Source organism: Astyanax mexicanus, chromosome 6 (genome assembly GCF_023375975.1).
Source record: "Astyanax mexicanus isolate ESR-SI-001 chromosome 6, AstMex3_surface, whole genome shotgun sequence".
Lineage (NCBI taxonomy): Eukaryota > Metazoa > Chordata > Actinopteri > Characiformes > Acestrorhamphidae > Astyanax > Astyanax mexicanus.
The window spans coordinates 50,483,456-50,627,634 of record NC_064413.1 but is presented as its reverse complement, the minus strand read 5'-3'; the positions used below and the strand labels follow the sequence as shown (position 1 = coordinate 50,627,634).

The 144,179-nt window shown below is 39.0% G+C and overlaps 1 protein-coding gene and 1 long non-coding RNA gene across 5 annotated transcripts; one reads left to right on the top strand and one right to left on the bottom strand.

Moving 5' to 3' along the window:
• Window positions 1-15,922: 15,922 nt before the first annotated feature.
• LOC125802402 (uncharacterized) lies at window positions 15,923-16,797 on the bottom strand. 4 transcript variants are annotated; one of them, XR_007439524.1, is made up of 5 exons: window positions 16,679-16,797; window positions 16,507-16,592; window positions 16,292-16,377; window positions 16,163-16,248; window positions 15,923-15,990 (listed from the first exon to the last, which is right to left on the bottom strand). It is a non-coding gene; the product is annotated as an uncharacterized LOC125802402 (long non-coding RNA). The 4 variants fall into 4 exon arrangements; XR_007439528.1 differs by lacking the exon at window positions 16,163-16,248; XR_007439525.1 differs by lacking the exon at window positions 16,292-16,377.
• Window positions 16,798-42,780: 25,983 nt separating this feature from the next.
• On the top strand, window positions 42,781-122,565 carry dipk2ab (divergent protein kinase domain 2Ab). Its single transcript, XM_007253767.4, has 4 exons — window positions 42,781-43,292; window positions 76,804-77,712; window positions 110,701-111,004; window positions 120,232-122,565. The coding sequence occupies exons 2-4, from the start codon at window positions 77,059-77,061 to the stop codon at window positions 120,561-120,563; spliced, it is 1,290 nt and encodes a 429-aa protein (XP_007253829.3). The 5' UTR covers window positions 42,781-43,292; window positions 76,804-77,058; the 3' UTR covers window positions 120,564-122,565.
• Window positions 122,566-144,179: the final 21,614 nt, after the last annotated feature.

Sequence of the window (144,179 nt, the reverse complement as noted above, 5' to 3'; positions counted from 1 at the left end):
TTCTATTGGTCAATGCTGATGGCTAAATAACCTTCCAGCCCACAGCTGGCATTAGGCATGTTCATATTACCAACATGTTCATGGTTATATGCTCCAGAGAGTCTCATTCTATTGGTAGAACTTCTCTACAGGGACTAGACTGTATTCTGTGTTTGTGTGTGTGTGTGTGTGTGTGTGTGTGTATGTGTGTGTGCATTTGCTCATCAGTGTCAGCAGCCGAAAAAGTAGACAAATGCATTCATTAGAAAGGCTGTCCACAAATATCTGGATGGTCTGTATTCTCTATTCTCTCTTACTCCAAGCGTTTTATTTATCAACTTATTGGAAACCCACCAAAAGTGTCTAAAAAAGAAAGATAAATTGAGACAAAAATAGATAGAGAAAGAGAGATCGAGAGCATGTGTGGTAGAGTGAGAGAGTGTGTGAAGATAAAGCAGGAAACAAAGAAAGAGGGATAGAGTGAGAAACAGAAAGAAAGAAGAATGAGTAAGAGACAAAGAAAGAGAAAGAGAGAGAGATAGTCTGTGTGTCTGAAAGGGAGACACGGAGACACTGAGACAATAAGATATATAGAGAGAGAAAGAGAGACACTTAGGCAATGAGAGGGAGAGAGAGAGAGAGAGGTTGGCACAGTGAGACAGAGTAAGAAAGTGTGAAGAATGAGATGGGATAGAATAAGAGACAGAACGTGGGAAGAATGAGTAAGAAACAAAGAAAGATAGAGAGAGTGTGTGTGTCTCTAAAAGAGAGAGACAGAAACATACTGAGACGATAAGAGGATAAAGAGAGAAAGAGAGACACTTAGGCAATGAGAGAGAGAGAGGTTGGGACAGTGAGAGAGACAGAGTAAGAAAGTGTGAAGAATGAGTGAAAGACACAAAGAGCGAGAGAGATAGAGTGAGAGACAGAAAGCAAGAAGAATGATTAAGAAACAAAGAAAGATAGAGAGAGTGTGTGTCTCTAAAAGAGAGAGACAGAGACATACATGCTGAGACAATAAGAGACAGAGAGAGAGAAAAAGAGACACTTAGACAACAATTGAGAGAGAAAGAGAGAGAGAGATGTTGGGACAGTTAGAGAGACAAAGTGAGAAAGGGATAGAGTGAGAAAGAGAGAGTGTGAAGACTAAGGAAAAGACACAAAGAGAGAACGATAAAGTGAGAGACAGAAAGAGAGAAGAATGGATAAATGACAGAGAGAGAAAGAAAGAGCATATGTGTCTAAAAGAGAGAGAGAGCGAGAGAGAAAGACTGAGACAATAAGAGAAAGGGAGAGCGAGAGACACAAAGAGAGAGAGAGAGGGGCAGAGTGAGAGAGAGTGTGAAGACTAAGGAAGAGACAAAAAGAGAGAAAGGGATAGAGTGAGAGATAGAAAGAGAGAAGAATGGGTAAAAGACAAAGAGAGAGAAAGAAAGCATGTATGTGTCTTAAAGAGAGAGAGAGAGAGGGGGAGAGAGAGAAAGAGAGATACTTAGACAATAAGAGAAAGAGAGAGTGAGAGACACAAAGAGAGAGAGGGGTAGAGTGAGAGAGAGAGTGTGAAGACTAAGGAAAAGACACAGAGAGAAAGGGACATAGTGAGAGACACAGCGAGAGAAGAATGTATAAAAGACAAAGAGAAAGAAAGAGAGTGTATGTGTCTAAAAGAGAGCGAGAAAGAGAGAGAGACATAACGAGACAATAAGTATTGTGTGTGTGAGTGTGTGTGTGTGTGTGAGTGTGTGTGTGTGTGTGAGTGTGAGTGTGTGTGAATGTTTGCACATCCTTGTCAGCAACCGAAAAAGTAGCTAAATGCATTCGTTAGAAGGGCTGTCCACAAACATTTAGACATATTGTGTCGGAAAGAGAGAGAGAGGCATTGAAAAAAAAAGAGATCGAGGGAGGGTTGTGCAAGAACGAGAGAGAGAGAGAGAGAGAGAGAGAGAGGTTGGGACAGTGAGAGAGACAGAGTAAGAAAGTGTGAAGAATGAGTGAGAGACACAAAGACACAAAGAGAGAGGGTAGAGAGAGAGAGAGAAGACTAAGGAAGAGACAGACAGATAGGAAGAGATAGAGTGTGAGAGAAAAAGAGAAGCATGAGCAAAGACAAAAAGAAAGAGTGTATATGTCTAAAAGAGAGAGAGAAAGAGAGAAAGGGAGAGAGAGAGAGAGAGAGAGAGAGAGACACTGAGACAATAAGTAATTTGTGTGTGTATGTGTGTGTGTGCATTTGCACATCCTTGTCAGCAGCTGAAAGAGTAGTCGAATGAATTCATTAGAAGGACTGTCCACAAACATCTGTCCATATTGTCTGTATTCTTTATTCTCTTTTACCCCAAGTGTTTTATTTATCAACTTATTGGAAACCCACCAAAAGTGCCCCTGCCTTCAGAATATTCAAATACGTCTCAGTATCCTGGGGACATTTGGTCCCCTGCAAAGATCTACACACACACATACACACACACACACACACACATCCCGATACACACTCATATATGTATGCATTAGATGCAGTGCTGCAGAAAATCCCCCGGCTAAATCTGCCAGCTCGGCTTTGAAGTTCCTCTATATGGTTCTGGGTGGAATCTATAAGAGCTCGGCTCTGGGTTCTGTCAATTCTGGAGGCCGAGGCTGAGGATACAGATGTTTCACTGCTGGAGCTGCACCTACCAACACACTGCCGAGGTCAGGAGAGTTCAACACATAGGAGGGGGGGAGTGTGTCAGAGTGAGAGAAAGTGTGAAGAATGAGAGCAAGTGTGTGTACAGACTAAGCAAGAGACACAAAGATGAAAAGAGGGATACCATAAAATACAACGAGAGATAATAATGGGTAAGAGAAACAAAGAGAAAGAAAGAGTGTCTATGTGTGTCTGAAAGAGAGAGAGAGAGACACTAAGATGATAAGAGAGAGAGCGAGAGAGTTAGAGTGAGAGAGAGTGTGTGAAGAATAAGCAAGAAATAGAGAGAGAGAGAAGAATGGGTGAGAGACACAAATAGAGAGAAAGAAAGAGAGAGTGCATATGTCTGAAAGAGAGAGAAAGACAATAAGAGAAATGAATACATAAAGATAGAAAGATAGACACTTAGATAACAAGAGATAAAGAGAGAAAAAGACAGACAGACAATAAGAGAGACACCTAGATAATAAGAGATAAAGAGAGAAAAAGACAGACAGACAATAAGAGACAAAGAGATAGAAAGAGAGACTCTGAGACAATAAGAGAGAAAGAGAGAATAAGAGAGACTCTGAAACAATAAGAGATAGAGAGAGAGAAAGAGAGACACCTAGAAAACAAGAGATAAAGAGAGAAAAAGACAGACAGACAATACACAAAGAGAGATAAAGAGCAGGAGAGAGTGAAGCCTAAGCAAAAGAGACACAAAAAGAGAGGGAGAGACAGGTGCAAGACAAATAGACACTCTCAGTACCTCTCCCTCTCTCTCTCTCTCTTTCTCTCTCTCCGTCTCAGAAAGCAGGGTGTGATGGTGATGTTGCCGTGGTAACCCGGTTCTGCAGCTGTCAGGAATTCGTCAGTTTCCACAGTAACGTTGGCGCAGCGAGGCGAGGGTTTATCATTATTTCAGTATTTCAGGAATATTACATGTGAAGGGCTCTGATGGAAACATAATTGAGGCACATTATGAACTGGAGTAATGCCTTCACTTCTCCCGCCACAGCGCGTCGCAGGCAGCACAGAGAATATCATCACCCGTCTCACAGGCCTGAGAGAGGGATAACCAGAGGCCCGCTGGATCACAGTCGGCACTAACCCGTGTTTGGCAGGGAATTCTCGCAAACCTGACTGAGCCTGGGCATCCCAGCACAGTTAATCAGCTGTACCTGGTCCAGCGGATATGAAACGCCATTAGTACGCTCTCTCTCTGGGTGGGTGGATGGTGTTTTTTCTCCTTCAGCTGGCATTTGCATAGTGTAATCTGTGCTAACACTGTGGTAGTGATGACGTTTTTGCCCTTCACCAAAAAAAGCCAATTAGTTTCCTGGTTACTTAGTTTACTGGTGAGTCAGCATGGTGATGGGAAAACTCACTAGTGTAAAAAAAAAAAAAGTAGATTAAAGGATACGGTACCACTTTATAGATAAATAAGACCACCTTTATAAAGGGTTTATAAGTGGTTTACAACTAGTTTATTAATGATCACTAATTAGGTTGTAAGTGCCTTAAAAATCATTAATAATTAAGCATTAGAACGCGAGAGGGAGTGTGTTATGGTGAATAACATCACGGCTGTGATTCGGTCGTAGATCATCACAGACGTGATGTTATTCGTGATAACACACAACCTAGAGTGTTCTATTGCTTTTATACAACAGTTTATTTTTTTAAAAAATGAATAAAGAAAATAAACCAAAGAACTTCAAGAAATTCAGAATGAATATGCTTTAATATGGACTGTGCCTTCCGCCAAAAAGTAGTTCCACCACAACTGTAACAGAACTGAAACTTAACTACAAAACAGTGTATAGTTCATACAGACTAACACCACGAAAGTTAGCTTGAAAGCAAAATTGGGAATAAGCGAAAATGGTAACTTAAACATTAGGAGTGTGAAATAACGCTAATACTCTCCTCTCCTGCTCAGAGGAGTCGTCTTCAGGTGAAAGCTGCACTTTTTTTGAGCATTTCTGCTTGTTTTGTTGGGTCGTGTTGGTTTTAGCTAGCCGGCTGGACTGTGGTTAGGTTAGCGTAGCTTGCTTTAGCTCAGCATTAACTTAGCTTAGCCTAGCCTGGCTGGTTAGCGTTCTGGCTGTCAGACGCCCTTAGCTGAGCGATTTTCTTTCCCTTTTTTCCACAAAAATCAGCCAGTGCTGCGGGCGAGCGTGCCGCGGCTGAGCGCTAGCCTGTGCTAAGCTAATTCTGCCGCTGATGCCGTTGGTGATTCAAAACTGTCCTGTGTATATACGCCATTATTCATCAACGCGTCGGCGGAGTGATACAGGTTTAGTGTGAGAAGGCCTTGATGTTATCACAAATATCATCACGGCTAGATCACTTCTCAACCAATCAGATTGTGAGGTTGGAACTAACTGTTGTATAATCAGTTATAACACATATGTAGAAAGGGCAACAATGACCTGTTGTTTGCCAAATAGTGAACTCACAGCCATCTATATTGTTGCCCTTTCTATGTGTTATATATGTGTTATAACTGATTATTAATTTTTTTAGGCATTTTTAAAGCATTTACAACCTAATTAGTAACTATTAATAACCCCAGTAAACCAGTAAAACCATTTATAAACCCTTTATAAAGGTAGTCTTACTTTAAAGTGGTACCATTATTATGCTATAGTGCACTAAAGTGTTCATGTAGTCACATTATTATTAATCAGTATATTTAAAGAGTGCTAAAATGGAACAGTTTTTATTTTGTACTTATTATACTTTAATTGTATAAAAATAGTATAAAAGTCTTACTTAAATTGTGCTAAATGCACTTAACTGTACTAAAATGGAACTTAAGTAACATAAAACATACTCCTTCATGTATGTAACCCCATATTTTATAAATATGCCTACAGTAAAATTATAATACATTTAATAATGAGTATTACAACTGTATCACTATATTATACACCAGGTATATTAGAATAGAAATGTGCTAAGAATTGATGTTAAATATATTTAATCTATTTACATTACATAACAGTACAGATATGCTTCTTATTCCTGTCTTTTGTAAGTAGCACGCTTCTAGTATATTTCATTGGGTATAAAAACATATTTTAATATACTGTACTACAATTTTTAGAGTGTTACAATTTTACTTTTTTTTTTTTAAATGTATTAATTTAATTTACTTTCTAAAAAGATACATTGTACTTTAAGTGAACTACTATAACAGTTGTTTTTAACACACTTTGCTAAAAATGTATAAAAGTATATTTGGAAATAAGTATTTTAGAAGTATATTGAATTACATTAAACTAAAATGTACTTCATAGTAGTCTTTACTTTAAATACATTATACTGTACTTTTTTAAACATATGATCAAAGATTACTTTCAAACATTTGATGAAAGCATAATATTAATGTATTTTTAATTAATTTTAAGCAAGTACATACACCTGTTAGTATATTTACAGCATACTTAGACATTTCTCAATATGTTTTATGCTCCCCTTCAATGTGGAGATCTGTGTAAGCGCAGTAACCATGCCAAAAATCCAAAAAATCATGTTTTTGTGCATTATGTCATTTTGAGCCTAAAACTGCAAAATATTATCTGTAATTTAAAAAAGGGTATTTATTTGGTAATTAAACATAGGTTTAAAATATTTTGGTCTCTCCCCAGGTGTAGACAGGCTCTTGGTCATCTGCCTCAATAGCTTTTGATCCATTACCTCAGATAATGATTTTGACATTTCCCTGTAGAAGAATTTTGGCAGCAGAAATTAGACATTAGGTTGAAAATCGTTTGGCAAAATGTCAAACAAAATAAATCAGTTTTCTACTGTCTCGTCTGCTGGATCAGCCAAGACATACTTAGTTTCCAAGTTTTGAAAATAACACATACTAGTGCATCTAAAAAACTAATGAAAATCATTTAAAAGTTACTTTATTTCAGTAATTCAGTTCAAAATGTGAAATGAACTTACCTTTGTTGAGTAGCCCACTACCAAGGTGTGGAGCTACTTGGAGCCTGGATAATGGTGTAAAAAGTGATTTATTGGGGCAAAATATGCCCTGATATGACCGAGTGCTGGGCAAAAAGCACAAAATTACTGATTCTCAGAAAGCTGTAGGAGAGCGGAGGCGGGCTATTCAACAAGGGTAAGTATTTTTAATCATGTTTTACTACACCAAAAGTCCATTTTACACCAGAGTTCTCCTTTAAGCAGTTGAGCACCTGAGATGGCATTATCTATTAGCTGTAGTAATTATCTCTGTAATAAATCAGATTAAACTGCACCTGAACAGCTCAAACATAAGAAGTGTATTTGATAGTTGAGTTGGATCGAGGATGGATGGATATTCTCATCACAGACTTACCGATCTGCAGTTAGTTTGAGAACACAGTGCTGGTGTGTAAACACTAGGGGTGTCACGATTTCGATATTTAATCGAAATCGATCGAAATTATGTCATGGTCTCGAGCCTCGAAGTCAAAAAATGATCGACGATCCCTCCCTCTAAGCTACGCAAGCACGCGCGCGCTACGCAAATAGCGCAGCACACTGTAGCCGACACCACGGACATTGTGACTGCTCAAACAGCAGCCCTTTCTCCAGAGAATGTGGACATTCTCATCTTCTTAAAGAAAAACTTTAAAATATAAAAATAGTTATAAAACAGTTGTTTTGTCTAGCCTCAAATATGTTAATAGTTTTAGTACCTTAAGGAGCATCTTTCTCTCAGATAAAGTTAATAATATATCTTTATTAAAGAAAAAAACTCGTCATTCTCAGGGACTGAAAAAGTCTTAAAGTCTTATTTTTCATGTTTAACTGTTATAGTAGGATACAGTTCAGTTTGTTAAGGCTCTAATTGTTCTATTATTTTGTACATGACTGTTCCTGTATTTTTTTATTATTTATTTTATGTTGCACATTGCTGTTTTAATAGTGCACACTGCTGCTACAAAAAAAAAAGACCATTAGTGCCTAATGTGGTGATTTACAGATCACTTGTATCACTTTGCATCACTTATATCAAGCTCACCTTTTGAAATAAGATATTGTAAATTTGATGAATCAAACCAATGACTGACCATAGACTAATCTAAAACTGGCATAGGCCTCTCTGCTGTAAAAAAAAAAAAGAAAAAAGAAAATCGAATTAAATCGTGACCCTAAAATCGGAAATACAATCGAATCGAGGATTTAGAGAATCGTGACACCCCTAGTATACTATAACACTACCTTAAGACTGTAGTATGAGGAGCAAACGCCTTAATAAGGCTCTGAATTTTCTCTGAACAGCTATCTAGAGATATACAGTAACTAACAGTAAAGAATTTAAGGCTGGTCAGGCTACACTGCAGAGCCTGGCTGTAATTTCCCAGGCTGCAGTGCTGGTGGGTACTGTGGTGGGCTGAGGTATGATATGTGAAATGGAGTGTGGCATGGTGCTTTATTCCTCCCTGAAGACAGAAGGAGTGAGACGCTGGAGTGCTGGAGTGAGATTTCTCACGCGTGAGGCTAGTGATGCGCTCGGCTCCGCTCTGGGCTCAGCTGGAGGATGAGGAGGCAGGCGTGAAGTGCAGGCAGGTGACAGCCAATCAGCCGAAGAAGAGGAGGAAGAGCTTTGTTATGGCTCCAGTTATTTCATATCATGATCTCTAGGCTTTTTATTTCGGGCCACATTATATTCTTCTGCACAGTCTTCCTCACAGGGTCGTTTCATAGTGTTCATCATAGTCTTCTTTATTGTCTACATCACAGTCTTTAATCAAAGTCTTCATCATAATGTTCATTATGGTCTTCATCATAGACTTTATCATAGTCTTCTTTCTGTCTTCTTCATAGTCTTCCTCACAGTATTCTTAATAATCTTCACCATAGTCTTCTTCATAGTCTTCTTCACAGTTTTCATCATAGTGTTAATTATAATCTTCAGTATAGGGTTCATCATAGTATTTTTCACAATCATCATAGTCTTCCTCACAGTCTTCCTCACCGTATTCCTAATAATCTTCCTCATAGTCTTTATCATAGTCTTCGTCATTGTCCACATTATGGTCTTTAATTATAGTCTTTAATTATAGTCTTCCTCACAGTATTCTTTACAATCTTCATCATAGTCTTCCTCAGTCTTCTTTATAATCTTTACCATAGTCTTCCTCACAGTATTCTTCACAATCTTCATCATAGTCTTCATCAGTTTTCTTCACAATCTTCATCATACTCTTCCTCACAGTATTCTTAATAGTCTTCATCATAGTATTCCTCAGTCTTCATTAAAGCGTACATGATAGTCTTCCTCACAGTAATCTTCACAGTGTTCGTAATAATCTTCATCGTAGTCTTTGTCATAGTCTTCATCATAGTATTCCTCACAGTATTCTTCAGTGTTCTTAATATTCTTCATCATAGTCTTCCACACATTATTCTTCATAATCTTCATCACAATCAAATTCAATTTTTTTTTTTTTTTAGTTTATGTCTCTCACTATCTCATTCCCTGCATCTCTTTTTATACTTGCATGCTACCAACATCCACCAAACATTTATACCATCTTACCATAAGCCAGTGTTCACTCACTACCTTTCTCACAAGATACCACCTCACAACCTATACAGTTGTGAAAATGTTCCCAAGCCATGCCTTGATGTAAATCTCTCTTTTACTGTCTCCTTTTCTCTCTCTGGAAGGATAAACAAAGCAGACTTGTTGTCTGTCATAAATAAAAATAAAAGAGCTGAAGCAGAGCAGTGAGTTAATATCAGTTAAAGTGTTATCAGAGTGAACAGTGGGCTCAGAGGGGAGCTGAGGCAGGTAAATGAGCTGTGTGAGAGAGACAGAGAGAGAGAGAGACAGAGAGAGAGAGTACAATGCTGAGCACTTGAGCTCAGCTGAGCGTGGATGATGTACAGTGAGGAGCTGTTGAGTCTCAGTGTTTACACATGGTGCAGTGTAGGAGCAGAGCTCAGAGTAATGAAGCATGGCTGGTGATGACTCTACACTCTGCCTCTGATGCTCTCCTGGGACTCTGCTATTGTTTATTATTCAGTGGGTAAAGGAGGAAAATGCTGTGTAGGGTAAAGAGGTTTAATCACTAAGTGAAAGCGTCTTTATGTGAAAAATGTATTATTTATTTCCTGCTCCTGGGTTCCCCCTACAGTCAGGAAATGTAACACGTCTAAAGGACACACTTTACACATGCATTTCTGGACAAGCTGAGACATACAGAACCAGAAGGATGCATTTGGACTGAGGTGGTAGAGTAATATTACAGGATTTTGCACTAATATAAAGTGTTATACTGTTTTATTGAGCCCTGTGCTGTCTGTTTCATCAGAGTTACATAGTGCAGTTAGCGGCATTATGGCGATTTTTATCTTTTTACAATTTTTGAAACATCAACATGATTTTGAGCCATCAAACCAAGCTGAACTGTTTGAATTTTTGTATCAGGAGTGGCATAAAGTTATTCAAAAGCAGTGTGTAAGACTGGTGGAGGAGAACATGCCAGGATGCATGAAAACTGTGATTAAAATCCAGGGTTATTCCACCAAACATTAATTTATGAACTCTTAAAACTCTATGAATATGAACTTGTTGTTTTCTTTGCATTATTTGAGATCTGAAAGCTCTGCGTTCTTTTTGTTGTTTCAGCCATTTCTCATTTTCTGCAAATAAATGCTCTAAATGACAATATTTTTATTTGGAATTTGGTAGAAATGTTGTCCGTAGTTTATAGAATAAAACAACAATGTTCATTTTATTCAAACATTTATTAATAAATAGCAAAATCAGAGAAACTGATTAAGAAACTGAAGTGGTTTCTTAATTTTTTCAGAGCTGTATCAATCTCAGGAAGCTTGCTTAAAACTAGAGGATTCATCAGCCTGACACAGCTACATAAAAATACATGGGGCCCCATTTTAGTGATTTATAGCAAATTTAGGGCAAAAAATACACCTTGTGCAGCTCAAAATGTTCAAAAGGCATGTATTAATTCTCTTAATTAATAATGGGTGTGGTTAATTTTGAACGTGACATGAAATATACCAATCAATCAGTGTGACGGTTCATATTCCTTTTAAGAGGCAGGTGAGCTCTGACTTTGGCGTGTTCGTATCTTAACAGCGTGACGTCTCAGCAGAGGATACTGACCTGAGCATTCGCACTGTAAAGATAAACCAGTAACTCATTTAAGGGAACAGCAATGTTATTAGATTCTTTAATCTGTTTATTGTTGATTTAAAAGTCGAGGTTTGTGCATGATGCTCCTGCATGATTTAGATAGGATTGGGTGGCTGATGGTTGACTGTTGTCAGGGTTTTAATCGGTCAGTGGCACACCTGTGATAGAGATCCTGGAATACAATGACATGTTCCAAGAGTGATCAAAATGATTATCCTCCAAAACCTGTTTTCATAGTTTTAAGGATGAAAAATATCAGATTATGGTCAGTAGTAGTCATGTAAATATCCTGCTAAAGCCCTGTGAGCTGATTGGATGCTCCCGGTCTGTAATCCAGCTCTTCTGCCAGTGCTGGCTGGAGTGGGGTCTCATTAGAGGCAGCGAGTGAGAAGCAGCTGGGTGTCAATAACCTTCCCTCCTATTACTCCTTTTGAAACATGAGCTCTCCCAGTGGCCCTAATGCAGCCTTATGGAGCCTGTGAGCTCATTGGGGAGAGCCACCCAGACACTTAGCTATTACTCATCCCGTTAAGTAGCCTCTCTTAGCCATGCAAGGCATGCTGGGTAATGGGGGAGCGCCCGGTGGGGGGGTGACAGAGAGGGCTCAGAATAGCCGTTACTGAGATTTGTTGGATAGAAATCCTTTTAGGGTTTCAGGAGTGCAGAGTAGTGTATGAACTATAGTGGCCTTAAAGGACCTCTGCACACTAAGAGCCAATTCCTGTCTAGGCCATAGCCTGTGCAAATACTAGGTGGTTACTATGGTGTAGGCAGTCAGTTGTTATGGTGTGATACATACAGTGGCATGAAAAAGTATTTTACTTTTTACATCACTACCTACCGATCTACCTACTTACCTACCGATCTACCTACCTAACTACCGACCTACCTACCTACCTACCTACCAATCTATGCACCTACCTACTTACCTACCGACCTACCTACCTACCTACCTACCGATCTACCTACCTAACTACCTACTTACCTACCGATCTACCTACCTACCTACCGACCTACCTACCTACCGATCTACCCACCTACCTACTTACCTACCGATCTACCTACCTAACTACCGACCTACCTACCTACCTACATACCTACCGACCTACCTACCTACCTACCTACCTACCGACCTACCTTCCTACCTACCAATCTACCTACCTACCTACCGACCGATCTACCTACCGACCTACCTACCTACCTACAGATCTATCTACTGATCTACCTACCGACCTACCTTCCTACCAATCTACCTACCTACCCACCTACCTACCTACCTACCTACCGACCTACCTACTTAAGAGCAGACAAGTATAACTTGACAAAATATTAAAAAACACTTTTAAATGATACCTACCTACCTACCGACCTACCTTCCTACCTACAAATCTACCTACCTACCTACCGACCTACCTACCTACCTACCGACCGATCTACCTACCTACCTACCGACCTACCTACCTACCGATCTACCTACCGATCTACCTACCGACCTACCTTCCTTCCAATCTACCTACCTACCCACCTACCTACCTACCTACCGACCTACCTTCCTACCAATCTACCTACGTACCCACCTACCTACCTACCTACCTACCGACCTACCTTCCTACCTACCAATCTACCTACCTTCCTACCTACCAATCTACCTACCTACCTACCGACCTACCTACCTACCGACCGATCTACCTACCGACCTACCTACCTACCGATCTACCTACCGACCTACCTTCCTACCAATCTACCTACCTACCAATCTACCTACCTACTGACCTACCTACCTACCTACAGACCTACCTACCTACCTACCGACCTACCTACTTAAGAGCAGACAAGTATAACTTGACAAAATATTAAAAAACACTTTTTAAATGATGATCTAGTCCCCCAATAAATTAACTGTGATTAATCACACTTTTTGAAAAGCTGAGTTTAATTTTGCTACTAACCACAAACAGGCCTGATTACTGCCAGGCCTTTAGAAACAAGAAATCACTTAAACCCAACCTATCTGACCACATGAAGCAGATAAAAGATCTCATCATTTTACAAAAAGAACATCATACTCAACGTAAAACATGGTGATGGTAGTGTGTGTGATGGTCTGGGGCAGCTGGACAACTTGCTGTAATAGATGAAAGCAGGAATTCTGCTGTTTAAAAGACAATCCTGAAGGAGAATATCCGGCCATCTGTTAGTGACCTCAAGCTCAGGCGTACTTAGGTTCTGCAGCAGGACAATGATCCAAAGCGCACAAATAGGTTTTGGAGTGGCCTAGTCAAAGTCTTTTTCATACAGGGCTAGATTGATTTAGATTGTTTCCCTTAAATGGATGGATGGATGGATGGATGGATGGATGGATTCTTTATTGATCCCCGAGGGGAAATTCTAGGATACACAGAAATTCTGGGATACACAGGAAAAATATGAATAAATTAAATATTAAATAAAAAGTCAAATATAACAATATAGTTCTGTATTGCTTTTGCGTTAATACAACTATAATATAATATGGTCTGATCATCATACACAAGTATACATAGTTACATACAATGAATTGCCCTATTCACATCTTCAAATGAGCACATCAACTCTGCCACATCAGTGTCATACCATAGAAACACCACAGATACAACCTAGCAACATCAGAGCAACCACCTAGCAACACAATAGCAACCACATAAAAAACAGCAACAACCCATGGTACCATAACAACCACATGCAACACATAGTTACTCCAAAGTCACCACCTAGCAAGACTACAGCAACCACACTAAAAAAACAGAGGTACGATATGAGTACTTTTTTGTACTCAAAGGTACACTCTTCATAATTGTACCCTCAAAGGTACAATATTGGTCTTTACAGGATCAGATTTGTTCCCTTTGAAGTACAAAGTAATTCCTAACAACAATAAGTACAGATTTGTACCATTTAACCAGCCAAGTACATTCAGTATTCTGTATCACTGCACTAATAAACAATATCTATGTTTTATTTGCACATTTTTCATTTGAAAGAAAAAACAATTTTGGATCATCAAGTTATTGATACATATTCAGTTGATGATAATGTTTATAATCTTTATAATCTTTACTGGCACAAAAAAATATGGGTACAAAAAAGGACTTTCACTGAAAGGTACTTTTATGTACCTCAATATAAGGTACAGCCCCAGCGACAAGCTTTGTACTCTGTACTTAATTATCTAAGAGTGCACCTAGCAACACCAAAGTGGTACCACTTTAAAATTAGGCTCCTTTATAAAGAGTTTATAAATAATTGTTGTAAATAATTGATTATTAATTAAATTGTAAATACTTTAAAATCACTAATAAGCAGCTACAGCAAATTAATAGAAACTAGAAATAGAAATAGATGTATCCAGTAACCATAGTGTGGTGTATATTAACCTTATATTACATCAGTTTAATTATATGGTTTACAACCATTTATAAGCAGTTATAAACAGTTAATAGCCATTTATAAACCCTTTATTAACGGTTTATAAAGAAGCCTTATTTTAAAGTGCTACCACTAAAGCCACTACCTATAATACCACAGAAAACACCACTGAAACGCCACACCTACCACCAAGGGATGGTTGACAATTAAGGAGATTTGGATCAATGTGATCCATGGCTCGATGCATACTTTAAAGCAACTTTTAGAAGACCCAGGAATATATGTTATAAAGATTCAGAAAGCTGGAAAAGGCTATAATTGCATTGTTAAAGATATGGTTAAAAGCAAGTCTACAGTCAGACTAATTGTAAACAAATGTAGAATGTTCAAGACAGGTTGCAACTCTTTCACACTAGCGCTCACACCACTTTCCAACCCTTACAAAACCCGAAACAGTGTGACATCAAAACCATCAGCCAATTACATTACCCAGCATGCAGCGCTGGGTCTCTCTGGACTCTCGCCTCAGGGCTGGGCTGGAATGAACTCCAAGCACGGATCAGTACTCTGGACCACTCACGGGCTGGAAAACGTCTTTCACACTCGGCAAAACATACAGACGAACGGACCAGAACCAGAGTCTGGAAAAAAAAAGCTGTAAAAAGTGTGAAAATACCCTTAGACTGGGCCTCCCGGAGCTCTGAGCTGTCCTTGAGCTCTTCTGGCAACGCATGTTTCCATCGAAAGTGAAACGGTTGGATGTAAAAAATGTGGTACAAATCAACATTTTTAATGGCTTACTAAAATAAAGTATAATAGCATTTAAATTTTCCTCAGTCTTTATTCAGTTATCTAGCATATTTTATAGATCATCTGGGATTTCATGGCAAACCAATAAGCAACACCATAGCAACAACCACATGGGGTACTATAACAACCACCTAGTAACACAATAGTAACCATCAAACAATTAACAGTCACCTTGAAACAACATATGAACACCACATCTACCACCTGGAAACTCCATAGCAACCACCTAGCCAGTGATTTCAGTAATGTTTTACTTAGTAATGCATTACTCTAATCTGTCTGTTTTTTCAGTAACAAGTATTCTAACATTAGCCGCAGAAATGGAAGTGTCGAGTTATGCCAGGTTTGGAATGAAAGATTTCATATGCACACACTCCCCACACACTCACGGACCCACACTTTCTGAAGGTGCGCTGTAACGCCGTAATGAGGCACAGTGGGCATACTGCACAGAAGTCTCCATATTTCTGCAGAGTAACTACATCACTACAGACCATCAAACTTCATGTAGCTTTAGATTAGTCCATCACTACACACTTCCAGACTTCATGTAGCTTCAGAGTTCATCACTACACACCTCCAGACTTCATGTAGCTTCAGAGTTCATCACTACACACCTCCAGACTTCATGTAGCTTCAGATTAGATCATCACTACACACCTCCAAACTTCATGTAGCTTCAGATTAGATCATCACTACACAACTCCAAACTTCATGTAGCTTCAGATTAGATCATCACTACACACCTCCAAACTTCATGTAGCTTCAGATTAGTTCATCACTACACACCTCCAAACTTCATGTAGCTTCAGTTTAGATCATCAATACACACCTCCAAACTTCATGTAGCTTCAGATTAGTTCATTTCTACACACCTCCAAACTTCATGTAGCTTCAGATTAGATCATCACTACACACCTCCAAACTTCATGTAGCTTCAGATTAGATCATCACTACACACCTCCAAACTTCATGTAGCTTCAGATTAGTTCATCACTACACACCTCCAAACTTCATGTAGCTTCAGTTTAGATCATCAATACACACCTCCAAACTTCATGTAGCTTCAGATTAGTTCATTTCTACACACCTCCAGAATTCATGTAGCTTCAGATTAGATCATCACTACACACCTCCAAACTTCATGTAGCTTCAGAGTTCATCATCACTACACACCTCCAAACTTCATGTAGCTTCAGATTAGATCATCACTACACACCTCCAAACTTCATGTAGCTTCAGATTAGTTCATCACTATACACCTCCAAACTTCATGTAGCTTCAGAGTTCATCATCACTACACACCTCCAAACTTCATGTAGCTTCAGATTAGATCATCACTACACACCTCCAAACTTCATGTAGCTTCAGATTAGTTCATTTCTACACACCTCCAAACTTCATGTAGCTTCAGAGTTCATCATCACTACACACCTCCAGACTTCATGTAGCTTCAGATTAGATCATCAATACACACCTCCAAACTTCATGTAGCTTCAGATTAGATCATCACTACACACCTCCAAACTTCATGTAGCTTCAGAGTTCATCATCACTACACACCTCCAAACTTCATGTAGCTTCAGATTAGATCATCACTACACACCTCCAAACTTCATGTAGCTTCAGATTAGATCATCACTACACACCTCCAAACTTCATGTAGCTTCAGAGTTCATCACTACACACCTCCAAACTTCATGTAGCTTCAGAGTTCATCATCACTACACACCTCCAGACTTCATGTAGCTTCAGATTAGTTCATCACTACACACCTCCAGACTTCATGTAGCTTCAGATTAGTTCATCACTACACACCTCCAGACTTCATGTAGCTTCAGAGTTCATCATCACTACACACCTCCAGACTTCATGTAGCTTCAGATTAGTTCATCACTACACACCTCCAAACTTCATGTAGCTTCAGATTAGATCATCACTACACACCTCCAAACTTCATGTAGCTTCAGATTAGATCATCACTACACACCTCCAAACTTCATGTAGCTTCAGATTAGATCATCACTACACACCTCCAAACTTCATGTAGCTTCAGATTAGATCATCACTACACACCTCCAAACTTCATGTAGCTTCAGATTAGTTCATTTCTACACACCTCCAAACTTCATGTAGCTTCACACCCCTACTAAATACTGGCCGTTACAAAAGCTATCGATGGTGTAACTTTTGGTAAAACGTTCAAACCAAGCTTTTAGCTCCACAACCTTCTTCGTTTCCTCCAGGAAATGCACATTCTACTAAATATATGTTTTATCATTTCTACAATGCCAGGCCTGACAAAGCTCAGGCTGACGGTTAGCCCACCAGCTAATGTTGGTGTCTGAATGCAGGTCATACACCCGGTTTCTTCCCCATCAGTAGAGCTGCTGCTCTCAGGCTGAATCCAGCACATTATAAGAGTGTTGATATTTGAAGGTGTGGAATAGCATTAGCCGCAGAAATGGAAGTGTCGAGTTACGCCGGGTTTGGAATGAAAGATTTCATATGCACACACTCGCGCACCCGCACACTCACACACTCGCGGACACACACTTTTTTTTTAAGGCACGCTGTAACGTCGTAATGAGGTACAGGCCCTGTGAGTGCGGGTGAGTCATGCCTTAAAAGGAACATCACATTAACATTCTCCCGGGAGAAAAACTGACTGGGAAATAAGGAGTGTATCATGGGTACCAGCGCGCGTTGCGTTATCTGAACCCAGCAGCTCCGGAAGAAATGGGCTCAGACCTACTGATACACGCGTTAAACAAACTTTCCCATTCCAGCCCTTCATTGAAATGCAGTTCTTCTCTGTTCATCAGGATGTCTGTGCTGAGATCGGTGTGTGCGCTCAGGCTGACGAGCAGGAGAGCGATTCTAGATCTTCGCTGCTGCTCGGGTCTGACGATGTGGAACCGTGTTACAGGTTCTGTGTAGACAAGTAGTTGCTCTGCCCTGCAATCCTGAGCTTCAGATCCCAACACTCCTTCTCTATTGGTTTATCCTGATCAGAAACCACTAGATAACACCATGGCACCCACCTACCAACACTACAGCAAAATCATGTGATACTATTGCCACCACCTTGCATCACCTCAGCAACAAGCTGGCAACACCCCAGCAATCACCAAGCAAACCCACAGCAACCACCTCTGATACCTCTGAGCAAACACCACAGCAACCACCTTAGAGTACCACAGCAACCATCTGTAATAGATTTGCAACCACCTAGCAAAACCATATCAATCACCTGTAATACAATTCAGAATGCTTTGCAACACCACAGTAACCACCATGCAACATTACAGCAACTGTCTGTGATATATTTGCAACCACCTAGCAAAACCATGTCAATCATCTGTAATACAATTTAAAATAATTCGCAACACCACAACAACCACCATGCAACATTACATCAACTACCTGTGATATTGCAACCACCGTGCAACAAAACACTATCCACCTAGCAACAATTTGAAATACTTTGCAACCCCACAGCTCCCACCTACCAATACCACAGAAACCATTACCACAGAAACCATTATAACCACCTTGCAACATCTTAGCAACCAACCACCACGAATACCACTGCAACGGCCTTGCAACAAAACAGCAACCATCTATCTTCACCACATCAACCAACTGTGACACCTTTTCAAGTCATTTGCAACACCACAGCAACCACCTAGCAATTACACAGCAAGCACCTAACAGTATCACAGCAACCACGTGTGATACCTTTGCAACTGCCTTGCAACACCACATCAAACACCTGTGATACCATTTTAAATACTTTGCAACACCAAATCAACCACCTTACAACACCGCAACAACCATAATGCAACACCACAGCAACCACCTGTGATATTGCAACCACCTTGAAACAAAACAGCAACCACCAAGCAACACCTCATAACCCCTATCACCTACCAATATCACAGCAACCGCATGTGAAACCATTACAACCACCTTGCAATATGGCAGCAACCGCATGTCTTCACCACATCAACCACCTGTGATACAATTGTAAATAATTCACTACACCACAGCAATCACCTAGCAATACCACAGCAACCGCATGTGAAATCATTACAACCACCTTGCAACATGGCAGCAACCACATGTCTTCACCACATCAATCACCTGTGATACAATTTTAAATAATTTGCAACACCACAGCAATCACCTAGCAATACCCCGGCAACCGCATGTGAAATCATTACAACCACTTTGCAACATGGCAGCAACTACATGTCTTCACCACACCAACCACCTGTGATACAATTTTAAATAATTTGCAACACCACAGCAATCACCTTACAATACCACAGCAACCGCATGTGAAACCATTACAACCACCTCTCAACACCACAACAACCATCATGTGAAACCAATTATTACCATCTTGCAACATCACAACAACCCCCTTGTAACAAAACGTCAATCATTTATCTTCACATAAACCACCTGTGATACCATTTTAAATTATTTGCTACACCACAGCAACCACCTAGCTATATCACAGCAACCCCTGCAAATACAGTGCCTCAAAACCTGAAGGTAGGTTACTTTTACATGCAATCTGTATGCTTTTCTTGAGGAAATGCACTTTCTAGTTTAAGTATATGATTATTTCTGCAATGTTTCTTAAACAACTTAAGTGTAGGCCACCAGTTAATGTTGCCACAGAATATTTAAAGGAATGCTATTGGTCTGTGTTCATTAGGAACACTGCACTAAAATCAGTGTGCACTCACAGAGGGTCCACAGACCAGCAGAAGAGCGATTCTAGATCTTCACTGCTGCTCATGTCTGATGATGTGGAACCATCATGCAGGTTCTGGGTAGAGAAGTAGCTCTGCTCCACAGCCCTAAGGGTCCCTCCGCCTGGCACGACCCTGCTGCCATGGAAACAGAGTTACACCACTTCTCAGAGTGACCACAGCAACGCCGGAGACGGGGGCCAGTTTACTGGAAACATTGGTGGCATTTGGTGTGAGTCAGCCTGGGGTTCTTTGATGATGTGAAAGTCTGAAAGTCTGAGAGTGACTCGCCTTTCTCTGTTTCGCTCCTTAACTCTCTCTCTCTCTCTCTCTCTCTCTCTCTCTCTCTCACACACACAAGTCTATAACCATTGTTGGACTGGGTTTTTTTTCACTGGACTGTGGCTCTAGCTGAATATCACAATACCTACACCCAGTGGTCAAACTATAAAAATACTGATGTCTAGACTGAAAACATCCTGAAACATCTCTGATTCACTGTGCACTCAAATATGGATGGAACTTAAACCCCTACTGTACATTGATTAAGTATTTCCCCCTCTGATTGTCACTATTTTACACTATTGCATATTTTAAATGGTTTAATATTTTTTTAAAAATCAAGTGACATACCATTGACTTCATATAGAAAAGAAGGTAGGTAAATATGGGTGCCATGGCAACATGGTGGCTTAGTGGTGAGCACGTTCTCTGCCCAGCACTGGGGCCTTGGGTTCAAGTCCCTGTCTGGGTGGAGTTTTCATGTTGTCCCTGTGTCTGTGTGATGGGCAGTGCTGCACCACTGGCTACCATCAGGGGAGCTGGCCAACAGAGGGGAAAAATAAGTGGAGTTGGGTCCCGAAACTCCAAGTCCCAGAATTCCCAGCAGTGATCAGTGGCAACCAGCCACACCTGTGCAGCACTCTATATAAAGCCCAGTCAAACCACACATTGTCGTCACACCTTTAAAGAGGGGTGACTGGTAACAGAGGGTGTAAGAAAAGAAAAGAAATGAAAAGAAAAGATAGAAAAGAAAAGAAAGAAAGCCACATACAAAATATATATAAAAGATCTCAAAAGAAAGCAAAAAGAGGAGGAATGAGCTGTGCTCAGTCCGTTTTGAGTTCGATTGTGTTTTAGTTTGGTTTATTTGAAGCTGAAAGATTTGTGGCATTTCCTTTGTTCTGTTTCCCGCCTTTTTTTTGCACCTCTTCAGGGTTTTGTTTTCCACCCATTTTCCAGTCTCCTCTGTGGAAAACCAAACCAAGTTCCAAAAGCACACCCTTTTGATACAAACACTATTAAAACATATTTATAAATAACTCAAATAATATAAATATACTTGAGTAAACATATATAATTAAATATATAAATAAATAAATCCAAAAACAAAAAATAATTTTGCTCTGCACTTGGATCCAACACTACCCTTTCCTGTTACAGTCTGTGTGGGTTTCCTCTGGGGACACTGGTGTCCTCCCACAGTCTAAAAATAAAATGGAGATCAGGTAAATTAGATACTCTAAAATTGCCCAGAAAAATGGAATACTGATCTGGTGTGTATGTGTGTGGTATGTATGTAAGTTTGTGTGTGTGTAAATGTATGTATGTTCTAGAGTTCAAATCAAGTTTTGGAGCGTTTCTCCCTCTGCTTGATTTTTTTTCACACAGGCATAAACCTAAACGCACCAAAATGCGCACCAATAAACCACGCGAGCACATCGTCTCCTCTGATTGGTCAGAGCTGTCTGGCACAGAAGCAATTAAGTAGTGAGAAATATAGTGAGAAGATTCTGTGTTCCAGTGTGTATATCTGTGCAGTGTGAAGCTGCTTGAACACTGAACGCTGAAAAATTGCAGCTGGGCTTTTAAACACAGTGTTTTTAACTGCGCATGTGAACAGCATGGAGCAGCAGAGACAGCATTTGTTCATATCTATGATAATTAGCAGTATCTGGCTAATATCAGCAGTGTAGCTCAAATAAAAAGAGTATATTTGATCGAGACCAGATCACGTTCTCACCATAAGCAAACCACTGCAGAGTTTGTTTGGAACTGGTTGTTTTGATCAGTGCAATTACTGTTTTTACACCTGCCCAATCGACACTCAACCCACTCATTAGGACTCCCCCTATCACTAGTAATGCCCCGACACACCAGGAGGGTGAAGACTAACACATTCCTCCTCCGATACATGTGAAGTCAGCCACCGCTTCTTTTCGAGCTGCTGCTGATGCAGCATTGCTGAGCAGCATCACAGCGCGCTTGGAGGAAAGCGCAGCGGCTCGGTTCCGGTACATCAGCTCACAGATGCCCTGTGCTGTGGACATCACCGTAGGAAATGGAAATGGGAGAAACTGGAGTTTTCTTCAATTGGAGATAATCACTCACAGTGAGCTTTGCTAGAGTTCCAGAGCCTCAGAAATAAAAATAAATTCTGATAGACTTATATATATCGATCACTGGTCTCTATATGGCGACCTCATTTACATGCATGCTCCTGCAACATGTCTGCAGTCTCTGGAGTCTGTGTTTCACTGTGAATTGAGGTTTGTTGCAGGTTGCAAAGCCTCTACTCAACGTTGTGCTTTATATGGCAGACGCCATCACATTGGCACATTTTCATCAACAAAGCCATTCTTAGTCAACTCCCACAATATTTATGTGGTTATATCTCAAGAACCCAGAAAACGTACGCCTTACGCTTGAATGACTGTTATCTGCTTAATGTCCCAAAAGTTCACACAGAATTTGGAAAGCTCTCATTTATGTATTCTGCACCTGCTGAATGTAATTTACTGCAGAGTACTCTGAATCTGAAGGAACATATTTCTTTTGGAACATTCAGAAACCTTGTAAAGAATCTGGAATCAGCCTTTAAGATTGTATTTTTCACATTGTTGTTTGATGGTGTAATTGTACATTGTCTGTTTTAACCTCTAGAGACCCTGTGTCCTCATATGGGGACATTGCATTTCTGCTCCTCTTTACCATGATACTTAATTTCTTAAAGCGTTAAGACTTTGGCCCCATCTTGAGACACTGACTGTATTATCTAGGGGTCACATGACAACATTCCACTCAATTGATTGAATACCAGATGATGGGAATCCCACTCAAACGTTTCTACAGTCAGCCCAGAGAGAAACGTGGACCAGGTAAAAATTCCAATTGAATTTTATGTTTAAAACTAGTTTATTTACTTATTGAAGAAAGCTAAAACATAGTTTTTGGACTAATTGGGTCCTACTGATCCCAAATGGCAAGGATAGTTTTTAAATGTTAAAATAAACTACTGTCCCCAAATATGAGGACATGGGATTTTTACAGAAGGTCATTTTTTGCAAAAGCACAGTTTAGTATAGTTATTTAGTATAGTTTTGAATACTTGTTAGGTCCTGCTAGTCCCAAATGAAATATGCACACCAAGCAAAAGTTTGGGTCTCAGGAGGTTAAATGTTGAAACAGATGTTAAGGTCGCTGTCTTGGCCAGGCCTCCCTTGGAAAAGAGATCATTGTGTCTCAATGGGATTGACCTGGTTAAAAAAAGGTTCAATAAATGAACTGAACTTAAATGAATCTGAACTTTCTGTGCTTTAATTGGGCTCACTTTGTTTCTTTACTGCTAGTTCTTTATTGTATAGTTGTTTCCTTTTTTGCTATTCCAAGAGGACCACTTCACACTGGCCAGGAAAAATTCAAAGCCATTGTTTTTAATGAAGGTGCACACACCCGTGCAGCACTGGGGACCGCTGCGCCGCACTGCTCAGCAACTTTCAGCACTCGTCAATTCCTCTGAGTGCGCCGGCTCATTTTGCACACAGCGGCTGTACTTTAGCCTGAGTAGCTCTCACTGTGAGTTGTTTATAGGCTTCAAAATGATGCTCTATTACAGCCACCAAGAGGGAGATTACAATAATAGCTCTGTGAATCCTGTGAATTAAACAAACAGCCCAATTATCAATGATGATAAAATGGACTATGGGTACAGAAACAGTCTTCCCAGCCAATGTATCCAAGTCCCTCTTGGGTTGAAGATTGGACAGGCCAGTTGGAGCCCACAAAGATTCGTCCATCAGCTTCATGCTTCTGCCACTAATTAGGCTAATCTGAGCTGCAAGTGGGGCTTTGTGGTGTTAACTTATAAGTGCATGAAATGAGGTCAGTGTCTGCTGATCATAGGCTCTATGTGGTACACTAATGAAGCTAATTTAGACTGGAAGTGGAGTTCAGCTGAATCTGAAATATCTGAATCTGAATACTGTCAGCATTCCAAGAAAATGGTGCTGTGTGAACATAAAAAGAAGAAGAAGAGTTTATTTGAAACTACATTACAAATTCTAGATAATTTGACCCATTGGTGTCCTAACCTGGCATCCAAGTTGGTCCCATAAACGGTCAACTGGCGATAAATCTGAAAACTTTCCTGGAAAACCCATACTGTGTGTGGGCTGGCACCCTGCTTCTCATAGTCCAGAGATGCGCCATCTTTAAATGTTTTGAGTGCATCTTGTTCTATGTTCACATTACCAGGCTGAAGTGATCCAAATCTGATTTGTTTCCTCAATGTGGCTCAGATCTGATTTTTTCATAGCTGTGTGAATGTGCCAAATCCGTTTTTTTCATCAGTTTTGAGTCAGATTTGAGTCACTTCCATATGTGGTTCTAAATCGGATACGTATCCAATCCATGAACACGCAGCATGAATGTGAACGTTCAAATCTGAATTCATGCATCTTTTAGCTTTTACGCATTAGTATTTGCATTAGCACTAACGTGCTTCTCTCTCGTACCCACACTCTATCTCTCGGTGCAGCTGTGCAGCTATAGCTGCAAAAACAGCAAAAGCAAACAGCCTGTCCTTTTTTAATCACCTCCTCAACCTGAGCATGAACTTCAGACCAGCTGTTTACTGTTTCTCCACTCCAGCAAAAGATGCTCCACATACGAGCTGCTAACTCATCCATTTCCCTTTATAAAGCTACGAGTCTCTCATCTCTCTAATATGAGTTTTTTTTTTGTTGTTGGTGAAGAAGGACACGTATATACAGGTATCAGTGTGTAGCATGTGAGACGTTTCAGGAACAGATTTGTTCACATTAAACACAGATACAGATCACTTACATTTGTGAATGTGAACCGTCAGGATTCGTGATGATGTGAATCCGATCTGAGCAAAAAATTGGATTTGAGAAAAGTGGATTGTAATGTGAACGCAGCCTTAGAGGAATGCCCATGGACTTAATTAGGCATGGACAGATGGATGTCCCCTGCACTTTTTCAGAAGGAAGTTTTGGTCCCCTGCAGATTTACCCGAAACAAAAAACAATGTTAGGCTATAATAAATGGAAATAGGTGAAGCACTTGGACCAAATGGACAAAGACTGCTCAAGCTGAAGCTTGTTTTAAAAACAATAGTGAAACTATAAAAGTTTGTGGGAAAAATACAATAAAACCTTTATACATCCATATTGTTGGAGAACATAATCATTTTGAAGCTTATTTTTTTTCCCTCAGATTAGAACCATACCATTAATATATTTGATTGTTGCATGCCACATTGTCATACTGTGCATATGTCATGCATATGCATATTTTGGCAGGTGACAGATGGTAGAGACGCAGAACAAAATGCAGAAGTAGAGACTGTAAAAAGTTTATTTCTTGCATATTTGTGTTTGTGAAATTTCTGTCTATGACAACTTTGTATGTAAAAGCCTCTAGAATGTAGTTTTATGCATATTTTGCATCATTACACTGTTCAAGCAGTTTAAGATCCACCCTGCTCTAGTTGTGCAGTGATCTCTCACCAAGGGGAGAACTACCCAAAAGCATTTTATTTCAGCGACGTATAGCACACCAGTTAATTGTGGATCGTGCAGCTGGATTTAGAGGTGTGTCGGTGTGTCTTTGGTATCATGAGCGCTCAAAAAATATTCCTTGCTTGGCTCGAAGCGCTCAAAAGGCATGTACTAATTATCGTAATTAATCATGGGTTTGTTTAATTTTGGGCGTAACATAAAAAAAACAATCAGTGTACCAGTCGTCATTCCCTTTAAGAGGCAGGTGAGGTCTGACTTTGGCACGTTCATATCTTAACATCACGGTGCTTTTGCACGTCTCAGCAGAGGATACTGACCTGTGTTCACACTGTAAAGATACACCAGCAGCTCATTTAAGGGAACAGTAATGTTATTTTACTCTTTATTCTGTTTATTGTTGAGTTAAAAGTTGGGTTTGTATACACATGCTGGGAGCGTCTTTAGGAATGGACTCTGATGATTGTGACTGTTGTCAGGGTTTTAATCAGTCAGTGGAGCTCTTGTGTTTTCCATCACCAAAACAGAAACACAGCAGATATTTACCTGAATACACCTCACTTCCAGACCACCACACCCATCAGGGTAGATTGATTCCTAAACTCTGACGCTATTTTAACAGCGTGGGCACAAGGCATTAAAATAGACTGTTGACGAGATGTAAGATAACAAAGAGCATCGCAACGTGTCTTGTGCAGGGCGTACAATAGGATATACAGAATTTTGCAGCAATTCATTTGTTTGTCAATTGAAGAGTAGTGCAGTTTCTCACTAGTGTACTGTTTGCACAGTGTTAACTAGTATATGTGTACTATGTTTGTCCAGAGCCAAATCGACAATATAGAGGCACATTTTAAGCTACAAAAACATATACAGAGGTCACGTATGAGCTGCGTATGCTCACTAATCATGTTATACAGGATTTTGTTCTGGGCAGGAAATGGGGGCGGGGTGTTTAGGGAGGGAGGGGGGCATTAGGAATGAAAAGCTGCCACAGAAGAATTTAAAAGACAGAGTAGTAAAATATCTGCTGATGATTTCCTGTACCATCATATGCTGTTACTGCTGTATTTCTGTCATCACTGTAATTTACTGGGGAAATAATAAACAGCCCTTGTTTTTCAGTTCAGTTTAATTTGACTAAAGGAAATGTGGCAGTTTTCTGGACCGGGATAAAGTCTAGTCTTGGGTTACACAACATATTGAATTTTGATTTTCCATAGAAACGAGAATATAGTCTAAGACTACACCTGAAAATAAAGTATACTTAAGAGCATTAAAAGTATGTTCAATTAGGTAAAAAATACTAAAAGTGCATTTTCTGTTTAATATACTCAATAAAATACACATTAAATATACTTTATCTCTGTATTTCCATAAATGTCCGTGTTTTTTTTAGCAATATGCTTAAATTTGCACATTGTGTTGATAGAAAATATATGTAGTGGCATTAAACACTGCTCAAGGTGCACTTTAGTATATATATTTTTTCATTATGTGCATCAATATACAAAGTAGTATATTTACGATATAATTCAAATGTATTAAAAATTATGTTTTAAAAACGCTCATACTTTAATCAACTCCTATTAACTCTCCTATTACCTTTGGGGTCAATTTGACCCCATTCATTGTTTAAAGTCTCTGAAAGAAATGGTTTTATGATTCCTATTTATTGTTTTTTTTCTTAATTTGATGAAGATAATCTTCCTCTAGATGTCCCTTCACTTTAGGGCCTAGCTTCAAAGCATGCTTATAATACGTATAATTCCAATATAACATTATAATAATGCCAGAACGAAGTAACTGGTGAAGAAACTTTGCTAGCATGTTTATTTAAGTTGAATTGTAAAAGTATTCTGGGATCATTTGGATCTGGAGAATAAAGGGTGTTGGGAAATTTGAGTGTAGTAGGAGGGTTAAGTTCACAGAAGATACATTAAAAAAAATCACTCAAAATCACAACGAATTCACTGTGAATTTGAATATAGCTTTTTTTTTTACAATTGAAATATACTTAAGTTGCTTATACTTTAGTGTGTAAATAAGTAGGTATTCATTTTAATGCTAAAAGTATGTACTTCTCCATGTTAAGTATACGTTTTAAAAACGTATACTTAAATGCACTTTTCTTTTTTCAAGGAACTGCCCCCATGAATCCACGCAGGCAGTAGTGTAGTACTAGAACGCTCACTAAAGCTGGAAAGAGGAAATCTCCAGTCTCAAGTCTGTGATTAAATAAGTGTAAAAGATTACGTCACCATCTAGTGGACACTAGTGAAATATACAGCGATTATAATTATCAGAAGTAGGCACGAGCTCAGTAATTTAACCCAGAATATTAGATCAAATGTGATATGTGTAGTTGTTTGAATGAGCAGATTTCCATCATAGAGTCATATAATCACAATTTATTCAAATCCATTTATGTTTATTAACTATAAAGTCTGATTTTTCATTAAAACACTTTCCAGTTCTCTGTTGTGCATACCTGGAAACAGCTACTGTATATTTCTAATTTTATTATCCCTTTTAGCCTGTTCTTCAATGCTTAGGACCCCACAGAATAGACCACCACATAGTAGTTATTATTATTATTATTATTATTTGGGTGGTGGGTGATTATTATTCTCAGTACTGCAGTGATTAGCATGGTGGAGATGGTGTATGAGGTGTTAATGTTTGTTGGGCTGGTACAGTGAGTGGATCAGATACAGCAGCAGTGCTGCTGGAGTTTTTAAACACTGTGTTTAATCTCTCACTGTCCTCCACTCTATTACACACTCCTACCTGCAGCTGAAACACCTTGTAGATAAAGTAAAGTCAGAAACAGAAGATCTGAATCTGTTGCTGCACAGCTTCTACCTCTTTACAACACAACTGTCAGTCCTGAGGTAGTCTGTCTGCCTGTCACAGACTCTAGCTCACATACTAAAGACTCCAGTTCCCAGGATGCACCTGCATCAAACCCGATATTGAACCTAGTTTATATATGTTGCTTGTCTCTGCTGCCCTTCTCTTAGTGACCTTGCCTGTCCCTGACCTTTCCTATAGGTTTAGCTCTTTACTTAATAAACTGTATGATTGGTGTCCGCGTTTGTCTGTCATGTGTTTGGCCACCGTGACAGCAACTGATGCTCTCAAACACTTTAAGAGAGAAGTAAGTAAGTAATTAACTCTTGATGAGTTCAGCACAGCTGTTAACTGAAAGCCAATGCAGGTATTGTAAATAAAGTGTAAATAATATAAATATATACATATGAATCTGAATTGTATACGTATATGGTATAAAGTATATGGCAGTAAAAAGAACAATTATTTTGGTAAAATAAATTAAAATGTTTTTATTTTTTAAACAGTGTCCCAATCAGTTGTAACAGTCTTTACTTTTGTTTTATTTGATTAGATGTGTTAATAAACCAGTTATAAAATCAGAACTTAGGTGAACTGACTACTGAGACTGATCTAAACCAAACAAATTCAATCCAAAAATGTAATTTAATTCACACAACAGGTTAAATAGCATTGTTCAGTGGCTAGAGCAGTGGAGTGTGGGTAACATTCTTAAGTCCACCAAGTGATTACACAGCATAATGCTGTGCAGTAGTGAAGGTGTTAATATGATACCTATTTTTATTACAATATTTGGTAACACTTTATAATAACTTAATAACTTCATTAATATATTTTGAACTAATGATCAGTAGATGTGAACAAATTGCAGTTCATGTTGCCAATGCAATCAGTAGTATTTACAAATGTGATAGTTTCTTAAAACGTGAAAAATAACAGTTATCAATCATTAATTAATGGTATATTATTTAAAGTTATTATAAAGTGTTACCCAATATTTTTATTGTTTTTCTATTATCAAATTGAATTGTAAGCTCCATATATCATCCCTGATCATATATCAATCTGATTAAAGGGAAGACTGCGTGACCTCTGCCTGACCTCAGCACGGCTGTAGTGAGGCTAGTTCTGGAGCGTGATGGATGAGTGGATCGGACAGCACTGACTGGCGGGTGACTGGCGGGTGATTGGAGGACGTGAGGCCGCTGGTGGAACAGACAGGCGTTTGACTCCTGAATGGTGGGGGTGTGAAAGGTCTGTCCGGGTCCAGACTGATGAGAAGAGGTTTTACAGGATGTGACAACAGATGAAGGACAGCAGTCTAGAGATGTTCCTCCCAGTCCAGCACCCACCAGTTCATATCACTCCCCACCGGCCTTATCACACCCCACCTGCACATACATTGAAGAATCTAAACACTTTAATCACACACCAGATTTTTACTGGACCCATAACTACTGTTTATTTACTAATGTTATTAGTTATTAATGGTGTGTTACATTGTGATCCGTTTTGAAAAGAATTCAGTATAAAGATCTGATCAGTTTGAAAGTGATTCAGTGTGATCTGTTAGGAGTGATTTAGTTTTATTCTGTCTGATCAGTTTAAGAGTGGGATTCGGTGGGATTAGTATGAGAGTGATTCAGTGTGATCAGTTTAAGATTGAATTAGTTTGATCAGTTTAAGAGTGATTCAGTACGATCAGTTGGAGAGTGATTCAGTGTGATCAGTTTAAAAGTGATTCAGTACAATCAGTTGGAGAGTGATTCAGTTTGAATAATTCTGATCAGTTTAAGAAAGATTCACTGTGATTCAACGTGATTCACTGTAACATATTCTGATTAGTTGTAGAGTGATTCAATGTGATCAGTTTAAAAGTGATTCAGTGTGATTCATTTTGATTCAGTGTGATTTGTTTCAGAGAGATTCAGTTTGATTCAGTTTGTTAAGTCTAAGAAAGATTCACTTTGATTTAACTTGATTCATTTTGACATATTCTAATCAGTTTAAGAATAGTTTAGTGTGACCAGTTAAGAGTGATTGAGTTTGATTCAGTGTGATACGTTTAAGAGTGATTGAGTTTGATTCAGTGTAATTAGTTTAAGAGTGATTCAGTGTGATCAGTTTAAGAGTGATTCAGAGTGAATAATTTAAGAGTGATTCAGTTTGATCAGTTTAAGAGTGATTCAGAGTGATTCAGTGTGATCAGTTTAAGAGTGATTCAGTGGGATCAGTTTAAGAGTGATTCAGTTTGATCAGTTTAAGAGTGATTCAGTGTGATCAGTTTAAGAGTGATTCAGAGTGATTCAGTTTGAACAGTTTAAGAGTGATTCAGTGTGATCAGTTTAAGAGTGATTCAGTTTTATCAGTTTAAGAGTGATTCAGTTTGATCAGTTTAAGAGTGATTCAGAGTGATCAGTTTAAGAGTGATTCAGAGTGATTCAGAGTGATCAGTTTAAGAGTGATTCAGTTTGATCAGTTAAAGAGTGATTCAGTTTAATCAGTTTAAGATTGATTCAGAGTGATCAGTTTAAGAGTGATTCAGAGTGATTCAGTTTGATCAGTTTAAGAGTGATTCAGAGTGATCAGTTTAAGAGTGATTCAGAGTGATTCAGTTTGATCAGTTTAAGAGTGATTCAGAGTGATCAGTTTAAGAGTGATTCAGAGTGATTCAGAGTGCTCAGTTTTAGAGTGATTTAGAGTGATCAGTTTAAGAGTGATTCAGTGTGATCAGTTTAAGAGTGATTCAGAGTGATTCAGTGTGATCAGTTTAAGAGTGATTCAGTGGGATCAGTGTTAAGGGTAACTGAAAGTGGTTCAGTTTGATCAGTTTAAGAGTGATTCAGTTTGATCAGTTTAAGAGTGATTCAGTGTGATCAGTTTAAGAGTGATTCAGTTCGATCAGTTTAAGAGTGATTCAGAGTGATCAGTTTAAGAGCGATTCAGTTTGATCAGTTTAAGAGCGATTCAGTTTGATCAGTTTAAGAGTGATTCAGAGCGATTCAGTTTGATCAGTTTAAGAGTGATTCAGTGTGATCAGTTTAAGAGTGAATCAGTGTGATCAGTTTAAGAGTGATTCAGTGTGATCAGTTTAAGAGTGATTCAGGTTGATCAGTTTAAGAGTGATTCAGTGTGATCAGTGTGATCAGTTTAAGAGTGATTCAGTGTGATCAGTTTAAGAGTGATTCAGTGTGATCAGTTTAAGAGTGATTCAGTGTGATCAGTTTAAGAGTGATTCAGTTTGATCAGTTTAAGAGTGATTCAGAGTGATCAGTTTAAGTATGATTCAGTGTATTCAGTTTAGGATTGATTCAGTGTGATCAGTTTAGGATTGATTCAGTGTGATCAGTTGGAGAGTGATTCAATTTGATCAGTTTAAAAGTGATTCAGTGGGATCAGTTTTAAGGGTAACTGAAAGTGATTTAGTTTGATCAGTTTAAGAGTGATTCAGAGTGATTCAGTTTGATCAGTTTAAAAGTGATTCAGTGGGATCAGTTTTAAGGGTAACTGAAAGTGATTTAGTTTGATCAGTTTAAGAGTGATTCAGTGTGATCAGTTTAAGGGTGATTCAGAGTGATTCAGTTTGATCAGTTTAAGAGTGATTCAGAGTGATTCAGTGTGATCAGTTTAAGAGTGATTCAGAGTGATTCAGTGAGATCAGTTTAGGAGTTATTCACTGTAATGTATTCTGATCAGTTTCTGTGTGATCAGTTGGAGAGTTATTCAGTGTGATTTGGCGTGATTCAGTTTGATTCAGTTTAGGAGTGATTTAGTGTGATCAGTTTAAGAATAATTCAGTGTGCTTCACTGTGGTTTGAGTGAGATGCCTTTAAGTAGAGGAGGACAGTGGTGTGATTAGGTCTCGGGGACAGCGCTCTGGAGAATTCACTGGAGAGAAAAAGCAAATCCGGACAGAGCGCAGCCAATTTCCTCCAGAGAGAGAAACTGCACATCACCCTGATATTCAAAGCCAACAGCTGCCAAAGCCCTAAACGGATAATATGACTGTGAGAGAGTTATTCACTTCAGTACAAACGACTTCCTGCGAGTGCGGTAATCTGCGCCGCAAAGAGCTCTCTTTCAGCCTGGCTTTTAGCTTATCCACACAAAAAATAAAGAATCTCTTAAAGGGAGACTAATGGAGGAGCAGGGTGAGATATGCATAATGCTGCAGTTAGTGTGTTTCTGTAGCCACAGATCGGGGCATGAGGGTCAGGGTTCTGTATTATAACTACTAATTGCCTTTCCTAATCGAGCAGCATAAATTTAATCAGGCCACAATTTTTTGTGCTTTCTGCTCCCTTAACAGCCAGCGTGTAATGGACTTGCTAATGCAATGAAATGCTTATCTTGACCTGCTGGGCTTCTGCGCATGGAGTGTAATGACTTGAAGTCACTCCAGAACACACAGCCTACCCTAATGGCCTCTGAGGTGGCTCTGTTGGATCGTTAATAAGTGTCCGTTTTTCGCAACTAATAACCCAACCCGATTTACCAAAGAGATACATGTTATTATGGAAGGAGAAGACAGATTTTTATTTATGGCTGTGGACCAAAGGATATAATTTAGATTACAGGTCATGAAAGACCATATTTTTCTTGTTTTTAAAATAATAGGAGAAGAAAAGCAGACTGTACATGCCATTTTACATACAAGAAAACGGACAGTAAAGATGTGACAATAAAGATCATGCTAAAGCCTGAGTATACTGATAAATCACTGTGCTAATCAGTTGTTTACTGAACTCTATTAAGCCATGAGTAGACTGATAAATCATTTTTTAGGTCAGTTATTTATCTCATTAATACTAATCTCTAATAAAGCTTAAGTAGACTGATAAACCACTGTGCTGATAATCAGTTATTTATCTCAATGTTTCTAAACTCTACTAAAGAGTGAGAAGACTGATAAATTACTGTGCTTATCAATTATTCATCTTATTGATACTAAACTCTACTAAAGCCTGAGTATATTGATTAATCACTGTGCTGATCAGTTGTTTACTGAACTCTATTAAGCTGTGAGTAGACTGATAAATCATTTTTAGATTAGTTATTTATCTTATTAATACTGAACTCTACTAAAGCATGAGTATACTGATAACATTCTGTGCTGATCAGCTGTTTATCTCAATGTTTCTAAACTCTACTAAAGCATGAGTAGACTGATATAATTCTGCTGATCAGTTATTTATTTCAGTGTTACTGAGCACTACTAAAGCATGAGTAGACTGATAAAACTCTGTGCTGATCAGCTGTTCATCTCAATGTTTCTGAACTCTATTAAAGCGTGAGTAGACTGATAAATCACTGTGCTGATGATCAGTTATTTATCACAGTGATACTGAACTCTACTAAAGCATGAGTAGACTGATAAATCACTGTGCTGGTCAGTTAATTATCTCAGTGTTACTGAACTCTACTAAAGCATGAGTAGACTGGTAAAACTCTGTGCTGATCAGCTGTTTATCTCAATGTTTCTGAACTCTACTAAAGCATGAGTAGACTGATAAAACTCTGCTGATCAGTTCTTTATCTCAGTGTTACTGAACTCTTCTAAAACATGAGTAGACTGATAAAGCTCTGCTGATCAGTTAATTATCTCAGTGTTTCTGAACTCTACTAAAGCATGAGTATACTGATAATCACTGTGCTAATCAGTTATTTATCTCAGTGTTACTGATCTCGACTAAAGCATGAGTATACTGATAAATCACTGTGCTGATCAGTTAATTATCTACGTGTTACTGATCTTGACTAAAGCATGAGTATACTGATAAATCACTGTGCTGATCAGTTAATTATCTCCGTGTTACTGAACTCTACTAAAGCATGAGTAGACTGATAAATCACTGTGTGGTTCAGTTATTTGTCTCAGTGTTTCTGAACTCTACTAAAGCATGAGTAGACTGATAAATCACTGTGCTGGTCAGTTAATTATCTCAGTGTTACTGATCTTGACTAAAGCATGAGTATACTGATAAATCACTGTGCTGATCAGTTAATTATCTCCGTGTTACTGAACTCTACTAAAGCATGAGTAGACTGATAAATCACTGTGTGGTTCAGTTATTTGTCTCAGTGTTTCTGAACTCTACTAAAGCATGAGTAGACTGATAAATCACTGTGCTGGTCAGTTAATTATCTCAGTGTTACTGAGCTCTACTAAAGCATGAGTATACTGATAAATCATTTTGCAGATCAGTTATTAAAGCATGAGTATACTGATAAATCATTGTGCTAATCAGTTATTTAGATAGATAGATAGATATATAGATAGATAGATAAATAGCTAGATAGATAGATAGATAGATAGATAGATAGATAGATAGATAGATAGATAGATAGATAGATAGATAGATAGATAGATACTTTATTTATCCCAAAGTAAATTTAGGATCATATCAGTGTTAAAGCATGAGTAGACTGATAAATCATTTTTCAGATCAGTTAATTATCTCAGTGTTACTGAGCTCTACTAAAGCATGAGTACACTGATAAATCATTGTCCTAATCAGTTATATAGATAGATAGATAGATAGATAGATAGATAGATAGATAGATAGATAGATAGATAGATAGATAGATAGATACTTTATTTATCCCGAAGGAAATTTAGGATCATATCAGTGTTACTGAACTCTACTAAAGCATGAGTAGACTGATAAATTGTAGTACAAATATTAAAGTACTGTATGCAGCTCAGAAAATTAAAGGACACCATTCTCTGATCCTTTAGCTTTTATTCATTTCTAAATGTCATAATTAAATATCGTGTATACCGTATGAATCTTTATTTCATGTGAAACCCCTTCTTTATCTTCTCGTCTGATGCCAGAAGTCACCTGATGTCTATTGCTGCAAGTGGTCCTTAGGGACAGTGATAAAGTAGAGATGCTCCTCTAAGGTATCAAATAGCAGCAGCGACTGCATGCAGGACTTGGCCACAGGTGCAAAATCAATAGTGAATTGAACTGGAGAATCAGCTCTACAGGAAATGGAGGCTGGAACAGGCCCTGTGCTGACCCTGGACACCAAAACAGGAGAACAAAAGCCTTCAACAGTGAGTGATGGGAAACTGCTCTGAAGGTCATCCAGCGGAGGTCTGTTTCCTTAGTAACCAAGGACAGACAGCGCAGTGTTATGGAGCAAAAGATGCTTCATTATGTGTTGAAACATATGAACATGTTCTGATTAAATAAATATGAATTTCTGCTGCTCCTGAGAGGCGTACAGTGGCATGAAAAATTATGTGCCCCCATACAGATTGCTTTTTGTCATATTTAAAATTTTCAGATGATCAAACAAACTTTAATATCAGACAAATAAAAAGTAAATAATAAGTAAATAAAAAAGCACTTTTTAAATGATTTCATTAAAATTTCATTTACTAAGGGAAAAAAAAATTATCCAAACCAATGTAGCCCTGTGAAAAAAAGTGTATGCCCCCCATAAATTAACTGTGATTAATCACCCTTTTTGAAAAATGAGTTCAATTTTACTACTAACCACAATCAGGCCTGATTACTGCCAGACCTGTAAAATCAAGAAAATCACCTAAATAGAAGCTGTCTGACAACATGAATCATATAAAATATCTGGAAAAGTTCAAAGTAATTTATTAAAGCTTTGGGATTCTGATGAATCACAGTGAGAGGAAACAGAGAAAACATGGAACACTGGTGAACCTTCCCAGGAGTGACCAGCCTAAATTACTCCAAAAGGGCATGAACAACTCATCCAGGAGGTCCCAAAAAAACCTAGAACAGCATTTAAAGAACTGCAGGTCTCACTCGCCTCAGTTAAGGTCAGTGTTAATGATTCAATAATAAGAAAGAAGAGACTGGGTGAAAATAGTCTCCATAGGAGAATTCCAAGATTAAAAAAACCAAAAATAACACAATGGCCCGTCTCACATTTACCAACAAACATCTTGATGATCTCCAGAACTTTGGGTAAATATTCTTTAATTTCTTAACTAATATTTTCACTCCTGAAAGTCTGGACCTAAAGTCTAAACCAAGGTTCATCTTTTTGTTACACTCAATACATTTGTCCAGCTAGTTTTGGTTTTTCGGCAGTTTAGTGACACACATTACTACATACATCCTGTCATCACCTCCTGTCATGCTCTATGCTGTTTACACACTGAACGGCATATGTGCAGCGCTCACTGCTCGCAGCCGCACAACTCTGTTTACTACGTGTACATCTGTGCTGCACGTCGTATTAAAAACACTGTGTTTGAAAGCGCAGCGGCAATTTTTCAGTGTTCTGTGTTAAAGCAGCTTCACACTGTACAGATGTACACGCCGGAACAAAGAGTCTTCTCACTATATTTACTATATCGCTCCCGCACCAGACAGCTCTGACCAATCAGAGGAGACACTGTGCTCACGTGGTTTATTGGTGAGTATTTTGGTGTGTTTAGGTTTGTGCCTGTGTGAAACCAAACCAAACAGAGGGAGAAACGCTCCGAGTAAACGGTCCGGACTTTTCAGTTTAGGTCTAAACCAAAGTAGCAGGAGATAAAGTGGGGCGTGAACCATAATCCGGACCAAACGAACAGAGTTTGATCTGACTAAAAAAGGTGTTCTCGGTCCGGATCTACTGAAACATGATCTGGTTTACCTGCAGTGATTTTCAGACCAATTACAGGAAGTTGAGTCAGTTTTTCAAACAAACCAGGAAACAAATTCTGGGGTTGTGCCAAAATCAGACTTCCCTTGGTGTGCAGGTGCATAATACAGCAATATGAAAACACATGCTTATTTAGCTCATTGCAAGGCATTAATACATTATTTAATACTCGTAATTAAGCTCCTAATTGAGCAAATAGTGATTGAAACATAGTTTAATACTCTTTAATACTTAAATAAAGCTACTCCCTATTTCAGTTTCTGTGTGTAAACTATTTAAACTCAAACGTTCAAGAGATGAGTCTCTAATCCACACCACTAGAGTGCAGCACATACTAGCGTTTCATCCTCACCTCATCCTCCAGCATTCATTAAAACTGTCCCAAGCAACAGAAAATTGTCCATCTATTCAATAATGCATGTATATATAGTTTTATAACTAAAACCTGTTTAATCTGTGGTTTTCTCTTTTTAAAAAAGAACAAATACAACTACAATTCCAATTACATTACAGCTGTACTCACATTCCCAGCCCTGTACTCTGCAATAACATACAGCAGACCCACAGACCCACACGCGTGATAACGGCGAGTAGATAAACATGTTAAACATGGGTTTAACAGTGTTATTCTCCACAGTATAATTAATCTTTCATTATCGGCTCCCTCCCCAGCTCTCGCCTCTACATGTGCTGCTATTTTTGGACGCTCCCCAGAGTCTGCGAGTGTGGCCCAGTCTGCTGCTGGAGCTCCAGACTCACTGGCCCATTTTTCCTGCTGTAGGACTGACTTTAACTGAGCTGTTCAGGAGGAGAGGGTGTTTTAGATAGGCCAGCAGAACTAGGTATGCCTGGTTTTCACTATAGGACTAATCGAAGACATGGGCTCATAATTTACACCGTTTTTCACTATCATAAATTAAACCATTACTCATCTGGCTGCTTTTAAAAAAACATGTTCTTTCACAAAAACATGAGAGAACTAAACACTAGTATAAAAAACTAGTCTAGATATTAAACCTGCTAGATATTTGGCAGGTGATATTTCAGCAGTTCACACTACATGATTGAGCGAGCGCAGATTTGCCTCCTTAGTTGGTGACTGGAAAATCTGCCCTTTTGATCAACCTACACTTTTACTACTATTGTTTTCTGTTTTCTACTGTAAAAAGTGATTGGTTGCCATATTGGTCCAGTTCAAGTGCTCATTAATATATGTAGTTTTTGTAATTCACGTTAAAAAGGATGTCAGCAAGTGAAATCACCTTTAAACTAACTTAAAAAAAATCTAATATTTTATTGTTTTTGATGGTTCTAAAAATATAATATAGCAATATAAAAATTGGTATTATAATATATAATACTTATTTCTAGACGTTGTTAGTTATAGGGGTAGGCGATATGGCTCTAATATAATATCACAATATTATATGTGATATTAAAAAATACAATATGGTATTTTCACGATAACGATACTCGACAATATGACACTAAAAAATATATTTCAAGAATGCACTACTCCAACAAAATGAAAACTAAATTTTATTATCGCATACACTATGATATGGCACACCCCTAACTGAAATATAAAAAAAAATCTTATAATTAAAATAAATGATACTGGACATATATAATCTGTCTCTAGTAGATATATAATGGGAAATGAGAACAGTGTGATTTTTCTTTCGCTAAAAACAGCAACAAAAGGAGCACCCTAATGAGATAATTAGGCGTGGGTGATATGGCACAATATTTCAGGGTACAATATTGTTCACCATATTTAAATATGTTGGTGATATTATTGCGTATGATACGATATGGCACACCCCTAGTTACTTGTTTATTTTTTTTTTTTATAATTAATACCAATATTTGCTTTTTGTTTAAGAGAAAAGATAAAATAAAGCAGATACAAATAGTTTAATGCTTATTGTATAAACGTTCATCATTTTTATTTTTACAACAAATAATGCAGATTCAGTTTTTTTCAAAAATTTAAAGCACATATTTATTTATTTTTTAAAATACTGTATATAGTTTAGATTTTCTACTTCAAATAATGCAGTAGTTTGTGTCATTTTGTACAAATAATGTAAATAGTTCTATTTTTGGTCTATAGATAATGCAGAAGATTTAGATTTTTACTACAATTAATATATATATATATATATATATATATATATATATATATATATATATATATATATATATATATATATATATGCAACATGACCCATGATTCGAGCTAGTGATTCTCAGGTCATAGTATCAGTCTTAGATTGCTGAACCACTCAGAACCCACAGAATGTAGGTGATTCTAATAAGGTGGCCAGTCAGCAGCAGCACAAGGTTTGTGCTTCTGTGGTTTGTGGGTCAGTGTATTGAAATACAAAATTTTGTGCTGATTTAGATTTTCTTTTTTTAAATAACGCAGTAGTTTTTATGTCACTTTTTTTACAAGTAATGTGAATAATTCTGTTTTTGGTACAAATGGTGAAGAAGATTGACATATTTTTCTACAATTAATGTAGTTTGTTTTGTGTGAATATCAGGATCACACCACATGACCTGCCTAATGTTCTGGAGATGTTCTGACCCAATCATCCAGAAAATCAGAAAATCAACAGTGTTTTTGTTAAAGTGATTGAGATTCTATACTGGTCCATTTTTCCTGCTTCAACACATCAACTACATACAATAACTGTAGTGGTGGTTGGTGTGGGGCAGTGGATAAGACCACCTGCCAGTGAGCTACCATGTGGTAGGTTTGATTGGTGATTTTCACATAAATAATTCATATACATATCTTGAAAAAAAGAGACCACTTAAAAATAATGTGTTTCTTTGATTTTACCAAATTGAAAACCTCTGGAATATAATCAAGAGGAAGATGGATGATCACAAGCCATCAAACCAAAGAGAACTGCTTGAATTTTTGCACCAGGAGTAAAGGCATAAAGTTATCCAAAAGCAGTGTGTAAGACTGGTGGAGGAGAACATACCAAGATACATGAAAACTGTGATTAAAAACCAGGGTTATTCCAGCAAATATTGATTTCTGATCTCTTAAAACTTTATGAATATGAACTTGTTTTCTTTGCATTATTTGAGGTCTGAAAGCTCTGCATCTTTTTTGTTATTTTAGCTATTTCTCATTTTCTGCAAATAAATGCTCTAAATGACAATATTTTTATTTGGAATTTGGAAGAAATGTTGTTCGTAGTTTATAGAATAAAACAACAATGTTAATTTTACCTATACATAGACCTATAAATAGCAAAATCAGAGAAACTGATTCAGAAGATTAAGATTAAGAATAAGGCTACTGAATACAACAGTTATTAATAATAATAGTAAAGGAGCTGCTGCCCTGCTGAATTATTGTTTGTAGCTGTAGCTCTGGTGAAGCTCTGGCTCCTGGTTCCTCAGCTCGTCCTGTTTTCCGGCTCCAGCTCTCCTGATTCAGCTCACAGAGGACCTGATCATTAGCTAATGATGTGACTCAAGAGTGTTAGAGTGGGGAAAACACAGAGCTCTGAAGAGCAGATTAAACACATAACTGATTATATACAGCCTGCTATTCTCACACTCAGCCTCAACACACTACCAACATACACACTCTATACACAAGTGTTTATAGCAGATACCCATCATAATAAATGCATCCAAGTTGCACCCATTGCTGATAAAGATGTGCAAATGAACAAACACAGCATGTCTAGTCCCTGTAAAAAAGTACAGCCAATGGAATAGGTTGGTGTTTCTAATAAAGTGGCCAGTGTATAGGAGTACAAGGTTAGTGTTTCTAATAAAGTGGCCAGAATGCAGAAGTTAAGGGTAGGTGTTTCTAATAAAGTGGCCAGAATGTGAAAGTAGTAGGATGGTGTTTCTAACAAAGTGGCCAGTGAGTGAAAGTAGAAGGCTGGTGTTTCTAATACATTGGCCAGTGAGTGGAAGTGTAAGGTAGTGGGTGTTTCTAATAAAGTGGCCAGTAAGTAGAAGCACAAGGTTGGTGTTTCTAATAAAGTGGCCAGCATGTGAAAGTAGAAAATGGTGTTTCTAATAAAGTGGCCAGGATGTGAAAGTAGAAGGATGGTGTTTCTAATAAAGTGGCCAGTGAGTAGAAGTTGAGGTAGGTGTTTCTAATAAAGTGGCCAGGTAGTAGAAGTAAAAGGATGGTGTTTCTAATAAAGTGGCCAGTGAGTGGACTGTAACAGTTGGTGTTTCTAATAAAGTGGCCATTGAGTGAAATTAAAAGCTTGGTGTTTCTTATAAAGTGGCCAGAGAGAAGAAATACAAGGTTGGTATTTCTAATAAAGTGTCCAGTAAGTAGAAGTAGAAGGTAGGTGTTTCTAATAATGTGTCCAGTAAATAGAAGTAGAAGGATGGTGTTTCTAATAAAGTGGCCAGTTAAATCAACCAGTTCACCAAATTCAACTGATATTTAGGTTCAGTTCCACAAGATACACTCAGGCACGATCAAGAACATTGTGTACCTGTCTAGCAATTAGAAGCAGGCTAGAAGGTCTCAATAGCAGCACATGATGCCACGGTCTAAAGAGATTCAAATACAGATGCAAAACAAAGTCACTAAAACTTACCTGTCTGGAAATAGTTACAAAACTCATTGCTAAGTCTCTTGGACAGTAAGAGGCCACTATTCACAACTAGAGAAAAGCATTATTTAAATCCAGCTTACCAAGTTTTAACCAAAAGTCCATCTAGTGTAAAGTTATCAGTGCACGCATTCCATCATAGGAACATAACACCAACAGTCAAACATGGTGGTGGTAGTATGATGTTCTGGTGCTCCTGACCTTAGCAACTTACTATAACTAATGGAACCATAAATTCTGCTCTCTGACAGAAAAATGCGAAAGATAAGGAGAACTAAATCAAACAAACAAGACAAATATATAAGACTTGCTTATTTATTTATTGATGACATTTATCCAATACTACGAGTGACAATAATATATGAACCTTAGCTTGTAATATAGGAATTTTTTTGTCAATTCATATTTGTAGAATTTATAGAAATGTTATGACGAGAGAAAAGAAGCAGAGAAAGGTATTAACAATCAATTAAAATAAATATAAAATAAAAATGGTGAATAATCAAAAATCTGGAGAAGATTTAAATCAATATTTACATCAATGGCACACAAATAAAAAGTGTATTGCACATTTGTTCTGTTTCTAATAAATATCTATATCTATGTTATGATTATCCATATTATTTCTATATTCATAATTTAGAATTAAAACTTTAAAAGACGAAAACAATAGACCAAACATCTCTACATAGATATTTCAGAAAGACACAAATAGAAATGAAGCAAAACATAATAAAATAATAATAAAAAAGTATAAATTCTAATTAAAATACAAAAAACCCCACAAACAAATGATACGAAATCTAAATCAAAGGGGCTGGAGTAACATACATTAATAATCCTACCATTAGACAATATTAATACATTTTAATAATATAATATAATATAATATAATATTAACAATACCGTAATTATGATAATAAACTTAAAAGCGTTCACAGCTGAGGAAGTCCAGGTGGGCGGGGCCAGAGCTGGGCGGAGCTATCCCGCGGAATCCATGGCAACGCCGGAACGATCGCCTAGGATACAATAACGTAAAACGTGCAGGAGAGTCGTAAAGTGAGATGGTGCGGTTTGGGAGAGAGTCGCGGAGTGGAGGAGAGCGGCGGAGCGCCGAGCCGAGCCCGCACACAGTCACGCACAGCGCCGCACACAGCCCCGCACCGGCCGGGGAGAGGAGCTCGCCGAGCCCCGCGCTGCCCTGCACACCCACACGCCCGCGGAACAGCGGCGGGGAGAGGAGCTGAGGGAGCGGAGAGCCGCGGCTCCGTGTTTACCGCCCGGGCCAGGCGGCTGGCTAGCTCCGTCCTGCCGCCCGCAACGCTGCCCTGCCCGGCTGCGGGGTGAAGAGCGCTCGGTCCCCCTGCGGAGCTCGCGCTGAGCTCCCAGCTACACAGCAGCTAGTTACACACCGCGGTGGCGGCGGGTCTGTACCGCCTTGTTTAACCTGATTACTGAGAGATTTCAGCTCTAAACAGCAGAACAATGCGATCCTCCGGCTGTTCACACGGAGCCCTTATTACACTTAATAACTGCCCAACTACAGCCTGAGAGAGGAGCAAAGTCTATCAGGTAGGTCTTCAGCTTCATTATCTCAGTATCTCATACACTTTACTGGAAGCTCTGTGATTTTCCAGTGTGTTTTCCATTATTCACCGTGTTTTTCCAGCTTTCTGCTCTCTTATATCCATCCAAATTCAGCCAGGATTAATCCACTACGCTCTCCACTCCTGCAATCAGAGAGTTTATCCTATATATCAATCGGTGTTTACTAGCTTAGTTTAACTACCATAGAGAGAGAGGCTCACTGTGTTGAGTAGTTAGTTAAATTAGTCTGGATTGATTTAAACAAACACTGCTTCTTCCTCTTTAAGGCTTCAGAGGTTCTTTAATAAAGGCAGTAGCTGTGTGTGTGTTTTGTTTGTATATATTTATATAGATAAAACAAATCAGGTCCAAGTAAAGAAGCTGATGTTTTTTATTTTTATTTTCTTTCAGTATGATACATGTGTAGCTATAAGTGTTAAAGGTGGTTATTTAGTAAAGGTAGTATTTTTTTGTGTTTGTTTGTATATATTTATGTATATAGATAAAATAAGTAAAGTCAAACAAACTGATGAAAGTGTGAAAGGAAGCAGAGAACAAAAAACTAAAACATCTAAACACTTAAAACACTTTGATTTCTGATACATGTGTAGCTACAAGTGTTAAATGTGGTTTATTTAAGGTTTCAGAGATTCTTTGGTAAAGCCATAAATATAAATGTTTGAAACAAATGACTATAATTATAGTTTCACTACAATTATTGCCATGATCATTAGATGATAGTTTTATTAATCATCACTACAATCCCATTTTTAATATGATAAATACTAGCAACATAGTACAGTGTTGGCTAAAAGTATTAAAGGTAGTTTATTTAAGGCTTCAGAGGCTCTTTAGTAAAGGCAGTATCTTTGTGTGTGTTTGTTTGTATACAGATATATCTAAAACAAGGCAAGTCAAACAAGCTTTTGTTGTTTTGTTTATTTCTTATGGTTCTGCCACTGTGAAAGGAAGCAGAGAGCAACTAAAAAAATATCTAAACAATCTCTTTTTGTCTTTTTTTTATAGTTTTACTACTGTTGTGACAGTCACAGAACCATTTTTCAGTATGATATAGTGTTAGTAAAAGTGTTAAAGGTGGTTTATTTAAGGTTTCAGAGGTTCTTTAGTAAAGGCAGTATGTTTGTGTGTTTGTTTCATAGATTTATATAAATAAAACAGGTCAAATCAAGGCAGAGTATCTGATATCCAAGAAAGCTTTTATTGTTTTGTTTATTTCTTATGTTTTTTTTTCATATTTATTTTTTTTTTTTTTAGTATTATACAAGAGTAGCTACACGTGTTAAAGGTGGTTTCCTTAAGGCTTCAAATGTTCTTTAGTTAAGGCACGATTGAATGTTTGGAAAAGTTAGTTATAGTTTTACCATTATTATTACAATAATCATTAGATTATTCTCAAACCATTATTACAATCCTATTTTTCAATACAATAAAAAATACTGGCAACCTGGTACAGTGTTAAAGCTGCAAGTGTTACAGATGGTTTCGTTAAGGCTTCAAGTCAGGTTCTATAGTAAAGGCAGTATCTAAACTAATCTAATCTAAGCAAATTTAAAACATCTAAACTAAACTTAACTTAAAATGTTTGGAAAAGTCACAGATCCATTTTTTCCAGCTACAAGTTTAAAGCTACAAGTGTTAAATGTGGTTTCTTTAAGGCTTCAGAGGTTCTTTAGTAAAGGCAGTATTTTTGTGTGTTTGTTTGGGTATATTTATATAGATAAAACAAGTCAAGTCAAGGCAAATAAACTGATTTCTAAGAAGGTTCTTTGTTGTTTTGTTTATTTATTATGTTTCGGCCGCTGTGAAAGGAAGCAGAGAACAACAAAACGACAAAAATATCTAAACACTTAAAACGTTTGGAAAATCTCTCTTAGTTGCTTAGTTGCTCTACTGTTATGACAGTCACGAAAACATTTTTCTCAGTATGATACATGTTTAGCTACAGGTGTTAAAGATGGGTTTCTTTAAGGCTTCAGTGGTTCTTTAGTTGAGGCACGATTAAACAATTGGAAAAAAAAATGTTTATAGTTATAGTTTCACTACAATTATTACCATCATTCTGCCACTGTAAAAGGAAGCAAAGAGGAAGTAAAAACATATAAACCTTCTCTTTTTGTCTTTTTTAATAGTTTTACTACTGTTTTGACAGTCACAGAACCATTTTCTCAGTATGATACAGTGTTAGCTACTCGTGTTGAAGGTGGTTTCTGAGGTACTTTAGTAAAGGCAGTATCTTTGTGTGTTTGTTTGTATATATTTATATAGCTAATTCAAGGCAAGGCAAGGCAAAGAAGGTAATGTTGTTTTGGTTGTATATTATGACAGAGAACAACTTAAAAAAAAAAAAAAAAAAAAAAACATCTACCGGTAAACTTAAGTTAAAACATTTGGAAAATCTTTTTATAGTTGCACTACAGTCACAGAACCATTTTTAAGTATGATACAGTGTTAGCTACAAGAGTTAAATGTGGGTTTCCTTTAGGCTTTATAGGTACTTTAGTTAAGACATAATTAAATGTTTGGAAAAATGTTTTAATACTTTCACTACAGTTATTACAATCATCATTAGATAGTTTCACTAATCATTATAACAATACCATTTTTCAATACAATAGAAAAAAAGGCAACCTAGTACAGTGTTTGCTACACATGTTAAAGTTGGTTTCTTTAAGGCTTTAGAGGTTATTTAGTAAAGGCAGTGTCTTTGTGTGTTTGTTTGTATGCAGATATAGTTAAAACAAGTCAAGGCAAGTCAAAGAAGCTGCTGTCAGAGAAAGCTTATGTTGTTTTGTTTATTTCTTATGGTTCTGCCGCTGTGAAAAGAAGCAGAGAACAAATCAACAACAACAAAAAACATCTTTTATTTTATAGTTACACTACTCATCATAATTTCAGTATGATACAGGACTAGTAGCTATACTTGTTACTTGACCACATTGTTCAATACGCAAAAAAAGCAACCTAGTACAGTGTTAGCTGAAAGTGTTAATACAAGTGTTAATGCTGTTAAAGATTTAAAGTGGGTTTCTTAAGGGCTTTAGTGGTTCTTTAGTGAAGGAAGTTGTTGTGACTAGGACTAAAACAATTCAAAGAAAACCTGATTGGTTAAATACTTCATTACTGGTATCGAATAGGTTTTTTTTATGTTACAAATATTCAGATGTAAAGGATTGGGTTTTTAGTTGGGTATTAGTTGTATGTAGAACTAAAATAACCCGAAGAAAACACTGCTTTTACTAAAGAACCACTGAAACCTTCAAGAACAGATTTTTACACTTGTAGCCCTGCCTGCGTTCTTTAAAAGAGGAACAAACATTATTTCATTCAGATGGTTCTTTAAGTTGCTTTGACTCTGACTCCTTAAACAGTAGTGAAACCATAAGGTTTCCCAATTTTTTTTTTTATGATTTTACTAATAATTTACATAAAATATGGCTTTTTATAGTTAATTATATAGATTATGGAGGGCTAAAACAACTCAACAAAAAATCTGAAGGGTTAAATATTTGGAAAACCTCATCTTTATTGACATACTACTGTTAATATTTGGCTTCAGTGGTTCTTTTGTAAAGGCAAGATTAAATGATTGGTAAGTTGCAGAGTTACACTACTTTTAAAGGAGGCAGAGAGCATCTCAAAGAAGCATAAGTAAAAAAAACATTTTAGAAATCCCTTATTTTATTTGTTCCACTGCTTATAAAGAAGTCAAGCCTGGCTACAAGTGTAAAACTGTGTTCTTTTTTTTTTTTTTTGTAAATCCAATTGTTTTATATAGAACTAAAACAACTCAAAGAACCATCTTAATGATTAAATGTTTAGAAAAAAATAATTATTGTGGCTTATTTACTGGTAAATTAATCAAACAGCAAATTTAAGAACTATGTGATTGGTTATTTGCTTGTAAAACGTCTTATTCATGCTCCTACTAACGTTAAAGGAGCCTAATAACCTGTTTACAGTATGATACAGGGCTATAAATGTAAAATATTGATTTATTTTATAAAAGCAGTGATTGTTGGTAGAATTTAAACATTGCAAAGAACCATCTGAACTGTTAATGTTTTTGGCAAACCAAAAACTGTTTCACTACTGTAATAGGAGTCAGAGAGCCCCTTTTTAGCTGGTTACAGAGCTGATAGTGTTCATTACTCTCCTCCTGTTGAATGAGAGTTTAGCCTGTGGTTACTAGGTTTCAGTTAAGGCTTTAGTGGTTATATACAGAACAACTCTCACAACTCGCTAAATGATTAAATGTTTGGAATACCTTTTACTTATAGTTATATATTCGACCACTGTCACAGGAGTCAAGGAACTATTTTCTCTCTGTATTAAGAATATAGACATTACAATAAACTAACTTAAAGAACCATCTGACTGGTTAAACTTTACAAAACATATACTTATGTTTTTTGCTACTGTTAAATTAATTCAAGAACAGCTCAAAAAGCTTTGTGATTGGTTAAATGTTTGCAAGACCTCTTATTTATTCCTATTACAGTTAAAGGAGACTGAAAACCTGTTGTCAGTGTGATACAGGGCTATATATGTAATACATTTGTTCTTTTATAAATGCACAGTTTGTGGAAATAACTATCTAAATGGTTAATAGTTTAGAAAAGCTCTACTTATGGCTTCACTACTGTTTAATAAATTGAGGAACAATTCAGAACAAAACTATGCAATTGGTTAAATGTTTGGAAAATGTCTTCTTTTTGCTCTTATTATGGTTAAATTAGCACGATAACGTGTGTTTTTAGAATGATACAGGGCTACATATGTCATTGATTTGTTCTTTTCTAAATGCATTGATTTAGGTTCTGAAACAACTCAAAGGACAATCTGAATGGTTGAATGTTTGAGATACTTTTTCCTTATAGTAATATAAAGGGCTATGAGTGTAGAAATTGATTCTTTAGGGCTTCATTGGGAAAGACAGTGGTTGTAGACGGAACTAGACAACTTAAAGGACCATGCTGTTAATTAAATAAAACATCTTTAAGATCCTGTTATAATTAAAGGAGTCAAACAATATGTTTTTACAACGATACTGCCTATAGATATAAGGCTATGTTCTTTAGTAATGGCCAAAAACAAAAGTCTCCACCTGGATTTAAGTAAGTAAATGGTGTGTTGGTTGATGCTGCAGTTGGTCTGCAGGTTTAGGTTCAGCTACAGTATGTGCTGAAAGAATGAGGTCAGCTGACTACCTGAATATACTGAATATAGCCCAGGTTATTCCAGCTATGGATTTTTTCTTCCCTGATGATCACGGCCATATTCCAAGATGATAATATCAGGATTCATGGGTCTGGAATTGTGAAAGTGTTCAGGGTTCAGGGAGCATGAGATCATCATTTTCACACATGGATTGAGAGAGAGTTCACCACAGAGTCCAGATCTTAACCTCATTGAGAATCTTTGGGATGTGCTGGATGGAGAAGAGCTGCTTTGTGCAGTGGTCAGACTCTGCCATCATCAATGCTGCTGCAAGATCTTGGTGAAAAATTAATCCAGCAACACTGGATTGAATAAATAATACTTGTGACATTGCAGAAGCTTTATTGAAACAATGCGACAGTGAATGCAGCGTGAAGCAACCAAAGATCAAGATGGTCCAACCAAATATTAGAGTGTGTGACCTTTTTCTTTTCTTTTTTTGGTGGCCATTTTCTTTTTTTTGGCCATACATTATAGTCGGAGACCATTTTCAGTAGGATACAGGGCTGCTTGTGTTTATTACTCTCTACTTATTTAATCAGAGTTACTCTAATTACTCTATTTAATCAGAGTTTAGCTTGTGTTCACCCATTGTTGACTGTATTGATTAGTTACCTATTAGTTCAGATCCACCAACCATTGATTTTGTGGCTTTACTGGTTTTAAAAGGAGAACTCCGGTGTAAAATGGACTTTTGTTGTAATAAAACATGATAAAAAGTTCTTACCTTTGATGAATAGCACACCTCCGCTGTCCCACAGCGGTCAGAGATACAGAAATTGTAACAGTTTGTTCAAACACCCTTCAGACTGGGAGACATGGGGCATAATTTGCCCTGATTTTCCACCGTTATCCAGCTCAAAATAGCTCCAAACCTCCTTGCTAGAATCCGGAGAGCCCTGACATTTAAAAAGAGGCATTAATAACTTAAAAAAGTGCACAAGAAGCTTATTAAAAACCACTGTTTACATTCTCTAATGCTAGTTTTAGCTAATCCTGGCACCAACTGCTACGCTATGCAGAGTTTACGTAGAGTTTGCATAGTTTAGCAGCCGGCACCAGGAGTAATGGCGGCGCTCGGAGCTGAAACTAGCCATGTAGGATCTAAACAAAGGTTTTTAATAAGCTTCTTGTGCACTTTTATGCCCTTTTTCTCTGTTTGTAAGTGCAGAATAAGCTTCTCATGTTAGTTAAATCTCCACTAGGTAGGATTGAGATTTTGTGCTCGTGGGCTCCCCCTACAGTTGTAGAGTGTAATAAATGTTTCAGGCGGATTAGTTTCTTTTTCTCGTTTCCTGGCTTTCACAAACATATTCGGTCTCTTTCCAGCTTCTGCCAGAGTGTCTGTATGTTAGTTTGTAAAGAATGAACCAGTAGTCCTTGTAGAACTGTTAGAACTAAAGGTCGGAAAGCAGGTCGCAGTTCTCGCGCCTGAGCTCAGAGGAGCTCCGGCACAGACACAAGAGCACCGCTATTCCTCCTATTACACCTCAATGCAGTGCTGCAGTGAGTTTCAAGCTGTAATTTTACTTCTTTAAAAAGATAAAAAATTAAGGAAATCCTACCTAGTGCTGCTTTAAATCACTGTGTTCCTGATTTTATAGACTGGAGGTTCATTCTGAGCTGCAGGAGTTTCTGCTTAAGTTTCTCGTTTCTTGGCTCGACCCTGACAGACGGAACAGAGTAACCAGACTCTGCTGTGTAAACGATCGCTGTATTAGTCCTGTGTGTGTGTGTGTGTGTGTGTGTGTGTGTGTAGAGGGGAGGACTGTAAGAGGGGGGTTCAGATTAAAGTAACATGCCTAGGCCTTCATGTATCTCAGCGTGAAGCTCAGAACAAACGTTGTGCTAAAGGCACAGCGAACCGAACGACGAGCCGGAGGTTTGAGTGGCACCGTGATTGTCCAGATTCTCTAGCCCTAATGTTCTGCATCCGACATGCTGAAGACAAAGTCCCGTATTGTTCAGACTTCCTAAAACAGATGGCTTTATCTCTACAGCAGCACACAAAGCTAAAACAGAGAAAGAATGTATTACTAACCCGCTATTGAAGATATGTTTTCCACCTGTGTGGTAGGACTGGGCCATATATTATCTAAATATACTCATTTTATGATGCGCTTGGATGGATGATGGATAAGTTTTAGTCTTTGTTTTGTTTCTAACAGAAAACACTGCATGCTGTATTAGTGCTTAGCATAAGACAATTGCACTTTAATTTTTGTCATTTAAGACCATTAATAAATGCCACTGGCGTAATGATAACAGAATTGCATAACAAAGCAATTATACCATTTTTAAGACTAAACTATATTTTATTTAATCATAAATTGGGGAAATGTATCCCTTTTTTTTTCGTCATCTACTGCAGTCACTGCACACTGTGTGTATGGAGTCACTGGTATTGAAGCATTGGTCTGGTGTTACTGTTCACTGTATATATATATATATATATATATATATATATATATATATATATATATATATATATATATATATATATATATATATATATATATATATATGTCAGCAAACATACAAATAAACACAATAGGCAATATTCCTATGATCAGATGTTATTGAGGTAATGTCACTTTATTGTATGATACGTTAATAATGTATTGTTATTGTAATTATTGTGACCGGCCTCATTGCACCCTTTATTATATTAGAATTATGCAGTTTGGCTTGATCTATACTTCTATACTCCATTGAGGGTCATCCCTCAGGTTACCAAACCATTTCCATACAAAATAAATGCATACACAAGTTAATTTTAACTTAAATAAAACTGTTTTCCAACTGAAAGGTACCAGCTGTAAAGGACTAGGATAGTAGAGTTAACTAAGCTAACTTGGCTGTTTGTTTAAGTAGCACTGCTGAAGTAAATTGATGATTAGAGTTGCAATGCCAAGGTAAATGTATTGTACGTTGTTGGTACCGTATGTCTCCTGGGAAAAAGGTTTTGTAGATGCTATTCAGTCAAATATTGAATTTTGTTTGAATTTGGACCAAACTGTTGGTGCATCTCTAGCGTTTACGTATTTTAAATTCTTTTTTTTTTTATATTTTTTGGTAGAAGCAAATCACTCACAGATGGTACCCTGCATGGCTGGTATGATATTACAACAATAGGCATGGGAATCACAGAGGATCTAATTTCATGATACAATATGGGATACTTAATATATCACAAGAAAATCATCAAGAGTTAGACTGGATATCTTTCAATAAAAATATAGAAATTTGTTACCTAAAATTAAATTATGATAAAAGCAAAATAATCAATATACATCTCTGGAAAAAAAGAGACCACTTAATGATAATGTTTTTCCTTGATTTTACTGAATTAAAAACCTCTGGAATATAATCAAGAGGAAGATGGATGATCACAAGCCATCAAACCAAACTGAACTGCTTGAATTTGTGCACCAGGAGTAAAGGCATAGTTAGGCAAGTTATCCAAAAGCAGTGTGTAAGACTGGTGGAGAAGAACATGCCATGGTGCATGAAAACTGTAATAAATAAGGATTATTCCTCCAAATATTGATTTCTGAACTCTTAAAACTTTATGAATATGAACTTGTTTTCTTTTAATTATTTGAGGTCTGAAAGCTCTGCATCTTTTTTGTTATTTCAGCCATTTCTCATTTTCTGCAAATAAATGCTCTAAATGACAATATTTTTAATTGAAATTTGGGAGAAATGTTGTCTGTAGTTTATAGAATAAAACAATAATGTTCATTTTACTCAAACATAAAGCTATACATTCAGAAACTGAAGTGTTTTTTTAATTTTTTACAGAGCTGTATTGTTCCACCCCTATATAATATGGGTTATTTGCACAATACATTTTCCAGCTTTACCATGTGATGCTTAAGTTTTTTTTTATTATTGTTTTAAATCTACTTTAAACTTGCTGTATGGTCTTCCAGAGCTGTCTGCAGTCTCTGTTGTAGTGAAGTAGTTCTGAACACAAGGAAAACATTGTCTCCAGTTCATCCAAAGTCATTGTTCGGCCCGGCTCGCACAATGCGCCCATTTTTGCCAGAAGCGCTCGGGCACTTCTGGCTGTATTTGCACATTAACTCTGCAGCCAAACTGAAGCCAACATGCTGTAATAACAGCCGCTGGTAAGAAACCGCACAGAAAATACAGGGCAGGACTGCCATTAGAGACGATGGTTAAAGAAGAAGCGTGAAGCGTAAAGTGAGAGCGCCAGCACGTGATTAAGAGCAGAATACTGATGACATCTCTGTTTGAATAATCCCAGTGCGACTAATAAGGGTCTGAACGACCCGTTCCTTCTTTGTTTTGTGTGTGTGTGTGTGTGTGTGCATTAGCGTGTGCATTAGGGGTGAAACGATTCCTCAAGTAATTTGAGTTCCTCAATTATTAAAAAAAATATTCGAGGAATATTCTCTACCTTAAGGAATCGTTTATTTAATTGTAAAGCTTAAAGCACATAATTTCACACAGATTGCTTTTAATGTGGGACAACATGCTTACAAAGGGATGCGTTTGACACAAAAATCACACTTTGTCTCACTCTTATTTATTTTTCTCTAAGTTTTTTTTAGCTCGAACACGCATTCTGAAGTATAATCCAGTGTCTGAGGAGAGCTCTGTGTCATCTCTGAGTTTCCCCGGGTTTGTGTTTACACCAGCTCAGAGTCTGATATCAGTACATTAGCTTGTACACAATGTTTTGAATCATTGTGATTCAAATTCACTCCATAAATGTATAAAGTTCTTACTTCTAATAATAATAAAAAACTTTTTATTCTATAATTCTATTAATTTATGATGACTTTGGTTTTTGCAGTATCGGTATTGAGATATTTAGGCAGGTATTGTGTCAAATGTCATAATTTTGGTTTTGTGACAACACTCCTCGTTACAGTTTACAGTATAAAAGCGTTATCTAAAAAAATTAACAAATTGATCATTCGTTGTTAAGTTTTATTTTCTCTTGTGTTTTTATAATTCCTCTTTAAGCAAGCAAAAATCTTTATCTGTTCACTCGATTAATCGAAGGAGTTTTTAAATAGAATTCTAGATTAATATATTTAAAGTTTTTTCTATCCAAATCCGATATTCATTTTAGGCTGTTCACACTTTACATGTTTTTAATTTGACCTACAGGGGTTGGACAATGAAACTGAAACACCTGTCATTTAAGTGTGGGAGGTTTCATGGCTAAATTAGAGCAGCCTGGTGTCCAATCTTCATTAATTGCACATTGCACCAGTAAGAGCAGAGTGTGAAGGTTCAATTAGCAGGGTAAGAGCACAGTTCTGCTCTAAATATTGCAATGCACACAACATTATGGGGGACATACCAGAGTTCAAAAGAGGACAAATTGTTGGTGCACGTCTTGCTGGCGCATCTGTGACCAAGACAGCAAGTCTTTGTGATGCATCAAGAGCCACGGTATCCAAGGTAACGTCAGCATACCACCAAGAAGAACCGACCACATCCAACAGGATTAACTGTGGACGCTGTAAGAGTAAGCTGTCTGAAAGGGATGTTCGGGTGCTAACCCAGATTGTATCCAAAAAACTTAAAACCACGGCTGATCAAATCACGGCAGAATTCAATGTGCACCTCAACTCTCCTGTTTCCACCAGAACTGTCCGTTGAGACAATACATTATTGTCGTCTAAAACCAGGTGTTTCAGTTTTCATTGTCTAACCACTGTATATCTGTCTGAATGGTTCCCACTGTTTATCTGAGCATTGCTTTACGTAAAGTTTCGGTTTCACCCTTTTCAGAATCTGCTCAAGCCTTGTTGAAAAAGTGCACATTTTTGTTTTATTTATTTATTTTTTATTTTTTTCCTGTGTTTGGCCAGTTCATTAGGAACACAGTGCAGCTGTGACCCAAGGCTACTATTGAAACAGAGACATAATTTAAAGCGTTTGAGATCTTTTACTTTATTTTTTCCTCACTTTCTTTTTTCCTTTTTCTTGATGTGTATCTTGCATGAATTCTGATCTGGCTGTTCAGATAGTCACATTGCCACAAATCAGATATGTATCAGATTTCGGATTAGGGTTTAGGATATGTGTGTTAGCATGTGTGGTATTAGCATGTGTGTTATTAGTGTTTGGGTGAGAGGGAGAGATTTGTCTTCTTATCTCATTGTGTGTATGGTAGCTGGACTGAGGTATCTCAGTTTGGATGACTGTTTTTGTGATTACGCATTATTGACTCTGTCAGTCGATAGTCCTGGCAGCCGCAGCCTCAGTCTGCCGTGGCTACAGGTGAAGCTGGAGTGATGGGGCCATTGTGAGGGCTTTAGTATTATAGAAATAATGAATTCTCCTTCGATCTGCTTTAGAGCACTTTCTGAGAGCTGGAGAACTTGAGAATGACTCGCAGTATGTTGCTGCTGTGCTCTCTTGCTTTAATAAGACAGTGTTGTACTTTATCATGGCAAATCCCTGATTGATTTTTTTACATATTTCAGCAAAAATATACAGCTCAAATTTTTCCTTGATTTTACCAAATTTAAAACCTCTGGAATATAATCGAGAGGAAGATGGATGATCACAAGCCATCAAACCAAACTGAACTGCTTGAATTTTTGCACCAGGAATAAAGCAGCCTAAAGTTATCCAAAAGCAGTGTGTAAGACTGGTGGAGGAGAACATTATGCCAAGATGTATGAAAACTGTAATTAAAAACCAGAGTTATTCCTTCAAATATTGATTTCTGAACTCTTAAAACTTTATGAATATGAACTTGTTTTCTTTGCATTATTTGAGGTCTGAAAGCTCTGCACCTTTTTTTTGTTATTTCAACCATTTCTCATTTTTTGTAAATAAATGCTCTAAATGACAATTTTTTATTTGGAATTTAGGAGAAATGTCTGTAGTTTATAGAATAAAACAGAAATGTTAATTTTACTCAAACATAAACCTATACATAGCAAATTTAGAAAGTGATTTAAGATTTAGAAACTGAAGTGGTCTGTTAAGTTATTCCAGAGCTCTATAGTAGAAACTGTCATTTCTCCAAAATGCAAAAAAAAAGAACGAATTCAGATAAGAAACAATATTAAAACAATCTTGGATATACATTGATAAATTGTAGTTCCACTCATTTTAGAACATACTCCAATAGGGGTGGGCGAATTACGACTAAAATAATATCATGATATTTTAAATATTTAAGAAAAATAAATAAAATATGAAGGGATGATGATGATATGAAGGGATGGGGGCATAACAAATAAATATGGGGCAACATTTCTAAAAGGCTAAAAGTTTCATGTCTCCAACTGAAAGACAAACATCATGTTCCACTGGTACTACAAAAACATATAATTTAAACAGTGTCATATCGTCATAATGAAGGACATTTTTAGAACAGTTTGAAATGTTTCTATGAAAACAATATCCAATCTCCAACATTTAAGGTATAGATAGACCTTTTTTTCTTACATTTTTTCTAAAATACAAAATTAAATGGAATGTGTCTTCTCCAAATGAAACAAATATTAAACAATGTCATGTATCCAAAATAATAAGAAAACTAACACATTCATAAAAGCTACATTATTGTTTTGTCCCCAATTGTAAATTATTAACCTGACAATAATGTAAATTGTCAAAAAATCTCAGAAATGATGGAGTTAATACGTTTAACACAGAAACAGTGTTTTCTTCAAAATTAAGAAAAGCATTCCTAAAAAGGTCATTCCACTGATTTGTTCAGTGTCTGGTAAAAACAGTTGTTCAGAGTGGATTAATATTAGAAGATTGAATAGATCTCAGTGTTGGAGAAATGAGGCGTAAGTCTGAAGAATTGAATGGCTTTAAAAGCTCCTTTATAGTCGGCAGATACATTAAATGCACATGAATGCAGTGTCTGATGTCTGGAACATTGCTTTTTATGATGGTATTCAAAGAAAGGGTTTAGATGAAATGTGTTTTGTATAATGAAGCATTTCAAATCAGAGCGTTCTGAAGGACTGTGGTTGCACAGATCTGAATCTTTGAATATTTCTGCAGAAATAATAATAAAAATAATAATAAACTATGGTGAATTGAACCACTTTGAGCGACTTAAACCCATTAAAACGGTTCAGTATTGTTTATAAGGAATACAGAACACAGGTCGTGTGCTGGGTGGTGGTGTTGTGAATATTTCAGAGCTCTTTAGGGTTGCTGAGGAGATGTTCCAGATTGCCGGTATCTTCTCCCACAGCATCTGTTACATCCCTCCTTTTCATGTTAAGACTTTACACAAGATAAGCGGCTGTATTTAAGATCAGATTAGGTGTGTAATGCAGGGCTTGACTCTACCCGGTACGTGTTTATCTGATTGGTGCAGCTGGCGCTCCTCCTTCGCGTGCAGTCGGTCTTCAGATTTTCAGGCTTTGTTGGCTGAACCTCTGTCCTCGTCTCTCTGTGTTTATCTGTGGTGTGACTCAGCGTCTCTGGTTTGGTCGGGTTGCGTTCCTTCCTGTGATCTGCTGGACTGGAAACGCTCCTGACTCCCTGCCCCGGCTAGTGCCAGCTGCTTTATGGGAATGCGTGGGAATCGTGTTGGCACTAAGAGTGTGCGATATATATCGTCCACGATAACATCTTAATTGCTGTGTTAACGATGTGCAAGCTGGCGTTATCGAGTATGCTAATCACTGAGAGAAAAAAAAAAAAATCAGAGCGCATTAGTCTCTGATTGACTCCATGCGTCTAGCTTTAGTATAGGCTGCGCATGCGCATTGAGCGTGCCCATACATTGTACTAGCATGGGCTAAGGCTAACGCTAGTATAGGTGGCTAAAACAACGCGGAAAATGAGCGAAAACGCTCTCCCAGAGGAAGATGTTCAGACACCGCCAGCCTCTCAGTCTACTACCCTGGATTTGATTCCCAGACGAGGATCAACTTCACTCGCGTGGAGGTGGTTTGGATTTGAAAGGACAGACATTACTCAAACAACGGCAATATGCGAACTTTGTAAAAAAAGCGGTTGCCATTAAAGATAGCTCTACAACCAACTTGTTTCATCATCTCCGTGCAAACCGTCGCAAAGAGTATGAGGAGTATGAAAAGCTTCGGGAGCCTGCTGCCCAGCCTAAACCATCTAAGGTAACGTTACCCAAAACACAAACTCTGCAAACTTTAGCGGAGTCACTCACCAGAAAAGTGCCCTACGACAAAAAAGGCAGCAGATGGCAAGAGATAACAAATGCAGTCACAAATTACATCGCTAAAGACATGATTCCCGTTCAAGTTGTTGAGAGAGATGGCTTCAAACAGCTAATAAACACTCTAGACCCAAGATATAAACTGCCTGGTCGAAAATATTTCAGTCACACTGCTCTTCCCAAGCTGTATGAATCATGTCGCCAGACTCTGGAGCATAAGCTAAAAGACGTTGCACATTTTGCAACCACGGCAGATTTATGGTCAAGCAGAACATCAGAGCCCTACCTCTCTGTGACCGCGCATTTCATTGACGAATCTTGGCAACTGAAAAGCTACTGTTTGCAAACATCATACTTTCCAGAAGATCACACAGGCGAGTTTATTGCCCAAGGTCTGAAAGATGCACTGGCGTCTTGGTCGCTGCAAGAAGACCGAATGGTGTGTATGACAACAGACAGTGGGGCTAATGTTGTCAGTGCACTACGGGTAAACAAATGGAAGAGGCTTCCTTGCTTTGGACACAGACTTCATATTGCTATTGGTGAGTAACTAACACAATGCAACCAAAGTTATACTTACAAGTAATGTATTATTTAAATAATTTATTATTTGCTACAGTAGTGTGACTAAACATGAAAAGATTCAGAAGATACATAAACATAAAGCAAAGCCGTTATTGTATGCAAATGAAAATATTTTAAATATTACACATATTCTAAATATAAGGTAACATATAATAGGTTTCAATGTTATATTTGCATATTTTGAATATAGTAGTCATAAAATTTTTTTCTGTATGTATTTAATTCTTCAGAAAGGAGCATGCGGGATCCTAGAATAGACAGAGCCATTGGGGTTTGCAAGAAAGTGGTCGGAGCCTTTTCCAATAGCTGGAAAAAGAAGAAAGCACTTGCCGATGCACAAGAGCAGCTGAAGCTTCCGGAGCATAAACTCATCACAGAGTCACCAACAAGATGGGGCTCAAGACAGTGCATGAATGATACGATTTAAATAGATACGTTCTATATTTCAGTTATTTACAATGGATGTTCATTTTAAAGTGTGTTGAAAAAGCCCTTGTTGATTTGTTGTTTATTTTTGTGTACATTTTTTCAAAGAAAATCAGGTGTGCCACATGCCTTGCACATATTTGCACTGATATTTACACTGTTAATTTAAATGTTTTTTGTCATTTGTGTCAGGTAAATAAATTGCCTTATATTGTTTACATTAATATGATGTGTAAGCTTTTTTTTATATATCATTTTAGTTCAAGCTAGTACAAGCTTTTACAAACATTTATAAATAATGCAAAATATCGTTTAATATCGGTATCGGCAAAATTACAGAAAATATCGATATTGAATTTTTTTCCAATATCGCACACCCCTAGTTGGCACATGCTCCAAACTGACGTATTCTGTGTAGGGCTCAAAATTGGAGACTAAAAAGGTGCAGGCAAAAATGTCCGAAAGATGTAATCTTTTTTTTTTGCGTGAAACGCACATAAACATGCCAAACACGAAGAGGGAGCACAGCGAGGGAAAACCAACCGCACTGTCTTTGCATCTTGCTCACTCGCTCTGTTTCTGTCTCTCTCTCTCTCTCTCTCACACACTCACTCGCGCTGTCTCTCTCTCGCTCTCACTCGCACTGTCTCTCTCTCTCTTTCTTTCTCTCTGTCACTCGCTCTGTCTCTTGCTAACTTGCGCTGCCTTTCACTCTCTTTGACTTGTGCTGTCTCTCGCTAACGTGCCTATTCTTACTCTCTCTCACTCGCTCTGTCTCTAACTAACTTGTGCAGTCTCTCTCTCTCTCTCTCACTGTCTCTCTGTCTCTCACTTGCTCTGTCTTTCACTAACTCGCACAGTCTCTCTCTCACTCGCTGTCTTTCACTAACTCGTGCAGTCTCTCACTCTCTCTCTCTCTCTCTCTCTCTCACTCGCTCTCTCTCTTGCTAATTTGCGCAGTCTCTCTCTCTCTTACTCGCTCTGTCTCTTGCTAACTGCCACTGTCTCTCACTCTCTCTGTCTCTCGCTATCTCCTGCTGACTTTCGTTCTCTCTCACTCACTCTCCCTCGTTAATTCACGCTGACTCTCCCTCTCTCTCATTAGCTGTCTCTTGTTATCTCACGCTGTTGCGCTCTCACTCACGCTCTCTTCTCTGTCACTCGCTCTCTTCCTCTCTCTCACTCTTCCTGTCTCTCACTAACTTGCACTGTCTCTCTCTCTTGGTCCCTCTATATTTAACTCGCATTCGATCTCACGCTGTCTCTCCCTCTCTTACTTGCACTGTCTCTCTCACTCGCGCTGTCTCCCCCTCTCCCACTCATGCTGTCACTCCCTCTCTCATTTTTTCTGTCTTTTGCTAACTCTCACTGTCTCCCTTCCTCTCACTTGTGCTGTCTCTCCCCCTCTCACTCATGCTGTCTCTCCTTCTCTCTCACTCACTCTGTTTCTCCCTCTCTTGCTCACTCTTTCTCTCACTCTCTCACTTGCGCTCTCTCCCTAACTGTCTCTTGCTAACCTGTGCTGTCTTTCTCTCACTTGCACTGCCCCCTTCTCCTGAGATATTATAATACAGTAAAAAAGACTCTAGTCTGCCTGACGTGAACCACACTACACTGTTATTACTCTTATTATTATTATTATTACTATGATTGACACCACTAATATAATTAAATTTAATTTTGTCAATATAATGCTGATATATTTTTTAAAAGAACTCTGAAATGCATAAAGCAATATGCGCTGGAAATAGATTTGTAGTTTAGGCACAAGCAATAATTTTTGTTCTTAATAAATTACCACAAAAATGCTCAAAGTTTGTTCCAACAAGATCCAGAAAGATGGGATTTGTATGAGATTACTTATGTCGGCTGTTATACATGTGTATACATTGTGTGAGAATAATTCTACTTTTTTGTATTTTTTTGGTTAGAAAAAAAGTATTGGAAAACAGTATGGGTTTGGGTATCGGTACTGGTATCAAAACATTTTAACCGATACACAGCCCTAATTCTGTGCAGTTGTGGATGCGAGAGCTTGCCAGCTGGTCCCAGCGCAGGCATGAGCTATCCAGCGGTGGGTGCAGAGAGAGAGAGCGGGAAAGCGCAGTGTGTAATGGAGCAGTAATTTAAAACATAACCCAGTGGGCAGAACCAGGCTGTTGGAAATGAAAACAGTTCTCCGGCGGTAAAAAGGAAAACGGGTGAAGTTTAATGAAACACATCTGTGAGTGAATGTCATGGATCTGGGTATAAAGTGCGGGAGTTAAGCGCTGTTTAGTGAAAGTCTCAGTACAAAAGTCTTTGAGTTCTATGCCTTTTAATGCAACAAGTAACAACTAGTTTCTTTCAACCACAATTGTCAGTGGTACTGCTCTGTTCCAGTCGTATCCACAGACTTTAAAAAACCTGCACAAAAATGGACGTGATGAACACAGAGTACCGACAGAAGGATCCACCCTTATCTGTGTTTAACGTTGGGCAGAAATGAGCCTGTAAATGATGGAGGGAGTAGTCAGTGATGATCGGGATCATCTTTTTTGTACTGCAATGCTTTCGGGAAACCCAGCCCCTGATTATTTCTCTGCCCAGTTCATTTCCCAGTCCCTTTCCTCCCACTCAGTCCCCTGATGCCTGTGCCATATCTCATATCTCCCAGCGTCCAGTCTCAGAGCGTCCGGCCTTCATTAACCGAATTTCATTTTATGATGCAATAACTACAAATAATCTGATCTAATAAAACATTAAAGTGACAATCTGTACGTTTTGGGGAATTTGGGGATTTGGAGACCTCTCTGGTGAGAATGAGTAACTGCACAGAGCATGAGGAAGAGTACCTTTAATGCAGGTTAATGTAAATAAATTGCTGTGGGAAATTCTGTGTTTTTTAGTATACTCTTGATTTTGTTAGTTTGTACAGTTATGCAATACTTAAAGATGATGTCTGTAAGTTATGGGTTTAGGGCCCTCTCTGGTGAGATTGGGTAATTGCACCGAGCATTCGGAAGAATCATTTTAAACTGGGCGGGTGTGATGTGGTCTCCTTTCAGAGCGGATGAATTCGATTCCAGGTTATGTTTAGTCAGAGAGAGTGAGTTCGCACAGTCAGAAACTTCTTCTTACTCCTTCGTTTCTTTGGTTTTACGATGAGTAAATGAGCTACTGAGCTCTGAGTTTCCTCTTCTGAAGTCTCCATTGCTCCACCAGCCGCTCGCAATCAGTAAAACTGAGCCAGATCCTCTTTTAGAGGCTGTACGTGTGACGTAAGTGTGTAAAGACACGTGACGTGGCCAGAAGAAGAACTCCCACGAAAAGCGACCCGACGCCCTAGTTTTTAGAAGGAATATACTGTATTAGGCTTAGCAGGCATGGTCGTTCCAGCACACTGGTACCATGAAACACAATATTTTATCCCTTCTTACCTCAAAAATTAGAGTAGAAAGCAGTTATTTACCCACAAACCTACCAGACCGGTCTGTATTTAGGTGTAGGTTAGAATGAATATGTAAGATGTTGTAAGAATAAGCGTGGCAAGATCAAGCAGATGTTTAGGTGGTGCTACACTGCTGCACAGAGATATCTGCATTTTCCTGCATTTATAACATAAATAAACATTGTCTTCCCCTGTAATGTTGATCCAGGTGGATTCAGTCCCAATTCCTCCGTATTATAAATGTTTAGATCACATTACTGCTGTGTTTAAAAAATATAAACCTAATGGGGCTCTTGGATCCGTTGACGTTTGTAGACTGGTAAAATCCAGTAGGGTCCAAACTAAACATGCTGAAGCAGCTTTCAGCTTTTATGCTCCACATAATTGGAGCTGGCTTCCAGAAGAGCTCAGATGATCGTCTAATGCAGCAGTTTTTAAATCTCAGGTTTGTCTTGTTTCTGGGCTCTCGCTGTAGTGAGGAAGGGTAAATCATGTTTTGAGCAATATCTAAAGGACACACTGTGTACATGCATTTCTGGACAAGCTGAGAGATACAGAAGCGTCAATGACAGTAAAAGAGAAGTGTAATAAAGTGTGTGATAAAGTAATAGTACAGGATTTTCCACTAATATGTCTTTGGTTAGTCAGTGTTGCACATTCCCAGTTTACAGAATATGGGAAAGTTGGAGATGCCATTCTTCCTATGGTAGTAAATGGAGCATTACAAGGATTATGATTTATTTATTTTTAGTTTCATTTTTATTTTAGGTAGATTATGTTCTATTTAATTTGTTTGTGTTTTCATTTAAAGCATTTTAAACAATATAAGTGAATAATTTCAAAATAAACCGGCCTTGCCTTTCCTATATAGCATCATATGCAGATGTTAATAAAGAATAATTGAAAAAAAAAAACATTTCAGCCCCTGATCAAACTTTCCATGTCTGTGCAGCCATAAAGATAATGCACCATTATTATTATTAATTAGAATTAAAAAATTGTGTGAGGACAACTTTTTGTTTCCATTTAGAGGCATTTTTTTAATCAATATATGCAAGTATGAGCAAACTTTAGTCAAAACTTCCATTCATTTTTAATATTCTTTATCAATTTAAAGCTTAAATTACTTTACAAGCAGCTTATGTGGGGTCCCAGGGTTTCTTTTGAGTGGGTCAATTTCAATGTAATTTTTATTTTTTCAACACATAAGAGCGCAGGCCTGTTTCTGAATATTGATACAATTTCAAAATGTAATCAGATAAGTTCAGTGAGCAATTTCATGTCATTTGTTTTTTCAACATTTTTAGATCGCCTCTGATTGGCTAACAGCACTGCAGCAGAATATGTCTACCTGCCTCCCCCACAGTCAATTTTATAGCTCTAAAACTCAAAGCACAATTTTTTTTCCCCCAGAGATACAGCCTTAGTTATAAAGATATAGCAATAAGTACGAGAAAGTTAATCCTTAAACTTCACTTAATGTTAGACAAGATAGCTAACATTAACTAGCTTTGTAAACAGAGCTGTAAACAGAGCTGTGAGCTCCTCCTTAACTTTAGCTCCTAATGCTGTAGCTCGGGTTTAGCTCTGTCTGTGGGCGGTTCTGAGCCGAGGTGGGCAAGGTCATGAACTCACTGGTTGACGTAGACACCCTAATGTCTCTCTGATCAACTTGTATTTCTGAGGATTTTCTTTTACTAGCTACTGCAGACAATGGAGGCTGAGGAACAGTTTTATATGCAGCATCCATAGACAAACCTATAGTAAAAAGTGGATTTTTAGTGAAATGAGAACTTTTAAAAACATAGGCTTTGATCTGAAGTCAAGTCAAGAACTTCCAAACTTTGGTTCAGTACCATCTATTCGTCTAATCATCTCTTTACCTGCTTTTTTTCCAGTGATTTCAAAGTCCTGCCCATAAATATCTGGACCAGTACTGCAGCTCTTACTGTTTACTAGTCTGGTACTGTAGTCCAGCTCACTGGATCTGTAGTGAATCTAAATCAGGTATTTTATCAGATTAAAAAAAGTCCAGAATGTACGAGTCCAGGTCCGTCTACTGCAGGCTGTGGAACACCGTTTCGTCAGCTGTGTGTTCTTACATCATTAGTTCATACTCTGGGTGAACTGATCATCATGATCCCGTCAAGAGGGGATGAACAGGCGTGAGCTGAATGGAAATAAGTAAGGCTCCTGCAGATTAAGGTGGATTGTGGTCATCTGCAGCACAAACTATGTATCCTAAAGCCCAGCTCACACTCATTAGAGACGAGACTAGACCTGACCAGACGAGTGTAGAATCTTTAAGAGGCATTTCGATTGGTGTGAGACCTCAGAACATTGTGTGGTTGAAATTTTATGAGAGAAAGTTGAACAAGTTTTAAAGTTTACCCCCACATTGTATCCCTGCGTATTCCGTCAACATGATGCTGCTGTTTTGAATGCACCAATAGAATGGCTCCAAAATAACTTGGAAGATGGGTGATTTGAGGTGATTTAATTGGGATGAGCTGAAGCTTCACATCGTGAAGGAAAAGCAGCAACTATTGTTCAGCACCTCCAGAAACTCCTTCCTTCAAGACGCTGAGAAAACTATTCCAGGTAACTCTCCCTCATGAAGACACTGAGATTAAAATACCACCAAGAGTCTGCAGATCTGTCCTCAAAGATAAATGTGATACTTAGAAGAATAAAGTAAAGTATAAAACATATTCTGGTTTATCTGAGGTATTTAAAAAATGTTCTGTCTCTGTTTGCACTTCAAGTATAGTCTTAATATGACTGGTTATGGTTATGAATAGTTAAATTACAAGAGATTTAGGAGAAAAAACACAAACCATAGTCTTAATATGACTGGTTGTGGTTTGCACTTATTTTTGGCACTATATAAGACCTAGAAAAGTTTTATTTTTATTTTTTATTCTTATTCTTATTTCTATTTCTTATAAAATTAATGTGTGAGAGAAACCAGTCTGTTAAGTTTGCGTTATATGATTTTGTCAAATAAAACCCTAGTTTTTAAGCCATTTTTCATTTTTTACCTTTTCTTTAAAATAAAATTTTTAAATCTCGTCTCGTCTCCTTCTCGTGAACCCAATATCGTGTCTCGTCTCGTCTCGTGATATATATCGGCAAATATATCTCTTCACGGAATAGATTAGGTTTAAGTTTCCCTTGTTTTCCAGCTTCCAAAAGTATTATTTACAGGTACTTAATAGAGGTAAGACAATATATCGATCACAGTATTGTGATGTCATTGTTATTGTGGGCAGCATATTTGTGTATCTAATGCTTTACTAATAACATAATGGGAAATGTTCTGTTTAATTTTTATTGAATGAGATGAATTATATATAGTATAGCATTGAGAACTTTTAGGTTTAATTCAAATGGATGTTTTTTTTTTGTTATTATCATTATTTTTAGTATAATGATGTAATGTGGCTTTGTTCAGTATTAGAACATTCCCTGTGTTTAGTTTCTTCCTGTTGATAAAACCTCTGTTGCCTAGTGGATTATTTTTAAACCCTGCTGATCAGCTGACCCATTGTTTTCCTCCCATGTAAATGCTTTTAGGAAACTGTCCGGATTATCTAACAGGCTTTATATGGTTACGAGCCGGGGGAAACAGATGTGCTGTGTGGGTCAAAGCTCTTCTCTCTGTAAACCAGGATCTCAGGGTCAGAGGCCTGAATTATACAGACAAAACGATTAGAGATTAGAGAAATATTGATCCCACTTCATATTGTCTCTAATAGCTAATAATAATCGTCATCCTAAGTAATAACAGTGTAGTTACTGGGGATATATTGCCACTTTTAAGTAGAATAACTTGATAGACACTCTGCAGTTTAGTCAAGTCAAGTCTAAAGGCTTTTAGAGTACAGGTTCACAGTGTAAAAGATTCCTAAATATCACATATACCAGGGGTATTTAATTAGAATTCAGTTTGGTCCAGCTAGAGTAAATTTCGTCAGGCCAAGGTCCAGACTGTCGCCATTTTTAACTTGCGTTATGATTTCAGTATTATATACTGTACACTGAAGAAGCCTAGTAGTTCTGTCAGTGTTTTATGTCATCAACAACTGAAAGACTAAACAAATTACACATACTAGTATATTTCAACAATATGTATTGTTTTAAATAGGCCTGCCACAATAATTACATTATCAACCTATCATAAAATAAATGGAAACACCCTGAACTTATCGAGTCTATTAATGTGAATCTGTATCTTCACTTTGTTTAAAAATGCTATATTTATTCTATTTGATTTTATTTATATTAGATTTAGGCCTGCCTGTCATAATAATCATTACATTAATGACAAATCGTACAATATATGAAGAAATGTTTGCTGAACTTGGCCAGAATATTAGCTTTGTTTAAAAACAGCAGTTTTATTTTATTTAATATTATTACTGTATCAGACTTTTGTGGGTAAAACTGATGGAGGGGAGTTGCCAATGCTTTTTGTCTCCTGGGGGTTTCCATAGTTTTGAGGTAGGGTTGTTTTGGGAGCAAAGAGAAAACGCCTGCGAGCGAGGTTTTTTTTTTTTTTTTCTTGCTGAGGAGTTTCTGATCAGGTGGAATAAAGTGGAATATTTTGCACTCTTGTCTCGGTTGTTTCTCTGTAATTCCTCCAAGTAACACCGCTCGGTTACATTACTGTTAATATGTTTTATAAAGGTAGTATTTTAATTTTTTTTTCTGGTGCACACCATATGCATTAGCCTTTCTCGCTTTATTCTCCCACCTCTCATTGCCTGCTTCGCCTGTGTGGCTCCGCGCGCTCGCACCTGCACAGATCTGATTGGCAGAGGAGAGCGTTTGGTGATTGGTCTGTAAGTTTACTGCGCTGTAAAGCACGTAAACCATAAAGACAATAAACGTTCCGCCGATTTAAATAAACACGGTCAGAATTAAATTAAATCCTTCTCAGGTTTGGGATCCGGATTGGACAAAGTCTGTTTCCCGACCCGGGCCGCGGCCCGCCAGTTAGTGACCCCTGACATATACAAAGTAAATGCAGTGTGATCTGCAGTCATAAGCAAGCAAACTGTGAAATAAAATTCTACTTAACTCCATCTCCTCTTCTTTTTTGGTGGATCTACAGCTAAATATGTGTGTCAAATAGTCAAACAGTGCTGTTACACAAATTCTCCTCAGCAGAGTAAAGTGAGTTAGTGAACAGTTCAGACGTTTGAAAGAAGTGTGTGTGTGTGTGTGTGTGTGTGTTGAACTTGTTTACAGACAGAGGTGTTTTCTGCTATAAACCTTGCTGTACAGTGAGACTCTGTGTGTGAGGGAGTGGTTAACACACGCAGTCTAGAGCCGTCACACAGCTCTGTTGTGTGTGAAACCGGCCTCATAGACTTTGGGTAGGTTTCATAGGCGGGGATTAAGCCCAGTCATTTTGAACTCCTCTGAAAGGACTAGGCCTAATCCCTGTCTGAAAAAGCAACAGTGAAACACAGTGCAAGTGTGTGTGTGTGTGTGTGGGGAGTAAGCACTGCTCACACAGACAGAAGTGTGAATGTTTGTGGTGCTGCTTTTTCTTGTTGCGACCCAGTCTAATGATATCAGGATTGACAACATTAACACAGAATGACAAAATGTGAAATTGTGAATATTTAATCACTCACTGTTTCATTAATCAGTTTTATTTACCTATAAAATAATGTAAGATTAGTAGTGGTGTCAATTTAAATAAAAAAAAATCAGATTAATCACATCAATATTCTGTGATTAATACTTGTTCTTTTTAAGACGCAAGTTTTTATGGCAGATATTTTAAAGTAAATATAAAAAGAATGTAAAAAAAAAAGTAAAAAGCAATTATATTTTACATTACATTACATTACATTACATTTGGCAGACGCTTTTGTCCAAAGTGACTTACAATAGTGAAGTACAAAAATAATAGAAGTTAAAGGTAAAAACATCTTCAGATAGGGCCTAAAGGAGGTCAGAGGAAATTAATAGGATAGATGAGTGAAGGAGGGGAAGAAGGAAATGGGGTTAGAAGTAGTTAGAGGTGTTAGGAGAGTAAGTGCTCTTTGAAGAGCTCTGTCTTCAGGAGTTTCTTAAAGATAGCGAGAGATTCTCCTGATCTGGTAGTGGAAGGTAGTTTGTTCCACCATTGGGGAACTCTGTATGAGAACAGTCTGGATTGCTTTGTGTGGTAAAGCGAGGAGACGTTCATTGGAGGAGCGCAGCGGCCGGGAGGTAGCGTAAGCCTTCAGGAGTGATCAGTGCAGGTAGGAAGGAGCCTGTTCTGTCATCACCTTGTAGGCGATTGTAAGAGTTTTGAATTTGATGCGAGCAGCAACTGGTAGCCAGTGGAGCTCAATAAGGAGTGGGGTGACATGAGCCCATTTTGGCTGGTTGAAGACCAGACGTGCTGCTGCATTCTGGATCATTTGGAGTGGTTTTACTACACAGGCCGGGAGGCCAGTTAGCAGGGCATTGCAGTAGTCGAGGCGTGAGATGACGACTGCTTGTGCCAGGAGTTGGGTGTCCTGTTGCGTCAGAAACGGTCGAATTGTTCGACCTGCGGCAGGATCGAGCAACTGGGGCCACATGGTGCATGAAGAAGAGCTGGTCATCAACCATAACACCCAGGTTCCTAGCAACCTTTGTCAGTGTGTGAGAGAGAGAAATGATGGGTATAGTGAAGTTGTGTTGAAAAGATGATTTTGCTGGTATATTAGTTGTGTCAATTAAAATACAGGTATATACTTGTATGTTTGAGGGGAGATAAAGCCGCAACGTGGGGCGCTGGAATAAAGAATTCATGAAAAATTGGATAGAGGAATTTTTTTTTGCTTTATTTTAAACATCTCTGCTTGGTTGTAAGGGTTTCTGAGTTCCAAGTACACACACCATGCGGGCAGCAGGATGTACCTACCGGGCAAGTCCTACCGGGCGAGTCCTGATCCACATGGTCACACACCTCCTCCGCTTGCCGGTGGTGTTCGACGCTGATCCCAGCCATGGTGAGCAGCTGCAAGCTGCACACTCGCAGCACAAGCCCAAAGTTGTCTGTTAAATGGTTGCTGTACTGTGGATATTCGAGGTGGTCGCTATGCTTTGTTGTTCGGTGGTTGTGTGGTAAGATGGATGGATGGATGGATGGATGGATGGATGAATGGATAGATATAACTTTCGAAAAGCAGAATTATTAGCAGAATTGTTCGTTACAATGAAGTCCCAGCTGGCTGTTGTGCTGTTGCTAAGTGGTTGCTATGGTGTTGCTAGGTGGTTCCCATGCATTTGTTATAGAGTCTCAGGTGGTTGTTAAAGGTATCATTAAGAGGTTTCTGTGGTATACCATGTTGTGTTTGTTCATTCATTCCTGTGAGGGGAAAACTGAAAAAATGTAAAAATGTAAAAATCAAAATGAAAAAGATCAAAATGCTGCATACAAGTTGGTATTACACAGTTACATATATAAATACATATATATTTATTTATTTATTTATTGCGTTGCATTGCACAGCCATAATAATTATTAGCCTAGTTTCTCAGCATTATTCACTGCTTTCTATGAAAGTGGAGTCCAGTTAGCATGCTCTCGCTAGCGTAGCGTCAGCTCTGACCTTTCATCCATCATCACAGAAGAGCACCTGTTGGGCTGCGGCGCTGCTCTGAGTGAACAGGTCTCTCTCCGAGGGCCCGGCAGCGTTTACTCAGGCTGAAGTGAGCGAGGCTGACTGGTGCGGGTGATCTCTGTCACTTCCTTCAGTCACTTCCTCTCTGAAGTGCTGCTCGCTTCGGCCCTCCCGCCCGCCGTCACCTCGCGTTTCGCCCGGGTCAATTAAAACGCTCAGGGAACGTCTACACGCCTGCTGATCACGCTGGATCATGGGCTAATGAACGCAGCGCCTGAAAGCCGGAGCTTTTAACAGGCATGGCCTAATGAGCTTTAATTGAAAAAGCGGCCCATTTGAATGTTAAGTGGTCTTGCGTGGTCGTCAGTCATAAGGGCCTGCTGACGAGGGCCTCAGGTGGCCACGGCGCGGCACAGCGTGGGCAGCGGGAAGCGGAGGACGGAACATTTCTCTTTGTAAAGGTGCATTTAGTGAGAGATTGCAAAGTTGGAAGCAAGCACAGCTTAAGGAGATACACACTATATGTTCATAAACATCTGTTTGTGGTCACACTTTATAATAATAGCGTTTAGTTTCATGCAACTTTAACTTGCACCTGTTCCTGACACTGATGTGTAATTATCAGAGATATTATTTATGTTTATGCCCTATCAAAAAAGTGACTTATGTCGAAGTTGAAGTTATTTAATAACAGTAAGCTTAGATTTTGGTTAGCAGCAGCCCTCGCCGTCATTAGCAGTGCTTAGCGCTAATAAACAATGCCCGACAGCACTACACTGAGGAACCCTGAGCGTTCTGGTAAGCCAGGGCACTATCAGCTAGCGGTTCATCCAAAGTAGCTTGTTTTAACATGGTAAATGTGCAGTCTACAGTCCGATATGCTCATGCGTCTCTGAACTGCGAAAGAGCTAACACTTAGCAGCTAATGCTAATACTGCTCCAGCCTCTGTGCTGGATAAACTTCACTGAAACTCCTTTAAAAATGCTGTATTTCAGCGGAGTGGCTTTACAGCTCCTTAATTCATGACTGGTAAAGTTCATACATAAGGTGCACCGGATTAATTAAAGAATTTGAAGTGCGACTTAAAGCGCGAAAAATACGGTACTTCTTTGACCTTTAGAACCCTATGGACGGATTTCCCGTCCAAAATTGGACCTTGTGTTCTCAGCTTAATTACTCAGGAATCCTTTCACACATAAACATAATCCATATATGGTTAAATAGTGATGAGCATCCCAGTGCAGTAAAGCTAAATCTACAAGAAACCCATTGAGAAAACACCTAAAAAAGTGAGATCTTCTTCCCCAACCAATATTAATATTTACCTTTAGTGCTTTAAACATATTTATATGATGTTTCAAACCAAATTATATCAGTAAATATCAGACTCAAAAGTGTCCACAGAAAAAGTGTGAAACTACCTACTTTACTCGAACTAAAGCTAGGTATGGTGTGCGCACTACTTTATATAGTTTTTATTTTACTTGCATTTTACTAAGTAGTTTTTTTGCACTAAACATTTTTATTTATTTAGACTAAAAAGTTTACATTTTTGTATATAGTTTTCTTTGTGTGTCCTGATTAAAATACTGAAAGGCATAGGCTGCTCTGGGTGTCAGGTTTTTAGTATCTACATGTATCCTAGAGGTGTGATTATTGATTATCAAGAAAAAATAACTCCGCCTGATGCTGTTTCTCCATGTATTTTGTCAAAGTATTAATTAATAAACCATGTAATGAACTATTATCAATATTCTTATGCTTTCAACTCAGAAACACTCTAGTCTAACCATTTTTGAAAAGAAATCTAAGGTGTGAATATATTTAAAGTCTATACATTCAAAAATATGTTAAACAAAAAAAGGCGCTTGGTAAAGTTTTGACCAAAACATGATCAGTTCCAGGAAAATATAACAATTCTGCTTCCTTTTACATTTTAAATGATTATATTTTTGAGCAGCTGTATGTCTTCTGGAGTAAAAGAGATCAGGGCATGTGTCTGTCTGATATAATTACTGTGTTATAAGACCTGAAAGAGGAACTGACAAAAACAGAGAAAAAACACACCAAAACAGGCTGGAGTTAAAAGGGTTAAATATTGCTATATAATACTTTTATATACTGTATCATCCAGTTCTATTACAAGTTGTGAAGGACAGGTTGTTACCTGTTGGTAGCTGCTGTAGTGTTACATCCCAAGACAGTGTTTTTTTTTTTTTTTTAAAGTACATAAATAAACTTGACTGTTAGACAGTTAGAGTGTTTAGTTGTGTCATCTCAGCGAGACGCCTCTTTCCTTTCATTGTGCTTCGCTGTCTCCCTGCCAGCGTCTGGCATATTCCCTCTCTATACATACAGAACCGCTCTCCTTTCCTCAGTACTCTGGTGATGCTGAGGTTTTTTTTTTTTATTATTCCCTTTCTCAAAGGCTGACGACTTCAAAGCGAGATTAAAACTTACCAGGGCAACTCTGATCAAAGGTTAAACTGCGCTCAGCTTGGCTCCGCTCGCACTCTGACGAGCCTCAGCGTTTGAAGGCGGAATGAATCGGACAGGATACGCAGGTGATGGAGCGTCAACATGCAAAAGTGTTTTTCACTTTGCAGCACTAGCGGCGCGACGGCGGCGGCGCGACCGGCGCTATAATAAAACGTCTTTCAGACGAATCATTGCCAGCAATTTTATTGATAGCCCGAAATTCCTCCACTGACATGTGCTTTATTCCTCCTTTCATTTGCCGCTATTTATTTCATTCTGCGCTTGTCAGAAACCTTCTTGAGGATAAGCACGGGCCAGGCTGGTTCACCATCAACTGCGGGTTATTGCTCTGGCAGGGATCCATGTCGTTACCGTCGGGAGAGTAATGAACGTGGCCGAACGACCTGAAAACGTCCAATTTGTGAAGCAGTCTGAAATGCCACGGAAATGAGCCTCTGCTTTAGGGAGGCATGTACCTTGATGGGAAAGTTTTTTCCAGAAAGTAAGCGTTCTCGCAGCGCTCGTTTGTGGGTAATAGAAGAAATGTCATGTTCCCTGTTTCAGCTCTGGTGAAGCACTGCTTGGTAAGCACTCTTATCAGAAAACTTCACAGGAAGAGAAGTTTCAGTTGCTGAAAAAAAGTCTCTAAAAGAGAAATAGTAAGAACAAGGAAGAACATATTGTAGCTGTCATGCACAAACCTAAACCTGCAAAACCTTCAACTGAACTTTCAACTGAAGACAATGGGTACGTTTACATGCAGCCTAATAATCCGTTAGCAGTCGGATTACTGGCTCAATCGGAATAGAGCATGTCCATGTAAACACCTCAATCGGAATAGAGTAGTCCGATTGAGGCCATTCCAATAACAATTTCTATCCGATCGAACGAGGTGGATAATCCTTTATATAATCCGATACAAAGAATAATAACAGCCTTGTAAACACCTGTACCCGATTATATCCCCAATCAGAATGTTTAAGTACATCTGCGCATGTGTCACAGCGTTTTAGAGCCACTCTTAAAAATAAAAACAGTTCGCTTCGAGATTAAAGTTCTAATATTAGGAGATGAGATATTCGTCGTATTTTATGTATATTTATTTCTTACTGCTTAAGCTGTAGTTTAGGAGCGGAGCAGAGGGAAACAAGCGCTCATGAGCTGTTACATATCACCATCAGTTATCTACATTCATAACCTGCTGATTATTAATGCTGTAATGTTACAGTTACTGTACATAATATAGTGTTCAGATTTCCCGTGGCAGCCTCCCAGAAGAGTGCGCGCTCCTGCGCGGAAATTTTTGTTTCTTAAAAAAAAATAATAATAATAGTAATATTAATAGTAAACTGTATTTATAAAACACGTTTCATACGTTAAAATTCAGCTTAATTTTCTGTACATACAGAGAGGTAATAAGGAAAAAAAGGAAAAGGAAAAAAACACAATAAACTATGTGACTGATATTAAAATAAATCAATTAAAATAAAAAGTAACAAAAATATAGATCAATACATATAACGATGTATAATAATACAAACACAAATTATTAAAACAAAGTTGATTAAAAAATGTCTTCAGACGCTTTTTGAAACTGTTTACTGATGCTGCTTGCCTGATCTCAACTTCAGTTTCATTTCTTTGCTGCATAAAAACAAAAAGCTGTTCTTCTCTTCTTATCTGTAACACTATATAAAATACACTGTATAAGATTATAATAGCTGGTCTAAAATAATTATATTACAATGTTTTAGGATGTTTTTTTTTCTTTGGTCGCAAAACCCGATCTAAAAGGCAGCCGAAATTTTCGTGCAACATCGCGCGCTCTTCCGTGAGGCTTCTCGTGGCTACTGAAAGAACACGCACCACGGAAAAATCTTCAGACTGTGCGTGCTCCGCTCTTAAACTGCAGCTCACGCAGTTACAGCTACATTTCCTTCAAAATATTACCACTTTATTCTCGTAATATTAATTGCCTGGATTTTTTAGATAAAGCTGTGCAGTATATTTAGCAGACAGGAGAGCAGACGACGATAGAAAGCTCATTACAACCAGACGAGACTTGGATTCGTGACCAAAGACTTGTGATCATCTCTGATACCGACTGTAAACTCTGGAAACATAGCTAGTTATCCAGTTGCTGTTAGTCCGCTCACGCTGGCTGACATCTCCCGATGCTCGCTGTCATGGTTACGAGTACACTAAGCGATACCACACATGCGCGTCATGTTTGATCAGATTACTTATAGCGTGCACATAAACGGAGAGTTTACTCAGACTATTGGGGAAAGTGTACATATAAACACCTCAATCAGATTCTAGAATCAGAATGAATTCATTCGGATTGAAGGAAAGCTTTGCATGTAAACATAGCCAATGTAAAACGTTAAATATTCAATTGGTCAATTCATCACATGATTCAAGAACAATTGCTAGATTTACATCAATTAGTGATATATCGTTTCATTTTTGTTTGCAAAACATTATCAATATGTGGTGTCAAATAGTGTTATTTTTATTAAAACATAGGCACTCGAAGCTCCATAAGACTCGCTAAATTTACTGCTTTATTATTCATGTGGTGGCACTATGATTAAATGAATAGAGTAAACCTGTAGTAAAGAATATTAGTTGTAAATTCTGTAAACTCTGTAATCTGTAAATTTGTTATTTAGGAGTATATTTTGTAGGAGTATTCAGTGACACAGCTGCTGTCAAGTATCGTAGAAAATTGTTTTGTGGTATATTGAGTATCACAGAATCACAGTATAGTGATATCAGCATTGTTATATTTTAAGGATGTTTTCTAGAATTTTCCTCTGGGATTGATAAAGTATCCATCCATCCATCCATCCATCCATCCAACTCACTATATCCATCCATCTAACCATCCAACTCACTATATCCACCAATCCATCAAACTCTCACTATATCCGTCCAGCCAACTTTCACTATATCCATCCATCCATCCAACTCTCACTATATCTAACCATCCATGCATCCAACTCACTATAATGATCTTTCCATCCAACTTTCACTTTCTCATCCATCCAACTCTAACTATATCTGTCCATCCATCCAACTCACTATATCCATCTATCCAACTATTACTTTATCTATCTATTCATCCACCCACTCACTATATCCATCAATCCATCCAACTCTCACTATATCCATCCATCTATCCATCCAACTTTCACAATATCTATCCATCCAACTCTCACTATATTTATCCATCCATCCATCTCTCACTTTATCCGTCCAGCCAACTTTCACTATATCCATCCATCCAACTTTCACTATATCTATCCTTCTATGCATCCAACTCACTATAATGATCTTTCCATCCAACTTTCACTTTCTCATCCATCCAACTCTAACTATATCTGTCCATCCATCCAACTCACTATATCCATCTATCCAACTATTACTTTATCTATCTATTCATCCACCCACTCACTATATCCATCAATCCATCCAACTCTCACTATATCCATCCATCTATCCATCCAACTTTCACAATATCTATCCATCCAACTCTCACTATATTTATCCATCCATCCATCTCTCACTTTATCCGTCCAGCCAACTTTCACTATATCCATCCATCCAACTTTCACTATATCTATCCTTCTATGCATCCAACTCACTATAATGATCTTTCCGTCCAACTTTCACTATATCATCCATCCAACTCTAACTATATCTGTCCATCCATCCAACTCACTATATCCATCTATCCAACTATTACTTTATCTATCTATTCATCCACCCACTCACTATATCCATCAATCCATCCAACTCTCACTATATCCATCCATCTATCCATCCAACTTTCACAATATCTATCCATCCATCCAACTTTCACTATATCATCCATCCAACTTTAACTATATCTGTCCATTCATGTATCCAAGTCACTATATCCATCCACCCAACTCTTACTTTATCTATCCACCCATCCAACCTACTATATCCATCCATCCATCCAACTCTGTCTCCATCCATCCATTCATCCATCCATCTATCCATACATCCATCCATGTCTCAGTATATCCATACATCCATCTGTCTCAGTATATCTATCCATACATCCATCCATGTCTCAGTATATCCATCCATCCATCCATGTCTCAGTATATCCATCCATCCATCCATCCATCCATCCATCCATGTTTTAGTATATCCATACATCCAACACACTATATTCATCCACTCATCCACCCAACTCTGCTTTTGAAACAGATTTGTTTCATTGGGCTGTAGCTCTTATGTCAGTACCATTATTTGCACTGTGTGGCCTGGTGGCCCATATGATCCTAATTAATTTATCACCATATTTCAGGGTATTTTTGTGATAACAATAATCAAACATTTTGGCAATATTATTGTGCACAGTGTAATATGTCAAACCCCTAATTGTTTCTATGTACTCTATGAATCTAAACCTATATTCAGTACATGACCAGGTGTGAATGAGCCAAATACAGCATTGTTTTTTAGGGGTTAAATTTTGAGAAAACTCGGAGCTCATTACTCACTGTCTCTTTTTTTCTTCACAGGGCCGACTGTCTGGATTGTGTGGTGTGGTCAGAAGCGGCTCTGAGAGCATGTCTCCCAGGGCCCAGCCAGCGCTGTGTAAGCGAAGCCTGCAGCACCACCCTCCCCTCCCTGTCCGGCAGCTGTAGACAAAGATCCACTGCACAATGACTGAGCTCCAGTGAGGCCCAACCCAAAACCATTCACTCACCTCACCTCCCCCTACCTCCAACCCCAGCCCCTGCTGGTCCAGCGCACGGCCGGCCCACGTCCCCACCATGCTGCGCTTTCTGCCCCTCAAACTGGGCCGACTGTACCGCTGCCTGAAGCTGCTGCTGGTTCTGGGCCTGTCTGTGGTCCTGCTGATGAACACTCACACGCTCTTCGCCTCCTTCCAGAAGAACGAGCTTACGGACCGTCGCTTCGTCAACCTCAACAAGTGCCCGGCCTGCTTCGGCACCAGCTGGTGCCGCAAGTTCATGAACGGCCAGGTGTCCTTTGAGACGTGGGGACGCCTGCGATTCCTGGACATGTTCAACGTTAAGAACGTCTTCTTTGCGCAGTATGGCGAGCCCAGAGAAGGCACCCGGAGAATCGTCCTCAAACGCCTGGGCTCCAACCAGGAACTGGCAGATATTGACCAGAAAATCTGTAAGAGGGCCACGGGTCGCCCCCGCTGCGACCTCATCCAGGCCATGTACAAGACTGAGTTCGCGCGACTCAACGGAGACGTGCGGCTGCTGACCCCGGATGTGGTGGAGGGCTGGTCAGACCTGGTCCACTGCCCGTCTCAGAGACTGCTGGATCGGATAGTCAGGAGATACGCTGAGACAAAAGACTCTGGAAGCTTCCTCCTCAAAAACCTCAAAGACACGGAGAGGATGCAGCTACTCATGACGTTGGCTTTCAACCCAGAGCCCCTGGTGCTGCAGGTAGGTCTGCCAAGATTGGTGGGTGACATCTAGGTGTCATTTACTCAAAATCTTAAGCACTCTTTGTTGAGAGTTTCTGTTAAATGTTCCTGAAGGCGTTGATTAGCTGGATCAAGTGCATTAGGCAAGGATTGGGACTCTAGAGGCTGGATGGTAGAGCTCTAGGTCTTTAGTAGCGCTTCAGTTTCTGAATCAGTTTCTCTGATTTTGCTATTTATAGGTTTATGTTTGAGTGAAATGAACATTGTTGTTTTATTCTATAAACTACAGAAAACATTTCTCCCAAATTCCAAATAAAAATACTGTCATTTAGAGCATTTATTTTGCACACTACTTTTGGATAAATTAATGCCACTCCTGGTGCAGAAATTAAAGCAGTTCTGCTTGGTGGTTTGATGGTTTGTGATCATCCATCTTCCTCTTGATTTATATTCCAGAGGTTTTCAATTTGGTAAAATCAAACAAACTCATGATTTTTAAGTGGTCTCTTATATAGAATCTCAATTTTCTATGAAGTGAAGAGTGCCTATGTTTAAATAAAATGCAGATATTTGATGCCGCATATGGACATACAATGCTATACTAAACGATCAAAACGATGTGATATATCGCAATATAGATGTATTGTCCCACCCCTACTGTCGACAGTCAGAAAGCACGGATGATGTCTTTGCATTTCCTTCTGTTCTGTAGAAATGAAGCAAAAGTTGTCAAATTTGCACTCAGAGGTGGATCCAGACTCACTATTCTCGCTGCTCGCTTACAACACAATTTTCAATCACCATAAGTAAAGCAGTTTTTTTCACTGAATGCCCCATTTATCCAGTACTTGTAATGTTTTCATAGTAAAAGAGCAGGTAAAACTAGGGCTGGGAGGGCAATGTTTCTTAATAAATGGACCAATATACATTTTTTTTTACACTGATGCCCATCAAAACTTAAGAAGGTAATATCTCTCTTCTGTGAAATTGCTGTTTTGAAGATACTTGTTTTTCATTGGACAGCAACAATACTAGTGCATCTAAAAAAAATAATATTGTTAAAGTTACTTTATTTCAGTAATTCAGTTCAAAATGTAAAATTCATATATAGATGTATTACACACAGAGTGATCTGTTTTAAGTGTTAATAATTTTGGATTACAACAATGAAAACCCAAAAAGTCCTGCTGGAAAATGAAATCCGCATCTACACTGCACTGACTTTGAGCTTAATAAAACACAGTGGATCAACACCAGCAGATACCGTTATCTCCAAACCATCACTGATTGGTGGAAACTTCACACTAGACCTCAAGCAGTTTGGACTGTGAGTCTCTCCACTCTTCCTCCAGACTCTGATCCCTTAATTTACAAATGAAATGTAAAATTTACTGATGATCAGTGATGGTTTGGAGAGACATGTCTGTCATCTGCTGGTGTTGATCCACTGTGTTTTATTATCAAGTCTAAAGTCAGTGCAGTTTTGTTTTCCCACAAAATCTTACAGCACTTCATGCTTTTTTCAGCTGGAAGCAACTTTTATGGAGATGCAGATTTCATTTTCCAGCAGGACTTGGCACACTGCCCACACTGCCAAAAGTACCAGTTGGTCTTATATAATATTCTAATTTTCTGAGAAAATTTGTCTGAGAAAATGTTACACTGTTTTGTTTGTTATCTGTTACCTGTTGGCTTATAGATTGCTGGGGAAATCTAGTGATTTTTATTGCACTTTATTTATTGCAGAAATGTCATTGTCCTCTTATTAGGGAAAAAAAAATCACATGACCTATCATGTAGCCCATCTAGCTTCATGGTTTTATTGCCCACGTCTTGTCCACTGTGTCCTGACAGAACCCCCGGAGGTGATGTATGGGCTATGTAAGGTTACAGGCTGATCATAATGTTTGTGCTTGGATTGCCCTTGATAACTCTGCCGGCAGAATGGAAGCCGTCAGAGTGGAAGGGTACAAATGGACGAGGGGAGCGCTGCTGCAAATTACAGGCTCCACTTCCTCCTTCCTCCGCTCATATTTCCTGCGTAAGCTGCAGTGAGTTTCGGGTCTGAAATAGACTTGGTCTGTAATCGTCTGTAATCTGGCTCTGGTTGGTTGGTTGGGTTTAATTGCAGTCTCTGGCTGCTTGTCGATGGATCTGCATCCAGCAGTGAGATGTGTATTTTTCTCTGTTTGTTAATGGACACCTGGACACTGTGTTTGTAGCCCCAGTATCTACAAACTTTCTTTCTTTCTTTCTTTCTTTCTTTTTATTATTAAGCTTTCTTCCTATTGAGCTCGCTTTCTTTCTTTCTTTATTTATTTCTTTCTTTCTGTCTTTCTTTCTTTCTTTCTTTCTTTCTTTCTTTCTTTCTTTCTTTCTTTCTTTCTTTCTTTCTTTCTTTCTGTCTTTCTTCCTTTCTATTAAACTCCCCCTCTTTCATTTGAGCTCTATTTCTTTCTCTCTTAGTTTTTCTTTCTTTCTTTCTTCCTTCCTTTCTTTCTTTCTTTTTTATAAAGCTTTCTTCCTATTGAGCATGCTTTCTTTCTTTCTTTCTTTCTTTCTTTCTTTCTTTCTTTCTTTCTTTCTTTCTTTCTTTCTTTCTATTAAACTCCCCATCTTTCATTTGAGCTCTATTTCTTTCTCTCTTAGTTTTTCTTTCTTTTTATTAAGCTTTCTTCCTATTGAGCTCACTTTCTATCTTTACCTTTCTTTATATATTTCTTTCTCTCTTTCTATTGAGCTTTCTTTCTCTCTTTCTATTGAGCTTTCTTTTTCTCTTTCTATTGAGCTTTCTTTTTCTCTTTCTCTCTTCCTATTGAGCTTTCTTTTTCTCTTTCTATTGAGCTTTCTTTTTCTCTTTCTCTCTTCCTATTGAGCTTTCTTTTTCTCTTTCTTTTTCTCTTTCTATTGAGCTTTCTTTTTCTCTTTCTATTGAGCTTTCTTTCTTTCTCTCTCTCTTTATTGAGCTTTCTTTCTTTTCTTTTTATTGAGCTTTCTTCCTATTGAGCTCGATTTCTATCTTTGTCCTGCTTTCTGTCTTTCTTTCTTTCTTTCTTTCTATTAAGCTTTTTATTTCTTTTTTTTTTCTTTATATTCTCTATCCATTTCATTTTTCTTTTTTGTCTCTTTTGCCCGTTTGTTCTGGATTTTTTCAGGACTTTAGTTTTTTGTTCTTTTCAATGATTTTCTTTCTCTTTCTTTTTTTAAACTCCCTTTCCATTAGGCTGCAGTGAGTTTCAGGTCTGTAATGGTCTGTAATCTTGTTCTGGTTGATGGATCTGCGTCCAGCAGTGAGGTGTATGTGTTTTTAGTTTAATTATTTAGACGTTAGTTTGTTATTGGACGCTTGGACAGGGTGTTTGTAGCTCCAGTATCTGCAGGATCTGTCTGGACGTCCTCCAGATCTGGCCTTGCTAAGTAAACTGCTTTTGTATTGGAGCAGAGATAAATCTCTGTGCTGGCGTGCTCATCCCTCATATCACAGTCAGTATATTATCACCCGTCGCCCGCGCGATACTCTGTGCTGGAATGGCAGTAATAGATATTTAAGTCCACTATCGGCTGCTATTTCCCAAACTGATTGGACAATCAATTCCAATTCTGGCTGCCATTGACCGCGCCTCGCACAGACCCGGGACAACAATAGAGGTGCGGCGTGGAGACGCTCAGAGACAGCGCTGACCCCCAATCCATCACAGGACGGCCCGCCACCTCCCGGCATTCGGCCAGACAAAGGAGAGATCAGCCTCTCACTGATTCAATCTATAAATTCTGATTAGACTCTCTCTCTCTCTCTCTCTCTCTCTCTCTCTCTCCTTTCTTTTTTTATTCTCCCTTTTCCTATATCCAGATAAGTCCATCATTGCTGTAATGGCATTAAATCCCCCCGTCCCCCCCACCCCCGCCCCCCACTCTGAGGAGATCTGACGTCCTGCTCCACTCCAGTATAATCCGCCAACAAATAATTATCTCTAACTTTCTTTCATTCTTTTTCTTTTTCTATTGAGCTATATTTCTTTCTCTTTTTCTAGAGTTCTCTTTGTCTTTCTTTATCTCTCGCTTTATCACTTTCTATTGAGCTCTTCTTTTTTTGTTTGCTTGTTTCTTTCTTTCTTGCTTTCTTTTTTCTATTGAACTTTCTTTCTTTTTATTGAGCTCTCATTCTGTCTTTTTTATTGAACTTTCTTTCTTTCTTTTTTAACTTGAGCTCTATTTCTTTCTCTCTCAGTTTATCTCTTTCTATTCTATTTATCTTTCAATTCTTCTTCTTATTCTTTCTTTTTCTTTCTTTCTTTCCATTTCCTTTTTCTTTTGTGTCTTTTGCCTTTTTGTTCCTTGTTTTTTTTTTTTAGGACTTTTGTCGTTGTTTTCAATGTTTTCTGTCTCTTTCTTGTCTTAAATTTCTAACTCTTTCTTTTCTCTTTTTTACCCTCACACACTCTCACGCTCCTTTCTGTTTGCTTTTTTATTTCTCTCTCTCATTACTTTCTTGCTTTCTCTCTCCTCTTTTGTCTTTGTTTTTTTGTCATTCTTTGTCAGTTTTTTATTTTTCTTTTCTTTTATTTCTTTATCAATTTCTTGATCATCCTGTCTTTCTGTGTCTTTACATCTGCATCCTTCTTTTAATCTTTTATGTTTCTGTTTCTATTTTCCTTTTTATTCATTTCCTCCTTCTGCACCCCCCCCCACACACACACGCGTGCACGCACACACACACTTACACACACACATGCGCACAAACACACACACACACACACACCTTCAGAGACCACTGTGTGACATTGGCCCCATGAATAGTTAATTTTGTGGTGAACTTGTGAACTGAATACTGAAAGCGGGGGAAACTAGGCTGCTCTGAAGATGTATGTGTTAGGAGTGTGCGTGTGTGTGTAAGTGTGTGTTAGGAGAGTGTCTGTATGTATGTGTGTGTTAGAAGAGTGTGTTAGGAGAGTGTGGGGCTGGAGATAAATCCCCTCGCTCTGAGTAGAAAGCCCAGAGCTGCACCAGAGGCCTGAGAGCGCCTGGCTGACCTGAACAGGGTGGTGTGGAGGTGGAGTTGGTGGTGGAGATGGTGGTGGAGGGAAGGTGCTGTGATTGTAAACATTATGGTGTGTGTTTTGTGTGTTTATGCATTTATCCAATCTAGAAGGCGAAATATATGAGCAGTCACAGGCCACAGACACTGTAATAAAACAAATAATGAAATATACCACTTATAATAATATATTTTCTTTATTACTATCAGTTAAACATCATTTACTTAAGTTACTATCTTTATCAATCTTTGACAGTGTTGTGTAACCTAAGATTTTTCAAATTGATGTTTCATAATGTCTCTTAATATTATTATACTTTATTACAGCAACTGATTCCTGACAAATTAAACATACACACTTCCCTCTAAACTTAAAATATAGTGATTTTGCCGACTTTCCTCTCTTTTAGACTCTTTGGCAAATTGTCTGCTCCACAACTGCGCATTCTTGCCTCTTTTAGACTCTTTGGCTCGTTTTCTGTGCTACAAGTGTGCACTCTCGCTGCTTTTAGACTCTTTGGCTCGTTTTCTGAGCTACAACTGCGCACTCTCGCCGCTTTTAGACTCTTTGGCTCATTTTCTGTGCTACAGGGGTGCACTCTTGCTGCTTTTAGACTCTTTGGCTCGTTTTCTGAGATACAACTGAGCACTCTCCCTGCTTTTAGACTCTTTGGCTCGTTTTCTGTGCTACAACTGTGCACTCTCGCCGCTTTTAGACTCTTTGGCCCGTTTTCTGAGCTACAGGGGTGCACTCTTGCTGCTTTTAGACTCTTTGGCTCGTTTTCTGAGATACAACTGCGCACTCTCGCTGCTTTTAGATTCTTTGGCTCGTTTTCTGAGCTACAAGTGTGCACTCTTGCTGCTTTTAGAGTCTTTGGCTCGTTTTCTGACCAACAGCTGCAAACTCTCGCTGCTTTTAGACTCTTTGGCTCGTTTTCTGAGCTGGAACTGCGCACTCTCGCTGCTTTTAGACTTTTTAGCCTGTATTCTGTGCTACAACTGCACACTCTTGCCTCTTGGATTCTTTGGCTCGTTTTCTGAGCTACAAGTGCGGACTCTCGCTGATTTTAGACTATTTGGCTCATTTTCTGAGCTACAAGTGCGCACTCTCGCTGATTTTAGACTATTTGGCTCGTTTTCTGAGCTACAACTGCGCACTCTCACTGCTTTTAGACTCTTTGGCCCTTTTTCTGACACCTAACGTTCAATCTTGGAATCTCACATTATAAAAATCTGCTAAATAGCGGGCCAACTTTTTATTTTATTTCTATTTTTCGCGGGCCATAGTTTGAACACCCCTGGGCTAGAAAAAAAGTGATTTCTAACTCACTCAGGTTATATGTGTTTAATGTTAAAGTTTGTTTGATAATCTGAAAACTAAGAATGCAAAAACGCAAAAAAGAAATCTGTAAAATACATCATTCTTTTTTGCAAATATAAAGGAATATGCATGTGAGATTTGTGCATGCAAGTATTGTGCATGTGCTCATTGTATTCTTCAGCCTCAATTTAAAATAAGAATGGAGAAACTGTGTAGATTTTGATTTGATCTGCTACTTCACTGCAAGCAAACCAAAGCAAACCCGGCTCCTGGTTGTTTTTTCCACTCTGTTCTGGGAGGCTCCTGGCTGTAAATCTCTCCCCCTGCTCCTGCTCCTGCTGAAACCAGACTCTGTCTTTGTCCACGGAAAACAATCCAGAGCGCTGTTTCCAGCTTGGCAGAAGTTGCCGCTCGCCGGCAGCCCCACTCTCGCGGTCACGTGGAGAAGAGTTTGGCTTGGGGGAGTAGATGCTTTTGGAAGAGTGAAAAAGGATGGAAAAGAAACAAGGAAATCCTTCTGAGACGTCAGGCTCTCGGTGCGCGATTGCACGGTGATGTCTAATCGGAGCAACAGCTCCGACAGTGTGAAGCGCTAACGCTAACGCTAACAAACACTTCATGCTCTTCTGTGGAGCTTTGTTGTTGCTGTTCATGTTGTTTTTTTATTTTTTTTTTATTTACAGTCTGCCAAATCTTAATCTGAATCATCTTAAACGTAAAATATATATTTTTTCTGTTTTTTTAGTCTGGCAGCGATTCCGAGAAGCAGGAGAGGTGAGAAATTTTGTGACCTACATTTTTCTTCAAAGCTGGTGATTAAACAGTGGCTCAGAGGGACTGAACGCTTCTTTCATTTCATCTCCACTGATATGAAAGGCCGTGGCGCATCAGGTCATAGTCATGTTTAATAGACTACGTGCCTGATTCAGGCCGTCGAGCTAAAACCTACAGCTCTTTCCCCCCAGCCCCCCGTTCTTTCTTCCGTTTTTTTTTTTTTTTTTAAGCCGCTACATTGTCGGACACTGTTAGCCGGGAGCATGTGACTAGCCTGGCTCGTGCAGGCAGCATCTGCTCAGTCATCCAGACAACAGGAGATGACAGGCCTTGGGGTTAACTCAGTCAGGGCAACTTCCCTATCCCGTCGTTCCGGTTATTGCTCGGAACATCCTCTTCTGCACCTAACGCTTCCCTCCTTTAGCACTCTCACTTTAAGCAGAAGCAGGAGAAAAGGGTGGGAAGTGGTTTATTTTAGGCAGAGAACAAAGGGGAAGAAGCCCAGTGTGCCATTAAACTCCATAGACACTGTTAACTGTTTGAATGTAGGTCGTGAAGTCGAGCGATCAAAGTTCAGTGTGAGGACAGCGGCTAATGCTAACATCGATCTGACGAAGAATAGAGGAATAGTTTCGACTGTGATCAACTCATCTTAATACAGTGTTGTGTTGGTCAGACCTGGGCATTTTACAGCCCTTTGCCGTTCCATAACCAGCCCTTTGCCTATCAACCAACTGAATCAGACTTTAGTACACTTGTTCAAACACAAAATAGACAAGATTTCCCTCAATCAACAAGGAAAAAGGTACTGAAAAATTAATTTTTACGATTCCTGTTTCACATTTTTAATGCCTAATTGTTACATCTCTTTACAGCAATAGCTTATAAAACCTCAAGATTCAATTCAAAGAGTTTGTCATGTGCACAGTAAGAAACAAGTTTCCTCGTACAATAAAATTCTTTCTTTGCTCCTCTCCAAGTATGCTGCATAAAGATAAAAGTAGAAAATATATAATAAAGATAGAAATAAATAAAATAAATATAAATATTAAAGTGGTGTTAAATTTCAAGTCAAGTCAAGAGAGTCAAGAGGCTTTTATTGTCAGTACAACTGAGTACAGGTACACAGTGTAATGAAATTACGTTCCTCCGGAACCATGGTGCAACATAGAACCACAAGCAATAGACAACATAAAGTGCAGGAGTGACGACAGTGCAACATAAAACTATAACACTAAGAAGCAATAAATACAAAAGACGAGACAATTTAAGACAATTTAAGACAATTTAAGAGACAGGACAGTGCAGTACCGAATTTACATCCAGGGTGGAAATATATACATGAAAACAGTAATGTGTTACGGATATTATTTACAAGTAAGTACATGTTATCTACAGCAGTGGAATATGAAAAAAGTGTTCAGTAGTTCAGTAGTGCAATTATTATAAAATTGCAGTAAAGTGAGCATGTGCCTCTGAGAAATAACTCTATAATTTGTAAGTTTTTTTTTTGTTTGTTTTTTTTTAAGCCTGGCCCTCCAAAACAGCCCCAGTTTATCATGTGGCCCCTTAGAAAAAAGGAATTACCAACTCCTGGTGTTGGTTTTAAGTAAGCAAAATCCAACATAATTGAAATATAACATGTCCACATAATAACTGGGGGTCTACCTGTAAGATGGCAAAATGGTCACAGGGGGCGCTCTAACAGCCAGAATGACGGAGCTGCCCGCAGCATTGCCTGTGTGCATTGTGTAAATATCGGCCTCTTGCGTTCGTATATCGGCCGATGCCGATTATCTAAAAAAATGTAGAAAATCAGCCAGATTAATCAGCCGGCGGATATATCGGTGATCACTATTTTTTGGGTGATAAATCTATTTTTATACATAAGGCACACCAGATTATAAGGTACATTTTATACGACTCTAGTAAGGCACAGGGACATCGCCATGTTGTTTTTTTTTGGTTTGGTTTTTTTGTTTTTATAAATTCTGCAGGTCTCGCCACTGGGGGGTGAGTTAAGTAAACAAAACTGTAATCCTTAAAAAAAAATAAAAAAAGGCATTTCAGATGAGATTTCTCTCCTAAAAAATGTTTATTTGGGTGAGTGAAGCTTAGATCTCCAAATTTCCACTAAACCTGGAGAATAAGCATTAGCAGCTTACTGCTAGCTGTAATGCTAATGCTGCTATGGCAGTGCTAGCCTGGGTTAGCAGCAGGCTACAGGCCGATATACTCGCCTCTGAGCGGCCAAAGAGCTAGTGCTTCATGCTGTTAGCGGCTAATGCTAATACTGCTGGAGAATTAAACTGAAACTCCTGTATAACGCTGTACTTCAGCAGAGTGGCTTTACTTCTCCTTAATACCTGACTGTTAAAATTCATACATAATATTATATGGTGCACTGATGATTTTTGGAAAAATTAAAGTTTTTTTAGGTGCGAAAAATAAGGTACAGAGATTGAACGTCTGTTAAATGTAATACTGTTAACTTTTTCTGTTGATGTGTTGAAGGGTTTCCTTTAAAAAATCAACATCTGTCTAATATCGTAGCTTAAATTGTTGTTTTTTAATGGATTTGTGGCTTTTTTGTGATTTTTCAACCAAAATTCATCTTCACTGTCTGTACAACACTTGATATTGATGCCAACCTGAGTCTAATTTTCAGCTAAAATTTAACGTCAGATATTAAAATGACGAGTTGCCTGTTGGGAATAGGAAGGAAAGGTTAGAATGCCAGTTGAGTCCTCACAGTCCTCACACGCAGGCTGATTAAGAGGTACGCAAATACTTCAGCAGCTCTGAACAAACACATGGCAGTTGTTTGCTTTATTAAATGAAGGCAGCTGCCCTGTTTACTTAATGTGATAAATGAATGTAATCACATCCTCCAGTTAATCGTATTCATCCGCCAGAGCTACAGAGTCTTCATATACGGTTTTAGCTCCCACTCTTATCCCCACTTAGATTTGTTATTGAAGCATGCTGACTGGAACTGACATCTTAAATATGCTTTACAGTAAACAGTTTTTCCACTTAGAGTGTGGTTTATCAGCCAAGACGTGTTTTGTGTCCAAATTTTGCTCCTTATTTTCAGTTGAAACTTTGAACTTCAGTTTAATATTGCTAATACTGCACATGTGTCACAAAGCTCAATGGATCTACGTGTTGTGGGTTTGATCCAAACTCTTTCTTTTTCCATTCGTCCGCTCCAGCCTTGCCAAGCATGGCTGCTGTGTCTGTTAGCATTGCAGCTCTAACCATGCAGAGGCTGGCAGTTAGCATTGCGGCTATCCTGCACCAAATCTCAGCATTTAGATTTTAGAAAACGGAACGGTAGTTTTATATGGAGGAATATATCTGGACAGTTGCTTTTGCCTGAACATTTTTATCCTTGATATAATAGAGCCAATAAAAATCTAAAAATCAGTGTCTCAGAAATTAGAATATAATATAAGACCAACTGATACTTTTGGCAGTACAGGCAGTGTGCCAAGTCCTGCTGGAAAATGAAATCCGCATCTCCATAAAAGTTGTCAGCAAAGGGGAAACACAAAGTGCTGTAAGACTTTAGACTTGATAAAACACAGTGGATCAACACCAGCAGATATCAGTCTCTCCAAACCATCACTTATTGGTGGAAACTTCACACTAGACCTCGAGCAGTTTGGACTGTGTGTCTCTCCACTCTTCCTCCAGACTCTGCTCCCTTGATTTACAAATGAAATGTAAAATTTACTGATGATCAGTGATGGTTTGGAGAAACATGTCATCTGCTGGTGTTGATCCACTGTGTTTTATTATCAAGTCTAAAGTCAAAATCTTACAGCACTTTGTGCTTCCCGCTGTTGAAGACGACTTTTATGGGGATGCGGATGCTGGATTGCATTTTCCAGCAGGGCTTGGCGCACTGCCCACACTGCCAAAAAGTACCAATTGGTCTTATATAATATTCAAATGTTTTAAGACACTGAATTTGGGTTTTCATTGGTTGTAAGCCATAATCATTAACGTTAAAAGAAAAAAAAAAACACTTAAAATATATCACTTTGTCTGTAATACATCTATATGTGGAAAAAAACTGCCACTGCTTGTTATTTATAGGTTTATGTTTGAGGAAAATGAACATTGTTGTTTTATTCTATAAACTATAGAGAACATTTCTCCCAAATTCCAAATAGAAATATTGTTATTTAGAGCATTTATTTGCAGAAAATGAGAAATGGCTAAAATAACAAAAAAAAAGATGCAGAGCTTTCAGACCTCAAATAATGCGAAGGAAACGAGTTCATATTCATAAAGTTTTAAGTTAGTGGAATAACTTTGGTTTTTAATTACAGTTTTCATGCATCTTGGCATCATGTTCTCCTCCACCAGTCTTACACACTGCTTTTGGATCACTTTATCCTGCTTTACTCCTGGTGCAAAAAATCAATCAGTTCAGTTTGGTTTGATGGCTTGTGATCATTTATCTTTCTCTTGATTATATTCCAGAGGTTTTCAGCATCATTAGGTGGTCTCTTTTTTTTTTTCCAGAGCTGTATAAGTCATACACCACCAATGGAACACATAACCAGCGACCAGATTGATTCTCTTCTAAGCTGCGTAGACAAGAGTCTAATGTGAATGGTTTTGGTTCTTCATTGTGCTGCTCTGCTCACCGCGGCGTCTGTGTGCTGCTGTGTTGGCGCTGCTGCTTTGTCGGGGAGGGAAGGCTCCACTGTAAATTGTATTTAAATTGCAGGCCTTTAATTAGCCCCTTGTTTTTGTTTTGGTCTGCGGGATCCAGCCACTTTGCACAGGAGGAAAGGCTTGTGTGAAGAGCTTAACCCAGCTCAGGCTCTCTCTCTCCGACGCTCTTTCATTATACTGGAGTGGCCATTGTTTCCAGTGTGAATCCTGTTAGTATAAGACAGAGTGGGGATGTGGGACCGGCCCTTGTTGGCTGCCCTCCCTAGATGAAGGCTCGTGTAGAGAGAGGTGGGTGGCGGGAGGTGTGTGTGTATGTGAGGGTGTGTGTGTTCACTCGTGTGTGACTGTGCGTCTCACACAGAGTGTTTCCCTTGAATGAGCTTGGCGGCCTGCAAACCCTAATCCTCTGCCTGCTCTTATTCACACACTCAAGCGGGCACACACATACACACACACATGCGGCAGCTGTGTTTAGTTAAGTAAATGCTCGTGGCTGCAGAGCTGCTCTCCCCCGCTGGTTCCTGCTGTTACCCTCCTGTGCCCTCCTGTGCCCAGCTCCCAGAATGCATTTGGACCCCATGCACATCATTCAGCAGCAGAACTTTCCAAGCATAGCCGGCCAAGAGCTTTTTTGGGTTACAACACGTACGCTAACTGCTACGCTACCTGTGTGATGTGAGTGGAACAGACGGACAGTGGAACGGGTGGCCGATTGTGTTCTGTCACTTTGCCACCTGTTTCCACTGCCTAATTGAAATTTTCCAGCGCCAGCAAGGCAGTGGAGCGGACTGGCCTCTGAACTCACTCCAACAAAAACAGGGTCGGGCAGAGTCCACTTGCTGTCATACTGTCTCTAAATATTACCGTGGCATTCAGTATTAATCAGAGATGAATTGATGGATCAGTGGTTTAGGGTAGTAGTGCTGGGCGGAGGGAGAAATAGAACTGGTACGCATTTTTCATATACCACCACACCACTAGAGGTGCTAAAGAAGAATGCTTACAGCAGCTCAGCTCAGTCTCACACTGTCCTGCCTTTAGAAACATGAGAAAAGAACTCCTGGAGCTTCTGCTGCTGCTCCTTGCTATATAAGTAACTATAGCCCGGATTTAAATATATGAATACTGCACACTGAACTGAATGTATTTGTTAACTGGAGAACCAAGGGAATTGTGATAAACTGAAAAAACGCTGCTTAAATGCTATAATGCCTCTAATGGCTTCAATAATAATATTTATATTTTGTAATTTGATATTAAACTTGACTTGCATAGAGCTTTTGAGAAATATCTATTTTGAGTACTTAAATGTCAAGTATTTTAGGTTCATTCATGGTGTTTACAATTTAAAGCCTTGGTTTTTGCATCATATGTACTCCCAACAGTACAGTAAGTCACAATCGTACACTGCCAAAAACTATAAATAAATAAATAATAAAAAACATACTGTGATATAATATGAACTAACTAACTACTTTACAGTTAAATCAAAGTATGGAATGGCTGGTAGACTGGTAAATCAGTGGAGTGGCTGGTAGACTGGTAAATCAGTGGAGTGGCTGGTAGACTGGTAAATCAGTGGTTGTGGCTGGTGGACTGGTAAATCAGTGGTTGTGGCTGGTAGACTGGTAAATTAGTGGTTGTGGCTGGTAGACTGGTAAATCAATGGTTGTGGCTGGTGGACTGGTAAATCAGTGGAGTGGCTGGTAGACTGGTAAATTAGTGGTTGTGGCTGGTAGACTGGTAAATCAGTGGTTGTGGCTGGTGGACTGGTAAATCAGTGGAGTGGCTGGTAGACTGGTAAATCAGTGGTTGTGGCTGGTAGACTGGTAAATCAGTGGAGTGGCTGGTAGACTGGTAAATCAGTGGAGTGGCTGGTAGACTGGTAAATCAGTGGAGTGGCTGGTAGACTGGTAAATCAGTGGTTGTGGCTGGTAGACTGGTAAATCAGTGGAGTGGCTGGTAGACTGGTAAATCAGTGGAGTGGCTGGTAGACTGGTAAATCAGTGGAGTGGCTGGTAGACTGGTAAATCAGTGGTTGTGGCTGGTAGACTGGTAAATCAGTGGTTGTGGCTGGTAGACTGGTAAATCAGTGGTTGTGGCTGGTAGACTGGTAAATCAGTGGAGTGGCTGGTAGACTGGTAAATCAGTGGTTGTGGCTGATAGACTGGTAAATCAGTGGTTGTGGCTGATAGACTGGTAAATCAGTGGTTGTGGCTGATAGACTGGTAAATCAGTGGTTGTGGCTGATAGACTGGTAAATCAGTGGTTGTGGCTGATAGACTGGTAAATCAGTGGTTGTGGCTGATAGACTGGTAAATCAGTGGTTGTGGCTGGTAGACTGGTAAATCAGTGGAGTGGCTGGTAGACTGGTAAATCAGTGGAGTGGCTGGTAGACTGGTAAATCAGTGGTTGTGGCTGGTAGACTGGTAAATCAGTGGTTGTGGCTGGTAGACTGGTAAAATTCGCACATAAAGGGCACCAGTTTATATGGCGCACTGACAATTTTGGGGAAAATTAAAGGATTTAAATTGTGCCTTTATAGTGTGAAAAATACGCTAATCGTATGTGATTTATTGAGTCTGTGTGAGAGGTGGGAGCAGGAGGTGGGCAGTAGGAGTTTATCTGCAGTGGAATTAGCGAGGCTCCCTGAAGAGCTCATCGTCCCTGTGGACCGGCCTGCTTTTAAACTTTAATGACCAGCAAAATGCCAGACGGGGGCTCACACCACCAGCTTCACAGCCCACCGCAGAGGTGTGTGTGTGTGTGTGTGTGTGTGTGTGTGTGAAGAGGAGCACCAGGGGTCAGAGTAAATTCCCTCCATCACTTTAGATACAGAAGTGCTTATTTGTGACCACCCCCCCGTACTGCTGCTTTATAAACAGACCACGGGGTTACACTGCTGCTTCTCCAGCCTGCCAGTAAACAAACTGTTGTTTATTCTTCCTTTCTCCACCATTCTCTCTCTCTCTCTCTCTCTGTCTCTCTCTCTCTCTCTCTCTCTTTCTTTCTCTCTCTCTTTGAGGCTTGGTGCTCGTCTGGGCCTGTTCTCTGGGGACCTGAGGGGGGGAATGTGGAGAATGTCTCCACACCCTGTTAAAAAGAGTGAGGAATGGTCAGTCTAAGGGCAGTTTATTATAGGGCAATATTATACAGTACATATGACTATTCAGTAGTGGGGAGACAATACAGCTCTGAAAAAAAACTTAGTTTTTGAATCAGTTACTCTGATTTTGCTATTTATATGTAAATATTTGAGTAAAATGGACATAGTTGTTTTATTCTATAAACTACGGACAAGATTTCTCCCAAATTCCAATAAAATAACATAAAAGATGCAGAGCTTTCAAACATCAAATAATGCAAAGGATAATTTAAAAATATAATGATGCAAAGAAAACAAGTTCATATTCATAAAGTATTAAGAGTTCAGAAATCAATATTTGGTGGAATAACCCTGTTCTGTTTTTTAATCACAGTTTTCATGCATCTTGGCACGTTCTCCTCCTCCACCAGTCTTACACAATGCTTTTGGATAACTTTATGCCTTTACTCCTGGTTCAAAAATTCAAGCAGTTCAGTTTGGTTTGATGGCTTGTGATCATCCATCTTCCTCTTGATTATATTCCAGAGGTTTTCAATTTAGTAAAATTAAAGAAACTCATCATTTTAAGTGGTCTTTTTTTTTTTTTTTTAAGGCTGTATATCAATATCACAATAAAAAAGTGCTCTAAATTCCCTAAGACTCGTTAAGCAATTTGACTTATTAAAGTTACTGCATCATAACTTAAGCTTTTGACTGATGTTTGACTGATGTAGTACATAACATCAATGCCAACATAGGAACTTACAGAAGTATGTGACAGTTGCAGTGTTTTAAAGGGACGTATTGAGTTTTGTATGTAGAGGGATTATTCAGACTAACATCTACCATTATTGAAGCTCAGTCAGTATAAAGTAGCCCTTACTGTACACACACCCACCCACACACACACACACTGCCTCCCATGGGGGTGTGTGTGGAGGGCATTGTGAGCAGATGTCGGGTCGCAGGTGTGTGTTCCTGCACGTTTCGCTTCACTCGTTTCATCCTTTCCTCCTGAGACCACCTATTTGTCAGAGTCTGGGTTTCATTTTCATCCAGCCATGCCATCTCTCTCTCTCTCTCTCTCTTCTCTCTCTGTCTCTCTCTCTTTCTGTCTATTTTACTCTTGCTCTTTCTCTCTCTCTGTCTCTCTTTTTTACTCTTGCTCTCTTTCTCTCTTTTCTCACTCTCACATATTTCACGCTTCATCTCTCTATTTCTCTCTCTTACTTCATTCCTTTTCTCTCTCTTTGTACTTGTCTCTCTCTCTCTTCCACGCTCACTCTTTCTGTCTTTCCTTGTTTTCCCTCCCACTACCTTACGTGTTCTTTTTCACACTCTCTCTTCTGCTCTCGCTCACTTGCTCTCTCTTTTCTCTCTCTTTGTCTCTCATTTTCTTGAACTCTGTCGCTTTCGCTCTCTATCTCTCTCTTTTCTATTTCTCTCGTGTCTTGAACTGTCTTTTTTTCACTCTCTTTCTCTCTCATGCTTTCTTTTGCTTTCTGTCTCTCTTTCTCTCTCATGCTTTCTCTTTTTCTCTCGTTTCTCTTTCTCTCATTTCTTTTACTCTTCTCTTTCTCTCTTTGTCTGTCTCTCTTGCACTCTCTCTCATCCACACTCACTCTTTGTCTTTCCTTGGTTTCTCTTCCACTACCTCACCTTTCTTTTTTTCTTTTTCAGACTCTCTCTTTTCTACTCTCTCTCACTCGCTTTCAACCACTTTCAATCTCTTTTTCTTTTCTCTCTGTTTTCTTCTTGTTCGTGCTCTTTCTTGTTCTCATGCTTTCTCATACACTTGCTTACACGTTTGTGCTCTCTCGCTTGCTTCCTTTTTTCTGTTTCTTTCTGTCTGTTGCACTTTTATCTCTTCCACACCCATTCTCTTTATGTCTTTCCTTGCGTTCTCTCCCATTACCTCACTCTTGTCTCTCTCTCTCTCATGCTCTGTTGCTCTTGTACTTTCTCTCTCACGTCTGTGCACTCGTGTTCTGTGCCGTGTCGTGTTTGCTGGTGCTCTTGTAGTCTCTCTCTGTTTTTGGTCTCTTTCACAAGCACTCTCACAGTGCTCTCTTACGCTGTAATAATAGTGTTTATACAATGTTTATTTTAGTCTGTTCACATTGTCACATGCGACCCATATCTGACAATTCGTCTTAAATAGTTTACACTGAAAATTACGCAAAAGACCAACGCTTCACATAAAGTTTCAGTTTCATCTTTTCCAGCTTCACAGGAGCAGTCAGATGGACTTATCAGTGAGATTGTAGAGATTGCATTCCAGCAGCTTGCTGTAAGAAGGGCACGTTTGGCCGCAGCCATTCCTTTAGTTTGTGCTCTTGGATTTTAGGGCATTTTGTCTACAGCTGTGTCCCGTGACCACGTTCAGCCACTTCATCAGAGTCACAGAGTGGTTGTGACACAAGAAGGGGTGTGACGAGACACTAGAGACGAGACGAGACACGATATTGGGTTCACGTGAACGAGACGAGATTTAAAAATAAAATTTTAAAGAAAACCTCAAAAATGAAAAATGGCTTGAAAACTAGAATTTTATTTGACAATCATATAACGCAAACTTAACAGACGGGTTTCTCTCACACATTGATTTGATAAGAAATAGAAATAAGAATAAAAAATAAAAATAAAACTTTTCTAGATCTTATATAGTGCAAACCACAACCAGTCATATTAAGACTAGGGTTTGTGTTTTTTCTCCTAAATTTAACGATTCATAACCATAACCAGTCATATTAAGATTATGCTTGAAGTGCAAACAGAGACAGATTTTTTTTTTAATACAGTACAGAGCTAAGGGATTAGTACAGCTGCCTATGAAACAGTCAGGTGTAGGATTTACTTACAGTATTTATATATGGTTTGTGTCTTGTTGGTCCCTCTGTTACCGTTTATTGTTTCCACTGGAGCCAAAATGCAGCCAGACATACAACTTAAAAAGGGGGTATGCAGTCTATGCGATGCATAGGGGCGCTGCACTAAAGGGGGCGCCAAATGAAAGCCCCAAATACATTTTCTCTCAGGAGAAACAGCCAATCAGCTTGCTAGGTGGGCTAGTAATGACAGAACGTATCACCTCCACAACCCCCCTCCCCCTCCCCCTCCTGGGGGCACTGATACTACGTTTGCATACACCACAAACAGTACTTGCCGTGTTGCCAGATCCCGCTTAAAAAGTCCAAACTAAAAAAAAAAAATTTCCCCCGCGAGACCGGTTAAGGCTTGACGAGAAATATCGTCACGTTTAATCCCGCGATTTAATCTCGTGCCACAAGATCTCGTCACACCCCTAGACACAAGCCTTATGATATTATTGGAGCATCTTTTTTCATCTCCTCACAGCCACAGCTTGAGTTGTCAGATTCAGTGAGTGTGTTGCTGTTCAAACTGCCACACAAATGACACATATGTGTCACATATATGACAAAAATCATTTGGGACACCGTCACCTGTTGTGTGCTGTGCTTTTGCATGCTTTCTTGCTCTCTCTCTCTCTCTCTCTTTCTTTCTCTCTCTCTCTCTCTCTCTCTCTGTCTTTCTCTCTTTCAGTTCAGGTCAGTTCAGTCTGGCTTTATTGGCATTAGGGGTGGGCAATATTATATCGTATACAATATATCATGACACAGAAATATCATGATATTAAAAATCCATATCGTGATAATAGGGCTGTTCTGTCTTAAAAGTAGTCTATTATTTACTGTGAAGCTTTAGGTTTATTTACTGTATAATTGTTTTAGTTTGCAGTTTATATGCGTGCACTAAATATTCTGCAATATTATTTGCTGCATTATATTATTTTATGCTATATTATTTATTTTGCCACATTATGATTATACTGTTATACTATTATATACTATATTCCTGAAATTAATGAATTATTTTAGTTTTCCTATATCGCCAAGTATATCGTTATCACAAAATTACCCTGAAATATCGTGATATTATTTTAGAGCCATATTGCCCACCCCTAATTGGCATGTCAGTTTCAGTAACAATGTTGGCAAAGTGCACACACACACAGACACTAGGGATGGGTGATATGGCCCTAAAATAATATCACAATATTTCATGGCGTTTTTGTGATACTGATACTCCTGGGAATATTACAAAACACTGAATTAAGACAATTATTTCAAGAATACCCCTCTGCAACAAAGTAAAAATACATTTTTATTATTGCATACAATATTATATGGCACACTTCTAAAGGAGATATTAAAAAATATAAATATTTTATCAGATTTTTAACAGAAGTCAATGATCCAGAATGTCATGATACTAATAATAATGCACTCCTTATATCTCCATATATCCAGGATTAAAGTAAAATAAATGATACTGGACAGATATAATCTGTCTGTAGTAGATATATAATGGGAAATTAGTACAGTGTGAGTTTTCCTTTTGTTCAAAAAGCAAAACAATATAGTACCCTGATGTGATAGTTAGGGGCGGGTGATATGATACGATATTTCAGGGTAAAATATCATTCATGATATTCAGAAATGTTGGCGATATTATTGCTTACGATACGATACAGCACACCTAGACACTACTAGACACATAACCTAGAGATGCACGATGCAGTTTGGACTGTCTCTGTCTGTCTTGCAGTGTCTCTCCACTCTTCCTCCAGACTCTGCTCCCTTGATTTCCTTTAAATGAAATGTAACATTTACTGATGGTCAGTGATGGTTTAATGGAGAGACATGTCATCTGCTGGTGTTGATCCACTGTGTTTTATCATTGAATCGAAATCTAAAGTTTGCTGTCTGTTTTTCACTAATACTCTCTGAGGCTCTTCCTGCTCAGACAGTTGCAGTGCTGCTGAGATGTTGTGGATTGTGTAGGGAGCTGAATTAGATATATAAGCAGTATATCCTGCTTTTATCTGCAGCTGGTAGAAATGCAGTGCTTTATCCTCACTTTATTAATGTGGTTATTTCCATAAAGCTGCAGTAGAGCACCTATAAAACGCTCATGTCTTGTCTTGCCTGCATCGTCTCCTCTTCAAATACCAATCCCATGAGATCGGATTCAATTATTCACAGCTCCAAAGTGCAGCAAAGCGATTTTTACATATGGAGGAGTGAAGTTTCTGAGACGTTTAGAAAAGCTCAGCTGTACATTTCAAATGTCTCAGCTCCTTTGTGGGCAGCAGTAAGTACAGTTTTGAACACACACACACACACACTCTGGCATGCTCGTTGTGACAGTGTAACACTCTGGAGACACAAACCAGTGTAGGAAAAAGTGCAGGAGTGTGAGTTCTTATTTTAGTTCACTTGTTTCCTTTCTTTTTATTTATAAAAGAAGCAGGAGCCATTTCTATAGTTTCTTTAGTTTTAGATTAAACTTCCATTCTTATTACTGTATTAAAAGGTGCACTATAAATAAATGTCTATTTTATGGTATATTTTCATTCATAAGAGGCTCTGGATTATAAGGCTCATTATAATCCAGCGACACTAGTAAGGAACAGGGGTGTCTGCATGTTTTTCTATCCTTCTGATTCAGCAGGTCTCGCCACTGGGTGGTGGTGGGGAGGTATCTAAATTAAATTAATATTAATAAATCTAAAAAAAAACATTTAAGCATACGTATGCATGCAAAGTGACTTTAAGAGAATATTTCATACTACATATATGAAATTGGTACAGTAAATATCAGTAAATATCAAAAATGCACAAAAAATAAATAAGGCCACTAAATTAGATATTTCACTTCTCTGCATATTTCCGCATTCAGAGTTCATTAGTAAGAAACTCTCTCTCTCTTTTTCCCCAATATAAAAGACGAGAACAAAATCAGATGAGCATTAATTATTTATTTTATTATTTTTATCCATAAAAAAGTGTCAGCAACCCACCAATTGAGAATCGCTGGTTTAAATGGTGTATGGTTTGATGTTGGATATGAAATATCTTTTATATCTGTAAGTTAAATGGGTACTTTTTATGAAGTTTATGTAGCATGTTGTTGCTGGTTTAATGCAGGCCTCAAGCAGGTTCTGAGTGTGCTCCAAAATCACTGTTATTAAAACACTTTCTATCACAATACAATTTAAATTAAATAGCAAATTAGTGCCCTGCCCAGTATATAATATAAAATATATATGTGTGTCTGTGTGTGTGTGTGTGTGTGTGTGTGTGTGTGTGTGTGTGTGTGTGTGTGTGTGTGGAATGGAAATTTCCTGCTGATCACTCTGAGACGCTGCTGGATCGTTTCACACTCTCTGACCGATTCTGCTTCCTCAGCACTCCTGAATGCCATAACCCACCATTTCAAGGAGAGAGTAAAAGAGAGAGGGAATCAATTGACCCTTCAAACACTTCATTCTCACTCTTTCTATTTCATTCTCTCTCTCTCTCTCTCATGCTTTTTCCCTCTTTCTCACACACATAATTTCTCATTTTCTCTCTCTCTATTTTCCATTCCATTCTCTCACTCTTATCTTATTTTCTGTATCTTTGTTAGTGTCCCTGTCCTTCTGTTTCTCTCTCTTTCTCTCTCTTTCTCTCTCTCTCTCTCTCTTTTTCTCTTACTCTCGCACATTTTCTCACATGTTCTCTTTCTCTCTCTCTTACTTTCTTCCTCTCTCTCACATGTTCTCTCTCACTCACTCTCTCTCTCTTTCATGTTCTCCCCCACTCTGTCTCTGGCTTTCTCTCTCTCTTATTCTCTCTCTCTCTTATTCTCTCTCTCTCTTACACTTTCTCCCTTTCACTTTCTTCCTCATGTTCTCTCCCACTCTGTCTCTCTGGCTTTCTCTCTCTCTCGCTTTCTTTGTCTTGCTATCACTTCTTTTTTACATACTTACTTTTATTCTCTCTCGCTTTCATGTCTCTCTCTCTCATGTTTTCTCTCTCACATGTTCTCTCTCATTGCCTCTCTCTCACTTTCTCCCTCTCACTTTCTTGCTCACATGTTCTCTCACTCTGTCTCTCTCTCTCACTTTCTTCCTCCCTCTCACAGGTTCTCTCTCTCTGTCTCTCACTTTCTTCCTCACACATTCTCTCTCACTCTAACTCTCCGTTTCTTCCTCACATGTTCTCACTCACTCTGTCACTTTCTCCCTCTCACTTTCTTGCTCACATGTTCTCTCACTCTCTCTCTCTCTTTTTCTCTTACTCTCGCACATTTTCTCACATGTTCTCTTTCTCTCCCTCTCTTACTTTCTTCCTCTCTCTCACATGTTCTCTCTCTCACTCACTTTCTTTCTTTCTCTCTCTTTCATGTTCTCTCCCACTCTGTCTCTTTGGCTTTCTCTCTCTCGCTCTCTCACACACTTTCTCCCTCTCACTTTCTTACTCATGTTCTCTCCCACTCTGTCTCTCTAGCTTTTTCTCTCTCTCTCTCTCTCTCTCTCTCTCTCTCTCTCTCTCTCTCTCTCTCTCACACACTTTCTCCCTCTCATTTTCTTCCTCCTGTTCTCTCTCTCTCTCTCTCTCTCTCTCTCTCACTTTCTTCCTCTCGCTCTCTCGCTTTCTTTGTCTTGCTCTCACTTCTTTTTTACATGCTTTCTCTTACTCTCTCTCTCTCGCTTTCATGTCTCTCTCTCTCATGTTTTCTCTCTCACATGTTCTCTCTCATTGCCTCTTTCTCACTTTCTCCCTCTCACTTTCTTGCTCACATGTTCTCTCACTCTGTCTCTCTCTCACACTTTCTTCCTCCCTCTCACAGGTTGTCTCTCACTTTCTTTCTCTCACGTTCTTCCACACACATTCTCTCTCACTCTACCTCTCTGTTTCTTCCTGACTTGTTCTCTCTCTCTCTCTCTCTCTCTCGTTGATTCAGTGTGTATTAGGCTCTGTGTTTCAGCTGCTGCGGCCGGTTCAGCGGCTCATTGGCAGTGTTGATGGTTTCTGCTGGGTTACAGTGTAAAGAGCTCTGGGAAAGCTTGGCTTGGTGAACAAATCAAGCGTTGATCAGTTTTTCTGCGAGTAAAGAAGTGAATCTCATTAATCACTTACTTACAGTGAATTACAGCCAAAGCTCTCAAAGCCTCTCTACTTCAGTTTTCTGTTAGTGAACATGCATTAACGAGTGTGATGCAGCTGTTACGCTCTATGTGTAAAAACTAGTGGCTGTTAATGCATGCGGTTGATCTGGACACTTTGATGTGTTATTTTGTTTGTGCTAATTAATAGTTTGGAATCTACTTTGGACCCAACTTGCTCCTGTAATTGACGTATGGGTGATTTTATTTAGCGATGTAGGCTAAACCCTGGGACACAGCATTGCTTCAGTTGAGTATAGTAATGTGTTTGTTTTACTCTACAAGAATCCAGCTCCAATTATTGGCGAATTTTCAACCACTATTGTTTTTAAGGATTTTATTGGTCCGTTGTGGCAGTCTGCTCAGTTGGCACTTACCATCTGCCCATGTTTATTGCAGCAATAGAGGCTGACCTTCAACTTAGAAACTTGATGACAATTTCGGTTGATCTAAACCTTTCACTGTTAAAGTTACATAACACATATGATAAGATCCCAAATGATGCTGTACAACATTTCTACTGAATTATTCCAGCCAAAGGCAATTATATATTGAGGTACAACATTCTAGCTAAAGAGGCACTATATATTGTAGTGCCTCTTCATTCCAACTAAAATTACAGCATATTCCTACTGACTACATTACATTACATTACATTACATTTCATTTGGCAGACGCTTTTGTCCAAAGCGGCTTACAATAATGAAGTACAAAAGTAATAGGAATTTAGATAACCCATTTTTAGATAGGGCTTAAAGGAGGTCGAAGGGAAATAAAGGGATAGAGAAGTGATGGAGGGGAAGAAGGACATGGGGTTAGAAGTAGTTAGTGTGTTAGAGGTGTTAGGAGAGTAAGTGCTCTTTGAAGAGCTCTGTCTTCAGGAGCTTATTAAAGATAGCGAGAGATTCTCCTGATCTGATAGTGGAAGGTAGTTTGTTCCACCATTGGGGAACTCTGTATGAGAACAGTCTGGATTGTTCTTTGCTTTGTGTGATTGTTTGTTTGGCAAAGCGAGGCGACGTTCATTGGAGGAGCGCAGCGGCCGGGAGGTAGCGTAAGCCTTCAGGAGTGAGTGCAGGTAGGAAGGAGCCTGTTCTGTCATCACCTTGTAGGCGATTGTAAGAGTTTTGAATTTGATGCGAGCATCAACTGGTAGCCAGTGGAGCTCAATGAGCAGCGGGTGCAACATTCCTACTGAAGAGGCCTGAATATTCCTAAAGAGGGAGTGTAACATTCCAAAATAACCAACCAACGAGGTGCAACATTCCAGCGTATTCCACAATTCCAACTGTAGAGGCCCTAATATTCCAGCTGATACAATATTACAATGGAAGAAGTCCAACATTTCTACTGAAGAAATGAAACTGAAACACCTTGCTTTAGACCATAATAATTTATTGTCCCCACGGACAGTTCTGGTGGAAACAGGAGAGTTGAGGTGCACATTGAATTCTGCGTGATTTGATCAGCCGTGGTTTTATGTTTTTTGGATACAATCCGGGTTAGCACCCGAACATCCCTTTCAGACAGCTTCCTCGTGCGTCCACAGTTAATCCTGTTGGATGTGGTTGGTCCTTCTTGGTGGTATGCTGACATTACCCTGGATACTGTGGCTCTTGATACATCACAAAGACTTGCTGTCTTGGTCACAGATGCGCCAGCAAGACGTGCACCAACAATTTGTCCTCTTTTGAACTCTGGTATGAACTGTGCTCTTACCCTGCTAACTGAACCTTCACACTCTGCTCTTACTGGTGCAATGTGCAATTAATGAAGATTGGCCACCAGGCTGCTCCAATTTTGCCATGAAACCTCCCACACTAAAATGAGACAGGTGTTTCTGTTTCATTGTTCAACCCCTGTATATCTCCATAAAAGGAAGACCCCACATGCCCCCACTCTGCTCTTCTGCTTCTTCTCTTTTTAGGGTTTTTGCCTCCTTGGCTCCAATTTCACCACCCAACACGGAGCAACCGAGAGGAGGAGGATCGACTTATCCGTTTTTCTTCCACTTGCCTTAATACTCTCTCGCCCACTCTCTCGTTCACTTACTGTTGCATCCCTGCCCTGCCTCATGCTAATTGCTAATTGTATATGGGCTAATTGCTATTATTGCACACTGAGCTAATTTAGGGGAGCGTAGCGTCACGTTCACAGAGATCGGAGCGGGCGAAGTGTAAGAGAGGGAGTGTGAGAGGCTGTATGTGTGTGTGTGTGTGTGTGTGTGCAGTGTGTGTGGGTGTGTACAGTGTGTGTGTGTTGGTGGCTCTGGTGTTTTGTACTCTTTCAATCTTATCTCCACTCCGCCCTGTCCCTTTCACAGGCCTCAGATAACGAGCCAAAGACTCCAACACCTGATCCATCCTGCTTCTTCAGTCCACCGCCGCAGACACAAAGGGGGGTGGGGACGGGATGGAGACAGAGAGAAAGAGAAAAAGAGAGAGAGAGGGGGAGATAGAGAGACAGAGAAGCGGCACCAGAAGAGACAGACATTGTAACTCAAAGTAGCAGAGCAGAGTAATGGATTTATTTGTGCGACTGTAAGAATGCTGTGCGTTTGTTTTATTACGTTTTCTATCTAGACTGCAGGACAAAAGCCAATGTTCAAGATAAAATGTAGATTAAGTTTAGATTTAGACCTTAACATTTTATTATTATGTGTGCTGCATGCCAGAAACCCATAGGTACCCATATGTCCTTTACCACAATCTCTTTTATTTGTGCTACTAATGGCAGTGTAGTATTTAAAAGAGACTGGGCAGTTTCACATTTCAAAGTTTTAACCAAACTAATTTTGCATAATAGATATAATCTTAGTAGTTCAAAATTTATTTTGAGTTGGTCAATCAATCAGTTAATCTTTATTTTGATGTTCAATGTAGCCGAGCATTTACAAATACAGGGATTGACGTGAAAAAATAATAACTACATATATATATATTTTTAAATAACAGTGAACAAAACATAAAAATAGATTAGAAAAAAGAAAAGAGATTAAAAAAATAAAAATAATAATAATAATACAACTTGTTTTAATTGATTGGATATTAGGATAAAAAAAGGTTTAATACAACAAAAAAAACAGTTACAATTAAGCTAAAACTACATTTTACAAGTACAATAATTATAAAGGAAATACAGAAAAATTATAAAAATAAAAAAAAACAACTAAATACTTTAATAATACTCGTCAGTGTGTTCATAAGGGTTGTAAATTACAAGGCTTTTCACGATAACGATATGATCATGATATGTGCCCACCATACCGTTAATACTCTGCATCTTCAATACTCTATATATCTCTTTTCTTTGTGATACTTTATGGCATCTCTCTTACTAAAGAGGATAAAATACTCCTAAATAAGCCAATATCAGGAACTGGTATTTTTAGTGTCATTTTCATAGAATTTGGCATTCAATATAATTTATTGCAAGTCTATTCTATTCATTTTAGTAATAAAGTAATACAATTGAATTAATATTTTGATAAAACTATTTTCCTTTTGTTTTGGTCCAATCGTAAATTTAGACACATCTGATAATTATCACGATTTTCCTTATATACCTATATTACCTATATATCATAGGTTGTTTGGATCAGCAATTTCAGTTAAATAAATCATATATTAGATGAACACAGTGATATTTGAGAAGTGAAGTTAAGTATAGGATTTACAGAAAGTGTAGAATCCTATAATTTTTAAGCTAAATTAAGCAGGTGCATAAATTTGGGCATCAGAAAAATGACATCAGTATTTAGTAGATCCTCCTTTTGCAGAAATACTGTAACAGCCTCTAAACTCTTCCTATAGCTTCGAATGAGAGTCTGGTTGAAGCTTCTGGTTGAAGGTATTTTGGATCATTCTTCTTTATAAAACATTTAAATCATCTCCAGTTCAGTCAGGTTTGATTCAGGTTTCTGATCATGAACAGCCCACTTTAAATCACACCACAGATTTTCAATAATATTCAGGTCTGGGATTGAGGAGTGAGATGATCATTCCTGAACGTTGTTGTACTTGTTCCTCTGCATGAATGCATTAGTGCTTTAGTAGATTTTGAGCAGTGTTTAGTGTTTAGGGTCATTGTCTTGTTGAAGGATCCAGACCCGCCGCTTTAAACTTCAACTTTCTCACTGATTCTTAAACATTGTTCTAAACAATCTGCTGATGGAGGATTAAGACTAGATTAAGTCTAGTTAAAGCCATTGGTAATAATCTTTAACACCCACTGCATAGTCCGATGTGGGTGGTACAACATATATGCCTACTAGGGGTGGGCTATATGGCTCTAAAATAATATCACAATATTTCAGGGTATTTTTGCGATAATGATATACTTGGCGATATAGGAAACCTAAAATAATTCATTCATTTCAGGAATATAGTATATAATAGTATAACAGTATAATCATAATGTGGCAAAATAAATAATATAGCATAAAATAATATAATGCAGCAAATAATATTGCAGAATATTTAGTGCATGCAAATAAACTGCAAACTAAAACTAGTGTACAATAAATACACCTAAAGCTTCACAGTAAATAATAGACTACTTTTAAGACAGAACAGCCCTATTATCACGATATGGATTTTTAATATCATGATATTTCTGTGTCACGATATATTGTATACGATATAATATTGCCCACCCCTAATATCGACTATTTTGTATTCTTGGTACATATGTGACACAGTATCAGGCCTCGCTCACCCAACTTTCATAATTCACGTCGCCTTGCTCTGATCACTCTGATTAATTCATATACTGATATCCCGTGACTTTTGCCATGTGCCATTTTTGACCCTGTGTCCTGACACTGTAGAAAAACATGGCTGTCTGTGTGAGCGTCATAACTCTCTTCTCTACAACCTTCATCTATAAAAGTACCAGGATGTAGCCTCAGAGTGACAGTAAGGAATTCAGCTCCTTCTCCCGCTTCTCATTGTGTGTTTTATAGCTATACGTGTATGCTGAAATATTCATGTGAGCCAACATTAAACTTTAACCTGATCCTGCGTCCGATTAGAGGAGGCTATTAAATTCCCGCAGCCTTGAAATGAAATGGGATCCGTTTCCCTTCCATGCCTTTCTTACCTTTGTGCTCGCGATAGTGCCTGTCAATATCAATGAAGGCTGTTTTGAATCATTAATCTGGGAGAGAGGGAAGAAGCGCTAGTCATTATGGCCTCGCTTTGGCTCTCGGGCTTCTGAACCCGGACAAAGTGGAGGATTCCTGTGTTTTTGAAAGTGAGTCATTAGAAACGGAGTGGCACTTTGATTGAATAAACCTGACCGTGTTGCCCGGAGGGCTCGCTGGGCCGCCAAATTAATGCGTTTGTTTTCCGTGTCTTTTGCTCTTATTTGCGGCCTTTCATATCTAATTGCCGGAGCCCTTTCCACAGAGCTGCGCTGCTGGATCGTGTAGAAGCGAACGGTAATGAGACATACCCATTTAGAGCCTTGGGAGACAAACCCACTTACTGCTCTGTCTGTGCATGAGTGTGTGAGCGTGTGAGTGTGTGTATGTATTTATATGTATTTTTAATGCTGTGCTTTTTGTTCCTCAAAACTTGAAAAAGGACGACTACAGGATTTTAAATCATATATAAATTATGTACACTATATTTATCAAACTACACAAAAATCCTATTTTCCAGTGTAATCAATAGGGGTGGGCGATATGACCTCACAATAAGAAGCCCCGGGTTCAATTCCTGGCTGGGGCAGTCAGAGATTTTTTGCATGTTAATTTAGGATGATTTAGCATAGTGCTGTGCAATATGACTAGAAATATCATGGGGACGATAGAAAAGTGTCCATCGTGCAACTTACTTTCTATAGCTACGATCCCTATCGTTTCTACAGTAATTTCATTAACTATTCATGCATCCATATAAAGCAGGGAATGTATTGCCGTGGTCACTTTGCATAAACTCGGTTTATATAAGTGATAATAAAGTAATCTTCATAATGTGGTGTTGCGACATGACGCATTTGACGGACACGCTCGGACATGCGACATGCTTTACGTTATTAAACTCATGAGAGCTGAATCTCCATTGGGAGACGCATTGTTCTTTTGAAAAAATTAGCTACTGCATCTGTTTTTATTTGATATATATATATATATTGCTGCACTAAAAGGTAGTAATTCTCATTTGTGAAAGTTGGGTTTAATGTCGCTTTGAAATAAAGTTGGAAAAAAGTAAGCACTGATATTATTTTGTCATATTTTTCGAAGAATAACTGAAAACACACTTAAATGTGGTAAAAAAAATTTTAGTGAAGGAAACTTGCCTGCATTCTAAATAAAGTGTGGCACACAGAGGAGAGATACGAAGCTCATTCAGACGCTGTTCTCTATAAAAACACACACAGTGACGGCAGAACCCGACTTTTCAGCCAAACAGCAGCACATCTCATGTTCTGAAGCATCACTACTGAACTAAACACTGATCTTTAGAGCAGACACACCCACTCTAACCTGAACTGACCAATCAGCTCCCTCACATGGGTATGAGAATAGACCTGACCCTGTTTCAGCCCAGATTTACAGAAAACTCAAGCTGCACTTTTTATTTACTTTTTCTTAAGCACTTTAGATGCTCTTTTTCCAAAAGCTGTAATGTAATTTTTTTATATATCCCTTGTTTTTAGGCTACTTTAAGTGGAAAAAACTTTTCATTTGAGGAATTGTTTAATATATATTTATATATATGTTTATAATTAGTATAATTTGAAATGACTTTCAGTTGTTGATTATATAAAATGCTGCTAGAAATGCTAGGCTACTCTAATATACAGGATATGGCACTGAATTATAAAAGTACCAATATAAAATTTGGAACATGTAGCTTTGTGTCAAAAGTATCTTCTTGATATTACCTTATGGGATGGAAAAAAATATTGAGATATATATTGTATACCCCAATTCAGAAAAAAATATCGAGATATAGCTTTGCATCCATATCGCCCAGCCCTAGTATGAATTGTACTTTTATTTATATTAATATTTATCCATGTGTGTTGTGTGTGTTGAGGGGGGGAAGGTTTTGCCAGACAGTGACGTTCTCTGCATTCAGAATGAAGAGTCTATCTGAGAGCGTACCTGTCTGTCTGTCTGTGTGTGTGTGTTTTGGGGCGTGAGAGAGAGAGAGAGAGAGAGAGAAAATAACATTGAAATAACATGAAGCTGTTTGTCATGCTTTCAGCGTAGCGGTTTGTTTTTCCAGCCCAAAATTTGCGCAGAGCTAGTGGCCTACCTTCCCGCACTGTTGACTCTCGTTAGTGAGCGATTCACCCCTGGCCACCTTCAGAAACACAGCGGCCGCGGGCTGAAGCCAATTACGGCCTCCGCTGTTGGAATTGCTCCTGCTGCTTTTAGAAGTGTGGCACCGTGCTGTAATGCTTTAAGTGACTCACTTTGTGAAATGGCTTAATTTGGACCTCTCCAGCTCTGGGTTCTGTTTATTCATCGCCTTTTATGTTAATGTTTCCGCTTATGTCTTGAAATGTCGCATGAAGTGCCTGGTGTCCAATCTTCATTAATTGCACATTGCACCAGTAAGAGCAGAGTGTTAAGGTTCAATTAGCAGGGTAAGAGCACAGTTCTGCTCAAAATATTGCAATGCACACAACATTATGGGTGACATACCAGAGTTCAAAAGAGGACAAATTGTTGGTGCACGTCTTGCTGGAGCATCTGTGACCAAGACAGCAAGTCTTTGTGATGTATCAAGAGCCACGGTATCCAGGGTAATGTCAGCATATCACAAAGAAGGACCAACCACATCCAACAGGATTAACTGTGGACGCTGTAAGAGGAAGCTGTCTGAAAGGGATGTTCGGGTGCTAACCCGGATTGTATCCAAAAAACATAAAACCACGGCTGATCAAATCACGGCAGAATTCAATGTGCACCTCAACTCTCCTGTTTCCACCAGAACTGTCCGTCGAGACAATAAAATATTGTGGTCTAAAACCAGGTGTTTCAGTTTCATTGTCCAACCCCTGTAGTTTTGAACCATTTCTTTGTCATCTGTACTTGATTTTTATTAGGGGTGAAAATAATTGATTATAATTGAAAATCTGATTTTCTGTGAAACAATCGAAGATTATATATTTATATAATTATTTAATCGCCCAGCACTACCTCAACTTTTTTTGGACCAGAGAAACCAACTACCGATGTGAAAAGGTCTCTTTTTTTAACACTGTGGTAGTGTGGTCTGGTTTCTTCAACAGAAGTCCAGTTAATATTTAATGTCAACAAGTAAAACCTGCTTATTTTTCTTAAAAAAACACACACAACAGAAAAGCAGTTGAAACATTCTCCAAACTTTTGAGGAGCAGTTCAGCTGATGCAGCAGTTAGTGCTGTAAACTGCGGCGTGCTCCGGCCTTCTGGGACTGGAAGTGAAGAACGGTAGGTTAGAGCGTCCGGCCTCGGGCGACTCCCCCAGAGACCTGAAGGCACATATCCCAGCAAAAGCCTGCAGCTCGAGCCCAGCGCCCCGGGCTGCAGCTCCACACCGGCGGCAGGTGTGGACATAAACACGGCCGACTCAACACGTGCACTGCGCTGCTCCTGCCCCGTAATTGCGCCCTTGAGGACAGTGCTTAACCTCTGTGTGCTCCTGGAGTGGCGTTATATGGCTGACCATATGTTCAGCCTTTATTCAGCCTGTTAAAATTAGATACAGGAAAGTGAAGCAGGGATTTTTCTACATCTGATCACCCCTCTGTGGTTTTGCTGTACAGAAACCACCAGTTCTCAATCAAAAGTATATTAATAAAAAGTTTTTTAATCAATATGGAATTAGGAGTGTGCTCTTATTGTATTGCTTATAATAATATTCGTAAAATATAACACGCTCACTAGGGGTTCAGTATTATGTCGTTACAACATCAGTTGTAAAAAGCGCTATACAAATACATGTAATTAACCTAAAATAAACCAATCAGCGTTTTACTTGCTATTCCCAGGTGTGCTCTGACTTTGGTGGATTGCTATTTTAACAGTGCAGTGCTTCGGCTCTTCTCGGTAGAGGAAACTGACCTGCTTATGGTGCGCAAGCAGGTTATGTATGGGAACAGAAATGTTATTTTAACCCTTTTAGACCTGAATTATATGTGTGTGTGAGAGAGAGACAGACAGAGAGACAGACAGACAGAGAAAATGTGTTTTTGTCATTTAGTTCCTTCCTTCCTTTCTTTCATTCTTTCTTTCATTCTATCTTTCTTTCGTTCTTTCTTTCGTACTTTCTTTCTTTCTTTCTTTCTTTCTTTCTTTCTTTCCTTCCTTCCTTCCTTCCTTCCTTCCTTCCTTCCTTCCTTCCTTCCTTCCTTCCTTCCTTCCTTCCTTCCTTCCTTCCTTCCTTCCTTCCTTCCTTCCTTCCTTCCTTCCTTCCTTCCTTCTTTCTTTCTTTCTTTCTTTCTTTCTTTCTTTCTTTCTTTCTTTCTTTCTTTCTTTCTTTCTTTCTTTCTTTCTTTCTTTCTTTCTTTCTTTCTTTCTTTCTTTCTTTCTTTCTTTCTTTCTTTCTTTCTTTCTTTCTTTCTTTCTTTCTTTCTTTCTTTCTTTCTTTCTTTCTTTCTTTCTTTCTTTCTTTCTTTCTTTCTTTCTTTCTTTCTTTCTTTCTTTCTTTCTTTCTTTCTTTCTTTCTTTCTTTCTTTCTTTCTTTCTTTCTTTCTTTCTTTCTTTCTTTCTTTCTTCCTTCCTTCCTTCCTTCCTTCCTTCCTTCCTTCCTTCCTTCCTTCCTTCCTTCCTTCCTTCCTTCCTTCCTTCCTTCCTTCCTTCCTTCCTTCCTTCCTTCCTTCCTTCCTTCCTTCCTTCCTTCCTTCCTTCCTTCCTTCCTTCCTTCAATTGAAAACAGTTAAAGGTTCAGTGTAGAATTAGCAATAATAACAGGAATAGCAATAACAGTAAAAAACAAAAATTACGATGGTGGTGAATAAAGATGATGATGGGTGTTGGTAGATTTACACAATATACACTATATGTAGATATTAACTACACAGCTCGATCACCTAACAAAGCCCTCACTCTCTCTCTCTCTCTCCTCTCTCTCCTCTCTCTCCGCAGAGTTTCCCTTCAGATGAAGGCTGGCCGTTTGCGAAGTATCTGGGTGCGTGCGGCCGCATGGTGGCCGTTAACTACGTGGGGGAGGAGCTGTGGAGCTTCTATAACGCGCCGTGGGAGAAACGAGTGGACCTGGCTAAGCAGCTGATGGACATCGCCGAGCAGCTCACCAACAACGACTTCGACTTCGCCCTCTACCTGCTGGACGTCAGCTTCGACAACTTCGCCGTGGGCCCGCGGGACGGCAAGGTCATCGTGGTGGACGCGGAGAACGTGGTGGTGGCTGACAAAAGACTGATCAAACAGAGTGAGCGCTCCTCTTCTTCTTTATCTTCGCTCTGTCCGTTTCGCTCTTTATCTCTCCTCACTTCTGTCTCGCCTGACCGCTCCGCCTTCCCGCGTCCTTCAGTAGCTGGAATGAACAGCCCCGGGCTGTTTCTGAGAGCTCAGTGAATCAAATCTCATTAATTTGGAGCTTTTTGGGTTGTGCCGGTGCAATACGAACACGCCAATAGCAAATCCCTGCTGATACAGAGCACAGATATAAGATATAGTGGATATAAAAGATGGAACAGGCAGATTAACATGGAGGGGAAAAAAGCAAAAACAAAGAACGCAAATGCATGAGGTTAGAGGTTGTTTTCTGTTCGTGTAAAGCAGTCATTTGTGTAATTTACAGTATGTTCCACCTAGATATAGTGTGGGTGCAATGGGTATTTAAATGTTAAAAAAATATATATAGATTAAATTAAATTAGATTTTAATTATTGGTGTCAATCGTTTGAATGTTGTACTGTACTAATCACAACAATATTCTGTGATTTATTCATGATTTAATGCCTTCAATTAATGCCATCTCTGTGAGTAAAAGCCAAAACTTCAGTATAATTAAAAGCAATCTACCTTCTGAACTAAATAAAACCAGGTTTTCTCACAGCAGTATGTAGGAAAAACTGCTCTGCCTTAACAACAATGTATAATGTATATAACAACAACAAATATTGTAGTATGCATATTGTCCGATTTAGTTTAGTCTATAAAAATGAGCATTGATCATGTGACCTTGTAAAGTTATACAAAGTTCAATCCTTTAGACTCTCCTCGTCCTGCGGTTGTTTTATTGCTGTTTGAGGATCAGAGGTTTAGCATGTGCATTAGGGCTGCACGATATAAAAAAAAAAAAATGCCATTGCATTGATTTTGTTTTTGGCGATATATATATATATATTGCGATATTAAACAATGCAGGACCCATGAGAGACCATGTGAGAGCTGAGTCAGTGCTTTAGAGTCAGCCAAGCACTCAAAACCTGAGGAAAACAGCAAAACAACTATAATCAAGCATTTAAATGGTCTTTTAAAAGGTGAATAACAGCGTTTTCTGGAATTAAAAGCCTAAATTCAGCTGTAACTGGAAATATCTGCAGAAAACTGTGCGGAACTGAGGTGCACAGCTTTGGACAGGCTGCCTGCTGCTAAAAAACAAGTGTCAAACGTGTTTGTTTTTATTGCCTTAAGTAACATTGCAATGTGCGCATGTGCATATTACAATGACTATGCTTAAAAGGTATATCGTGCAGCCCTAGCATGCGTGAAGAGAAGCATGTGTTAAACTGATCTAGTCAGAATAGTTGTAGGGTGTGAAAGCTTATCATTGTGAGTGTGTGTGTGTTTGTGTGTGCGAGAGAGAAAGAGAGAGTGAGTGTGAGAGTGTGAGACTATGTGAATGTTTACATTTTCATTTACATTTACGGTATTTAGCAGACGCCCTTATCCAGAGCGACTTACAACAGTGCTTCAAAGTTACTTCAGATATCCAAAGCTAGTTTGTAGACTAGGATCAAGAGATACACAGAGCTTAATCATGTTTAGAACCCTAGGATCCTTTTTTTTAAAAAAAAGATGAGTCTTCAGTCGACGTTTGAAGACCGTTAGTGACTCTGCTGTTCTGACAACCAGTGGAAGTTCATTCCACCACCTTGGTGCTCCAGCACAGAGAAGAGTCTGGATGTCTGTTTTCTGTGGGTTTTGAGGGATGGAGGTTCGAGCCGAGCTGTACTGGAAGCTCTAAGAGCTCTTGGTGCAGATCTGGCTTTGACCATCATCGCCATCAGGTATGAAGGTGCTGGTCCGTTTTTTGCCTTGTAGGCCAGAGTTAGGGTTTTGAATCGGATGCGGGCGGCAACAGGAAGCCAGTGGAGGGAACGCAGCAAAGGAGTCACATGACTGAACTTCGGAAGATTGAAAACGAGTCGTGCTGCAGCATTCTGAATTAATTGTAGTTGGTTTGGTGGCTTACACAATTACCTTTCTTCTTTTTTGACAGCAATTGACATTATCAATAATAGCATAAATAGCAAAAGCAATAATAAAACAAAAATAGTTACAACAGTGGTGAATAAAAGTGATGTTAAATGATAAGTGTTAAGACATAATAGTTTAGGTATCTTTTTAAATAGTGATTAGTGAGGTATGGTAAGGTAGGTGTTATCCAGTGCAACAAGGTGGCTGTATCTCTCTCTCTCTCTCTCTCTCTCTCTCTCTCTATCTCTAGCACATTTTCTTACGCTGACACACACGCACACACACACACACACACACACACACACACACACGCTTACACTGAACTGTCAAACTGATGTGCCCGTCCCACACTGATGGGACTTTCTGCCGGTTAGTCGTTCAGTCTTTACTCTGGGGAGAATCTGTTCTCAGTAAAACTGCCTGACTCACACAAACTCGCTTTCTCTTTATTTATTTATTTATTAAAACTAACTCTGATGCAATCACACTATAATGCACTAATTGCCCTTCCACATACTTTATTAATGCCCCGTCCACTCTGACCAGTCTGACCAATAGAGAGACTAGGATGACCGTAAATTTATAGCAAATAAAGAACAAGTACTAAATGAAGAGTTTGATTCCAAAACGCGATAAACGCCATTTAAAAAAAAAATGAGTTAGAGCCAGAATCAGAATGTTATGTGACCACTCTTGAAAAGCCAATATTAAATTTTCATCAAAACGCCACATCCGCCGTGTAACTGCCCTGCTTTCTATTGAAATTTCTATTAAAATTTTATTGATGCCAAAGGATATATAAGACATTTTGGAAAAAAAAAAAACATGGGATGGATTTATTGCGTTTTGTGAAAAAACGAATTATTTTTAAAAATAAATCTTTAAATATTAAAATCTTGATTTGATTTTTTTTGTGTTATTTTAACCTTGGTATGGTATTTGATAGTTTGAAACAGAAAACGGTGGTTTTCAGCCTACCACTTTCTTGCTAAAGAAAACCCTTTTTTACTCAAATTGATAAAAATGGTTTTATAGCGTTTTGGAACCAAACTCTTCAAATATTGCACACATATATATATATATATATATATATATATATATATATATATATATATATATATATATATATATATATATATATATTAAAAGACCACTTCAGTTTCTGAATCAGTTTCTCTGATTTTGCTATTTATAGGTTTATGTTTCATTAAAATTAACATTGTTGTTTTATTCTATAAACTACAAACTATATTTCTCCCAAATTCCAAATAAAAATAGTCATTTAGAGCAGAAAATGAGAAATGGCTGAAATTACAAAAAAGATGTGTGTTCAAAAATCAATATTTGGTGGAATAACCCTGGTTTTTAATCACAGTTTTCATACATCTTGGCATCATGTTCTCCTCCACCAGTCTTACACACTGCTTTTGGATAACTTTATGCTGCTTTACTCCTGGTTCAAAAATTCAAGCAGTTGAGTTTGGTTTGATGACTTGTGATCATCCATCTTCTTCTTGATTATATTCTAGAGGTTTTTAATTTGGTGAAATTAAAGAAACTCAATTTTTAAGTGGTCTCTTATTTTTTTTCCAGAGCTGTATATAGTCAGGGTAATGTTCCCCAGCTGTATTTAAATATAGAGACGTGCATCACAAGTCTATCACCAGTCTTCTGAGTGATTGTGCAGTGTGATCTGGCTCTGACTCTGATGACAGACCTGAAAGTCGAGCCCGGTGTTTCCTTTGTGCTGTTTCATCAACTAGACAAACAGCTTAAGCTTCCTACACTGTATTTGGAGCCCCTGTAATCCAAAGCACATCCCTCAGGGCTTTATTGGCAGACACTATTTAGTATGACTTCAAGAAGCTGTCAGCACCGTTCCAACTCTATTATTTAATCGTGTTTACTATATGAACTGAACAGAGTCTGAACACACTTTAAAATGAATAATATACAGCTCTGGAAAAAATAAGAGACCACTTAAAAATAATGTGTTTCTTTGATTTTAACAAATTGAAAACCTCTGGAATATAATCAAGAGGAAGATGGATGATCACAAGCCATCAAACCAAACTGAATTTTTGCACCAGGAGTGAAGGCATAAAGTTATCCAAAAGCAGTGTGTAAGACTGGTGGAGGAGAACATGATGCCAAGATGCCTGAAAACTGATTAAAAAACAGTTATTCCACCAAATATTGATTTCTTAACTCATTTCTGAACTTGTTTCCTTTACATTATTTGAGGTCTGAAATCTGAATCTTTTTAGTTATTTCACCCATTTCTCATTTTCTGCAAATAAATGCTCTATAACAATATTTTTATCTGGAATTTGGGAGAAATGTTGTCTGTAGTTTATAGAATAAAACAAAAATGTTCATTTTAATTAAATGTATACCTATATATAGCAAATGTTCTTTTTTTCGGCGATATATATTGTGATATTAAACAATGCAGGGTCCATGACGTCACCAGCTCCGCCCCCAACCGCACACTCTCTCATGTCGGTACCGATCAAGAGCTGAATCAGCGCCGAGCTTAACTCAAAACCTGAGGAAAACAGTAAAACAACAGTAATCAGTCCTTTAATCAGACATTTAAATGGCTTTTTAAAAGGTAAATAAGAGCATTTTTCTGGGATTAAAAATGTGAATTCAGCTGTAACTGGAAATATCTGCACTGCAAAACTGTGCAAAACTGCTGAGGTGCACAGCTTTCCACACGTGCCCAGCCATGTGGATAATGGAGGCCATGTTGCAGTTACCTTGTGTTTACTCCTGCCTTCCTGCTTCTCAGGCAGCAGCAGTTTAATTTATTGCCTTAATTGACGTCACATGTCTTGCGATGTGACTATTGCGCATGCGCACATCGCGATGACGATGCTTAAACTATATATAACGCGCAACCCTACTGTACAACACCTCCACCTCCACCTCCATGCTTCCATCTTGCTTTTTTTTTCTGTGCTTGTTCCCCCAAACTTCAGCCGTCGCCACGAGCCCCCCTGTGTGTTTTGCGGATTAGCGGGAGAGAAAGGGAGCAGAGGAGGCCGGGATGGGGTCTGGGAGGGGGCTGTCTGGAATATTGGTTGTGATTGTGTCTGACACTGGAGCTCGTTTGAATTGGAAATCAGCAAATTTGGCTTGCAAAATTCGGCTGGCGTGTTTTGAGGGGGGAATTAAGGAGCGCCGGCGTTCTTTGAATCGAGAAAATTTGAAAAATTTTGCCTCTATTCTAATCATTATCCTTGAGTACATATGCACACACACACACACTCACACACACAGATACACACTAGTGCACAAACACACACACTTACACACACCCGTGCGAATGTGCTCGAGAGTCCTCTCTCTCTCTCTCTCTCTCTCTCTCTCTCGGCGGTAGGTCTGGGAGCTAATGAAGCAGAGGGAGTCTGAGATGCAGAAGCTACACAATAATGCTGAAACGGCTCACCTTAAAATTGACGATTCTCTTTAAACAAGGGTGGCCTTTAAAATAAATCATAAAACATAAATCATTTGCTTATCTGTATAATCTGTGTAATTATTAATAATAAATAATACTCCTCTCTGTGTGGCTCTTGGTCTATTGGTTGTAATCACTCGGATGTTTGCTCTAATGTCTCCTAATGACTGTGATTGGTTCTAACCGCTGTCTTGCTTGATCTATGGCTACAATTGTTTCTAATCATGGTGTCTTTAATTGGAGTGTCACCATTGACTGTAATTGGACTGAATCACTATCATTTGTTCTAAGGCCTTCCTTTCACTGAGATTGGATCTAAGTGTTTTTTTTTTTTTTTTAGTAAAACGTCTAGAAATTGTTCAGTATTTTTTGCACTTCCTGCTAATTTTTTTTAACCAATCAATTAAGCGATAATAGACTCGAGGTTCGTGCTATAATGTGTAATATTGTTACTATATTAGATATAACAGCATATTACAATATTAGATGTTACAGTATGAACCTTTGGTGTATTATTGCGATTCTACCACAGTTTCATTATCACTGTTTATTAAAAGATTTTGAGTTAAAGAGGAGGAGAAAATATGATCTGTTTGGTTGTGAACTAATAATTATTTTGATAGTCGACTAATCTGACGGTTATTTCTCCGATTAATCGATGATTATTTTTACCATTCCCTCTATATGCTTGCTGTGGGTACGGCTCCTGTTCAAAATGATAGAAACGGCTAAACATGAGATTTAAACGCCGTAGAAATGTTCAGAACATTTAAATGTCATTTAAATGTAAAAATTGCTGCTATATTGTGAGGAAATGTGTAATCTGTTGTGTTTGGGTGCAGGCCGAGTTAATTGTAAACTGTGTGATTGAGCCCATTACCCTTTCCCATTGTGTTTCTGTGCACGTTACTTTGTGTAGTGCTACAAATTAACAATTAGTCGACACTAAAAATTTGGAGTCGACAAGTTTTTATAATACACATTGTCGATTATATCGACTAATTTTTGCAGCCCTATTAAAAACACTCTGCGTGTTAAAATAGTTCCATTGCTGCTCTGTTTGTAGCTGCACTGTATGCTGTAAGCGCTGCATTGTTGCTTGGTTAGCGTGGTGCTCTCTATTATCAACCATTTCAGTCAAAATTGTGGAAATATAAGCTTACTGTAAATAAACGTAAGAGCTTTATTCACCCAAATAAACAGGAGAGTTTTCAGGAAATAAAAATGTGTAGATCAAAGTCTAGCACTCGTTTGACTTTGAAAAAAAAAAATGTTTTTTTTAAGAATTTAAGAAGTTTTGTTCAATTCTGCGCCACCCAGCAGCAAGACCTGCGTAATTACAAGAATCCACCTTACATTCAGCTTAAAATAATCTATATTAATTAAAAAATATATATAGTTAAGCTTTTATCTTAATAATAACAGCCCTTAACCTGGTATTAATGGATGATAATGTGTGTAATAATGTGTGTTTTCGAATCGTTGGGCTTATTCACTTTTCCTGCGCCACCTATTGGATACATGGCGTTCCTGCACTGTGTCCCAATGGTATTTACTCACATCGCATTTGCTTTGTATTTGGTTTGCAAGCGCTGCATCGCTGCTAGGTTACCTGTATGTCGTGGAGTAATACATGGAGAGCTTTGGGTACAGTGCATTACTGGCTGATAATGTCACTCATAAAACGCCTCTCAGCCAATCACATTGCAGGGTCAGAACTGAGTACAATAATATAGCTAATAACAATAATAATGTTAACTTCAGAGCAGTGGGGTATATTTGTGATTACTTACATCTAGAAAGTGCAGATTTAATCTCACCTTCTCCGGCATTGATTGATGCGTAGCAGCTCACGCCGCAGCTCTGATTGAGCTGTTGTAAAGCAGGGGATTCTGGGGGTGCATTAAGCTTGGTAGGTGCTGATTATGAGCTATTTGGCCCCCCGGGCTTTCCGCTCTTATTGATTTTGTTGTTGTGTTAATGCAACTCCGATGAGTTTCTCATCACTGAAAATGTTATTTATTTGCTCTCGCTGCTCAGCCGTCTTTACCAAAAAAAAAAAAAAAAAAAAAGCATTAAAGGAAGCTGTATGAAGAGAGGCCAATTTACTGTTTTTATTAGCAGAGAAACAGCCTCATAATTGCCTGAGTGCTGTGTGGAAATGAAATACGGCTCTGTGTGCGCTGTTGTAAGTTAAAAAGCAAGAAACAAGATAAAATACAAAACCTCCCTTCTATTAATTTTCTCATGTCAGTACGAAATGCAGACTTATACACCTCCATTCGGTTAAAGAACAGTGAAAAGAGGGCCTTTATGTGCAAATGCAGACAAAAACAATGTGTCTAGTCCTTGTAGAGAAGTACTGAATAGGACTCTCTGCAGCAGAGATCTATGCCACCACGACTGTGGTGGAACTGTGGAGACAGTTACTCCAACAAAAGCAGAATAATCTCTTTTTAATATCCTTGATTTCAGGAGAAAAAATGAATGAGCAGATGTACCAATACTTTTGTCCATAATGGGCACAGATGTAAAAAATCTTTGGTGTAAAAAAAAAATACAGTACAAATACTTCATTACCTTACTTAACTAGAAACGTTGGTTATCTATACTTTACTTTTTACTTCTGCTTCTTATATTTTTACACAATTATCTGAACTTTCTACTCCTTTCATTTTAAAAATAGCCTTTTTACTCCTATTTCATTTCAGCTCGTTTTCATTCTGGCTTCTCTTCGTTCAATAAAACCCCTATCCAGATAAATCTCTCCATCCAGATAGAGTGAATCTGATTGTGATTGGATGTAGAGAAGTTTAAACATATACCATTCTGACTCCCTATTGGTTTATACTGTGTAGCCTAAGCCTAAGCTTTTGTCCTTAATTGCATTTTTCCCCTTACATTACTTTTACTTTTATACTTTAAGTAGTTTTGAAACCAGTACTTTTACCCTTTTACTTAAAGAGTAAACGCTTGAGTTCAGTGTGCAGTGTTTGATCTTATCTCTAAAAATATTGCTGTTGCAAAAACACACAAATATTAGGATATTATTTTAGGGCCATATTGCCCACCCCTCTTGTCTGTCTATCACATCTAGACAAAAAATATCTGAAAAAATATATTGAAAAAATGAAGAGACCACATCGGTTTCTCAGATTTTGCTATTTATAGGTATTTGTTAGTTGAGTAAAGTGAACATAGTTTTTTATCTATAAACTACGGACATTTCTCCCAAATTCCAAATAAAAATATTGTCATTTAGAGCATTTATTTGCAGAAAATGAGAAATGTCTGAAGTAACAAAAAAGATGCAGAGCTTTCAGACCTCGAATAATGCAAAGATCATATTCAAAGTTCATATTCAAAGTTTTAAGAGCTCAGAAATCACTATTTTTGATTATAATTAGTTTTCATGCATCTTGCCATCATGTTCTCCTCCACCAGTCTTACACACTGCTTTTGGGCAACTTTATGCTGCTTTACTCCTGGTGCAAAAATTCAAGCAGTTCAGTTTGGTTTGATGGCTTGTGATCATCCATCTTCCTCTTTATTATATTCCAAGTTGGTAAAATCAAAGAAACCCATAATTTTTAAGTGGTCTTTTATAATTTTTTGTTTTCCAGAGCTGTATATATCGCACAAAACAAACATGTTTTTTTCCACCAATGCAAGGAACTACTGTATTTGTAGTCCCCAGAAATGTCCTCTACCATTTCAAACTCAACATATGACCTTTTTCTCTTTTTTTTTCTTTCACTCCACAGATAAGCCGGAGAACTATGACGTCTGGTACGAGAGCAAGTTTGAGGAGTGTGATAAAGAGGCCTGCCTCTCCTTCTCTAAAGACATGCTGTGCTCGCGGGTGACCGTGGACCACAACTACTACGCCATCTGTCAGAACCTGCTGTCCCGCTACGCCACATGGAGGGGCAGCCGCGGGGGCCTTCTGCACGACCCACCGGCCCACATAGCCAAAGACGGGCAGCTGGAGGCCATGCTGGAGGAGTGCGCCAACCCCAAGAAGCGCTACGGCCGGTTCGCGGCGGCCAAAGAACTCCGCGAGTACCTCACCCAGCTCAGCGGCACGGCCAGGTAGTGACCGGCCGCGGACTGAGAGAACACTCTTAATAGTGATTGGTTGTGGTGCAAGCTTTCAAATCCCTGAAATCTGGAATTTGACGAGGGGAAAGCACATCCTAGGAAACCTTCTGAGAGATCCTGAGATCTTTCTGGAGCTGAGGTTTCTGCCTACAACTTGTGAGACCTTCTAAAAGAGAGTACCAAGAGTACTTAACGTCCAAGCTACGTCCCAATCTGACTTAACCTGACTTAACCTGACCTGCTGACATTTTTAAGCTTTCTCTCACTTTCTGGTGTGACTGTGCTGACTGTTCTTGGTGGGGTACATCCTCCTGCGTTGGGCTGCTGTTGATTCCTGTTGATTCCAAGACTGGCTGCAATGTTTAAGGAGCAGCTTTCGTTAGAAACTGAGAAAAATTTGGTGGAAGACCAGAAAAGATGTCCAGAAACAGCTTTTTCAACAGCTTTTCCAGCTTCTCCATCTACTTCAGTTCCTCGATCCACTCCAGATCACCCGTCCATCACATGACCTTTCCTCTCATGTATGGAGACTGGACGTTTACTATCGTGTCCAGCAGCCTGAACTCGACTAACTGAGAACTCGACTCACGTTCATCACTTTTAAGGACTATCTTTAAGGATTAAAAGGTTTACTCCCTCCGACCAGGGAGAGGCAGCAGCTATTTTTCTATAAGTAGCATCTCATCCCATAGATTGGTTGATGAGAGAAAAGATGATGAGTGTGCTCACAATGGCAGCTGGAGGAAATCGGCGCACAGCAGCTTTTTTGAGGGATTTGGCAACCCTCTTCACATAGGGAATCACCTGATTTTGTTCCAGTGATCTAATGTTCGGCAATCAGCCGAATCGTTTGTGTTTTAGAACGTGGTAGTGAAGGGTTTAGAGTGTACAGAGGAAAAGAGGAAAAGAGTAGAGCAGAAAAAAGAAGAAGGGAAGAAATTATGAAATGAGAGGTTTGTGGTTGTTTTTCTTTCTTTTGTTTTTTTTTTTTTTGTTTTTTTTAGGAAAATTTTAAACCCCACATATACCAAAGAGCCTGGTCTGGTTATATGTTATAAGTCCCAGTCCCAATATTATAATTTTTTTTTTTATTATCATTTTATCACACTGAACTGATAGAAATGTAAAAAAAAAAAAAAAAAAAAAAAAAAAAAAAAAAAAACTCGCATAGCCATTTCACTTTCTTATTGGACTTTATTTTTATTTTTTATTTTTTTGGCTTGCATCAATCAATCAAAGCAAAGCAAGCACACAGAAGGCTGAAGTTAATCCAAATTATGCATCGTCTTCGGTGTGGAACCGAAAACCTGTCCTCTAATTGGCCATTAGGAATAAGTAATGCCCCTGCCCCTGCACCAGCACTGAAACTTAGTGCTACAGCAGTTCAGTAAAGATCCATGCATCGACTCTATTCATCTACTCTACTCATAAATGTACACACATATATAGTTTAGTTGCACATTTCCCAACCCTCCAATTCGTTCTTAATTGCCGTGCTTTTAAATTGAATTAATCAAAATTTAATCAAACGTCTCTGACGATTAACATCGGTTAACTCTGAGCGACCAGTCTGCCGTTTCTCTACAGTCTGCCCCCCTTTTCTAATAGATTAGCACATTTGGTTTGATTTTGACCAGTGAATTAGATCAGTATGGTAATGTATGTATGCGCACATACCTTGGAAGAAGTGGGCGGGCTCTGAATCTGAATCAAATCTGAATTGATCTATGGAGGGAGGAGGGGCTAGCGTCTTAAGGAAGCTAGGTATTTTGTACAAAACCAATGGAAGGAGTGCAGATGAGGGTTTCTTTCATAGGCCCCAGTGTTCACCAGCTCTTCTTCTTCTACTTGTGGAGGTCTGCCAGCCTACAGAGCTTAGTCCTTGCCCTTATTCAACACTAGTGATACATTTTGACATAAAAGAAAGACTACTAGTGAAAAGTTGTTCTTTATGGTAGTAATAAATAGATATGTTTGAATAGAAGGAGTCCTATATACAGCTCTGGAAAAAAAGATTAAGAGACACTTCAGTTTCTAAATCAGTTTCTCTGATTTTGCTATTTATATGTTTCATATGTTTGAGTAAAATGAACATTGTTGTTTTATTCTATAAACTACAGACAACATTTCTCCCAAATTCCTAATAAGATATTGTCATTTAGAGCTTTTTTTTTTGTTGCAGAAAATAACAAAAAATAACAAAAAAGATGCAGAGCTTTCAGACCTCAAATAATGAAAGAAAACAAGTTCAGAGTTCAAGAGTGCATCTTGGCACGTTCTCCTCCACCAGTCTTACACACTGCTTTTGGATAACTTTATGCCTTTTAAAAAATCAAGCAGTTCATCTTATAGGTTTGATGGCTTGTGATCATCCATCTTCCTCTTGATTATATTTCAGAGGTTTTCAATTTGGTAAAATCAAAGAAACTCATCATTTTTATTTTGTCTCTTTTTTTTTTTTTTTCAAAAGCTGTATTTTTAACACCTTCGCTGTAGTAGATCAAACCCAAAGGTGGGAAGTGCCGAGTGGTCTAGCCGTCTAAAGCGCTGCCACTGTGATCGGGAGATGGCTGGTTCGAATTCCGGTCATGCAGCTTGCCATCAGCTGCCGGAGCCCTGGGTGAGCACAATTGGCCTTGCTCTCTCTCTGGGTGGAGACAGCAGATGGCACTTTCTTCCCTTCATCAGTCCTAGGGTGAAGTCGATCAGCACAAGGCTGCATCTGTGAGCGGATGTATCAAAACCGAGTCGCTGCGCTTTCCTCCGAGCGTTAGCGCTGTGATGCTACTCGGCAATGCTGCATCAGCAGCAGTGTTGTGGCATCATACAGCAGTGTTGTGGGATATACAGCTAAATGGGTGGGACAATTGGCCTAGCTAAAATTGGGAAATAAAATAATTTAAAAACGGAATGAGGCTCTGTAGGCTGGCAGATATCTGGATGGCTTTGCTCTGAGAAGTTAAAAATCCTGTGTGTTCAGAAATAGAAAAGCAATAAGTGTTCAACCATCGTTGTTCTAAACCCTCAGACTGACGGACCGTGTGAGAGATCCATCTCTGCTCCATCTGGGCTCTTCTGGGCGCGAGTGTGGAGTGTGGAGCGAGAGGGATTTGTACGTGCGTAAATAACTGTCTGCTTTTGTACTGTAATTAATTATTTTTCATCGAGTATATCAGCAGTGTCTGATTTTACTGTGCCTTTCATTCGAAAGTTGTATTCACAACTTTTCAGTGGGTTTAAATATCAAATAAATGAATATATATCTATATCTATATATCTGTCCTCATCTCATGCCTGTTGATTTTTGTGTCTAATTGCTGTTTATTCTACTTCTGACAGACATGCCTGAAGTAGTAGGCCAGAATATAGTACCATATCCTCTGATATTTGCTATGTCCCATGGAAGCTAAAGGAGAAAGAAGGGCTACTGCATTGAATGTGGATGTGATTTCTTCCTGACAGTTTTAGCCAGAAGCCACCGGTCACAATCATTACCACCCACCACATTGCGCTGTCTACTGTGGGTGGTAGTACTAACCTTCTATGATGTGTTCCAGGTATACACGTGTGACACTGTGGACTGAGGAATGTTAAATACCTGCACTTTAATTTTAAATGCAACGATCCATCTGTTCCCATCATCAGACCTCACTCCAACTCCAATAATATAGGTTTCAAAATAGGCCAGGGGTCGGCAATTTCCCAAGCAATTACGTGGCGGGCCACAAAAAAAAAAATCTGACTAATAGCTCTCCAGCCCAGAGGGTTGTTGAACCCAATTGCAGAACAGTTGATCTCAAAGCAGGTCAACCTAAAAAAAAAAGGAAAAAATACAAAAAAATAAATAAACACACAGCTCCTCACGTGGGATCAAACCCGTGTCTTCAGGGTCACGGTCCAATAAACTACCACTGCATCAGCTAGTGAATTGGGACACAGCCAGGAAAAAACGCCATTATATAGATAGGGAGCCCAAGAACAGGAGGAAAAACAAGAACGGGCGGAAACTAAAGTCACGCCGAGCGCAGAGAGAGGGGAGGAATGTAAACAAAAGCTCACCAGAGAAGCATTTTATTTTTTCATTATCGTTCATTATATTGGATTAATTGAATAATTGATATTCATTTTTATATACAATTGCTATTAGAATATTACAGTCTTCTTTTGTAATTAACACAAGCAGAAAATAGTTGTACTTCAGATTCTACTTTTCTGACTTGATAAATAGTTTTTTACTCAGATTTTGCATATCATAGTATGCTTTTTATAATTTTACTTTTTTTTTTTTTCCTAAAATTAGATTTTGACAAATTAACTGTATATTTGCTTACAGTCAGTGTGTTTACTGCTTTTTTCTAATCTTTTTAAGCTACAGAAAATCAGATTTTTTCAGTTTACATGAAAAAAAAAACCAGATTTCTATCGGCCGTACAGATCGGATTTCTAATTTTCTATCAGCCAATAAACTCACAGCAGTATGTGACGAAATCCTCAGACACCTTGACCAATTTTACCAGCAAATATGGATGCTTCAGTATTTTTTTTATGGTGTCCAATAGTACACAATGATCCACTTGTTAAAAAATAAATCAGAGTAAGTGTATACATGTGCATGTAAACCTAATTACAGAGCTAAAATCCTTCTTATTTTCTAGGCCTTAATCGGAGCAGTGTACACAACCGCTTTAATAATCAGATGCTCAGCCGCAGAAATCTGATTATTACACACATGTGAACAGACTCACTGTTGAATATATTGAATCGGGATGCGCACCGTATCGTCAGATTCATGCCAGAACACAGCCCTAAAGGCCAGAGCCACCGTCTCTGATCTCCACCATCAAAGTCTGCGTTTCCTCGCCAACCCCAAAACCCCTGTACCCATTCCATCAATCTCACACTGAGAGAAACTGACACACTTTATTACCCCACTTTCCCCCACAACCACCCGCTTTACTGGACTGTCCCTGTCCTCTTTTCAGTGTGTGTGTGAGTGTGTACATACGATTGTGTATGTACATGAATGTGTGTATACGGGTGTATGAGTCTGTGTGTACGTACGAGTGTGTCTGTACTTAAATGTGTGTTTATGGGTCTGTGTGTGTATGTGTTTGAGAGTGTGTATACGGGAGTGCATTTGTACGTGAGTGTGTGTGTATACGAGTGTACAGGTCTGTGTGTACGTACAAGTGTGTGTACGTACAAGTGTGTATGTACATGAATGTGTGCGTTTGAATGTGTATACAGGTGTGCATTTGTACATGAGTGGGTGTGGGTGGGTGTGTGTGTACAAGTATGTGTGTGTGTGTACAGTGGCTGTAGCAGGGAAATTAGTCCCGCTGCTGTAACTAAAAGTGCCTGACTGATCTCCACCATTAAGAAAAGCTCCATTACCACAGCAATTTCTCTGTGAGTCTGTGTGTGTGTGTAAAAGTGTGGCTTCATTCATCAAACTAACTTTTCAGCAACAAACTCTCACAACGGAACGGGTAGGTACTGGTCTTAATGGCCTTTCTATTTCACTGCTTCATTAAAGCGATAGTTTGCCAAAAGCAAAATAACAAACAAACCCAAATTTAGGCAATCAGCCAGCACAGAGGAGCTGTGAATATTATCACAAAAACCTGGAAATATATAAATATATAGATATAATATATATATACTCTAATAGGCATGGTGGTCTCAAAATGAGAAATAAGAAGTGTTCAGGTAAATGTCTGACATATTGCTATCTTGGCTCTTAAAGGAAATGAGAATCTAGAGAAACGCATATTGGTTTTTTGCACATTATGCCCAAAACACACCCTGAGCAGGGTGTACTTTTCCCGACATTATGACAGCAAAGACAAACTGGGTTTAAATATCAAATAAATGAATATATATCTATATCTATATATCTGTCCTCATCTCGTGCCTGTTGATTTTTGTGTCTAATTGCTGTTTATTCTACTTTTGACAGACATGCCTGAAGTAATAGGACAGAAAGTAGTATCTTGTCCTATGACTTTTGTCATGTCCTGTGGATGCTAAAGGAGAAAGAAGGTCTACTGCATTGAATGTGGATGTGATTTCTGCTAGACAGTTCTAGCCAAAAAAACGCATATTGGTTTATTGCACATTATGCCCAAAACACACCCTGCGCAGGGTGTACTTTTCCCGACATTATGACAGCAAAGACAAACTGAGGGTTCATGCTTTATACTGAAGAACCTAGTATTTTTCGATTCCCGCTGAAAAAAACAATTCTTGTTCCGGAACCTGTTTTATTTATTTATTTTTTTTCTGAGTGGAAATACGGTTTCACATAGGTGAAAAATTGATCCCTATTTTAAGAATTGAATATATGAAACACTGATTGGGTTATTGCACGTTACGCCCAAAATACACCCTGCGCAAGGTGTACTTTTCCCGTCATTACGACAGCAAAGAGAAACTGATGGTTAATGGTTTGCACTGAAGAACATAGTATTATTCGGTTCCCGCTGAAAACAAACGTTTCTTGTTCTGGAACCTTTTTTTTTTTGAGTGGAAATGCGGTTTCACATCTGTGAAAAATTTATACCTGTTTTAAGAATTTATTATATGAAACGCTGATTGGGTTATTGCATGTTATGCCAAAAAAACACACCCTGCGCAAGGTATACTTTTCCCGTCATTACGACAGCAAAAACACACATATGGTTCATGGTTTGCACTGAAGAACATAGTATTCTTCGGTTCCCGCTGAAAACAAACGTTTCTTGTTCTGGAACCTTTTTTTTTTTTTTTTTTTTTTTTGTGGAAACGCGGTTTCACATTGGTGAAAATTTGATACCTGTTATAAGAATTGAATATATGAAACGCTGATTGGTTTATTGCACGTTACGCCCAAAACACACCCTGCGCAGGGTATACTTTTCCCGACATTATGATAGCAAAGACAAACTGATGGTTCATGGTTTGCACTGAAGAACCTAGTAATCTTCGGGTTCCCGCTGAGAACAAAAAATTCTGGTTCTGGAACCTGTTTTTTTTTTTTTTTTGAGTGGAACTGCGATTTCACATCGGTGAAAAATTGATCCGTGTTTTAAGAATTGAATATATGAAATGCTGATTGGGTTATGGCATGTTATGCCCCAAAACACACCCTGTGCAGGGTGTACTTTTCCCGACGTTACGACAGCAAAGTCACACTGACAAGCTCTAAATCAAGCTGCATGTTCTGCGTTTAAAAGCTCACCTATAGATTAATAAAATACGGCCCTCAGAGTTGTTGCGAGTGTTAGCTGTGTTAGAGATAGCTGTGCTGTGCTGTGCTGTAGTAAATATTCAGGCCCACACTGGAGGCATTTCTACAGCTCGCTATCTGTTCTGGACACAGTTGTCAGCCGGTGAAAGCAGAGCAGCTGTAATTGTGCCTGTCATGATTCCACCTATGCGGTATCAGCACAAAGTTCAGCCCAGCGCTTCCTCCTCCTCCTCCTCCCTCCTCCTCCCCCCTCGGTGCCCAAACACTCGCTTCACCCGCGTTCAGCCGCTCTCCTATCAGAGGAAGACGCTTTAAATAAGAAATATGTGGGCCAGGCCAGCGGTGCTGGGCCGCATTATCTAAATCTGAACACGACCGCAGCCTTGCCTGTCAGATGGCCGGGGCTGCAGCGAATGAAAAAGGACCCAGATATCTTATTTAGGCCAGAGAAGTGAGAGAACCTCCACAGCTTCCTGCTCCGCCACAGCAGCAGCAGAAAAAGAAGAAGAAGAGAAATGAGCAGCGACAAGAAAGAGAAGTTTCCTCTTCCTCCTCCTCAGCTGCTGGCGTGATAAAAAGTCTATTTAATGCTCTGTCAGGCCGGGCCACAGAAACGGACCATTTTTAGAAAATGCAAAAACTGCAGTGTGGTCACAGGAAAATAAGCTCCGGACAGCGTAAAGAAAGGGAAGTGTGTGTGGTTTATGCGTATGTGTGTGGGTTTTTTAAATATATTTTTTGACCCACCATCCAAATAATAATAATAATAATAATAGCTGCTCTGTGGTGGTCTCCCCCTCTTTCTTTCTTTCTCCTGTGAGGATTTATCCTGAGCATTGAAGAACAGAATAAAGGAAGATAATAATAAAGGTATACAGGACTACAGTCTGCAATTATAGAAAAACTTGGTCAGGATGTGGGAAAACAAAACTGCACTGACTTTAGACTTGATAATAAAACACAGTGGATCAACACCAGCAGATGACATGTCTCTCCAAACCATCACTGATCATCAGTAAATTTTACATTTCATTTGTAAATCAAGGGAGCAGAGTCTGGAGGAAGAGTGGAGAGACACACAGTCCAAACTGATTAAGGTCTAGTGTGAAGTTTCCACCAATCAGTGATGGTTTGAAGAGACATGTCTGTCATCTGCTGGTGTGGATCCACTGTGTTTTTTATTATCTTTTATGGAGATGTGGATTTCATTTTCCAGCAGGACTTTGCACACTGCCCACACTGCTGAAAGTTCCACTTAGTCTTTTAATCTTATATCATCAACAATAAAAGAAATAGACGCTTAAAGTAGATCACTCTGTGTGTAATACATCTATGTAATATATAATATAATTTTTTTTTTTTGAGATGCACCAGTGTCTGTATTACTGTACAGAGTCTGTAGTGGGGGTCAGGGCCGTGGGGAGTGTGTTGTAGGTCTCTCCGCAGGGTGAACTGTGTGGTATGTTAACACAGCAGTGTGGTGAAAGGCTGCAGTGTGTGACAGATGGTATGTGTTTGTTTATGGGGTCAGAATTCCTCCAGTGCTGGGAGAAGGTGAGGAAATCAGTGGCTGCTGAAAGAAGATCTGCTCCCACAGAGACTGAGGTCATATAAATCATGTAAAACACACTGTTTAACACGCGCCTTCAAAGCAGAGCGGAATTAGGACACCCCTGCTTCTGATCTGTGTCCTGGATTTGAGGAGTGAAATGGGCAAATGAGTGATGAGTGGCAAACTATAGTTAAACTATAGACTACATAGTTTTCCCTATCATTTAATATTTCAATTTTATTGTTTCTTTATAGCAGGGGTGTCCAAACTACGGCCCGGGGGCCATTTGCGGCCCGTTTCCTTTTTTGGAGCGGCTCGCGAGGTATTTTAGAAATAGAATGAAAGTTGGCCCGCTGTTAAGCAGGTTTTTATAATGTGAGATTCAAAGTTTGAACACTAGGTGTGAGAAACGGGCCAAAGAGTCTAAAAGCGGAGAGGGTGCGCATTTCTAGCGCAGAAAAACTGGCCAAAGAGTCTAAAAGCAGAAAGAGTGCGCATTTCTAGCGCAGAAAAACGGGCCATAGAGTCTAAAAGCGGAGAGAGTGCGCATTTCTAGCACAGAAAAACGGGCCAAAGAGTCTAAAAGCGGAGAGAGTGCGCATTTCTAGCGCAAAAAAAACGGGCCATAGAGTCTAAAAGCGGAGAGAGTGTGCATTTCTAGCGCAAAAAAAACGGGCCATAGAGTCTAAAAGCGGAGAGAGTGCGCATTTCTAGCGCAGAAAAACGGGCCAAAGAGTCAAAAACGCGGAGAGGCTGCGCATTTCTAGCACAGAAAAACGGGCCAAAGAGTGTAAAAGTTGCCGTAATTAAGGAGTTTAATATTAAGAGACATCATGAAATTAAACATCAATTTGAAAAATCTTTACACAACACTGTAAAATGATGAGTAAATGAAAGTAATCAGGAAAATGTATTATTTAAAGTGGTATATTTCATTATTTGTTTTATTACAGAGTCTGTGGCCCATGACTTCAAATATATTTCTCCTTCTGGCCCCCAACAAAAAAAGTTTGGACACCCCTGCTTTATAGGTTTATGCATGTCTTAATGTCCTGCCTGTGTCTAAATATTACTGTAAGTTGTTGCTCTTGTTTAAAAAGTTATTCATTTTGAAAATAGTTCAATAGCTTACTTTTCCTAACCTGTACTTTAAGAAAAAATAATTATATATGCTGACATATGATAACATGATATCATTTTTGTAAAATAGCCTTCAAAACCCCATTTAAACATACAAATGCATGAAAAGTGAATATCAAAACTGAACAAAATAAAGAAGGCCAAAAATAAGATCTATTCTAAATTCACTTATTTGCATATCTCTGCATTTAGAGTACATTAGTAAGAAACTCTTCCCCCCCCCCAATGTGAGATACTTTTAGCAATGTTATACTGCTTTATTTATTCCAAATTAAATGGACAAATAACTGTCAAATGATTGAAAGATTGCTGGCTCGAATCCTGGTCATGCAGCTTGCCATCAGCTGGTGGAGCCCTGAGAGAGCCCAATTGACCTTACTCTATCTGGGTGGGTAGATGGTGCTCTTTCCACTCATCAGTTTTAGTGTGATGTCGATTAGTACAAGGCTTCTGTGAGCTGCTGTATCGGAACCGAGTCGGAACCCTGATTGTTTTCTCTTTATCTGAAACCCATTTTAGGTGTTAATTTTGTGATTCCATTTGTGTTCTCTGCTTTACAGAAATCATACAGCTCTATCAATGGTTGTTGAAGGAAGCTATGCCTATGTACAAAACCTTATACATATGTTGTGAAGCTTTATTATTGCTTTTTAATAGTTTATTCTTAAATCCATTTTTAGAGGTAGCTTTTAAAGGATCCAAATAAGCTTATTCTACCGTCTCTAAAATATTTTTTTCTTCTTATTTCTTGTTTTTTGTATAATACTAGAGGTCTCTGAATTGTATATATGATGCTGCTTATGAAACTGCTCTTCAGCCTCGCTTGTCTGCAGTAGCTAGTAAATAAAAATCCTCAGAAATACAAGTTGATCAGAGAGACGTTAGGGTGTTTACACCAACCAGTGAGTTCATTGCCTTGCCCACCTCTCTCGCTGAAACTCTGTTTACAGCTCTGTTTACAGCTTTTGTTTACTGAGCTAGTTAGCATTAGCTATCTTGTGTAAGTAACTGCAGGTTTAAATGGGACCTCCGGTTGATTCTGTGTTTTACAGAGACCTTAAATAAATAGACACCGGTCACGATGGAATGAGACCTTTAAGGCTTTTTAAGACAATTTAACATTTTTAAACTGGTGTCCAAACCAACGCCCATTTAGGAACCCTTAATTTTTTTAGGACTGATCTTGACAGGTAGGTAAATGTTCTCAGTTCTCTGATTGGTTCTTCAGCTTCCTTTGTTTGTGTTTGTGCTGCCTCCCACTTTGTTAGGCTGGCACATCCCCACAGCAGGGAAAGGTCAAACCCAGTGTGGGGAGCGCTTAGCTAGCAGGGGGGCACGTGCCGCCAATCCTATTACCCACCCTGTTTAAACCAACATCATCATCATCATCATCAGCCCTGAGGGGGGTAGGTGGCTGGTGGGGGGTTTCGGATGGACAGAAGAGAGAGAGAGATTTCTCTCTCTCTCTCTCTCTCTCTCTCTTGCTCTTTCCCCCCATCCCCCTGTTTCCCTTCTCTACCTCCGTATCTTATCTCCCCAGGCGCGTCTGCAAACACCCCAGGCCGTGATTACAAGCACCATTTATTCAGCTCATGCTCTGATAGAGCAACAACACGCCACGCTTCACAGACAACGCTGGATTCTACACGCCGCCTCACACGCTCGCAAAAAAAAAAAAACACCGCCTTTTACTTTTATTTATTTACGCTGTGTTAAGAATGACAATGAGGCGGGTGGACCCTGCAGAGGGGGATTCTCTGGGTTTGGGACACGACGGGTCCAATTACTCCAACAACCGTCCTGCCAGTCAGTCAGACTGTGTTTACTCTTCTCTGTTTCTCCACATTCCAGAGGAGGATTAAACCAGAAACATCTCACCAAGAAGCCGGGAGCTGCTCGTCAAGAGCCGGCCGTGATGGCTGCTGATTGACATGCACTGGTTTGTAAGTTTAGAGCTTTAAGTTTACACGATTTTGTTGATTTTGTTGAAACATGAATTTCAGCATCACAAATGTCAAAGAGCAGTAATTTGACATTATATAACATTACAGACATCCCAAGTTGCAAAAGTTGATTTCAGGGAGGTACCTGAATTCTGGGAATTCTGGGAGATTATATGTGACTCGCGGGCATCAGGGAGCCACTACTGCAATGCGGGAGACTCCTGCAGCTTCAGGGAGACTTGGTTTGTCTGACATTATATATATTGCCCCAACACACCAGGAGGGTAAATGCTAGCACATGCTAGTCAGATTCCACCTCTTTTTGAACTGCTGCTGATGTAGCATTACCGAGTCACATCACAGCGCTGAAGCTCGAAAGACAGCGCCGCGACTCGGTTCTGATACATCAGCTCACAGATGCAGCCTTGTGCTGATCAACATCACCCTAGTAGTGATAGGGGGAAAGAGCACCATCTACTGTACCCACCCAGAGAGAGAGCGAGACCAACTGTGCGCCTTTAGCTGATGGCTCCGGAAGCTGATGGCAAGCTGCATGAACAGGATTCGAACCAGTGATGTCCTGACCCTAGTGGCAGCACTAAGCCCGCTGGACCAACCGGAGTCTCCTAAATCACAATTTCCTTATCTAATTAATCTCAGCCGATTAACCCACCCACTTATTTCTTCTTTCTATTTATTTTTATTTCTATTTATTTTCTACTTATGTCTTGTCAGTTTGATCTATTTTTCTATTTTTAATGCAGAAAAAGGATGTACACATTTTCATAAATCATTCAAGCTCCAAACTATTTTACAGGTGCACATGTCCTATACATGTGCACCTGTAAAACAGTTTGGACGGTTTTCCCTGTGGTGATTTGACTTTGCTCTATTTCTTAATAAAGTGAAAAAAGCAGCAGCAGGTAAATTTTCTGTAGAATGTAAAATATCCCCCAGACATTCTGCTGTGCATATCTGATGCTGGATATGAATTTTCAGACAGGACTGAGACAGTTTCCCCTGCTGAACGTAAGCTGCAGGCCTCTATTTTTTAATATTATTAAAAATCAACAGCAAAATCCCCCCCTCTCTTTCTTTCCATTTCTCTCTCTCTCCGTTTCTCTCTCTCTCTACTTTTCTCTCTCTCTCTTTCTGTTTCTCTCTCTCTTTCCATTTCTCTCTCTCTTTCCGTTTCTCTCTCTCGCTCTCTTTTCATTTCTCTCTCTCTTTTCATTTCTCTCTCTCTTTCCATTTCTCTCTCTCTTTCTGTTTCTCTCTCTCTTTCCGTTTTTTTCTCTCTCTCTCTCTCTTTTCATTTCTCTCTCTCTTTCCATTTCTCTCTCTCTTTCCGTTTCTCTCTCCCTCTCTTTCTCTCTCTTTCCATTTCACTCTCTCTTTTGCTTTCCATTTTTTTTCCTCTCTCTCTCTCTTTCCATTTTTCTCTCTCTCTTTCCATTTCTCTCTCTCCCTCTCTCTCCATTTCTCTCTCTCCCTCTCTCTCCATTTCTCTCTCTCTCTCTCTTTCCGTTTTTCTATCTCTTTCCGTTTCTCTCTGTCTTTTCATTTTCCTCTCTCTCTTTCCATTTCTCTCTTTCTCTTTCCGTTTCTCTCTCTCTTTCCGTTTCTCTCTTTTTCTGTTTCTCTCTCTTTCCGGTTCTTTCTCTCTCTCTTTCCGTTTCTCTCTCTCTCTTCTTCTGCCCCTCTCTCTCTCTCTCTCTCTCTTTCCGTTTCTCTCTCCCTCTCTCTCTCTCTCTCTATTTTCTATTGAGCATCAGTGAAGCTCTGTATAGCTTGTTTGTAATACAAACAGAATGCAGAATGCAGTCTGGTACTCAGGGGACGGGATTGGGCCCCTCGGGTCTGACCCCTGTCCTTCACACAGCCTCTTCCTGACCCGCACACATACCTCCCTCTCTGGGCCCCAGTTTTGCCCACCTCTTAAGCTGTATTTAAACCACAGGGACCGAATCTGTGCCATCAGATGTGTGAGAGGCAGGAAAACATCACTGTAATTTTGTATATTTTGCTGCTTTAGAGCTCAATGCTGGAGGTCCTACAGTTGGCATTAGACACAGTGCCATTAGGTTCACGTTTATCTGCTCCAGAGAGTCCTATTCTATTGGCATTACTTCTATACAGGGACTAAACATGCTGTGTGGTTGTGCATTTGCACAAACAAGGGCATCTCAAAAAAATTTAATATCATTGAAAAGTTTCTTTATTTCAGTAATTCAGTTCAAAATGTGAAACTCATATATTATATAGATGTATTAAACACAGAGTGATATATTTTAAGTGTTTATTTCTTTTACTGTTGATGATTATGGCTTACAGCCAATGAAAACCCAAAAATCAGTGTCTCAGAAAATTAGAATATTATATAAGAACAATTGGTACTTTTGGCAGTGTGCTGGAAGTCCTGCTGGAAAATAAAATCCACATCTCCATAAAAGTTGTCTGCAGAGGGAAGTAATGAAACTGTTGGTCTGTCATATCACTACTAAGCGACACCATACCAACCACCTACCAACCACAGGGGATACCAAAGCAGTCATCTAGTATACCATAGCAACCACCAGGCAACCACTTAGTAATAACACGTCAACCAATTTAGGTAAAATAACAAACACTTCTGATTGTACAGCTACACCATTACTACCCCCTGGAATACCATAGCAACCACTTAGGGACACCAGAGAAACCACTTGGAATATCATAGCAATCCACTAGCAACATCAAAGCAGCCACCAAACACCATAGTAACCCATTTCAACACATTCCCAACTGCCCAGGAACCATCCAGTTCAACCTTTATCTTACAGCTATATGACCAACAATTCATTCCTAATCCACACAGTTTAGACAACAATTAAAAATGTTTCTGGGGAAATTGGGGGACAAATATTAGCAAAAAACATGGCAACAATCTAGCTCCCATTTAGCAACACCATAGCACCTTTTTGGAATACCATATCAACATACCAACACCACAGAGGAACAACACAAAAAGGTCCTAGGATATCATAGCAACCACCTACTAACCACTACACAACACCATAGAACCCCCATAGTAACTCATGGGATGCAATAGCAAATACCTAATTACCATAGCAACCACCTAAGAAAACACAGCTACCAGTTAGCAACACCAACTGGGGAAAAGTATTAGCAAAAAACATGGCAACAATCTAGCTACCACTTAGCAACACCATAGCACCTTTTTGGAATACCATATCAACATACCAACACCACAGAGGAACAACACAAAAAGGCCATAGGATATCATAGCAACCACCTACTAACCACTACACAACACCATAGAACCCCCATAGTAACTCATGGGATGCAATAGCAATCACCTAATCACCATAGCAACCACCTAAGAAAACACAGCTACCAGTTAGCAACACCAACTGGGAAAAAGTATTAGCAAAAACATAGCAACAATCTAGCTACCACTTAGCAACACCATAGCTCCGTTTTGGAATAGCACCCGTCTACCCACCCCAAAGCAACGATTGGGGAAACCATAGCAACCACCTACCATCACTGAATAACCACCCATGAACCATTCAGATCAGCTAGGATTCAGATGATTCATGTTTAATCCACACTCCACATTTTCTAAATCAATTATCAACATGTCCTCTCTTGAATAAAGGTATTATTCAACTTTGCAAATTGGGAAAATTGAAAAAAATAAAAAACAAGCTTTAAGTGTTTGTTTGTAATCCCAAAAAATAGCTGCCAGGATTTGTGTGAAGTGCAGAATACACGTAGTTTCTGCAGGAAGTGCACTTATGTGAATTAATGTAGTATTTTATATTTTTATTGTCTGGCACTACTACCCACCCCAGAGTGATTTTCACTTCTCCCGTCACTCTCAGTCTTCAGGAGCCTTCAGGATCTCCCGGGGGTTCAGAGCTGCCATTAGCAGCGTCCCGCGGTGCGACAGAAGCAGGACGAGCGCTAAAACCGCCGCAGCACTATCGCACAGGCGCCTGGGTTAAAAGCTTAAGCCGCTCTCGCGTCTGCGCGAGTCTTTCACAGTCTGAGCACAGAGCTGTCTGGCTGCTGTTAGGGCTGAGGTGCGAGGTTCTCTGGGAGCAGGAGCGAAGCTGATTGGCTCTTTGGAACTGGTGGTATGATGATACCGTCACACACCGTTCAGTCTCACTGTGGTGCAACTACACACACTGATATCACGTGTGAACTGGTGGTGATCATGTGTGATGAAGAGAGAAACAGGAAAGTCCCTCCAGTTGACTCCAGTTTCACAGAGAAACAGACACTGCATAGACAAGAGTATGAAGACATCAGATCATTCATTGGTTCTTATAAAACTAAGGATATTAAAATGAGTTTATCCTGTTTTTTGTTGGAGTAACTGTCTCCCCAACAAAACTTGTGGGACAAGATAAGTGTTTGTGAGGTCAGGATGTTGGATGGTCATCACCTCACCTCATCCCCAACTCCCCCAAATTCTCTTTCCAAATTATTGGATGGAGCTCCATCATGCCAGAGCATGCCAACGTTCCACTGCTACACAGCTCAATTGTGAGGGCTTTATACCCTTCTAGTCCACACCTTGTAGTGGGCACAATCCCAGTAATAGGTCCTAGTAATGTTTATCTTCTTCAGAGAGTCCTATTCTATTGGCAGTACCTCTCAATTTCTCTATGGTGGTTGTTTGTGTGGTCTAGTGGGTAATGCCACCGCCTGCCAGTTGAGCTACCATGTGGGAGACTGGGGTACAATTCGAGGTCTGAGTGACTGAATGCTGTTCTACACCAATAAGAGTCCTTGGTACATGAGATATGAGAAGTCCTTCGTATCACTACTAGGGGTTACTGACTGTTGTATGCTATGGCTCCCCAAATCGTTAAACAAACCCCAATTTGTGCCAGTGTTATCGTTCCACAGACAGGTCTGTCCTCAGAACTCTAACAGAACCTGGACTGATTACTTAAGATACGATTCAAGGTGAATTCTGATGCTTGACCCATTCCGGGCTGTAAAAAGAAAAGTACCCAAGTATCGTAAGTATTGTAAGTTGCTGACCCTGTGCATCCCTTCATCTGCCAATAGGCACCATGCCTAATGTCAGGTGTTGACTGGAGGGCAGCATGGAGGCTTAGTGGTTAGCATGTTCGCCTCCCAGCACAGAGGTCTTGGGTTCAAGTAACAAACTGGGTGGAGTTTCCATGCTCCCCACTGTGTCTGTGTGGGATTCCTCTGGGGACTCTGGTTTCCTCCCACAGTCCAAAAACATGGAGATATTTTTAAAAATGTAATACTTTAAATTGATCTGATGTACATGTATGCATTATATATGTAAAATGAGGGGCACCGAGTGGTCCAGCGGTCTACAATGTGCTGCCACTATGAACAGGAGGTCGCAGGTTTGAATCCCGTTCATATAAAGCCACCCAGCACTGAGATGTCTAGCCAATGGATTTGTATTTTCTGAAATGATGGTGCTCCATCCAGTACTTTTGGGATGAGCAGGGCAGGAATCATCCAACATCCTGACCTCAACAAAGCTCTTTTTACTGAACTGAAGGAAATCTGTACATAAATGCTCCAGAATGTACCAATGAAAAGACTTCACTGGACGGTAAAGGCTTAGATACATCAACAAAAGCAGGATAAACTATTTTAAATGTTCTTGATTTTGGAAGAAACAGAGACTGAAAAAAAAAAGCCTCGCCATGTTGGCGATCCTGAAACCCGAGTCTGCGCAGTAGAGACCAGAGGAGGGAGGAAGACTGTGGAGAGACAGCCTACTCATTTAAATAACCCCGCCCCTGAGGGCTGCCTCCACAGAGCTCACACAGTCTATGGTCCCACCCATACAGTCATTGGTCCCACCCCGGCTAGGTGTAACCCAGCCCTTTTACAATAACCACACCTTTTTGAATAGAGCTGAATAACGTTTAAAAAAAAGTTTTTTGAGGATATAAAAAATTTACAATATAAGCAGAGGTTACACTAGCTACTGCATTTTAATAAAGGAGGTAAAATTACAGTATATTGGGTAAAAAAAATACCTGTGGTCGCTTTACTTTTGAGAGACGATGCTCTGTCCAGCTATACATAGTCTATGGGAAGAAACAATAAATAAGCAGGTGTCCCAATACTTATTTTGAAGTGTAGACCACCTTACTGAATAAGAAAGTACAGGAAGTTAAATCTGATTGGGGCACAGAATCCTGACTGAGGGTTCTGAGGGCCTGCTGTTACTGATAGTGCAAGCAATACTGATTACAATCCTTTTTCTCCTCTGTTCTCCCCATCCTGCCTCGCCTCCCCTCGCCTCGCCTCGTCTCGTCTGCACTCGACTCCTCACAGCCGGAGCGTCTGCTCGGCATCAGGAAGATGTGTGTAGAAGTGTGTCACACACTCTCTCGGCTCGTGTCACTTCCCCTACCGCCAGTCTGACTTCAAACGCCTCGCGGGCCTCTAACGGCGCTGAGGGACTCTCTGGCAGAAGCTCGGCGGATGAGGAACCAAAGACAGCTATTTTCTTCTGTCTGCAGTCAGCCGGCTCTGATACTGCGCAGAGAGGCAGAGCAAGCAGGCCTTGATGTGCTATAAAGCGCAGACTTAGAGATGTAAAGCTGTTGTTCATGTGCGAACGTCGCAGACAGGACGCAGATGCGCAGAGACAGCGTTTGTAAGTGTGTGTGTGTGTGTGTGTGTAGTGCTGCCAGGTCGTGCAGAGCTGTGGGCTGCCTTCCTGTCCTCTTGGACTGGTTCCACTCAGGAAGCTTATTTTTAACTTCAAGAGATAGCAGCTCAGCGAGTGGCCCAGTCTAAAGCCTTCAGAGATAATCTCATCAACAGCGCTCTCGATTCAGTCTGCGCTGGGTGTTTGTGATTAACTGAAACATGCACAAAGATGCAAAACGTCCCCTAGTACATCATGTTATGTAGCATGTTCTAGGTTGACGTCTTAAACTGCAGGCTTGTTTTGTTAGGCATTCATTTAATAATTGACCTAATTAGAAATCAGGAACTTGCGTAAATCATTTTGGCACTTTAAGAACAAACCTAGTCCACAAAATGGGATGGAAGAGAAATTTAAAAGCCAATTATAAAAGTGCTAAAAAATATTTTTGTCACGCCTTGAAAAGTCTCATTCAAGTGTGAGTCTGAGTCAAATCTTGAGTCTTTGGGTTGTGGGTCTGAGTTGAGTCTGTAGAATGGACTGTAGAGTCCAAATTGAGTTGTGAGTCTGTGCGACATTATTTCTGGGTTCCCAGAAATTTGGCTCTGGGGAGCAATTCCAAATCAAATCAAAAGTCTCTCAGGTACTCTAGTAGTCCAAATTGAATCTCAAGACTTTGGAGCTCAAATCCAAGTTAGGTCTCAAGATTCTGGGGTGTGATTTTGAGTCAATTCTTGGATCTCTAGGAATTCTAGGAGTCCAAATCTCCAGTTCCTGGACAGTGATTTTTGGTTCTAGAGTCTAGAGTTTCTGAGGTGTGGGTGAGTCTGAGCCATGTCTCTTGGGTGTCAATTTGAAGTAAATCTTGAGTCTTTACAACTCAAGTTTTGAGTTTCTTAATTGCAAGTCTCAGTTGAAGGCTCTGGAGTGCGAATCTGAACTGAGTCATGGGTCAAGGCTTAAGTTCTTGCAGTCTAAGTCTGAGAACTACAAACATTTTAAATCAGTTCAAATCTGTCAAGTCACAAGTTGGTCAACAAGCAAGTCAAGTTGATTCTCAAGTCTCTAGTCTGGAAGTCAACTCTTGGATTGCTAGGAATTGAGTCCAAGTCTCCTGTTCCTGGACTGTGAGTCTGGGTTAAGTCTAGAGTTTCTGAGGTGTGGGTGAGTCTGAGTCAAGTCTCAGTCGATTCTCAAGTCTCATGGGTGTGAATTTGATTTGAGTCTTGAGACTTTACAATACAAGTCTTTGAGTTTAAAGTTTCTTGAATGAAAGTTTCATGAGTCTTTACAGTTTAAGTCTGAGCACTTTAGACATTTTAAATCAGTTCATATCTGTCGAGTCACAAGTCGGTCAACAAGCAATTTAAGTTGGTTCTTGAGTCTCTAGTCTAGAGTCAACTCTTGGATTTCTAGGAATTGGCTCGAGTCTAGAGTTTCTTAGGTCTGAGTCATGTTACAGTCGATTCTCAGGTCTCTTGGGTGTAAATTATGAGTAAGGCCTTGAGTCTTTACAAATCTGAGTCTTGAGTTTTTATCTTAAATGCAGGTTTCAGTCGATTCTCAAGCCTCTGGGGTTTGAGTCTAAGAAATACACACATAGTAACTCACTTTAAAATCAATTTAGTTCAAGTCTGATTTAAGTCTGAGTTGAGTCTTAAGTCTCTTGGGTTCAGGTTGGGTATGAGTCTAAGTCTGAGGACCTTTAACTCTTAGTTACTTTATGCACTTTAATTGTGTGTTTCTTTCAAGCTGAAATTCGCCAAGTATAAAGTCTGGAGTTTGTATTGACTCACCAGTCAGTCAACAAGCAAGATTTTTAAATGTGGTGTGATCGTCTGCATGCTTCAGATATCTGTGAGTGAGAAATAATATCATATGACATCAGTAGTTATGAGATAAAGCTGAATGGGCTTTGTTGGGGAGATGTGGGCGTATGGGATGCCTGGTGGAAATGGACATAAAGGATTAGCTCTGGTACTCACAGATCTCTGAAACAAAGGGATTAGCCGTGGGCGAAATGTGGGTCACACACGGCCACGGGTGAAACTGGCCTTGTTTAAATCCCCCAGCGAAGGTCAGGGTCAACGGGGGTCAATCTGGAGCCGGGCAGGATCAGCCAGCCTCACTCCCACTCGCCATCTGTGTGCGGAGGGGCTTGAAACACTGGCTGGGAGCTGTTCACCGACGGCATGCGTAGAAATCTCAGTGCGGGTGTGGTGTCGAGGTTTGGGTGGAGGTTTTCTTTTTTCTCATCTCCAGTTTCCATCGCTTCTCGTCGCAAAGGTGGGAGAAGAACGTGAGGTGGTGCGAAGGGGAAAAAAAAAGCTTAGAGGTGTTGGATTTTATCACCAAATTAACACAAACATGAAAACATCTGGGCATTTCGGGCACAAATTGTTTGTTTGAACGGTTTCAACGTGTTTTTTTTCACTGGATGCGCTTTTTCTCTTTTTGTGCGAGGCCGGCTGCATGAAAAAAGTCAACCAAACTCAACGTCTTTGTAGATAGCATCTTCAAAAGGCAGTTCTTCCCTTTTTCCCGACTGACGCTATCTCTTGTGGATAAGCGACCTGATGGGTTTTTATTACAGCAGCAGCAGGAGGACGAGCTAAAGCCTCGCTGATAAAGCCTGGCTGCAGTGTCTAGGCCAGGAAATCGTCTAAACCCCGCACTTAGCCTGGCGCTTTCAGCCTTGTGGTGGCCAGCACTTGACCCCCCCCCTCTCCATCCCACACTCGCACGAGTCCTCTTTCACAATAGACCAAAGGAAGTAGCACTAGAGATGGCTAAAAAGCAGCTGTTGCAACCTGACTGGGCCTTTTGAGAAAGTGCAAGTGGTTCAAGTGATATCACAATTATCAGCCAGGTCTTTCATATCACTGCTGTATCTAATTAGCCGATATGCTAGTGCTAATGGACGTCACAATGGAGCTGAGAGTGAAAAGCAGGTGAATGGAGATTATTGTCATTATTGTATTATGAGAAAGAGATCGCGGTGCTTAGACGCTTAGTCTTTCGTTATTATGAGTCCCAAGGGTCACGTTTGCAAGAGAGGATTACTTACAGAGACCGAACAGACTGAAGAGGCATTCCACTGCACTATATATATATACATAGTATATATGTAGTTTCTGAATCAGTTCCTTTTGCTATATATAGGTATATGTTTCAGTAAAATGAACATTTTTATTTTATTATATAAACTACAAACATTTCCACCAAATTCCAAATCAAAATATTGTCATTTAGAGCATTTATTTGCAGAAAATTAAAATTAAAATGTCAGAGCTTTCAGACCTCAAATAATGCAAAGAAAACAGGTTCATATTCACAAAGTTTTAAGAGTTCAAAAATCAATATTTGGTGGAATAACCCTGGTTTTAATCACATTTTTCATGCATCTTGGCATGTTCTCCTCCACCAGTCTTGCACACTGCTTTTGGATAACTTTATGCCTGCACTCCTGGTGCTAAAATTCAAGCAGTTCAGTTTGGTTTGATAGCTTGTGATCATCCATCTTCCTCTTGATTATATTCTAGAGGTTTTCAATGTTTGGTACCCCTGATCATTTTCATGATTTTCTTTTAAAAATCATGTTTTCATGTTGTTCAGGTCAGCAATTTAATCAGTTAAATACTGTATATCATATAGCCAGTGTATAGAAGTATAGAAGAACCCAGTGATATTTGAGAAGTGATATTAAGTTTATGGGATTTACAGAAAATGTGCAGCAATTTAAACAAAATTAGGCAGGTGTATAAATTTGTGCACCCTTGTTGTTTTATTGATTTGAAAACCTTTATCACTAATTATTGGCTATTATAAGCTCACTGACCCCTGACATGTGAATCCTCAGAGTTATGAGAAAGAATTAAGGAGCCAATAACAGGTTTTCCTCCTCTTTTTCTCATCTTGTCTGAAGAGCGGCAACATGGGAGCCTCAAAACAACCTAAACTCTCAAATGACCTAAAAACGAGTGTTCAACATCATGGTTTAGAGGAAAAGATACAAAAAGCTCAATAATCTCAGAGATTTCAGATTCAGTTTCCACTGTGAGGAACAGAGTGAGGAAATGGAAGAACCCCAGGCACAGTTCTAGTTCAGACCTGAAGTGGCAGAACAAGAAAAATCTCAGATAAGCAGAGGAGAAGGATGGAGAGAACAGTCATAGTCAACCCACAGACCTCCAGATCTCCAAACACCTACATCATCATCATAGTGTCACTGTGCATCGTTCACTATTCACTATTCAGTGCACTTTGCAGAAGAAGCCTTTTCTGAGCACACGCCACAAACAGAGTCGATTGAGGTATGCTAAAGCTAAAGCACATTTGGAAAAGCCAGCTTTGTTTTAGAATAAGGTTCTGTGGACTGATGAAACTAAAATTAAGTTATTTGGAGGGCAGTTATTTATGCATGGAGGAAAAAGAAAAAGAACACAGCATTTCAAGACAAACACTTTACTGCTCCCCACACAAAAATTAGTGCTGGTTCCATCATGCTATGGGGCTGTGTGACCTGCAATGCAGGTACTGGGAATCTTGTTAAAGTTGAGTGTCACATGGATTATATATTAAGAAAACAGCTTATTTCTTCTGAATCCAACAACCAGCAATCGCTGATATTTTCTCCTGGATTGTTCAACAAGGAAGACATTAATATTTTAATAAATTAATAAATTAGTGTTTTTTTTGTTTTTATAAAAGAGGACACTGGGGAGCCTTAGGCGTTTACTGTAGGCGTTTAGCATGTTGTTGCTGGGGGGCTTGAAGTAGACCCAAATTGAAGGACCGTACCAGTGTGTGTGTGTGAGAGGGTTGGGATATATATATATATATATATATATATATATATATATATATATATATATATATATATATACGGTAATGAACATTAAAAACATATAAACATTTATTGATCCCTAAACTCTCAAACTAACACTGATTAAACAGCCTTAATAGATAATTTGACCAAATCATCTTCTTTCATTTTAACTGAAGAAAATGATTAAAAAAAATTGTATTATTTCCACACCATATTGAAAATTATTGGGGATTGAATTGATTCTTGACTT

Bases quoted from the DNA above. Each gene is read 5' to 3' on its own strand.
- dipk2ab (XM_007253767.4), top strand. From the start codon at position 77,059: ATGCTGCGCTTTCTGCCCCTCAAACTGGGCCGACTGTACCGCTGCCTG. The intron at 77,713-110,700 runs GTAGGTCTGCCA...CTCTCTCCGCAG, and splicing joins CAGAGCCCCTGGTGCTGCAG to AGTTTCCCTTCAGATGAAGG. The intron at 111,005-120,231 runs GTGAGCGCTCCT...TTCACTCCACAG, and splicing joins CAAAAGACTGATCAAACAGA to ATAAGCCGGAGAACTATGAC.